The sequence below is a fragment of the Ciconia boyciana genome, chromosome 9 (assembly GCF_034638445.1).
Source record: "Ciconia boyciana chromosome 9, ASM3463844v1, whole genome shotgun sequence".
Taxonomy (NCBI): domain Eukaryota; kingdom Metazoa; phylum Chordata; class Aves; order Ciconiiformes; family Ciconiidae; genus Ciconia; species Ciconia boyciana.
In genome coordinates this window covers 40,746,274-40,868,169 of record NC_132942.1, presented here as the reverse complement: position 1 = coordinate 40,868,169, position 121,896 = coordinate 40,746,274, and the positions used below count along the sequence as shown (strand labels likewise).

Sequence of the window (121,896 nt, the reverse complement as noted above, 5' to 3'; positions counted from 1 at the left end):
TGGAAGTGATAATGGTGGAGGTGTCCTAGAATTGTATTTACAAGACACTTCTCGGCGGTTTTCTTGCATTTGATCATGAAATGGTAGATGAGATGGATCACAAAGAATTATTTCAGAGAGTTCTTATTGCAGTGTCTTTTAGTGCCCTTGTTTTTGCCACTTGGAAAAAACAGGTTTTAAGTTTAATTTATCTTTTAAAAAGGCTACTGTATGCCTGCTTTCTTTTAAAAGGCAGGAGTCCATGAAGAGCTTTATCATATATAATACAAGGGTCTGTGGCTACTACTTATCACATTTATTCTGATTATGTAAAACTGAAAATCACTGGATTGAAATGAAGTTTCAATGTTTTTATTCAAAGCAGCTTCTCACAATGTATAAATACTGCATATTAACACACATGAAAAATACAACTTCTAAGGCACCCAGAAATGTGTCCATACACTAGTTACAGGACCATCAACAAATAAATTGTGTACAATTTGATCTAGACAGTCAATATTTGATATATCAGAAGATACAAGTCCCTCAGTACTGTACCAGTTTCAGAAAATATTTACAACACTGTGATATAGGGGTGCCTGTACCCTTATAATATTATAATATGTACTCATTACAAATATTATAAACTGTTTTAGTCTGTTCCATGGCGTTCTGACAAAATAACTTAAGGGCCTAATTTGCAAAGTTCTACAATTAATTATTTGTGCAAGTTCTGAAAATAAATTTACATTGACATAATTTGTGAATTTTTGGTTCTTTGCTTCATCTCAGAGGTTTGGTAATAAGCCTTACCAATAGACATGCCATCCTAGCTGAACATCACTCCTTTCCCAATAGGTCAGTGGATACATCTTTTCCCCTTACACTTGACATGGATGAGAATGCAGTGTTTGTAGCAGAAAGAGACTATCTGATCTTCAGTACAAATGTCAAACTAGTTCACTGGCGAAGGAACTAATGCTTTGTTAGAATAATGCAATTCTTTGGTCCTTTGTTTTTATGGAAGGCATAATATTTTTATTCACTAAAAATTGAAATCCTGTCTGTGAGTAAGCAAGCTAGTGAATGACTTTCAGTGTAGTATTTAAAGTAGCAGTAAAGAGATTTAATATGGCTTAAAACATACGGTTAATTGGGCAGACACAGATAACACATCTAGGATACCGAGTACCCAAATGTACTATGATTAAGATTGTCTATAAGTCTCTTATGTAAACTTCTTTAGTGTCTCCTAAAGAGCGCTGGCTTTAGCCAGATTTGACTTTTATAGACCCAGCCACACAAAGCCTGAGATTAAACTACTGTGGTTGGGAGCACAAATGCACAGTTTATATATAACAAAGCCCATGCTGACAAGTCTACCTATGTTGTTCGAAAGAAACAACCCGTATTATCCTTTTCACAAGTAAAACTTAAGGCCCTGTACTCTGATTTGCTAACTTTCTTACAGCAATTATTTGGGGAAGTCCTTAGTACTACATAAGCAATTATGTAGCTTTAAAGATTTCTTGTACCTAATGGTAAGGCTTATTCACAAATGCAATACATTTATAAATTACATTTAAAACTGTAAAGGCTGGCAAAATAATAAAAAAAATTTAACAAAATAAAACAAACCCCAACCAAAATTGTCTGTTTATCCCTAACATTAAAAGAGCATTTTATTCTAATGAAAAACTATTGGCACAAACCCATTATATTATAGATTAAAAGAACAGTTAATAGTAGTGAAAAAGATTGCCTAAAACGCATACCCTAACCTACCACAGAAATATAAAAGTTTATATTCTGAAAATATATACTGTATTAAAGTTTGTAAGCTTATTCATTTAAACAGAAATGTACTGAAATAGTAAACTAGAGCAACACTTATCTACAGCAAAAATATACATGCAGGACAACACAAAATAAATTGCTTACCTTTAATATCTACAAATGCAAAACTGTAGATTTTTAAAGATTGTACAAAACAATTTACACAAGAATAAAATAACATACTTAACAACAAATTGCATTTATAATCTTAAATACTGTGAATATTAGTAAAGGTACCCAGACTAATATGTACAGTACATCTAGATATCTGAATACCTAGTAAGGAGAGAAACACAAGAGAAAATTGATTCTGATCTTTAAATACTGGAAAAGAAGCTTTTGACATTGTTATTATTCTTTATTGAAGGGAAAATAGATTCCATGAAAACTAGATTGTAACAGTATAGATATGAATAATTAAAAATGTTAACTATGGTTAGCGCTTGCTTTAATGGAAAAATAATTATAGAAAATGTATTTCAACCATTCCTTTGTCATAAAAAATGCTAAGATACAGATATCTGAAAATTCAGATTAAACAATGCAGTTTAAAGGTCTAACAACTTATGATTCTTCTCTGTTTGAAAATCTCATATGGAAAGCATACCTTCACATTGCTGAGCAGTTTTTCTATATTTATCTACAAAAACCAAGCATAGTATTGAAATAAACTTCCTAATATCTTATTAACACATGACTAGGAGTTATGGCTCTCTGGACGGGAATAAAGGAAATACAGGAAATTGAGGAATCATGGTACTTTCCATCGCTTTTTTTTTTTTTTCCTTTTTTTTTCTGAAGTCATATGCTGGAGGCCTGATTGTGCAAACACGTATGCATGTGAGTGGTTTTCACTTGAGTAATCCCTCATTTTAATGGGACTGCCATACGTGCGCACATCGGCATAGTAGGGGGTCCTGTGGCCTCAATCCAACCAAGTCTTTGCGCATGCACTCTGTGGCATTGCTGGCAGGTTGTGGAAATAAGCAAGTATTAGTATAAAACAAGTGGTGCATCTATCACTTCAAATAGTTATTGAAAGGGTTCTGTTTCAGACATTTAAAAATAGGTTACTTGTTTTGATAAGTTTTTTTGAAAACATTTAAAACAGGTTAATTAGAAGCCATATTTTTGTCTTTTTAATGAAGAGTTTCCATGATAACTTCTGCCTTTAGGGTAATGATTTCCTTAAAATTCAGTGGTACAATTAGGCCATAGAAACAGCACTTTTAATTATTTGTGGAAAAAGAAATGTTATATTAATGTGTGAAGGCTACTGTTTACTATAATCGCCTGTTCATTAACTTTACAAAGGCTTTGTTGAAACTCTTCATGGAAGTATTGGGAGGGAGAAAACTTAGCAGCCTCATTTGCAGAGGTTTAAACCATAACCAAGTCACTGAGCTCAAGGATGGAGAGCAAGTGCACAAATTACAAAGCAAACAAGTGTGCAAAGCTTCTGCTTCAAGAGGTTTTAATTTGGGCATACTAAAATGGCAGGTGAAGTCACAGAGCATGCTTGTGTTATTTCCATATTAATTGCCTTACTAGCGAGAAAGAAATGAGAGCGATCCAGTGTTCAGAAGTCAGTCAGTGTCACTGAAAAGTACTAGGATCACATTCAAAAATAGCAGATTGGATTTTTGTCGTTTATTGTGGACTGCTTTTATGGATAGCCATAAGTTCTTGTAACAGATGGTGGGGTGGCCAGATGTGGAGAGCTGGGAAAAGCAAAACAAAACCTCTCCTTCCACGCAGTTCAATACCTAGCACCTTGTATAAACTGTTGGCCCACACCCAAAGGCCTCCAGAGCAGAAATTATCTCACACCTGAGGAATCAGGCAACTAGACTAAGGCTCATAAGGATTTGCTTTTAGACTTCAGACCAAAAGGGGATGTTTAAACCTGAAAAACAGTACGATGCCACATAACGGCACCACTCACCCTGTTACTGACATCCGGCTAACAGGAATATAGTAAACTTAAATAAAGCATCTTGTTGGCAAGCCCTTCAATGCTCCTCAAGAAGGCAGAAAGTGAAGAGAGACTTAGGGGGGACTCACTGTTTCAGAATCCACTTTTTTCCCCTTAACCCTGGCAAATGAATCTATTTCCTACATTTTTTGTACAATTTTGCACATAGAGGAGCATGCACGTGGCTGTTTCTTTTACTGCCCACAGCATTCTGTGTGTTTTCTGTCTATTCTTTATTTTTCTGCACAATTTGCTGCTAGAAATGTGTTAGCATTCTCATGTGATGCCATTAATTCAGTCAAGGGAAGTATGAAAATAAGATCTGTGATCAATAAACAGCTGAATATGAACACAAAATAAATAAGTTAAATAAATTCAACAAAGAAAAAAATCCTAGCAGTTTTTGTAAAACTAACTTTACATATTATACATATAAATTATCAGATTTTTCCATTACACTGTTAGAACTTAGAAAAAAATAATTAAAATATTTCTAAAGTATGGTGTTTGGGTCTACAAAATATTGTGCTGACCCAGTTTTTAGATTGAGCCCTCTATGTCAGCCCAGATGTGTTGCAACAGCAAGAATAAGTTAAGAAGGACAGAAAATAAATCATTACAGATGGTGTGCCTTATTGGGCCTTAGTGGTGCTTCTCAGCACATGGAATGTATACTTTTATCTGGATGAGCATGTGAAAGATGCAGCCCTCTGTAGAGATTATGTGCACTGAACAAGCCTGCCTACATCTCGGTTACACAAAATCAAACCAGCTACAAGCAGCTGTGTAGCTCACAAGGAAATCGACACAACCATATGTATTAGGATACACTGTCACAAATTCCTCAATGATGCATTGCCTCTGCTTTTCAAACACAGGTAATGTTTGACTCTGTTCACAAGTGGAGCATTTTCTCTTTAAGTTAGGCCAAGACATCAGACTTCATAAATTTTGTCTTGCAAGTAGCTGAATAATGAATCCAGTCCTTTGGAAGAACTCCACAGCTGTTTTAACATCTGACACTCTTTCTCATTCACATCTTCAAGTCCGGATTTCAGGAAGCTACGCACGAGACATTTGGACTCTTCCAATACCTAAAGCCAAAATATTGCTCAGTATTTTATTTTGAATCTGACAAAGTTATTATGGATAATGGCATGAACAGCATTTTTACACTATTGACTGTTTTACAATCTAAATAACACCATTGGGCACAGAAATTAGATCTGATTTACAGCCCTAACTCCACTTGCTGATATTCAGCATCTTTAAGAACTAAGGACTTCTGAGGTTTATGCCTTAGTGCCAACATTTTTAAAAGGAATGAGGGATTCTGAAGTACCTTAGTTTATTGAAGGTCTGCCGTGAAGCACTAGAAGGAGCTGAACTCCCTCCTGTTCAAAATGTGATCCCTTGAAATAAAGATGTGTGAGGCATGATATATTGGCTACCTGTTTTCTTGAAGGTAGTCTTTAAGGTTATAGAGGTTGGAAACCCAAATGTGGATGTCCATCATCTTTAACAATTTTCCCTCATGCCTGACTTCCTTATCAAAACAGAAATAAACAGGAAATTTTTATTATAAATAAAAATAATAGTAAAATAAAAATTTATAATAAAAATACCTGCAAATACCTTTTTAAGTTTATTTACTTACATTTTTATAAAAGTGAAATATTTTATAAAAGAAGGGTGTTAAGCAAAACAAGCACCCTCTGACTGTGTTCTGGAGTTAGATTTGCTTAGTGTATACAAGCAATCATAAAAAATCACCTAAGGTTTTTACAATGGAAAGCCCAATCTCAAGCCCTTAGTAATCCCTCTAAGGCCTTAATGGCACGAACAGTAAGTCCATGGTTGCTCCCATAGTTCATCTCATTTTTCCCAGACCCATTTTTAGACACATTGAGATTGCCTTCTTTAAAATTCTTTTTGAAATATATAACACCAGTATGTATCTCACACGGAACCCAACTACTCAAACAAAACCATTAATAATGCATGCATTATTGATTTTTTGGGGGCAGAAGACTTAATGTAAATTAATACAGTGTTTATGGTAAGGGAGACGTGTACTCTCCACTCAGCTTTGTCAACACCTACATGTTAAGCCCAGTTCCGATCTGTTTTAGATTACAACACTGCTATTCCAAAATAGTATTTCTCTTTAACTCAAGTAAATGGTGTTAATTGCAAATCACGGGGCCTGTGTAGTTTTTTTGGTCTGTTTGTGAACAAGTATCCACAGTGAACTTGGATGAGCTCATCGTATTCATTGTTTTTGTGACTTCAGCCTGATTTGCATTTAGGATCTCAGAGAGTAAATCTAGTCTTTGACAGTTTTAACTCTCATCTTTGTCCACAAGTTAGCACCAGTCTTCCTAACAGGTCTCAAGAGAAAATTTCATTGGCAGCCAGTAACAGCAAAGGAAGGAAGAATTCACAGTAAGGTCCAGAGGTTTTCCAAACTCATATAATACATGTTATATCAGCATGATCAAATAAGCTTAGGCTACATTTCCAGAGAGTTTCATTCCGAATGTCTTTTGTGAGATCTAATCTACACTTCATTTAATTAAAAATCTCCTGTGTCTCTACCTTCTCTTTTACAACAGATCTTTTAAATGAAACTGAGGGATGCTAAGGCAGTTTCAGACACAGGAAGTATAGCAAGAAACTGCAACAATTTGTACGTTAGTTAGTGCAGTTTTATTGCAGCCAGTATCACTTTCTTCACTGCATTTTTTTTAAACAAGGATGTGCCCAGAATAGGAGTATATCTGCCTGAAGGGAAAAACCTTAGGAAGTAAAAATAGGAAAGGATTTTCTTTCAACTTTTATGTACACAAAAGGAAAGTTATAGTCACTGTGACCAAACTGTGTTCAAATCCCGCTGTGTCTGGATCTCACCTCTCCTTCACAGCAGAGGTTAGCTGGCGCTATCCTACCCTTCTGGTGCACTGTGTAGAACATTTTGCAGAATCAGGAACTATGCAGGTGCAGAAAAGAAGGCAGACTCAGCTGAAACATAGTAGGCCAGGACAATGTGAAAGGCAAATATATTTTCTTACTGGCCCTACAGAGATTTCCCAGTACAGTTGTATAGTTTCAGACTCTTACACCTTCATGAAGGAAACCTATGCTAAAATCCCCTTTCAAAATCTGAGGCAAAGAGGTTCCACTCATACTGAATAAATGTGAAGATGGGGAAAGGAAACAACCCTCCCTGCCCCTGAAAAATGGGAAACCACGAGCTCACTGATCTCTATCAAGGTTTTCTGTTGTTAGCCCTCTTGCACAGGTATGGTTGTGGAAACTGAGGACCCACCTTTCTGATGTGATGAGCCTTGGGAGCACACCTTGCCTCTGTGAAACATAATTTAATCACAAAGGAGTTTGATTCCTTACCACTGCACTGCAGGATGCCATTTCCTTCACTCGTAACATCACTTCTTGGCTAAAAGTTGTTGGCCAAAATACTTGTGACACTAGTCCTCTGCTGCAGGCTTCCTGTGCTGTCAGCTTTCTCCCACAGAACAACATTTCATTTGCCTGTGAAACCAAAAGATTACTTGTGATCTTGGGTTATTAATTCCCTTAAAAAATTTTCCATGCTTGCCTGCTATTTTCGAGCTTAAATTTACAAATGGTCTCCTGTATCTTTCCATACTGCAAAATACTTAAAAAGGAGTTTTGGTAGCTATTTAAGGATTGTGCAGGTGGCCAGAGCACAGCATGGGTTTCATTTAAGAGAAATGTGCTGGCACGCATGATAAATCTGTATTGCTGATTTTACAAGAGTAACTGTCAGTGATACAGTGATACTGTGCCAAGAGTCATGGAACCTAGGATGAAATACTTTGTGGGGCAAATTCTGCTTTGTTATACTGGTAAAAACTAGGCAACCTTACTGGAATTATTATGGATTGTCTTTAGAGAGCAGAGAGCAGTACCTTGCTCTGTTACTGCACAATCCTAACACAATACAGACAAGTACTCTGCAACATTATTCTGCTAATGCATTTCTTCCCTTTTCTACTATGATCTTGACAATCTTTGCTTCTTCAACCTGTGTTCAATCTTTCTTGTGTACAGCATGTGTAATATATTGAATTCTGAAGTCATTTTGTGATAAGAAATTGGAAGGGATTAGATGAACTTTCCACAGATTTCATTTCCATTCATGACTATTAAGAGAAACAGTTGTTTTCTGTTTTACTTTTTAAAAAGAGAATCAAGAGCATGAATTTAAGGAAGGTTCTTCAGCAATTTGAGGTGGTAAACCTTACCAGTGCAACACCCAGAATTTGTGGGAATGTGTATGATGAGCAGCCAGCTGGAGTGAGTCGGATTGTTGCATATGGTGTCTGAAACCATGCCTTCTCACTTGCCCAAACGATATCACATAGTGGTAAAATAGAAGCTCCTAAACCAAGAGCAGGGCCGTTGATAGCAACCACAATTGGCTTCTTAAATTGAATAAAAGCTTTTACAAAATCCCTAAAATAAAAAATAAAAGAAAGATCTTGAATACAGAAGTAACACTTAGATAAATACCCAAGCTTAAAGTACTTAATCTGAAAACAAATTAGAACCACAGATGAAAACAATAAATGCCATGGCCCAGTTTTATGAGGTCAGAATTGCAAGATACTTTTCAGTTTGCACATGGAAAATTTTGCTCATATTTAGTTATTTAATCTTTCTGAGTACCTGGGATATGAAATAGTTTTGTATATGTTGTATATGAACTGATTAATTGGAAGGCACTGACTGTTGTCCTTTTTGCAGAATGGTTTGGTTAGGTTTAGTTTTACTTCTGGACCAGTAACTCATGAGTTTGTACACATAGCTCTTCTCAGTTTGCTCTGCAATGGCTAGTATGGATTCTGACGATCTGGTTTGGCTAACTTGATGAACATTTGATAGCGGAAAAGACAGGAAACTCATAGGTGGATTGCTGAATATTTTTTTTTTTTCAAAAAGTTCTCTTAGGATCCTATGTCAAAGGTTACTGAAAGTCCCATCAATGCATTGGGAAATAGTAAACATTTATGGCACACCAGCAGAAAGAACAAAACCCACAAAGGGGAGTCAGAGAGAGAGAGAAATGTTTGAACAGGGAAGGAATTAGGCGAGTGATCTGTTGGGTCTTCATTGCAAATGTCTTCGGCAAAGACATAACAAAGTAGATGCCCTTGCCTGCCTACAACAGTAAATGTGAAGCAATGGGAAATAATGGGGAAGTAAACGTGATCGGATTCATCTGGACGAATGAACTAGAACATGTTAAATTCTGTGCAATGAGGAGGTATTTTAAATAAGTTACCTACCAGCAACTGTGGATAGGCATCTGTTGAATGGAACAGCCTATACACCAATTAGGAAAAAGCATGAGTGTAATTGTGGGCAAATTATGGGCTCCAGCAGCTCACTGCACAGCAGGTATATGGAGGCAAACGAGATGCTCAATTACTTTAGAAAAGAGACATGTATAAATCAAATTTGAAACAAAAGAGGAGATTCTGTTCCTGTACTGGGTGTTTATTAGATCCAGAGTGCATCTTTGCTGACAGATTTTAGGAAATAATGTTTTGTCAAATGTGCCCTTTGATGAGTCGCAGCTCTCCCACTGAGGTCAAAAAGACCTAGACTTCTGTATCTGAGAACAGGAGGTGTGCCTTGCAGGTTAAAGTGCCGATTTGGCAAAAAATGGAAAACATACTGAAGATACATATTTTATTGGACTGAAGTGCAAGGGCATTGGCTATAGTTTAAATGAAAATGAAGAGTTTGAGGTCACCCAGCATTAAATGTTCAATGAATGAGTTCTGTTTTTCAGGCTATCTAGTAAGGAGTTGATTTTTGACCATGGGAAAATAGACACTCGTGGGAATTGATGCAGCTCTGTTCACACAGTGAGTAATGAAATAGAAGATCAGAGGCAAGACAAAGAGTGAAATAAGGAACATCATATTTGTCTGTTCAAGACCATTTCTTTCTAGAGGATAGCAGGGTTAAGGAGAGTTGTGGTTCATTTTTGCTTGCAGAAGCAATGCTGTTTCCTTATCTCATTATTTCTTTGGTTGTTTATGGTTGAGTAATGACTGTGGATCACTACACCTAATTAATTCCAGAGTTCTGAGAACCTTAGTAGTTAAGCAAGTAAGCCTTCCAAGTAGGGCTGCAGATGGGAACAGGGATGTGATGAATGATAGGTAAAAAGAACAAACTATGGATAAAAGGTGGCAGCAGATCTGAGGACCACGTGGCAGCAGAAGAAAACAGTGTTCTGGAGAAAAGCAGGAAGCATGTGATGATAAATGGGACTGGAAGTGAATATGGAAAAGCAATTGGGGATGTGGAGAGGGAACGGTTAGATGATGAGGAGGAAGAACAGAGCAGAACACATTAATGGAGGAGAAGGGTTGAAGGAAATGTAAAATCTTCATATGAATGAGCAAGGAAGGGAGGACCCGGAGATGAAGAGAACATTGAGAAGACACAATGAGCATCTGTCATGAGGAAAGGATGGGGAGCACAGAGGATGGTACAATGTAATGGGTATGGAACATGCCACCTATAGGATGGGGTGGAAGGCTACAATTTTGGGAGCTTACGAGGGGAACAAATGCCTGCATTTGATCTACAAAAGCTGCAGTGTCCAGCACTCTACTTATCTGTGTTCCCTCTTTGGTACGTTATTTGTTTCAGTGAGTTGTCTTTGTACCCAGAACCTGGCATGTTTCTATGTCTCCGAACCATACGTTCACACATGTAGTTTCTGGGCTAGAAGATCCTTGTTTCAATTCAAGGCAGCCTTTGAAAAGGACTTAAAATTAATTGTAACTGTTGTTGCACAGCAGAGCCAGAAGCTCAAAGATAGGAAAAAGTGTCACTTGAAGGCTTTTGGTTTTGCTAGAGGATAGCTGGGAAGTTGACCATCGAATACACTTTGGGATGCTCAGATACCTCTGCATTGTTGCAGCAGTCTTGCTGCAGGTCAGGGCTCATAAGTATGTCAAAGGCTATAAAGAAGTTGAGCAAGTAAAGTTGTCGTCCTTTGTTTTCTTCTGAGCACACCCAGAATTTTATGTATCGGGTCACATAATGATGCCTAACTGATGGTGTGAGACTGATGCTGGGAATGCCTTCCAACGAGTCTTTCGACTGCAGGGCTCTGTAGGCCACATATGCACAGTTGCAGTGCAGTCTGTCTGTCTGCCTTTTCCCTGCTCCAGGAGTGCAATGCCGGACACACGTCTGGATGATGGCAGCTCAGGCTGATGGATCTATGTTCAGTACATGGAGGGAAGCTACAGTGCCACACATCTTGCAAGCCCCAAAGGCAGTGGATGAGGACAGGGGCCAAATGAATACATCATTCATGTGAGATGAGACTTGACGGGTATTTAAACTTCAGTTTTAACTTGTGATCAGTATACGAGATCCATACTTCAGAAAGTGGAAACACACGGTAATCAAGATTTTAATTTCATTTTGATAAAAGTCTAATGATGTAAAGCAGTGGAGGCAGAGAACCAGTAATGTGTTTTAGGACATCCTAACCACTGAAAAAGCGAAGTGTACATTTTTTTCTACTCTTATTACAGTATATTTTCCATGAGTTGAGTCCTTTGTTCACAGAAAGCACAGAGAGTGCTAAATGGAAAACATAGTGTATTGTTTCCAGAAGTACAATAAAAATCTATTTCCAGTGGGCCTGAAGATGACATTCTTGACAAGGAGCAGTACATTGTACCAGTATTTCAAGAGTGTTCTGTGAGTCCAAGGATGGAAAAACTGAGTATCATAGTCTGGCTTATACTCATTTATATGTTGAATTGATAAATATACCTGTATATTAAATGTTTGTAGATAAATGTATACATATATAACAATACCTATCTATACAATATTTACATGAATTATATTACATTTGTATCTTCTAATGGAGTGTGAGTGTGCCTGTGTTTTCAAACAAGACTAGTGATTTTCTTCCCTCACATTTTTTTTGGTTCCACATTATTAAAAATCCCGCACATTAAAAAAAAATAATAAATTAGGATGTGTCCTTCAAAGCGTTTTTCTTTTTTTAAATATCACTACATGATATTCAAGCATAGCTAGGGTCTTAAACCACGTCATAATTTATTATATTTAAAAAGTACATTTTAAATTTTTTCAAAATAATTACTACTTTGAGAATTTCAAAAGTATTAAACTGAGAATCCAAACTGATCTGCAGCAGTTGTTACCAAGATAATTGGTGGTTAATACATGTCATGTAATAACTGAACCTGATCTTATGTTATACTAATATATCCAAAATATAGATCTGTTGTAAAACAAATTATTTAATATTCCTTCATAGAATTGTTGTATAAAGTTTTAAAGCTCTCAGAAGAATAATATTTATTTATAGGAAGTGGAGGAAAAAAAAAGGGACCAAACCCTCTCCTGGTACAGACTGGTGAAATACCATTGGCTTTAGTGGAGTAATGTTGATTTATACTGGAAGATCTGCCAAATATGTATAAAGTATACCTTGTGGATAATAGAAATATTTGGTGATGTATTGTGCAGATTGAGTTGTAGACTGCATGTCATAAACCCTGGATTTCTATTAAGGTAATGTGATATATGTAAGGAAAGTCACATTTTAGTTATGAAAATAAAACTACATTTACATATATATTAAGTAATTTAAGTTTAAGAAAAAGAGTGGAGACCCTTCTAATAAGGTTCTGAAATACAGTGGCAGACTGCTATTTCAACGGAATATGAGTAAGCCATGGATTCCCATTTGTACTGAAATTCATTAAAATGATGAACATTAAAACAAGTAAAATATCTGCCTTTCAGGAACCACTTTAGAACATGAAGCAATAGCTAATTTGGAAAAACAACAAAGTTGTATTTGAATTTGGAGGAATGATTTGAATTATTAAATACAGAGAATTGGAATAAAATAAATCCCTATGGATATTAGCACTGGCATAAATGTGCTTTCTTTTTTAATAAGGAAAGGTCCAAGGTTCTTCTTACTAAACAAATTTGTAGGACTATAATTAGAATGCAATCAACACTTAAATATACAACATTTTTGGACCTGATAAATATCTTTATAATCACACACTGCATTTCATAATTTAGAGATCATAGGTAAGCTTGGGTCACCTTATAGCTTCTGCAATCCTAGTGCTTTCCTTTCTTCTGTCATTGGATAACCTGCCAATTAAATATGAGTAATCTAGGCCACTACAGAATACACTTCCCACTGCGCTGAGAAGTAAGAGTTTACTGTCATCAGCTGATGCATTGCACAATGCTCTCCGAACTTCCTTCATGATCTGTGGATAAAGAAAAGTAAACAATTCGACATGCATGCCGTTGCAATATCATTTCCCTAGTTTTACAAACCTTATTGATTTTGAGAGACTTAAATTTTGGGCACTGTTAATACTTACATCAATTATATATATTTATATAATTTTAATATACTTAGAATGATAACACTGAGAGTTTACAAAATATTTTATATTTGGAAGTGCTTTGTTGATGCTTACTAATTCAGAGTTTTTAGGACTTGGCTGTTCTTTGCTTATTCTATGGGAAATTCTAGCCAGCTTATGCTATTTGATTGCAATTTAATAATTTCAAATATCACTTTTTTATTTTCATTGTGTATATTCAGTGTACATCACTGTATCCTCAGTAACACGATTTCACAACAATAGCCTATTAACCTCAACAGGTTGTAAGCAAAATCTATAAACCCCAGTTTTCAGTTCTTCAACTACTTTGGTTTATATGACTTCAACCAGAGCAAAGCAGGACAAGAGGACATCATATACATCAACATGACAAATATATTATTCATTTTTCTGTGGTCAGTGATATTGTTAAAGTCTACAAATTTAGAGCAAAAAAGCCACTTGAAAGAGAGACATTTTGACTCTGATTTACAACTGGATCAAGCTATTAATTGCACCATAAATCAAACCTAATAAAAATCTGTATAGAACTGAGCTGCTGGTCTTGTAAGAAAATGGCCTTTCATCTGAGCAGAGAATTGTTTTTCTAATGATTTTTAAAAGGACATATTATTTCATAAACTTCTGATGGGTAACTTCTTGTTTGGTCACAATTCAGTGTAGTTTGTAAGCTGTAATTTATTTCAGCCATTTCAGCTTCCCCTCTTCTCTTTAGTGATTTGCTCCTCACTTCAAGGGCCATGATGTCATCTAACGTGAAACCTCCTGTACTTAAACATACTCATGTGGCAAAGTATTTCCTACAGACAGGGTCCTGTTGAGTCAAATTTTTCTCTTTTGCACTGAAGGATTTGCTGTTAGTGTAAATTTAGGTAAAAGATAGCAAAATGTGGTTGGGGGATGAAATATGGTTTCCACGTGAGAGAAAACCAAAATTTTTAGCTTGTGATTGATTATTTTTGTTCACTACTTTCTGTTTCCAATAATTCTTTAGATCTCTGAAGTGCCTTATTTAAGAGATGTCCCTAAACACAGAACAGAAGTTTTGTTTATACCATTCTAGGTAGTCTTTTATTAGAAATCCTGTGGCTTGTGAGACCAAGCTTGAACTTGTGTATTCAAACCATGCAGTGCAATGCTACCTGCCTGCTTTCCATATGTGTTTGCATAAAAATGACTGTTACTGGCTGCTGAGACCAGGACATGAGAAAGCAGGTGGTGAACTTTTAGATGCTTCACTTTTACAAGTGCACTTCAGAACGCCTGTAATACCGAGTATGTGACAGTGGGTGGAAGTGAAGTAATTAAAAGCAGCAGAATTTGGAAGTGTATTTGAAATTCTTGTGCAGGTACAAAAATGTCATCAGCGATTTTACAAGTACTGTTTATTCTCTGAGTCTCAGAGGCTGTCTCAGCCCTCAGTTGGTAAAAACATAGCAAAACTCCACATTTTGTAAAGGGAAAACAAAGGAAAAAAAACCCTAAAACCTCTGTTCAAAGTTAAAAAAGAAACTTTAGAGGGTGGTAGATGTTAGAATAAAAAAGACATGTATTTTGATTTTCCTAGTTCCATGTGAATGCAAGATTGTCCTCTTAGTTTATTTTAAATGTTCTCAAAATCTGCTCTTTCTTAGGGAGGATGTATAAAGAATATCAGAGAATACCAGTCAAACATTTTTATATACAATGAGGAGTGTTGCTTTAAATATGATGCACATGACGATATGATACTCCATTCAGCAAATTTCTTTACTGTTCCACTTCCTCCAGTGATATTTGCATATCTACCATCTCTTTGATGTTACCACTGCTATCCTTCAAACACATCATTACCATTACGAACCTGTCTCTTTTTTATCTTACCCCTCATTAATTTGGATGGCTAAAGCCATACTTTAGATATAGCCATACTTTTAGATAAGAGTATATCAAACTTTTGAGCAGAGGTTATACTACTTGTAGGAAAAACCAATATTGTGCTATCACTGTTTTTTTATTGTTTTGCAGAGGGTGATATTAAAGGTCCGTTATTGGGAACTGATTTCTCAGATATAGTTGAAAATGGGAAGGCTTTGACAGTATTTTGGATAGTATTTTTAAGCAGGAAATTTAGTTCCACTGCTCCACTAGTTTCTAGTGGAAGAAAACAGTATCAGAAACCAGGAAACCATAATGTATCAGTGTTTTCAGTCTCCAAAAAGTATTTTTTTAAAATATCTGTAAGTTTGTCATTAACTTTATCATCAAAAGGTGCTCGGAGGCTCATTGGAATACACCAATGCCAGCAAAGTCAATTCTCACTCCCTTGTTCTATGCCATGATTCCTTTGCTGGTGCAGTCCAAAATTCACCTGGTCACCTTGTCACTCAGCCTAGTTATAGCCAACCTGCTGTCCACTGTTGCTTCCGAATGCCTTGGCATCATGGCTGTCCTCATTGAGCACTTGGGTATGGGTATTTCTCAACAGATGTTTATATGGTTATAGGTAAGCTACTAACAATGAAATCAAGGGTTACAGAACTGTGTACTGAACTGCAGTACTGTAAAGTAAATATAATTTTAGTTCAGAACTGCTGTCTGGTTTTAAGCACAAATTTCCATTTAATGCAGTAGTGGATTCAGTTTGCAAATACAGAGATGCTATGTGTCTTTAGTTACATTTCTTTGTCAGATTCCATATTCTTCTTCTCTCTTCCATGGTCCTTAAACCCTCCCTCATTTTGGTATAACTATGACATTTGTCCAATTAAATTTTACTTTCTCTAGTGGACCAGATCTAATATTACTATTTGCAGGGCTCCATAGCAGTATTCTCCAGTTCCATGCTTTTTTAATTAGCTTTTTAAATGGCCTTTTAGTTAATTTTCAGTTGTGGGGACAATATTTTTATTTGCATGCATATGACTCAAATTTCTGAGGAAGTATTTACAAAACAGTATGAGCCAGTTCTTTCGCTTAGGAAACTCTATCAAATTAGAAATTTAGACCAGGCCTAATGCTTCACTTACTGCTTTACTGAAACCCAAATATGTAATAAAATTAACACATTCTCAAAAGTTGCTTATTTTTTTAATCCTGTCAAGAAAATAAGTTGGTTAGTTCTTTAATAGGACACCTTACATTGCAAAATAAACATAAAATGTTTAAAAACATCATTACACTGCTAAGAGCTTATTTTAATGCCTATCACTGGATGTAGGAAATTTAAAAGGCATTTGGTGCCCTTTGCTTTCGATATTGCTTATGTTCTGTGGAAATCAGGAAGCTGGGAATTTATCACCGTAATTATACAAAGTATCTTGAACAGAAGTCTCTTGTTCATATACATAGAAATACTAGTTTAAAATGTTAACTTCTCTGAATCTCTAAGGATTCACTGTTGATATTCTTAAAGGTAAATATTCTGTAAATATTACAGTAAACCAAAATTTCAAAGCCATTCAGTTGTTCTCTTCCACAATCATACCTTTTTACATAAATACACTTTTTGTTACTTACTGACTCTTTGTGCAAACAGATTCCGAGTCCTTTCTGTTTGATAAATAAAGGACTTAGGAACCTATAAGGCTGACTTCAGGCAGAAGTACTGGGCCAGAAAACCAATTTGTCTTTGTATGAGAGCAAAAATACAGATAACAGTAAACTTGTACCTGCCTTTTTTTTGTAAAGTCAGGAAAAGTTGTAAGTAAGGAAAAGTGAAGGCAAACCAGTGCTCCAAAATGCACCTGGTAGAACTTCAAACCCTGTAATTCTCATGGCTAGAAATTTGAAACCTGATTCTTTTGTATGAGAAGTGTACTTGAGGTAGTTATATCAGTCTTCAGTGAAAACATTGGCTGTTTAGGGTGTGCTTTGCTTTTAATTCAGGGGAATGTTAATTCCTGGCTCTATTAATAGTGTAAAGTAAAAACAGTGGATGGATCCATTTGATCTTCAGTTTGAAACAGAATTTGGAACCTTGAAATGTGCTGAGTTAAAACAGCAGCATCATCATTGGAGAAAGAACTTCAGAAGCAGCAAAAGACCCGTGAGAGAAATGCCCTAATGGAATTTATAATGATGAAATCTTTTACATATCTATTTTAAAAATGAATTTTAAAAGTAGCAAGCCTAAACCACTGAAATAAAAACAAGCTGTGCTGTTTCATGACACTGGCTTGGAAGTTTTATAAGGTCTTGTAAAACATAAGAAAGAATTTCTGTAGTGCCCTGAACATTTTGTAGAAAAAACTCAATTACTAGAGTGGCACTGAGCCAACTTCAATCAGTGTAAATGCTGCTGGAAGGAGCATCGGCACATTTCATGCTAAAATCACCTGCACAAACCCACAGGTGTGATGTGGTTACCAAAAACATAGGAAAAAGATTCAGGTAGACTTCTCTAAGCTTTTCTTTTTCTTTTTTTCTTTTTTTTTTGTAAATAAGTTCTTCATTATTTTAATTAAATTGACATAAATAGCAGAGGCCAAGGGTTAAACAAAACTATTAAATTTCATCTGAAGATTAAGATAAAGCACAACGGGAAGCAGGGTTGTTTAGGGGTAAGAGTGATTTTGTATAAGCTTAATTTTATAATGATTGTGGGCAGTGCACACCTTTTCTTTTTGTCCTAACGTAGATGGCCGAGAATAACCAGACCACTATTTAACCACACCAAGTAGACCTGCTCTGAGTAAATTAATCATTTACTATTTGGCAAACATAATTTACTGAATGTCTAATAATGCTTGAAGTTAGCATTTCTTTTGACAAAATTAAACACACTTTCTTCATTTTGTAGGAATTTTGTGCTTGTACTTTCTATTCATTGGTAATAAAAGGCATCAAAACTGAAAATGTTGTAAACATCCCTAAAATACTCTGTCAGTTTGTCTCAGCTATGGCTATGGGTGACAAACTGAAGGGACAAGGCATTCAACATATTCTTCCTTTCATTTCCTTGGATTTTTGCTGTAATTGCCAACAAGGATATGGAATTGCCCATATTGGAGGTGCTGGATTTTGTGGTGTGAATGATCATGGGCTGCAGCCTGGACCGAGGCCAAAGAGGTCTTTTCATGTTTGCCAGCAAGCAGCCTTCAGAGAGCAAGAGCTTTCAATTGCTCTCAGCCTGGATGAGCTTTAAACAGACAATCTCAATGTGGAGAACTCATTACCTTGATTAATTCCTGACCATCCAGATCCTGATCAGTAATGTAGTTTTCTAAAATGTGTTTCCTGGTTTTCGAGTGAGCTTCAATAAAGGTTCTAGAAATAGTCTATGCTGATGGTGCAAGAAGAGGACTACTATTATATGCTTATCATTTATTCTTCCACAGAGGTGGGTTCCTGGCATATTGAAAATTTTCAAAGAATTAAACGGATTGGTTTGGCAGACCTGAAGAGCCTGAATTAATTCACTGGTTAGAGTATTTGAACACTGCTGATGTAGAACAGCACAGCCGGCAACGTAAAGGTATGTCTGTTCAGCCTGAACATAGTAAGTCCTTGATTTCATACTTTTTCAGGCCCTTGAGCTCTTCTTTTAAATTACCTGCAGTGTCAATTAGTGGTAATTAATACATGGATGGAATGATGGATTTGATGCAATCTAATGCATTTTAAGGAATTGGTATTAAAAGCAGGCATTTGGTGTTCTGTGTTAATTACCAAGATGGTCCTTTTAAATATTATATAGTTTAAAAACTAGGAGTGATTAATGTATGTACCAACAGTTTTCACTATTTAGTATCATCCTGTGTATTAATGGCCATGTGTAGGTGTGCATTTGGGAAGGGGAGTCAAATTTAGAGCCCATCATACCTGCCAGTGGTTTTACCTGAAGCTCATTATAAGTAATTAATTTCAAAGTTATTTGGTTTCTTATTGAATAAAATAATTCCTCAAAGCTACGATCCACTTTGCCCTCAAATGGTACTCAAACTGGTATGTCATACTCTTATCTTGACGTTACTGTATAAATCAGAGCTGCGCTGGCGTGTCTGGAGAGTAGCAAAGGTAGAGATCTGCCACACTGCGGGCAGCTCATGGAGGAACTCTGCCTGCAGAATGCTCAGACAGGCAAAACTGGTGCTGGGAGGCAGCTCCTGTTGTTTCCTCTCTGATCTATGGTAACCCCTTCCGATCAGGCCATTACTGCCCACGTGGAACAAGGCTCAAGCATGTTCTGTGCTCTCCAGGACATGCATCCTGATGCAGGCATTTACTGACACCCCGTTTGTTCTGACATGGGAAAGGTATACCTGGGGATTGCTGCCCACTATGCTGGGATCACAGGGAATGGAAGGAAGAGCTTCTCAGCTCTTCCAGTGACCAATATATGTACCGGAGTAGTACAAGCTACCAGTCCAAGTGTATAATGTTTGGAACAAGGGAATTCATTAATATCATTTATATGTTGTACGACTTCATGCAATTCAGCTGAGAATAGAGCCCTAACTGGTTAAGATTTCATAAATAAGGACTCATAAAGTGATTGAGAGAAAAAGCAATTAGGGATCAAGATAATACTTTTAGAATTACTGTTTCAGGATATAGCCTGAAATTCCTCTGTATGCAACAACTGGAGCACTATTTAAAAAAATAAAATGAAAGAGACCAGATTTCTCCTAAGGATAGTAAATAGTAACTTCAACATGTGAACAACTGCTTACACCCAACTCCATGCTGGAAATACCGATTCTGCCATTCCTTTCTTTACTTCTAATTTCTGGTTTCAGACATGTAAATTAAAAATTAATTTCCATTGCATTATTTTTGATAGGAATCCCAAGCATGAAAAAGTTAGATATATCTGAACTCCACATTTCTTTTTCATGATAATCAATTAGAATAAAAATACCTAAAATCCAGTTCAAGTGCAGTGTTTCCAAGATAACCCACACATTAGGATGGCTTTCTTTGGCTTTTATGGCTACACGCTTACCTCTGGGGTCAGTGCATTGTTATCTGAAGTCTGACTTGACAGCAAAATATGTGTGAAACCGTCTTCTTTCCGGACTACAATGTCCCTGAACCGGCAGTTACTTTCATTTTGACGCACGCTGTATCTTAGTCTCTTATCGAAGACATAATCTTTCTCCCCATCTAGTTTCCTTTTCACAGTGCTGTGTAGATTCAAGCTTCCATTGGCCAGAGAAGAACCTTTCAGATGGAAAGAATCAAAGCACAATTATGTCTATACCTTCAAAGAAATGGAGTGATACCTTCTATTAGCTTAAACATCGCTCGGTATTTACAATAGCCTCTACGTGATAAATTTGATAAATCAAAAATATGCCTGGCTAGTCAAATGTGGCCTCAAGCCATTCTTATTATTCTATATTCCAATGTGCAGTACTTTTTGTTCTCTGATCAGACAACCTCTAGATCCAGTGAATTGTAGCATGTAGGACTGGTACTCTTAATGGGATTCAGTTCTACTTTGAAGATGAAAGCATTTGTATCATAGTCTTTCATATGAATTTGGGGCGATCCCTGAATTCATAGGAAAATTCTAATTCAGCTTTGGAAAAACTTGACATGACAGGTTTAGACCAAATCCCATCTTTCAAAGTTACATTTTCTTCCTTTTATGGTGACCAAAAAGTCATTATCAGTTTCAAATGACAATCTGAATAGTCACTTGTTGCACATCTCTATGTGACAGTGAGTTAGGGGAGTTCTTAACTAAGATGACACAACTGGCATTCTCTTCCATGCATCCTTGTGGTTAGCATTAGAAGTAGCAGTTGGCCATCCTCTTTGCTCTGCTCCCAAGCTTCTGCTCATTACATTTTACAGTAACAATAACTACTGACTTTTGACTAACAGATATGATATTAATATTGGACTTTGTACATAGAAAATATTAATGCTGATGCCATTTTGGAGGGTATCCAGCAGTAGGAAAAAAAGGGAACTATGACAAGAAAGATATAGTTCCTCCTTAAAAATAAATGAGAGTAATAGTACATCAATTTTAAAAGACAGTTTATTCTGACTTACACCGTATGTGAACTGTAAACTACTACTTTGCATATGTTTACAGTTCCTCTGTAATAGACAATATATTATGATTGGTAACAGTGCTGAGCCGGAATGTTGAAAATATCTTTACAAGATTTGCACACAATACTCCTTTTCTAATTACAGATGTTTCACACTATTGCCATTAAAAGTAAATCAGAGACAGGTTGTTGAGGAACAGAGATTAAAGTCACTCTGTTCACTGAAATAGTTTCCAAATCTGTTTTTTGTTTAAATCGACGTGAGCTCACAATACGCCATATTTAAGATAGGCCAAGAAAGAGCTGAATGAAAACACCTTTGTTTGTTCCGTTCTTTACTCCTGCCAAAGCTGACCTGTTCCAGCTCCTGGTATCAAATAGCCAGGAATTTTTAAAGGGCAGATGACATGAATATTAGAACATAGATTTATATTTTATAGTTTAAATGACCACTATCTAATTAAAAATGCTCTGTTGGAATAGAATTGAATGGTGAATTCATAACAGATTACTCTCTAAACCAAAATCACTTACTTACCCTCATTTTGGATTAGCTATGTTTCAACTTGATGTTTATGTAGGTAACTGAACTGTCTGATACCTCTCAGTTGTCAATGGCCTGTGGAATTGTTCACAGTGTGTGAAATGCCTGTACATACACTGCAGTTACGATATGTGATGTTAAAATAGATAGAATGCTTAATAGTATTTAACTGTTGCATCATTTGGCCTCATCATGTAATGTGTGCACGTGTGTACACATATATCTGCACACAGAAATGCATGTTTATTAAAAAGTCTGCTATTTCAGTCAATCATAAAACTCTTCTTCATTGTTAAATTAAGAGATACCACCTAAAGTATCGCCTATATTATACTGAATAGAGCATTTAACTGGTGCAATGCAAACATTGACAAATTACATTAGATCATCAATTGGAAGAAAAAGCATTTGAAGCCAGCAGAATTTGAAATTTGTTTTCCTGACAAGAATTATCTACAAGTGTAGAAATCACCATGTGCTTGAATTTTTAAAATTATGAATAATTTCTGATGGCATGTTTCTTCTTTTTCATAAGGTTTTGCTATTGCATATATTTTGACATATATTCTTAAAAACAAAAACTAAATTGTGAAATTACTAATGGAAAACTAATAGCATTGAGAATAATATACTGAAACAAATTAATTATTTGACTGAGGCAGACTTTTAAATATTGCATTTTTATTTCAATCCTTACTATGTTGCTTGACCCAGCAATAAGCTACTAAGATGTGAAGAGTTAAATCTCCCCCCAAAATGTAAAGAACTTATAAAATCAGAGGCACAAATGAGCATTGAATGGAAGATGTGTCAGACTAACTGTACTGATTATCTACCTAGTGTTGAAGATTATGCCACATTGATTTTAAATACAGATGGTAAGAGAACGGTAGAAGATTAATTCACACAGATAATCCAGCTCAACAAAAAGGCTCATAGTAATAATTTTATTTTAATTTTTTGTTGTATTCTTCTTTGTTTGAGTAATGTATTCAGTTTGTAAATTAAATATATGATGTAAGAAACTATAGATCTTATAAAAATATTTTAACTGTCTGCACGCCAGCTGACAGAAATTTAACCAGAGGAAAGAAAGATCTAAATTAAATATGAGAGAAACATAAATGGGAAAGTGTCATTTTCAGGAATGGATTATTAACAGAAAAACATATAGTGAGTAAATTGTTGTTTCAGTGTATCCTGTGCATCCTTGTAATCCTGCTTAATCTGATAAACTGGAGAAAATGATCAGCAAAATCCAAAGACAACACTCAAGTGAAACCAGGCCAATTTAGCATGCCCGTTCCATGGATGTGATGGAGCTACTGAAGGTTTGCTCTGGAGCTAAAGCATCCAGATTGTCTCTGCATGTGGGTTAATAGTTAGCACCTGCTTAATGCACACAAGGGTAACAGTACCTTAGTATGTCACGATGAAAAATTACTGTGACATAGGAAAAAAGAGGCATTCTCAAAGCAATCGATACTGCATGTGAAACAAATTAAGGATGTCACAAATTAACTAAGGAAGCTTTAGGTACCTCTAAATGTGGTTTACTGGCTTAGTTATGAGTATTTGATGCTCAGTCTAAGTACAAAAAGAAAGCAGAACAGGAGAAATATTCCTTCCTTTAGTGGGAGTTTAATTATCACCTTGTTTTTAATCAGCAGTAGAACTTGTGGAATACCTAAAAACACACTGATGTTTAGAAGAAGTTTCAATATTTTTTGAGGGAACTTCAGATATTCCCAGACCACTGGTGCATCTAGTAATCCTTCCCCAAGAATGGCAGTAAAGGATGCTATTTAAGGAGAAAACGCAAGCTTGGCCACTTTCTGCAGTCCTCTCCCCTAGTATCATCCCTAAGTGTTGTATAGCAATATGAGAGGATTCATCCTTCCTGTTTCCTTCAGTATTTGCTTGTGGACCTTTTCATGGATTTCTCTAATCCCCTTTTCAGCCTGTTGATGCTGTCTCCACAGCCTCCTGTGGTATGAGTTTCAGAAGTTGTGTAGCCACTACACAGAGAAGAACTTTCTTTCATCTGTGCTTTTATCTGATGTTCTACCAGTTTCAGTGAGTGGTCGCTAGTTCTGCTGTTGAGGGATTTAGTCAACAACAGTTCTGCGTTTACTTTATGTGAGGCCTTGATGATTTCGTAAACTTTGATCATATTCACCCTCAGCCTCCCCCTCTCCTAACTGAAGCCTCTTTTCTTCTTGTAATCCTCTTCATTTTAGTTGCCTGTCCTGGTGTCTTCTCTAGTACTCCACTATTGTCAAAGGGGACAACATGTAACAATGTTACTGCTGCTGCTGTTGGTACTAGAAAGAGCCTAGAGACTCCAGATTGAGCCTGAGACTGGGGCTCCATTATACTAGGCATTGCAGAAAACACATTAGAAATTTATGATCTAAAAAGATGAGGCAGACAAAGAGTAGGAGAGGAAAGAGAGAAAAGATCACAATGAACCTCAGATCGCTCAATGCTTTAGAAGACTCGGATTTCCCCATCTCCTTCCACTGCTTCTACTCACTAGACGAGGACACCTTAAGCTACTGTTATTTTCAGATATATCTCTTCTTAGTGTTTCATCACAGTCAGTTTAATGGAGCAGTCTCTGTGCCACCACCCTATGTAGTGATCCTTGTGCTGGTAATAGCATGCAGGTAGGTGGCCATACCGTGAACTGAACTGATGAACTGTTCTGGCTAGAAACTCATCCTGCAAAACTGTGGTTAATTTTCAAACAGATCAGGTTCACCTTGTAGCCTCAAGAGTACTAAAACTAGTGCAGGGAAAGGGATGGGAATAACAATCAGGATATCATGGGATGGAGGGCTGGACTGTTCCTTTTGTTAGCAGCATGCATTTATGCTGAATGAAAAGGATCATGGAGCTAGGGCTTTAATTTTTCTAGGTGAAATAAACCATGCTCGCTTACTGTCCCTGGTAAAACAGCTTGGCATTCCTCAGTCTTCCCAATAGCCTTTCTCCGTCTCCTTTCTGTCTTTCTTGTGGGTAATGGTTAATACTGTACATACTTAAAAGGAGTGTTCTGTTGATAATTTAAGAATAATTTCAGACTTCTCTAAGGGAGCATCTGTAAGATATCTAAAAGCAATGAGTTTTTATCCAAATTGAGAAAGCAAGCATATTTGGTTGTCTTTTACTGCCAGTATTGCTCCAGAATAAATAAAACAGAACAAGCTAAAAAAACAAGAGGAAGCAGTGACTAAGTTCATAGAGAGTATTTAAATTAAGAGCACCATGAGACTACAAAGATTTTTGTAATGGAGAAAAACAGTGGTTAGTGATACATGACAAGCAAAAATTCTTCAGCAGATGGTACAGAAATAGAGTGATGTAGAAAAGAGAAAAAGAAAATTAAAAGGGGATGTTTTTTGATGCTGTCACGAAACTTGACAAAACAATCACTCTCAATTACAGTATCTAGAGAGAAACAGAAATGTGATAACAGAAGACAACAAGTATCATCAGAAAGAATGGTATTGTTAGCTCCTGGGAGCATCAGTGTATGTTCTCCTGCAACGTTTTTCAATATTTTCCAATTTGCAGACCCTTAAATAACTGTCAGTAAAGATGACTCTACTCTCCTTATAATGGGATGTGTAGAAGGCAGAAGAGAGGTTTTGGTAAGAAAGGTCTGTTTCAACTTCAGCAAGGTTCCAGGCCTCCAGTGCATATATGATTTTGTGCATACATCTGTAGGTATACAGTCATCTTTCTGGGGTAAAAGGCTTACTGGTGAGAGTTTTATCTATAGGTTGAGCAGGAAACACTTGTACCCAAGTGCATGTATACACAAAACCAAAGACAGACTGGTGGAAGTCCATTCAAGGAGTCATCAAATACTAGTTTTCAAATAGCTGTTACTTCTTTCAACAGAACTGGCTTACCACAGACAAACAAAATAGATATTTTTTTATTAGTTATAGTTTATAAATTACTAGTTATATTGCTTGGTTCAATACACTGGTAGTTAAATATTATTATAATATAAAAGAATAGTGGTTCAAGTTGATGGGTTTTGGAGGCCTTCAACCATAGGCCAACACTGCTAGCAGAGCTGGGCCTTCAGCTGGGTTTTCAAATTGTGGGGAATTTTTAAGTTTTCCAAATGTAGGCTTCATCTCAAGACCAACTTAAAATTTCTATATACATTTTCTGTGCACTCTTACATTTAGCTGCGAAATGAGTCTGACATTCATTTGGGCTTCATATAGGCAACTCAAAACTGACACAAACGTCTGCTTCATCGCATTCTGCACGGGGTTGCCTGGGAGCCACAGCTTCTGGGAGCCAAACCCAGGTCCTCCAGGCTCCCTCTTTGTTCTACATATAGTGCCTGGGAGCCCTACGAGCACTGATGGGGCATGCCGGGCTTTCGACTTCCAGACTCTGTGGCAGACTGCCTGAAACCTCTGGCATAGCTGGCTGCCTCAAAGCTAAACGTGGGAGTCCTGCCAAGCAGACTGCCACATTGCTCCCGGTCTCAAGGGACAAAGCCTTGGGACCTTGGCTCAGATTTGGAGAAAGTTTTGAAACCCAAGATGTTTGGAACAAAACCTCTGTTATTCAACAAATTGGCATTTTTCTCTGAAACTTTCTTCATTTGTAATTTGTAAAATTTCAGACTAGTTTTAGTGGATGTCTATCCTGTTTAAAATGAGTTTGTGATACTAACAGGACGCATGGCAGAATCACACTGGCATCTTCTGTGCTGCTTCCCTGTGGGTATGAATACTGAGGGAGTTCAGTAAATTGTTGGACTTGAAGAGTAGTGCAAGTTTCTTCAATTTGACATTTCAAATGATGCAAAATCCTGTATCAGGAAATGTGACTACTCTCAAGCTTGTAGGGCAATATTAGAAAAAAAGCTAGTATTTTTATTTTGACCCTTCTTCACCAGTTTCTGTCTGCTCTTACTTTGGTAGTCTCATCTCTCCTCTTTGTAGTTTTCTCCACTATGCATGTGCTAGGTATCGCAAAGAAAGACTGGAGAGATTTCTGACCTTGGGAGTGCTGCTCAGTATGGGTTTTTCAGACGAGAACTAGGTAGAGATTTGAAGATCTCTTGCTTTTGCCTACAAGGAGGTCAGAATGCAAGGGACAAAGGAGAGTAAATTACAGAACAGAAGTGATGGATTTGGAGAATGCATGAACCACCATAAAGAAGTGTTTTAAAGGAGCTGCATATGTTAGGCCAGGAGCCCTCTGTACATGGCAGAACACCTGGCTGCTTAGGTAAAGCAGCCTTCTACTGAAATAGAGCTCTCTTACAGGGATTATTCAAACAGGGGCTGGTGGATGCCATTCATTAGGTCTTGTGGAGACAAATGAAAGGCTCATTTGACCTTACAGTTCTTTGTGGCCCTTTAGTTCTTCATTTAAAAAAAAAGACTCTAAAATATGGGAATTAATACATTTTAAAGATGCATTTTGTATCAGAATTTCCCCAATGACTAACATAAAAGAAATGATTTAAAAAACTTCATTTGAAACAGTAAGAAAGCAAAGAAAAATAACTTTATACGCATCTGTAATTAGATATTCAAGTCTTCTTAAAGAGGCAGGTAACTTTTTAAACAGTCTTATATGAACTCAAACTCATCAAAATACAAAAGCCTGCACTCTCATCTTTAAGTGTCATTGACATCATCTGGGCTACTTATGCATTTAAAGCTGACCACACATTTTGCTGGTTTGGAAGTCTTTAATAAGATATTTGATGCCTGGATTGAAAGATCCCAGCAGTTACAGGATGGAACCAGTAAGACTAGGCAAGGACAGTTCTACTTTCCCAAATCAGGTAGCATTTGCTAGGTTGCCAGTAGGGTGGAAAATGGAAAGCGGGCTGATATAATATATGTTGACTTTTGAAAAGTTTTTGGCAGGGCAATTCACAAGAAGCTGTTAAGGAAATGAGTGCTATCATGGGCTACGGAAAGTGGCTAATAATAAATAATTGGAACAAACGGTTACTTTTCATCATGTCAAATGATTAGTAGTTGGCTGCCCCAAGGACCTGCAGAAGGATTAGTTTATTTAATGTATGTAATAATGAACTGGGAAGAGAAGTATGAGAGGAAAATTTGAAGGGAATACAAAATAAGTAGAGTAAAAACTAGGAAAGAATTTGAAGAGCTTCACTGAGTCATAAGAAAAGGGTGAATTAGCAACAGTAAAGCAGATTAAACGCATAATGAAAAGAATCATACATATAGCTGTGTTCTAAATTAACTGTAACCAGCAAGGAAAAAAAACCTAAGAGCAACTGTGTATCACTCAATGAAAACCTTTATGCAGTGTGTAATAGCAGAAAAAATAATTCTCAAAAGGTTGTATTGCCACTGTATCAGTAAGCAGTAGGAAATCATTTAGAACAGCTCCTGCTGTTTTTCAAAGGTATTAAAAAAACCCCACATACCAAAGGCACAAGAGGATACTGAAAACTACCAGGAACCTGGAAAGACTGCCACGTGGTAGGAAGGCTAAAAAGGCTGGGGCTGCCTACAGATTGACAGGATGTCTTCTTCTTTATCCTTTCATATAAAGACAAGAGCTTATTCAACGAAAGTAAAGGTCAAAAAAACCCAAACAAAACCCCAAACTGAAAAACCTGATCAAATAAAATGTGCATCTCATTATTAGCTCCTGGAAATTACTGCCACAAAGCACCATCGAGGCTTTAAGTTTGGTAGGATTAAAGAAAAAAAAAAAGATTGGACACATAGATAATGAGAAGCTACTTAGTTGCATTAAACTGCACAGTATTTATAGAGAACATAAACCTTTATTCTTTGAGAACTAAGCCAGTCAGTAACTATGAGGATCAGAAAGAAATTTCTCCTGTTTCTTCTCGTTCACTTCAAGGCTGTTTGTACCTTCCTGTAAAGTATGTCTTTTGACTTCTGAGGTATCCAGTCACTGTCAGAGACAAGGACCTGAGTTGTCCTGAGTTCTGAGTTCTCCTGAATATGATGAGCATTAATACTGAGGAACTTAATGTTATTCAGCCATGCTTACCAGGATGCCTTAGCAAGACTGGTATTAATTCTGTTTCTAAAATAATCCTGATCTTTCTAGACCATTGGGTCTGTGCACACATAACTGAGAAGTGATTTGTTACTTGGTGATACACAAAACCAAAGTTACAGTATTATACATACCTCCGATGTCATTACTACTCCGTGCCTTGTCATCATTTCCCCACAAGAACTTTACACTGCAAAGGCATGTAACAAAGCCCACATTGCTTCATGTTACTCCGTGGGAAATGGAAGGAGAGAAGCCAACTGATAAAAAAATGGTATAATATATGGGGAAAGAGTGTGAAACATGTTTATGTGCTTCTCACCATATCACCTGTGTAGCATGACAATGATTTTTCCATGAGTGGACTCTCTGTTTGCAGTTGTTGCAATTACACACCCCCCACCCCTGCCCAGAAGACGTAGTTTAAATCACATACCAATTCCATTCACAACAGGTGAATCATTACTAACTTCCAACACGCTGGGCAAATTTTGTTCTCCTTCATGGTCATTTAAATCCGTATTTTGCTGTTGTGAGCCATTCCCAAAATGTCTAGAATCTTTTTCATGACTGCCATCTCCATTCTGCAGACCATTATGTGGCTTTTTCAGTGGCATGATCTGTAAACCGCTGGGAGTAGTTCGGTAAGTGACAGTTTTAGCAGCCCTGTCATTAGCAGATGCTGGCTTTGCTGCATATCCTCTTTTCTGTTTTTGAAGAGATGGATTAATTCTCTTCCTTTTGTGTGTTGACCCTTTAGACTTCCCAGATTCAGAAGGTCTATGTGATATTTTCTCAACAGATGACCCTCGGCTTTCCCGTAAAAATTTTGGAGCACTGGCCTGTTTCCCATGTCTTGATCGCTTTTCTCTAGTAACATGTAGTCCATTGAACTCATCAATAAATTCCTCACAATGTAGTAGATGATGTTCAGGTTCCCAGGTGTCTTCATTGCTTCCGTAGCCTTTCCACCTGATGAGATATTCCCATTTGCCCTTCTTGTTCTTCCTTTTGTCTACAATCCTCTCCACCTAAAAGAAAAAACAAAAAAGTATCATATTAGAAAGAAAAATAGTTTGGTCATGAAAATGATGTTCTTCATTTACAGCTAGGAAGGCCGCCTTGACATTGTAAAGGCACCTTAGTATTCATGACATTCTGCTAAATTGTAGTGCCTAAAACATGAACTGACTCTGACACGGAAAGCCACCTAGCCTAGCCAAAATGTAGCAATGTATTTTACAGATTTAAATTTACCTTATTTTCATAGGATACAGTCCAAGACTATATTCCCATTGGATCCTATAGACCATGCTGACTGCTGATGAGAACCTAGTTGGAGGGTGTGTAAACCGCTTGACAGAGCATTTAGGAATCAGTGTTACATGTTTCTGTTCTACAAAGAATTCCCATGAACAGACCTGGCAATACAGGAGAGGAATGCAGTAGCCCCAGCAGTATTTTGACAGCAAGGCCATTTCACCTTCTGAAAACATTAAGAAGAGACATAAACACCTGATCAAATCTGATCTGGGAACCTGCAATAGCCACAATGTGAAGGAACAAAAGAGCATCTAAACATCATTACTGAAAGCATGATTTCTTTGAAAATCTGGTTGTAAAATGAGACTATTATTGTTACATTCCTCAGCTACCTCTTGTTTGAAAGAGCTAAATAAAGCATATTTTGCTATATGGTCAGTTACCGATCATTCTCCTGAATCCACACATGCATTATGTCCCTATAAACATCACCATACTTCTTCATGTCTTGAAACTATCTTGAACAGAGAACTGATTGTAACAAATTACAATGTTATACACCAAAGGTATATTTGCAGTAGTGTACATCCACTTTGCTACTTCCAACTTATAAAAATTTGTATTTTTTATGAATGCAATATTTGACTAAATACACAAAATTTGTGAGTGCACCAATTAAAAAAAAAAGCAAATGAAAGGTATAAAAGCAGGATTCTTATGTAGAAGTAATGAATTTCATGAACCTATGCTAGAGAATGTCAGTTTAAGGAACATTTCTGCACCAAGGGATAAGGGACTATATTGGGACTGCAAGCTGAATGTGAATTAACAGTATCATGCTGTTGGGGAAAATGGGCTGTACAACTGAAGAAATCTTTGTGCTATCTCAGCATTGGCAAGATCTCAACTAGAGGGAGAGTGCATATGAAAACCCAAGCACAGTCAGTGGACAGCAAGACAAGGGTTTGAATTGCATCAAGTGAAATTTAGATCAAGTCATTAGGAAAAATGTTGTAACGGTAGTAAGAATTAAGCATTAGAATAGGTAACGTTGGGAAGGTATGGAGGGCTTTTAGAATAAACAGGTTTTGTTAGACAAACATCTGCCATGAAAAGTCACTGCTGGAAAATTGGGTTATGACGAGAAAACCTTTTGAAGTCTCTCCAAGTTTTGTTTTCTGATTCTTTAATTTTTTGATTTTTTAAAAATGTGGCTTATGAGGGATGAAGATGCCACAAATGAAAAATAATCATTATCATTAACCAAAAGCACTATTGTTAATTTAGAAAAATAAATAAGTGGCTAGCTAATGTAATAGTTTTCATTACTCTTCAAAGAAAAAACATCTCATGTGAAGAACAACAGTGGAATCTGTATGGAGAATTTAACCTTGAAGAAGGGTAATCACAGCAGTGTAAGTAAGTGTTCTTTTTAGGTCCCCTGTTAGAGCAAACCAATGGATTAATTCTGTCTGTTCACTGGCTGGAACTGTACATTCATAGAAATCTAGGTGGGTTCCCCAAAGGAGTCTAAATGTAATTAGCAACTAAACATTATACTTTGGTCTCAATTCATTTACATGGGAACTGTGCTACGATATCTGTGTCTGAGTCATAGTGGACAGCTTTCCTCCATCTCCAGGGCACTCAACTGCAGCATCCCAGACAGCTCGTTCCTGTGCTCTGTCTTCTCCAATATCTGCACAGAACCACCGCAGAAGCAAAGCAAGGCATCCTCTTTACTCTGAATTTAGCACAGTCCCCTTCAGGATTGCTCAGTGTGGCAAAACAATTAACTGAAGCTCAGTCTAGGCAAGTTTGAGATCATTTGTCTGAAAAGAGGAAAAGTCCTCACAAAAAAAATGAACTGGCATTTTTTTTTGTACTCATTTGGGATGTGCGGCTTTCAATTGTCAAACTAATAGACTTACTATGATCTTGTTGACTTTATAGAGAGCAGCTGTCCAAGTCATCCCTGGCTTTAAAATACTTCTCAACCTCCTATCTGGGACTAGCCAGAAACACTGTACATTGAACCATGGAACTCTGTAGTGCCTGTGGTTGTCTGTGGATTTGTTACTTTAATTACTGCAGCTCACTATACCAAGGAGCAAAACATATATATATATATACGTACACACACGCACACACCTCCTGCGGAAAAAATTAAATTGCTGCTAAACTCAGTAGACCACAGCTATCATTACTGTAGAGAACTTGGTTTAGAGCTATTCTGTCTGTACTAGCTAAACAATACATGCATTCCCCTCCCTTTTTAATTCAGGAGTTTGGACTTGGAACACAAACTCTGTGTCAGGTTGATGCTACCTCGGAGTAACTTCTTTCTTTTGAGGGATTATACCAGTTGCATTCCCCCACTTGCTCACTGAAGGAAGAACCTCAGAAAGGACGGACAAATACCTTCCCATTTTCAGAATAATACACAAAAAACATCTCTTCAACCTCACCTTTTTTTCACTCATGCACATATCTTTACATTTAACTATACTGATTTCTCATTTTCACATTGTTGCTCTACTACAAGGAGGAAAAGTGAAGGGAAGAGGTTTCGTGGAGAGCATTTTTTAATACAGAAAACACTCAAGTATTTTGGTGATGAGGCATTATGCATTTCAATTAAGAGGATAAAAGGAGAAAACATGAGTGGTCTTTGTTCCTGGGAAACAAAATACTGGCAATGGAGAATGTGATTAACCAGTTCATGGTTATGAAGGAGAATAAAAGTATTTATGAAATTGGGTCAAATTTAATAAATGGTTTCAGAAAAAAACATTCAGAAAGCAAATATATTTGGGAAAGACTGAGCATTTCATTACAGCATTTTCAGAACAAAACTATCAACGTTTCACTTCCAATTTAGCTAACAAAACTAAAATGAAGAGGGACTAAATAAACTGAAGACAAAATGTTTTGTTTCTGGTCAACCCCCTTCTCAGTTTATTGTTTTGCTGGGGAGAAAATGAAAAAAATGTGGGTTGATCCAAAGTTAGTTGTTTTCCTTGAGTTTTTTGGTTCAGCCATCATAACCACTAGCTTGATGCATAAAAAGTCTGAGTAGATATTTGCCTCATCCTCATTACTGCCTCATTGTTCATTACTGAATGTATGTGAGGGTAGCACTGAACATACTTGACCTCTCAACATGGTCCCTTTTCTTTCTCAAGGCTTTAAGTTCTTCACTGATATTTATTCCGTTCAGAGTGCCACTGTTTTCCTTCACTGCATACAGTGAAGTGCTTCAGTGTAGGCATAAATATCAGGTTTTTACCCACAGCTGGTACTGTCTGTCCTATTTTCCTTCTATTCACAGTCCGCAGTAATACAAACATCACTATTTTGGTTTTTTATGATGTATATTTGTTTTAAGAGGGAATCGTAAGAGGTAAGACATAAAGTAATAAGCTTTCTGCATTTACTTAAGGTTACACAAATTCATGAGCGTTTTCTTAATGAGAAATAATTCTGTGACAGCTAGTGATTAATAGAAATAATGCCTTCATTCCTTCCCTAGAATAAGCAATACACAGTTCTGAGAATATGCAGAAAATATCAATGGCTTCAATGTCTGATTCTTCATTTTCCCCCTCAGTTCTGTCTTTAATGAGAACTGAATAACATCTTCCCAAAAGTGACCTTGGTAGTTACAGTTTGCCAAATCCTTGTATTCACTATATTTGGTTTGGAAAACTAAGTAGTTAAATTTAATAAAAGTGAAATGACTGCAAACAAAGTTTGTAGGGGTATCACAGTTAAGAGAGTGATAGAATTGCCATATACCATTACTTGCCTAGATTCTCTCTCTCCCTGTCCCTCCTGGCTAATTCTGGATGAATTGAGGTGCTGATATGTTACCATATAAATATGTTTAAAGAGAACTAATAGAATGAGACCACAGCACCTGTGCAAATGCACTTGCAACACACTTTTTAGCTTCCAACTAGCCCTAAACCTAGGTCTATACACAGCTGCACAAACTAGGATGAAAGTCATAAATAAAAGCCTTTTAAAAAAATTTGTATTAATGTGAAATAAAAAAAATACTAATCAATTATAGCACAAATATGTAGAGCTTCATAAACTTAGTGTTATGATCTGGCAATCAAGTGTTTATATATGCAGAGTACAACACACACATCTTCCTTCACAGAAGATTGAGGGTCAAAATCACTCACTTAACAGTGCAGTGGTATTGTCTACTTACAAAAAAAAAAAAAATCTAGGCTAAGTTAAAAAAGGGTAATTCCTATTGAATTATTTCTACTGATATAACTGTAAAGTCGGAGCACAGTAGATTCATCTCACACGTCACAGGAGCTCTACAGAGCATAAATAAAAATCCTTATGTTCCCAGAAAACACCTGCCAGGAGATCAGTAAACTTCCAGAAAGGTTTGGAAGATTGCGTATCTGCTTAGTGATTTCCAAAATAAGTACAAGTCATCTCCTCTTCTTGCCATGCATATCTAGGTAAACAATTTAAACTGCAATCTGTGATGCTCAGAAGGTCTCTGTTAGTGCACTGTACAGAGCAGCAGACCAATTTGATGACATACACTAGAAAAACTTGTGTTACAGGATTTGTGCTGTTTTATGTGTTTTTTTCATTGGAGGTCTTTGTCCGATGTTGTGCCTCAGGGTGTTGGAAGGTTATTTGAAGAAAGTGCCAAGGAAAGAAAGGCAGTAAGATTTCTGAGAGAGATAAAGGCCATCTGATTCAACATGTTTGTCTTTTAAAAATTCATTATGGCCGTAACTTCCTCCTTTTTGTTACCTTTGCTTTAAGAAATAATGTATTTCATTAGTTGTAAATCTCTTGCTTGCTTTCATTTGTAACTTACTTGTGTTTCTCTTGTATTTGTATTTAATTTCTCAAAATCTGGTAACTGGAGCATTTGCTCCAGATGTATGAAAAATATGGCACCATATCTTCTGAAGCAGTCAGTATTCACGTTAGAAAACTTAATAGTGGAATGGATGCTGGGTCTCTCTTCAGAATCTGACCCACAGTTTAAAAACAGAGTAGATCCAATCAATGTGCCAGCTATGAACCCCCCCTCAGTAGTAAATTTGTGTAGTTACCTGCAAGGTCAAAATGAAAGTGAAAGGGCTAGACAGTCATAAAAATGAAAGGGAAGACATTCCTGATCTGAATTATTCACAGGCAAAACATCAAATGACATCTTCCCAGGAAGTTCAGTGAACGCCCTGTTAATGTCAAGAAGATGCTGCTTTTTATTCAGTTCCTTTTTTCTCTTTTTAAGCATATGGATTTTTAATTTTCTACAATCTTCTCGGAATCAGAAGAGGTGTTAAACTTGCTAGGAAAATCTTGAAAGTTCTGCATTTTCACTGGAAAAAGACTATCAGCCTCATATTACACAGGGTTGCAAACCACTGTGTTAGGTATATGTGTCCTCCCAACACATACATACGAAGACTTACGACAGACCAAATAAATGCTGTAAAAACTCCTGCTGCTCCCTGTATGTAAGCCTGCAACTTCGATCTTCCTCTCCTGATAGACAGTAACACCGTAGAGACTTCCTGCTATGTGATTCGATGGTCCAGGTTTACAGAGAAACCCAGAAGCGCACTGCAAGTTAGTTGCATTTTACAGTAGTGATGTGGCAATTAGAAATTAATGCTAAAAGTGGTGTTTTCACATTCCTAAGACTTTTCTGGACCCAGCATTTTGCCTGCATGAGTATACTTTGTTATTTACCTTCCCTGGCATCCAGGTATTTTAAAGAAACTGAAAGAAAAGCCTCGCTCCGTGCTTACGCAAGCAACGTGATTTCCTCTTTGTGTAAGGGGTCTTCTGGCAGAAGGAGCTTGCCCTTATTACCAGATTAGATCAAATGAAGCCCTGGCTGATAGCCTGCAGAAAAACAGTCAACCACAGCTTCCATGTAGAATCATATCTCTAGTGACCTTACGCCATTTTTCTTGGAAGTCCCACCTTTCTCTGAAATTCAGTCTCACGGAAACTGAAATTCTGGTCTGGTCTCTCTGTTGTTCATTTCTGGCTCTTTTGAAAACTGCCCTGGTGCCACATCTCCAGTTCCACACAAGGGCTGTGTTTCCCCCCCTTGATGCCATCTGTACCTGTTGCTGACTCTACTAACAGAACCCATTTTCATGCCCTTGTCTTCTCTTGTTTTGTTTACTGCAGGTTTCTCCTGGTCAGAATTTACAGTGCTCAAATCTCCCAGTCTGTTAAAGCCATTTCCCTCTCCCACTATAAATTTAAGGATGTAATCTAAATCACTTTCTTTTATTAGGATATCTAAGTGTATGTGTGTAAACAATACCTGTGGTGGAAGTGCCACAATCATTATGGTTTTTGGAGCAAACAGGAATAATAACATACACAAGAACCTTGCACTGGCAGCAGGGCATTTTTGTATAGACTGATACTATCCCTTGGGAAAGGACTGGAAAAGGAAAATTGGCAGATGACACAGGGACCAGGACAGGACTTCTGGGTCAACATGTGTAGTCCCTGTCATTGTAGGCAATTACATCATATAAACTCTTTCATATTGGATATGTTCATGACACAGAACACATTTCTGCCCGGGCTTATTGTTGATAGGTTGCACAGCAAACAGCTGGTCATTCTTAAATGTAATAATTTTGTAAAAAATATTTTAGGTTTTCATTTGGAAAGCAAGACAGTTTTCAAAGGTGCAAAAAAAAAAAAAAAGATACTCTCTAGCAGTAGGTTAAGGTAATCTTGACAATGTTTATTATATGGAGGAAGTGCAGGATTTTTTCCTTTGCAGTCCAAGCGTGCACCCATGTCATCAAAAGAACTGTTATGCAACGTGGGGGAGACCTCTTTAGGTCTGTTCCTCCGTAAATGGTTTAAATCCCTTTCACTTACAAACATTAATCAACACATACAATACATGTGGAAATCCAAAGAACATGGGGGTTTCTATTTATTTTAAAGCATAATGATGCATTTCATTTATCAAATCCCCATTTTTCCTTTATACAGTAAATCAGTTCATTACTGGATTTCAGTGTTCATATTTCTTAAGGAAAGCAAGAAGCAAGGCATAGCAAATTCTTAATGTACTTTATGTCAAAAAGTGAAGTCAGTTCTGAACACACACTCTACAAACTTGCTAGCACAATTTATTTCAGAATGAATCTGTTAGAATTCTATCTAGAACATTTGAATTTGATGATAAATGCTTACTTTTATTTCAGTAGTAAAGTACAGCTGGTCATTTTTACTATACTGCTAAATTTGTTTTGTACATTGTAGCGCACACTTTAAATTTAGAAACAACAGATATTTTCCTGGTTTGTAGATCAACAAAGGAAAAAATAAATGCTGTTCCTATTTACTATCATAAGTGAGATTTAAAAACACAGTTAGTGTACGCTGCTAATCTAAGAGAATTGAGACAGGGATGAAGTTTGCTTTAAGCAGAACTGTTCTTGTACAGTCTTTCTGTGACAAGCACAGATGACTAAAACAGGAATGAGAAATCTGAATTCAAGGAGACAAAATATTTTGCCAAGCTCTACAAAGAGCTGGCTGGTTTGGGCACATGTATGGCGCTCGGCTTTCTAATACTGTAGACTACTTCCTGAAATGTTTCTCTGCTGAATTCAATGGCATTCTCCAGTTTTATACCATCTGAGAGTACGTGTATGGGAAATGTGTGTGCTTATCAGAAAATAAGAGTTCAGCACAACCTAGTAAGGACCTGATTCTGCCTATGCTTCCTTTACAGCACAAGTCAGCAGAGTTATTCCCAATTTACTTAGACGCAAGTAAAATCAAAGTAGGAATCCCTGGGATTCAAACCATGAGGTTTTTTTACTTATACTTTAAAAGCAGTTTATAGGAACAGGAGCAGGACTTGAAGAGACTTCTAAGCAAACCAGTGTTTATGAGACCATATTACAGTTCTTTTAGTAAAACTGCCTGGAATTTGTTAAAAATACTTATGTTTCCAAACAGATGTGGAAATGTGTAAGCAGGAGTTAAAAAACAAAAATATGACTATCACTAAAGGTGCTTTTCACCAACATTAAAGCAAGTCCAGAAATGCAGGAAGCAATTATTAATTTACATAAAAAGCAGCACCTGAAATCATTAGAAAAAAATTAATGCTGTTTTCTTTTATGTTCATGTGCAGTTTGTTCTCCTTTACCTTGTTCAGTCCTAGCTTATTTTAGTGTTCTGTTATACAGTTCACTCAGTCTTTTTCTCCACCATATGGGCTTCATTCAGATTCAACTCAAGGCCAGGACTTCAGTTCAACACTTTTACATCCATCCCAAAGCTTAGCCAGAAGTGAAGATTCCACATTAGAAAAATACAAAGGTTCAGCTATAATACAGTATAAATAAATATTTGAACTACTCTGCTGTACTACCACTCAGTGACTCATTGCTTTACAAATGCTACTGGTACGACTGTCATAAAATAAACCACATGTTCTTGTGTGGTAGGTAGAAAAATATTTTCTCAGCCCTTTTACAGCAAGGTGGTAAACTTGAGCACAAAGAAGTGAAAGCCTAGGTTTTGGGAAGCTGTTCATCACTCAGTGGTTTCCACAGGTGGTGAGGACTCAGGATTTCAATGTGAGCATGAGCTTCAGCTGTTCAGAGGGGCTTTACCAACTTCATGTGACAACTGAGGAGAATTTTCCGAGGGCAGCTTGCTGGCTTTGCAAAGCTTGTGCGCCAGGGAGATGAGAGACAACAGGAAGGTACAGCATATTGGAGGGGGCGTACAAGGTGATACTGGTCAGTGTAAGTGGCCATTGTACAACACACTCTCCTTACCAAAGTTTTTGAAGTGAATTTTACAGTGATCTTTGAAAGAGGACAACGTAATAGCTTTGCAGATATTTTCAAGGAACGTGCTCTGTATTGAAATGACAGCATGGTAAAAATTAAGGCTCTGTGTTGGAAAACAGGACAAATGGACAATTAGAGCATGTATTAGGGAGTTACTCCAAGATATGGGATGTGGAATAGCAATTATTGGGTGTGGTGTGTAAAGAATCCCCAGTGACAGTATGTGTTTTCAAGCTACTGTACACAGGGAGACACAAGTATTTTTGAAATGATCAATACATATTTGACAGAGCAGCAAGTCAAAAAGAATTCCCAGCTTACAGGCCTGAACGTGAATGAGGATGGTAATCTCTCCCCCATCACTGAGATAGGAGGGAGAGGAAAATGAAGAACTCTGTCAGTGTTATATTAATGGCTGGACAGGGATGAGGAGATGTCAGAAGGATAAGTCATATATCCATTTCATGCTCTCTATCCAAACTAGAATAGGAGGCAACTGGTTTGGAGCATCCATATAGAAAAGGTAGCAACAGTCAACTTTGTGAATAATACCATGCAGGGATAGGTTTTAGAAGAAAAGGGCTAAAAATAGTTAACTTTATACAATATAGAAGGTTGAGGGGCGATCCTTTGAGTGAAAAGCTGAAGTAGCAGTTTGTAAAGTAGTGGGATAATAAGAAAAGTAATGAAACACAAAGGTTTCTTTCAGAATTCAGTAGAATTCTTCATTTTCTTGGTTACACAAATGAAGCTAATGTGATGGCAGAATACAGAAATGAGCCAAAAAGAAAGGTAGAGCAGAAAAAAGGAATAAAGAAACATGCTTTAGGCAACTATAATGGCGTGATAGGAGCACAGAATTTTACAAGTAAGTATCCAGGATACCACTGCAACTTCACAGAAAAATGGCACATAAAATTTCAAAAATTATCTGTGAAAGAGTAATTGTCAAAAAGGAAGAATAATACATCATTATCCCCTCAGAAATAGCATTCAGATGAGCAGGGTCAGTAGGCCAAGTTCTGGCCTCAATTATTGCATTGGTTTTCACTGCAGATTTAATTTGTGTTTGAGATCTGAATTCTGTCCAGTGTAAAACCAACTTACTACTGGTGCCTGGAAGGAACAAACTATCTTATGGACAGTACTAAAAGCAGTTATGAAAGCTGTCACTGTTTGTCAGACGGATGCATTTTAAATCATCTGAGAGTGCAGCTAGTTAGATATCTGCATTTAACAAGTGGGGACAGTGCTCTAAACATGGAGATGGAAAGGCATAAAAGCATATTCATTGATATTTAACATAAGAGTGTGTTTTGGAGCAATTAGATGGACTCTGTGTGAGGAGGACGTTTGCTTACAGTGTGGATGAAAGGCACTAACGCATCTGTGCTTGTACAAATGCCTGCAATGAGTCAGACTGACTACACCACGCTGCATGGCAGGCTCCGGCCGCATGCTACTGTGAAACTCCTCTGGCAATGGTAGAGTCCCCCGGGAGCTGCTATCAGAGCAGCGTGCTGCCAAGGAGACAATCACAGGTTACCCTTCTGCTGTCCTCAGGCCCTAGATCCTCTTGAAAACTGACTTTGGCAACAGATGGTCACCATTCCTTGACCTCAGTGAGTCCTGTTTCAGCCTTGGTAATTCACACAAGCTAAGGAAGTGTTAATTGATGAGCCCCGAGTTCTTTTAGACCATCATTATTCCTGATGATAGAGTTTCAGCCAAGTGTTGGCAGTACTTCCAGCCGTAGGGGTTGCTATAGACTGGAATGCATTAGTCCTTTCAGGGAGGTCCCAAGGAACAACACCAGGGTTTCTCTGGCGGAGAGGTACAGATCTTGCCATCCTGCTCAAAATGCCTGCCAGGTCACTCCAAGGGTTACTGTGGAGGCATGTGCCACATCTCCATGCTGACAGCTATCTTCTCTTTCTTTTGATAGATCATGCAGACGTATCAAGCGTCAGGGTGAGACTGGAACTCTGATGAAGCTGAGGAACCATTTAGAAATGTCTGTGCTTGAAGCAGTATTGAATATGTAAGTAGTGAATATATTACTGAGGAAATTTTCCATGCATTTGTTAGTCAGATTCCTAACTTGGCGGTTGTGTTAATACCTCAGCTGCTCCTGGATGCATTTACAGCAATGATGTGGCAAAGGGCTTTGTTCCATGTGCCTCTGTAGAATGGGGCACTATATTTTTATAAACGTAGGGTTTCTGAGACTTATTCCCTACATTTGTCTCACTGGGATTAGGCTAGTGTATGTTCTCTCTGTGGCACTATGCCAGTCACAAACTGAAGCTGTGGAAGGCTGCAGCTGTCTGCTTGTTATTAATTGAGGGTTAGTGCAGAGACCAACATACATTGGTGCTCCAACACCCATACTGTTTTCCACATACTTTAGGAACGGAAGCTTAAATTCACACTTTAGTATAAGAAACCTCTGCGTCACATTTAATACTAATATCCCACTTGCAAATGGTTTATGAAATTACAAAAAGGACTTTCAACAAATGTCTAATAAGTTGCCAGAGACTTTTAATGAATCTCGCACCTAATTAGTCTTCTAATTCTAATGAGTCCATGATAATCTTCTGATGTCCTCACTGTCATCCCTAGCACAAACGATACATGTAGTCAAATGCTGGAACAGATGTTCAGCGAGGCTGTGGAATATCCATCCTGAGATACTCAGAACTTGACTGAACAAGACCTTGAGTAACCTAATTAAGTTGGTGCTGCTTTAAGCAAGGGGTTGGATCAGATGATCTCCAAAAGTCCCTTCCAACCTAAATTATTGTATGATTCTACAATAAATACATTTTGCCTAAAATACTTACTAGTAATTTACTAATTCTTTATTAATTCTTTTCCACTTGGAAAAGCAGCTCCATTTGGAAAATGGAGTTCTATGCAATCTGTGGAAGTGGGTATATGAACTGACTCAATTAAGCTGAGTTTAGATTTACCAGGCAGCTGGAAGGGAGTTTCCTATAACCAGCTCTGAACTTCCTTCTTTCCTTGACCTGATACCATCAGGGTTTGTTGACTTTCAGGTCATACAGCAAGAGCAATCTACTCTCTGAGATGTACAAGGGAGAGATGGGTTGGAGGACCAAGGTCAGCTGATTGCAAGGTTAAAAAGATTTTCTTAGTCATTAAATGGACATTTTTTAATACTGAGATACACTGTGAAGTAATTATTCAGTGTATTTTCAGTGTTTGTATGAAAATTCAGTATTTATGGTATAAGCAGAACAAGGAATTTGCTAAGTTGGGGTGTGAACATACAACATGCTCCATGATAGCAGCTATATATTTGCCCTTCATCCAATATGAAGAAATTAAAGACAGGGATAAGAGGGATAAATTACCATACATTTACCACAAAGATAAAGAGGAAACATGCTAATAAAAACACACTTGTAGATCTTGTACCTATCCCGGAGGTTTGTGCAGAGATAGTAACAGAATGCTCCGCAGGACAGGATGCTCAGATGGGGCTTGAAAGTCTGAGTTTCTGTTTCTAGTCCTCCTCACCACCTCAGCTGTTCTCTTCATTTTTATGTGCCTTATCTGAAAAAAACACCCTCTCTGTAAAGTGATTTCAGACCTGGTGTTGAAAATGGGAAAGGTGCATTGAAATAATTTTTATGTACAGCAGTCTACAAAATGAAAATTTTGATGAAGCAAATCTGTTTTGAAGCCTAGTGAGCAATATAAAAACAGGAAAAAAACCCAAGATGAACTTGTGCTGAATATCTGCATTTGGTATTTGTGCTAGCTGCTGCTTGTATTTAGCAGTTTTGTAGTAGATTATGCAGTATAATGTCCTGACAAGACCAAGAGGTTCCTAGCATACTCAGGAGGGGTAAGAGACTCATAAGATGAATACACATTTCCTTTTGCTGGGAAAAAGAATATACCTGGATTAGATGGCTCTGGACTTACATAAGGAATTTCTGATCACGTCAACCTTTCTTTTTCTCTAAAAAGCAGTTGTGTACAAAGGCATACATAGAAAAAATAATGTAGAAATAAACAGTAACACACGTGATGGAGGAGTGTTGTATTCTTACTACTTCAACAGAAATACTGATAAATATTGGGGAAAGTATTGCTTTTATTATGCTTGCCAGCTGTAGCCTAATGAAAGAATATAAACCTCATCCTTTTAGAATATTTTTAGGGATATTAACTAAACTTGGTAAGGTATCTAGAACGCAACTAAACTTGCCCTCTAGATAAGAAGATGAAAGTATTTTATGTTTTGATGTTTTGAAGATTTCAAGATGATACCCACATGGTTAAAGTTTTTAGTTTAATTCCAAGGAAACAAGTGGTCATGGAAGGTGGTCACGGAAGAAGGATTTAAACAAACTGACAGCTTGTCTTTAAATAATCAGAGTTTCCCTAAAGAGTATGTTTTCCCCAGTTACTACTCTGAAAAGTTGTTTTCATAGTTAGAAAGCACCATGCAAATCTATCCTACTAAATGGATACTAATGATCATTACTATTAATTAACAGCATAACAGGTGGAGCTTGGAGCAGTGAGCACTTTCCTTTAATATGTAGTGTGCCATAATGTTTTACTTGTTCTTAAAATCAAATGGTCAGACTATGTTAATCACAAAATCTAGTATAGGGTGTCTGTCAGATCAGTGCTAACGATTACTTGGTGTGCCCCAAAGACAAGGATGTTAGTTTTGCAAAATAAAAATTCAGTGTTATTCTGGAAAAGACCTTGCCCTTGGCTGTTGAATGTCACATGCAGTATTCAGAATATGCACTGTGCAGTACAGGGCAAATACAACACATGCAGTACCGTATGCTACACTATCTTTACAATTTCTGCCTTGTTGATTCCGTTAATGCACACAATTACAAATAGCCAGTGTGGATTTTAAAAGGCAAGTTCGCACCTGTGCATTACTTATAAAGGGAATCTGAGATATTTTACAACACGGGTAAGGATATATGCTAGTTAGATGACAGCCACTGGGGAAAAATGAATGGGGAACATTCTTCGGTTTCTCTAAACGCTAGAAAGGTGACAGTAAGAGAGAACAAAGTGTATGAATCACTTGTATATCTCCTACATTTTCCTGGAAATTTTTCTTACTCAGAGGAGCACTCTGAGGTGTTTAGTAACTTCCTCTGCTGGCCATATAATATAAAATCATTTTTATTCAAGATAATCAAAATGGCTGAAATCTTTCCATTTTCAATTGTTTGGTGATGTACTTTCTTATTTTTTTAAACCCTTCATAATACTATACATATTAACAATGGAGAGTCCTGTCCAAGTTAATCAATAAGCCGCTTCAGTTTTGTGTAAGGAACATAATGGCATTTTTTCTTCAACGTAAAAATCTATTCGGCTTCAGATTTTTTATGGTAGATATTTAGAGACCAAAGAGATTTTTCGGGCTCTCTTCTACCCCAGAGTTTGTATTTTATGATCTAGGTTTGTTCTCCTGTCTAATGCCTGTCTAGTTACAGGACTCATAAGTCAGCAATATGAAATCTAATTATGTAAGTAATTGTGGGTATTGTTGAATGAATAGCATCCTGTGATAATCTAAATATGCTGCATGTACAGTGAGAAAATTTATAATTCTAAAGAATTAGAGTCTGAAATAGTTTGTTATGTGTAACAGTATAAAGTACTGAAAATTTATACTACATGAGAGTGATACGCACTTTATAGTTGTGCGTATCACTAGAACTCATTCTCAAACAATTGGTCACCATGCCTTTCTTAAAACTATAGATTTTTAACCACTGTTTAAAATAAAAAGCTAGTCATATCCTGTTCATCAGATGTTCTAATAATAATGGTGAGAGAGCCTCTGCATGTTTGAGCTTGAGCTTTCTAGCATTTTAGGTGTTTATCGTGTAGTATAGTCTAAAAATGAAAAATATAGAACCATTACAATAATAGTGACCTTCCAGAGTGAATGACAGGTGATACCACAAAATTTTTTTCAGTGTCACGAAAGTTTTCCTTTTTTGACAAATGATTAGTCTGTGGCTATAAAGCTTTTGGGGATGCAATGTCTTGATAACATTTTGAAAAAAACTAGAATACAGATCTAGAATAAGTTTTATATACCACGGCACCAAAGAAGCACCAATGCTACTTCTGTTTAAGAGGAACCTATGTTTCTTTTCAGTATGATGGCCCAGACTTGATGTATTTGTCTGTCATGACATTACTTACAGGCTCACAGATTCACAGATTTGAAGGCCAGAAGGGACAATTATATCCATCCAGCCTGTCTTGGGTTACACAGGAATGTTTTTCATTCAGCAGTTCCACACCAGGTCCCAAATTCTGATTTAGTTAAACAACATGTATTAGAAAATAATTGCATCTTAATTTGAAGTGATTCACAGAAAGTGCACTGTTGCTGTTAGTGAATCTTCCTAAGTGCTATAAATAAAATGCTATAACCTTAATGTTAAAAAGGGCATCTCATTTCTAATTTATGAAGGGTAAACTTCCAGCCACTGGCACCTTTTATATCTGTTAGATACTTTCATTTTCCAAACCTTAAATCCTGCAAAGTGGTTTGCAGCTAACTGAACAGATGGTCTCCATATTCTTTAAGTTTTGTAAAATTTGGGTGCTAATGTGATGGCTCTGTCTAAAATTTTGTAGCTGCTTCAGAAGCCATATTCTAAAATTTCATCATAAGTGTTAGGGTTCATAATTTGTGTTTAAATTTCAAATTCAAGTTATTATTTCATATAATTTTGAGGGAGAACATTTTTATGAAGTGCAGGACTATAATAACTGCAATCACCAGATCAATGTAAGTAACTTATTTTCTTTCTTTTTATTGCTTAGAAAAATAATGCATCTCTTAAAGAAGGCACAATTTTGACTAAAGAAAAAGGAAAAATTAAATGTAAGGAAGATGTGCAGTGTTCAGTTCTGTGCCCCAGTTTTATTCCTGCTATGCAAAAGTTTACTACTTATTGTCTTAAATCTGTACCCATGTGTTCAGTCATATGGACAAAGAGAACAGTTTTCCCCTGTGCTATACTGGATCATTGCGTACAACCATATAATTACCCACATCTGTCTACAAACTGCTTTACATCCGCATAAATCTGTACCCTTTCTGAAACAGGACAACAATATCCTCATCTGTTTGTGAAAAATTCAACTGCTAAATATTTATTTGAATTTATTTAGAGTCATAATACTACATAAGTGCAAAATCTTAAAAAGAAGTCATATATGAAAGTTACACATGCTGTAAAAATTTAATAATCTACCTTTAAAAAAATTAAATTTTCAGTGTTTGGGTTTTTTAAAACCACATGCTATGAATTCAAAAATACTAATTAAACAAATTAGAACATTTCAGGAATGTTCTGAAAGCACGCATATGAAGCATTAATCAAATGTAAGGGAAGAGTTTAAATACTTTGAGTTTACTGGTTTGTATATTTTTTTACCATGGTAAAGTACATTCAAGTCTTTTTATCCAAAGGATTAGTATCCTTTGGATACATGTGCCTGAAAATAAGAGAGGAGATGGTTTTGCTGACCTGAGGAACCATTCACTAGGCACAAGGGATTCACCATAAAATGTGTTGTGGGAAATGAAGAAGTAACAGCATTTTCTTCTCAACCTCAAACTTATTAAATAGTTTGTTGAGACTGTTGGGGTATCTAAAAGAACTGCTGTCACTTTAGAGCAGAGAGCGAACCAAAAATTACATGATTTTCTCAAACTGAATTCATGACTAGTGAATCACTTTCCACTAAAATAACCCAGTTCTGTATTTCAGAGATCAGGGAACTCCATGGGGTAAATTCAGTTAGTAGTTTGCATTAGTGGTATATGAGCTTACTGGTATATGAGCTGAGTATGAATGAGATTTTCATCCACTGATGAAAGTACATAAGCTACACTTCCCTGTCCTTATAATACTTTTGTAGCCTACATGAAAGCGGTACATATTGAGCTTAATTTTGAAGCCAAATTTCTGTGGACTCAGCTGTGGACAACCTGTCTCACCTTCCAGGCTTCCCTATGCATGGAGGCAGCAGAGAGAGGCAGTGGGGTGCCAGAGAGCCGGAGATGGGCAGCAGGGGTTGCGGGGCTGCCGGATGACTTCCCAAAGACAAGGCCAGCAACATCCAGGGAAATTCTGCTAAGCAGCACAGAGGGAAGGGATGGGGTGGGAAGAGCATGGAGGAGGGCTGAGCACAGAGGAAGAAGTGCCTTAGAGCCTTCAGAGTAGAACAAGCTGTTTGGGATTAGGAATGATCTTGAAATCACTGTACATATTACTAAATTTTATGTCCCTGCTGGTGAAGAAAGTGACTGCCTTATCCATATGTCACATGGGAGATTTACTACTTTCTTGAGCTACACACACAAAAAAACGAGCAGCACAGATCTATCATAAGGAAAGGCACAGCAATCCTGTTGTGTTCTAGGATGCCTTCATTTTCCTGAAAGAGCACCACAGCCTTTTGCACCATGAGCATTCTGGAAAGCTGTGAATATTTTCACTTAAGGGCCAGACTCTCAGGTATGTTTTGGTTTTAGATAATGAAAAACTTTTCAAAAGGTTTCATAAAAAAGGAAGGGAAAGATAGCTTTACCAAATAGTAGGACAGCATTGATATTTTAATAGACATAAATTATGTTCCTGTAAGTGACAGTAGAACCTAGCATATCAGTGTCGTGGTTTAGCCCCAGTTGGCAACTAAGCACCACACAGCTGCTCGCTCAACCTCCCCAACCCCCGGTGGGATGGGGGAGAGAATCAGGACCAAAAAACCCCCAAAAACCCATGGGTACAGCAGCCTTCCATCTCCAATGCTTTCCCACAACACTACAGGACCCATCAGTGAACAGGGAGTATTGCTTCTAATTTTCTGGCAGTTTATTTCACAGTGGGGCCTCTTCAGCATGCCTCACCTCCTCCTCTGGCGATATTCCGAAATCTTTGCCTTCTGGCCAGTCCATGATCACTTCCAAGATTCCTGGGCAATTGGGGCGTCCTATTCGAGCCCGTTGTGTGATCAGTGTGACCCACTTACTCCACATAGCATCAGTTGCATGACGTGTACAGGGGACTCTCCCTTTGAACATCCAGCCCAGCACCGGCAGCCGGGGTGCCAGGAGGAGCTGTGCTTCAGTACCAACCACTTCTGAAGCAGCTTGAACCCCTTCGTATGCTGCCAATATCTCTTTTTCAGTTGGAGTATAGCAGGCCTGGGATCCTCTGTATCCCCGACTCCAAAACCCTAAGGGTTGACCTCAAGTCTCCCCTGGTGCTTTCTGCCAGAGGCTCCAGGTAGGGCCATTCTCCCCGGCTGCGGTGTAGACTGCATTCTTTACATCCTGTCCTGCCCAGACTGGCCCAAGGGCTACTGCATGAACTATCTCCCATTTAATTTGTTCAAAGGCTTGTTGTTGCTCAGGACCCCATTTGAAATCGTTCTTCTTCCGGGTCACTTGATAGAGAGGGGTTATGATCAGACTGTAATTTGGAATATGCATTCTCCAAAAACCCACAACACCTAAGAAAGCTTGTGTTGCCTTTTTGCTAGTTGGTGGAGACATGGCTGTTATTTTGTTGATCACATCCACTGGGATCTGACAACGTTCATCTTGCCATTTTATTCCTAAAAACTGGATCTCCTGTGCAGGTCCCTTGACCTGACTTTGTTTTATGGCAAAACCAGCTTTCAGGAGGATTTGGACTATTTTCTTCCCTGTCTCAAAAACCTCTTCTGCTGTATTGCCCCACATGATGATGTCATCAATGTATTGCAGATGTTCTGGAGCCTTACCTTGTTCCAGTGCCATCTGGATCGGTCCATGGCAAATGGTAGGGCTGTGTTTCCACCCCTGGGGCAGTTGATTCCAGGTGTAGTGGACGCCCCTCCAAGTGAAAGCAAACTGTGGCCTGCACTCCACTGCCAAAGGGATTGAGAAAAAAGCATTAGCGATATCAATTGTGGCATACCTCTTGGCTGCCTTTGACTCCAGTTTGTTTTGAAGTTCTAGCATGTCTGGCATGGCAGCACTCAGCGGCAGCATGACTTCATTCAGGCCACGATAGTCTACTGTTAGTCTTCACTCTCCATTAGACTTTCGCACTGGCCATATGGGACTGTTAAAGGGTGAGCGAGTCTTGGTGATCACTCCTTGGCTCTCCAGTTGACAAATCATCTTATGAATGGGAATCGGGGAGTCTCGGTTGGTGCAAATTGCTGCTGGCGCACTGTTGTGGTAGCAATCGGCACCTGTTGTTCTTCGACCCTCAGCAACGCCACAACAGAAGGGTCCTTCAAGAGACCGGGCAAGGCAGACAGCTGCTTAATTTCCTCTGTCTCCAAGGCAGCTACACCAAAAGTCCAGCGGTACCCTTTTGGATCCTTGAAATACCCTCTCCTGAGGTAGTCTATGCCAAGGATGCACGGAGCCTCTGGGCCAGTCACAGTGGGGTGCTTCTGCCACTCATTCCCGGTTAGGCTCATTTCAGCCTCCAATACAGTTAGCTGTTGGGATCCTCCTGTCACGCCAGACATACAGATGGGTTCTGCCCCTATATAGCTTGATGGCATTAGGGTACACTGTGCACCAGTGTCCACTAGAGCCTTATACTTCTGTGGGTCTGATGTGCCAGGCCATGGAATCCATGCAGTCCAGCAAACCTGGTTGTCGCCTTCCTCCACCTGGCTAGAGGCAGGGTCCCTCTAGTCCTGGTCACAGTATTCGTTACCCACTTATTGTAGATATGAGTCAGGAGTCTCTTCATTAAGATCAGAAGTAAGATCAGCTCTTCTACTCTGCCTGGGGAACTGCCCACTGGAAACTTGAGCAGCAATTTTCCTGGAAGAAGCCCCTTGTGTGATTGTTTTTCCTTGCAACTCACGTACCCATGCCTCTAGGGTCGAGGTAGATTTTCCATACAACTTCCTCATGTCCTCTCCATGGTCACATAGGTAAAACCACAGGGTGGCCCGTGGTGTGTACCCACTGTATCCTCTCTCTTGAGCAGAGGAACGCTTACTCCTAGTAGCTGAGACACTGGTTCGTACAGGTGGGGAGCAGGACATAGCCTGTTTGAATTGCTGGAACTCCTGGCACAGTTTCTCGGCTAGCATGTCTGGCAGTTTCTCCACAGCTGAGATGCAGGCCCGTAGGGAGGAAGAGAGACTGTCTTCGTATTGCCAGAGTTGGCCAGCCCATTCATCCACCGTTTGTCCCTCTCTGTCTTTCCAGGTCATTAGTGCCAATGAGTTGGCATACGACAATGGTGCACTTCGTACAAACTTCTGCCACATGGGTCGTGTGCACTTGACTTCATCTGGATCTTTGGATAACTGCTCTTTGTTCAGGTCATCATAAATCATCTCCAGCATGGCTAATTCCCTCAGGTACTGGGTACCTCTCTCCATGGTGGTCCACTTGCCTGGGTGACATATAACATCTTCCTTGAACGGATACCTTTCCTTCACACCTGACAGGAGTCACCTCCAGAGGCTGAGGACTTGTGCCCCTTTTCCAGTCGTTTTGTCAATGTCCCCTTCCCTAGAAAGGGATCCCAGCTGCTTGGCTTCCTTACCCTCTAATTCCAGGCTACTGGCCCCATTATCCCAGCATCAGAACAGCCAGGTGACAGCGTGCTTGCCTGGACGGCTGAAATCCTTTCACATATCTCACAGCTCACTCAGGGATAGGGATCGGGTGGTTACTGTCTCATTTATGGGTTCTTCCTGTCCCTCTGAGGAAGAGAAGGAACCCTCCCGCTGAGTTCTTCCTCGGGGGGAAGCAGGGAATTCTTCCTCTTCCTTCTCCTGTTTCCATGATGGCCCTGCTTTAGAGTAGTCTGCCTCCTCGCTGGTGGGGCAGTATGCTGCTTCTTCCTTCTTAGGAGAAGCTTCTTCATCCCTTACTAAACAAGCTGACTTTTGCTTCCAAGATTTCTTCTTGTGTATGGGGGCAACTGATACCGGCACGGGTTGGTTCTCTGGTTCAGCTGCAGTGCCTGTTGCCAGGGTTTGAGTAGCCACAGTGCCTGTCACCAGAGTTTGAGTAGCCACAGTGCCTGTCGCTGGGGTTTGAGTAGCCATAGTGCCTGTCACCGGGATTTGAGTCGCAACAGTGCCTGTCACCAGGGTTTGAGTAGCTGCAGTATTCTTAAATAGTTGTTTAACCCTAAGCAAGACCTGACACACGTTCAGGAGACATAGCAATAGGAACATGCTAGTTTGAACATCCCAAGGATACTCAAAATTCTCAAGAGCTATTGTAATTAGCCTGGAGGAGAAGGGGAAGATGGAGGTCTCCCCCATAGATCGGTTCTCTGAGGACAAAAAGTAAAAAGTATAATTATTAATAATTTCCAATAGATGGCTCCTGAAGTAGAGGTGACGGCAATGCTGAATACAAATACCAGATCGATCTCACGACCGATAATTTAATCATACCATAAGCCAGTGTTACACAGTACAGCAAAGCGATAGCCTTAACCCACCTCCCAGAGGTGACAAACAGCACATAAATACTAATAAAGAGTATATATGGCAAGTAAGGTGTTACATAACACAACTCTGAGAACAAGCACAACAACTTTGAGAGCAAATAAATCAACACCCTGACCAGCAACTACTAAACCAATATAATGAATGCTTATAACAAATTTGTTTAAACATGCTATGGTCGGATTGGTCATTATCTCAACCCTTTGTGCCTCATGTTGGGTGCCAAAAATGACTGTCGTGGTTTAATCTCAGTCAGCAACCAAGCACCACACAGCCGCTCGCTCATCCTGCCCCGCCGGTGGGATGGGGGAGAGCAGGGGGAAAAAAAACCCCAAACCAAAAACCCCAAAAACACCCCACCAACAAACAAACAAAACAAAACCCGTGGGTTGAGACCAAGACAGTTTAATAGGACAGCAAAGGAAAATAAAATAAGAACAACAACAACAATAATGTTGATAAAAGAATGTACAAAACAAGTGATGCACAATGCAATTGCTCACCACTCGCTGACTGATGCCCAGCCCGTCCCTGAGCAGCGATCGCTGCCCCCCAGCCAACTCCCCCCAGTTTCTATACTGAGCATGATGCCATATGGTATGGAATAGCCCTTTGGCCAGTTTGGGTCAGCTGTCCTGGCTGTGCCCTCTCCCAGCTTCTTGTGCACCTGGCAGAGCATGGGAAGCTGAAAAGTCCTTGACTAGTGTAAGCACTACTTAGCAACAACTAAAACATCAGTGTGTTATCACATTATTCTCATGCTAAATCCAAAACACAGCACTATACCAGCTACTGGGAAGAAAATTAACTCTATCCCAGCCGAAACCAGGACAATCAGACATTTCCCTAATCATCTGAGTCAAAAGCTATATATTATGTCTTAGTAGAAATCACAAAGCATTACACCACTGGTAGATTCTGATATGTTATTTAAACAGTGCTATAATCCTAGCTATGCACAACCAAATCACTCCAGCACTGTAACAAGCAAGGTCAATTTGGTTAGCTGAAGTTCTGTTTTTTAAACGACTTTTATGAAAATATTTAGCCCTAGGGCTTTTAATTTTGTTGGTGCATCTACCATATTTCTCAGCTTTTGGTATTAAAGCACAATGGAATAATTTTATAAAAGTAATTTTTTAGTTTTTGAGTGTTCCAAAGCAGACTGTCCAAGAATGTATAATTTACAAGACATGTCCATTACTAAAACTGTACTGTAGCAAGAAAATAGGTATGACTACTTTTCTTTTAAAATTATACCAGTTCATCACCCTGAGTCATTTTTAGGTTTCTATGGTGAATGTTTTTTCTGCAGAGGAGTCCTGAGAGTTTGCTGGCTGACTGAGTCTTTCCTCCAGTGCATTTTCAGTCCTAACCACTATGGGAGATGAGATAGGTGTTAGAAATCCTTTCCAGAAGCAACCTTTAACTTTAGGAGGAGAGGGTGAGAACTCTGCTCAGTGTAAGATAAGAGTCTGAGCCAGATATCCATTTCTTTTGATGAGAGCGATTATATGACATGGCTGACTGTGATGACGAGTTGATAGCCATGACTGTAGAATTAATAACTTAGGAGATGTCCTTCCACCCTGCTTTGCTAAAAGTGAGATAAATGGTGCTGCAATGAATTTTGCCCTTTGAAGGTCAATGTCCATACTGCACATGAAACGAATCCTTGCCATTCATGTTTTACAAGAACAATATTAACATTTATGAAGGTTTCAGCCTTAACCATGTGATGAGTTTGGTTAACAAAAATGACAACTCCTTATCTTCTGTGGGTACTTATTTCACAAAGCAAATCAGTTTGTTTCTGCATGAGTATGGTCCTCCTGGACTTCTGTGAACGTCTGTGAACATGATAACCTGGGGCAGTGGAAGTCATTTGCAGTACAATGTCATTTATACAATCATAGAATCATAGAATCATTTAGGTTGGAAAAAACCTTTAAGATCATCAAGTCCAACCATTAACCTAGCACTGCCAAGTCCACCACCAAACCATGTCCCTAAGCACCACATCTACACATCTTTTAAATACCTCCAGGGATGGTGACTCAACCGCTTCCCTGGGCAGCCTGTTCCAATGCTTGGTAACCCTTTTGGTGAAGAAATTTTTCCTAATACCCAATCTAAATGTCCCTGGCGCAACTTGAGGCCATTTCCTCTTGTCCTATCGCTTGTTATTTGGGAGAAGAGACCGATACCCACCTCGCTACAGCCTCCTTTCAAGTAGTTGTAGAGAGCAATAAGGTCTCCCTTCAGCCTCTGCTTCTCCAGGCTCAACAGCTCCAGTTCCCTCAGCCCCTCCTCATAAGACTTGTGCTCCAGACCCTTCACCAGCTTCGTTGCCCTTCTCTGGACACGCTCCAGCCCCTCAATGTCTCTCTTGTAGTGAGGGGCCCAAAACTGAACACAGTATTCGAGGTGTGGCCTCACCAGTGCCGAGTACAGAGGCACGATTGCTTCCCTAGTCCTGCTGGCCACACTATTTCTGATAGAAGCCAGGATGCTATTGGCCGCCTTGGCCACCTGGGCACACTGCTGGCTCATATTCAGCCGGCTGTCGACCACCACCCCCAGGTCCTTTTCCAGCAGGCAGCTTTCCAGCCTCTCTTTCCCATAGCGTTGCATGGGGTTGTTGTGACCCATGTGCAGGACCTGGCACTTGGCCTTGTTGAACCCCATACAACTGGCCTCAACCCATCAATCCAGCCTGTCCAGATCCCTCTGCAGAGCCTTCCTACCCTCCAGCAGATCAACGTTCCCACCCAACTTGGTGTCATCTGCAAACTGACTGAGGGTGCACTCGATCCCCTCGTCCAGATCATTGAGAAAGATATTAAACAGGACTGGCCCCAACACAGAGCCCTGGGGAACAGCACTTGTGACCAGCCACCAACTGGAGTAAACTCCATTCACCACCACTCTTTGGGCCTGGCCATCCAGCCAGTTTTTTACCCAGTGAAGTGTACACCCATCCAGGCCATGAGCAGCCAGTTTCTCCAGGAGAATGCTGTGGGAAACGGTGTCAAAGGCTTTACTAAAGTCTAGGTAGACAACATCCACAGCCTTCCCCTCATCCACTAAGCGGGTCACCTTGTCATAGAAGGAGATCAGGTTAGTCAAGCAGGACCTGCCTTTCATAAGCCCATGCTGACTGGGCCTGATCACCTGGTTGTCCTGTACGTGCCATGTGATGGCACTCAGGATGACCTGCTCCATAACCTTCCCTGGCATCGAGGTCAGACTGACAGGCCTGTAGTTCCCCGGGTCCTCCTTCCAGCCCTTCTTGTAGATGGGTGGCACATTTGCTAACCTCCAGTCAACTGGGACCTCCCTGGTTAGCCAGAACTGCTGATAAATGATGGAAAGTGGCTTGGTGAGCACTTCTGCCAGCTCCCTCAGTACTCTTGGGTGGATCCCATAGACCTGTGTGTGTCTAAGTGGTGTAGCAGGTCACTGACCATTTCCCCTTGGATTGTGGGGGCTTCGTTCTGCTCCCCATCCCTGTCTTCCAGCTCAGGGGGCTGGGTACCCAGAGAACAACTGGTCTTATATTAAAGACTGCGGCAAAGAAGGCACTAAGTACCTCAGCCTTTTCCTCATCATTTGTCACTATGTTTCCCCCTGCGTCCAATAAAGGATGTAGATTCTCCTTAGCCCTCCTTTTGTTGCTAATGTATTTATAGAAACGTTTTTTATTGTCTTTTATGGCAATAGCCAAATTAAGTTTTAGTTGGGCTTTGGCCCTTCTAATTTTCTCCCTGCATAACCTCACAACATCTTTGTAGTCCTCCTGAGTTGCCTCAGCTCCGTTTAGAGCTCCGTTTAAGCTCTGGTTTTTTAAGCTCTGTTCAGAGAAGTCTGATCAACTTGGTGCTGAAAACAGCTGCTAAAGTGGGTGAGCTACTTACACTAGGGTTGCTGATGTTGCTGAAATCGGTGCAGCATAGAACTGGTGCAGTTTTTTAGAGCTCTACAGTGTACAAGGCTCAAAGGTCAGACTGAGAGTGCTGCTTCGCAGGACTGAGAACTCCAAAGAAACTCTCAGTCCTATATAGGATTTATTAAGCTCATTAAAATAACACCCAGTCCTAAATGAGCCACAGCTTTACTTACTCTCTGTTGTGGCTCTTGAAACTCAGAGAGTGTGATTCCCTCACACAATAGCAGCGAGAAGCCACAGATCGAAAGCAGCTGCCACCATGTTTGCAAAGGGGAACGTGCTCCTAACAGTCTGCAGTTTCTGTCCCAGAAGTGCTGCAGCTACCAGTTTACCCCACTCAGAAATGTCTCTGTTTGAGTCAGAGGTTCAAGTAACCTTCTCAGAAATGGAGCTAAAGACTAGTCACTTCAAAAGAAAAAAAAAAAAAACAAAACAAAATAGACTGTAAAACAGCCTTGGTTCATCCTCTGTCTCCCTCAGTTACACTGTATTACACTACTGTATAATCAGAGGGGGAATGAAAAGGTAGGTCCTGCTATCAGTTTTTCTGTGAGATCTAAGGCTTATCACGCAGTTCCTCTGCTAACCCTGAGGCTTACTACTCAAGTACTTTCCAAATCTTGAATAAGCGTAGGCAATCCCCAGATATCCCCTCGATGCTTGTAAAAGTGTATGCATTTAAATACATATCCAAAACATACCTTTGTGATTCTCAGTACTAAACAATATCCTCAGTGTGTAACCCTGCACTTGGAAAGATCAACTGCCATTAGGCTGCAACTTTTGATTACTGGAGATGCTTGTGATCTTGGAATGGCTGCCTTTTGGTGGTAATAGGAGCAACAGCAGCTGGACATGAAGAAAGGTGTTTAGGGAAAGTTCCATTAGAGCTGTTCTGAGCTGCACAAAAACCTAGAATTAATAAGGGAATCTAGACATTTTACAGAAGTGTTATGTTAAGGCAGAAATTATTTCAGTTACCTAAGGAATTCTGCCTTGTGGCTTGGGGATAAAACAGCATTAAAGAATGTTGTCCTTCATTTGTGAACTGTACTTTGGACGTATATCTTGAAATGGACTCTAGAAATTCAAGGGGTGTATACTCTAAGATATAACAGCAATGCAGATTGCATATCCAAAATAAAAGAGTAGTTTCCGCATCTTAGTTGATCAGTAAACAAGACCTTCTCCCTGTATACTACATAGGCTACAAGAGCAGCAGTTAATAGCAGGGGAGGAAAACTGCATAATTCATGGTAAAATAGAAGGTCCAGTTCATGTTAAAAAGGGACCTGCCTTTGTCTTCTAAACACAGCAGGTTGTCAGTAGTATTTGATATGAGTGGATGAAGCACAAAAAATAACAGCAGCACAGTTGCAGAACAATTCAAATCACAGCCCACAGTAGCTTGTCAATAAGTGGTAACCATGCACACACTGCAATACTTGATACCACTTCTAAGAGTGAGAAATGTGGTATCACTGGCACTCACTAGAAATACCATAAGTAATGTCATGTTAGAAAGCCAAAGTGTGGGATGGTCAAACAATGCAGGAAAAGGATCCTGCATCCTTTGTGGTGCTCATGACAAAGCTAGGGGACATGTTATTGAATTGGGAGAAACAGCAGTCTTCCATCAATTATTCTAGCAATTCCTTGAAGCTTTCTGAGGCAGCAAGAACAACAGTTCATACAAGATTATGAACTACAACAGGCAGCCCACATGTTGAGCCATGATGTTCTTTCATCAAAGTGCATTCTATCAGTGTAACGAAAGATTGATGAGAATAATAATCCAAAGCTTGTGATGTGTACAGTGAAAAAAAAAGGGTGTCTTCCTTGGAGCTTGGAATTTTTGTTATCTTGATCCACTTGACAAACGCCTACAGCATACTGTTTGCATAGGCCTTAGTCAGCAGGGAGAGATGACAAGGCCACCTTGGCACTCCTGCTTTAATCTGTCATCTGATGCAAGTGCATGCCAGTGCATGGGAAAGGCACTGGAGGTCATTTGCTGCTGGTGAGAAGGCAGTGGGGAGGATGGCAGGAGGGCGGTGGATGAGTCTCCGTCAAATGGCCTCCGAATGGTCTTTGCTGACAGAGAACACGGGAGTGGCAGAGTACTCTGATACTCCTTCGCTGCCATCAGGTCACACAGGCAGCCTGTCCGCCACATAGTCTGATGGTGTATTTATACTTCAGCTTCCCTAAAAGTACTAACACATCAGTATTATGTACAAAACAGCAGGTTCTAAGCCAAAGGAAAGTCAGAGGAAGGAGATGATCCAAATCACCTGGACTCTGAAGGCATTGCTCAGCTCTGTGATGCCGAACAATTTTGCTCCGAGAGACCCACGATTCCCACAGTTAATTGATGATTGCCATTCTTGACACCAAGAGGCAAATAAAATGCGGCAGTGAGAAGGCCATAAAAGCTGGCCAAGGGCCTCACCCTTTTTATTTTATTAAGAAACATGAGTGTTTCCGTGGGTGTAAAGTAAAAGAGATGCTATTTCCCCGGTATATGTAAAAATACATTATCAAACACAGCTTTCTCCGGGGTTTCTGTTGCATCTTTTGTGTATCATCAGTGCACAGATGATTAGAGCTTCTATTGTACATAAGACATTATCAGGCCATAAGGGTAAGTAACAGGAACATTCAGTGTTACTAAGTTTTGCAGCCTGAATTGCCTATTTTTTATTTAATTGCCTGCCTCATACTTTGTTTTTATATGTACAGAAAAGCAGTCATTTTGCATTTCCATTGTAAAAACTAACAACAACAAAAAAAATTCACCTCTGCTGCTGCCAAAGAGCTGAAGCTGTGTGCTGGTTTTGGCTGGGGTAGAGTTAATTTTCTTCACAGTAGCTAGTATGGGGCTATGTTTTGGATTTGTGCTGGAAACAGCGTTGATGGCACAGGGATGTTTTAGTTACTGCTGAGCAGTGCTTACACAGAGTCAAGGCCTGTTCTGCTCCTCACCCCACTCCACCAGCGAGTGGGCTGGGGGTGCACAAGAAGCTGGGAGGTGACACAGCCGGGACAGCTGACCCCAGCTGACCAAAGGGCTATTCCACACCATATGGCGTCATGCTCAGCATAGAAAGCTGGGAAGAAGAACGAAGGGGGGGACGTTCGGAGTGATGGCATTTGTCTTCCCAAGTCACCATTACACGTGATGGAGCCCTGCTTTCCTGGAGCTGGCTGAACACCTGCCTGCCCATGGGAAGGAGTGAATGAATTCCTTGCTTTGCTTTGCTTGTGTGCGCGGCTTTTGCTTTACCTATTAAACTGTCTTTATCTCAACCCACGAGTTTTCTCACTTTTACCCTTCTGATCCTCTCCCCCATCCCAGCGGGAGGTCGTGAGCGAGCGGCTGTGTGGGGCTTAGTTGCTGGCTGGGGTTAAACCACGAGAAGCTGATACCTATTGCTTCTTCCGGTTTCCTTTTACTTTTATCACTGTTTCCATACTATGGTGTATTTTGCTGACTATACAAATACTGTATACTATTATGTACTAATCTGCGTATTAGGTATATAATAGTGACTACTTGGATAAAACATTGTCAAGTTTCTCATCATCTCTACCATCTCCTTTTCTGACTGTTACAGTACATCAGTTCTGACATTTCAGCCCAGAAGAAAATTATGAACCAGCGGTAAAAATTTCCACAAGAGTGGAAACTGCTTTTCAACTTTTCACATTTTTGGGATTGTGAAAAGCTTGAGTTTGTGCACCCAGACTCTACTAGAGTCTCAATTCCAGTTACTGCAGTCAAATCGCAAAGTTTTAATTGTCCCTCCTCAGCCAGTATTTATTCCTTCAAGAACTTCCAGGTTATTTCCCCTGGACTCATGTGAGGACATTTTAGTTCACAAATGTAATTTTCCCTATAATTCCTAGTAGTTAATTTGGGATCCAGAAAGTCTCCATCTTCCTCCCTGTATGGATTTTGATACTTGAGTCATATTCCTATTTAATTTGAAGCTATACTGTTATGTTGTACCATTGCTGAACCTAAAAGGTTGCTACTGCCTCTCAGATAAGTTCAACCACTTCTCATCAAAGAAGGTCTTCTCATGCTGTGTCATCCTAAATTCATGCATTCACGTTTGCACTGGAGTCCGCTATTCCTCCCTTACATTAATCACCAAAAACCTTTGTGATCAACATCTTTGCAGTCTAAGAGTCTCAGATCCATTTATGAGCCCAGTAAGCATTACTGTGCCTTTTCTTTCCATATGAACTGTATTTAGCAGGAATTCCCCAGCACCTTTCCTGTCAGATTTCCTGTGCTAAAACACCTGAAACCTATCGCAAAAAGACTTCTGAAAGACAAATTCATCAGGTGTATTAATGTGACAATGTGATTTTATATTTTGCAAAACAGTCCCTTCTCCAAAAAAGGAAGTGATTTAACTGTTTCAAAAATATTAGTAGAGCAAATTTCAACTGCATAACATTTAAAGGACAGTCCATTAGCATAGTCAAACAAATTTTACAAAGTAGCTTTTAAAAAAACTGTGTAATGTCACACTTTATTTTGTAATATCTCTCATTACTAAGACTAATAAGGTACATACATAAGCAAAGCTCTCTCCTTCAAAGTTAGCCTGACACCTGAGAACAGTTTACGATACCACTGCTCGTTGCAGTGACTGTGAAGTGATGTCAAAAAAAAGTTGATTTTGTATCTGTGAAAGGATTTGACAAGTTGAGCTGGTCAGTGAGAAATTAGACTGTTTATATTTCAGTGTATTAGTAATCACCATTTCTGGAAAAAAACCAACACAACAGCAACTTGATGGGTTTGTTAAAAATTAGTGGCTTTTTAATGTATATTCAGGTAAGGCCTTTAAAGATTGATAAATGTGTGTTAACAATGCTGTACAGCATTAAGGAAGCCTACCAGGACCATTCAAAAATGTACATATGGAAAAGTTGTGGATAAACCCTTTTAGATGTGGAAATGCTTTTCTTATAGAAGGAGAAAGCTGTTGTTGTTCATTAGAAACATGTTATTACATTAATATAACTTTCTAATAATACTGACTTGATAATTTGTCTCGTTCCATGCATTTACTCAAATGTTTACCAGTTCATCCTTACCCCTTTTATGCCAGTTATTAGCCAGAGCTATGGCAACGAGCCAAAACTTCATTTTTATCACATGTTTGATTCAATGTTACTTCATCACCTCCTCCCGTCTTCTACTCTTTGGTTTGCTTCTACTACCTGTTGCATCTTGTTGGGAGTCCAGACTGTGAGGTTTCTAAAACAGAAACTGACTTTTTCTGTGTCAGAAACTGAACCCACTATTCTGATTTGTCCTTTAGTTTGCAAGGATACTAACTGACCACGATTAGCAATTAGAATACCAGAATACAACTTGTAAGGCAAGTATGTTTGTGACCTCTGCAGACCGTATCAACATCTTAGTCAATACCCATGTTTGTTTAATGACTGCAGTAAGTACAAAACTAAGAACTGCCATATGGGGTCAGACTAAAGGTCCATTTAGCTCAACATGCTGTATATTCTAATAGAAATTAGTACTGGATGCTTAGGAAGCAGCATCTGTAGAGTAAGTGCTACCCTTGCTCTACCCTCCTAGCTTCTGGTGATTAGCAGTTTAAAGATTTCTTTGTGCTGAAAGGTATACAGGGATCTATCCTCCAAGAAGCTGATTTACCATTCTTTGAAACCATTTACAGTTCTGACTTCCACAACATCCCATGGCAATGAGTTCCAAGATTTAAAAACTGTGAAGAAGTACTTCGTTTGTCTCAGTCATTTGCCTAATCATTTCATTTGCTGCATGCCTTTCCTTGTGCAATGAGAAATAGCATGCATCACTGAATTAACGAATCATCCCCCATTTGTCTTTTCCATACCACTGCTGTCTTCCTCGATCAATTCTGTGAGCCAGAAAGTTGTCACAAGGTGTCTTTTCACTGACAGCCATTCCATACCGTCAACACCCTGTTGGCCCTTCTCTACATTACTTCTAGTTCTGTGTTCTGCTTGAAGTGGGTGCAGTACTGCAGATGCGGAAGCACAATAGTATTCCCCAGTGACATGATGATAATCATCTTCTGTGTCATTCTCAATTGCTTTTTAAATAACACGCAAAATTCTGTTTACCTGAGGTTTACCTCTGATAAGCAGTAGTCTGGTCCCATGGACCAGACACCCATTAGGAGCCGCAACACATTTTTTGGTTTAGTTTCATCTGAAGGGAATGCGGTCGCTGCTCTCCAAGACAGTTCTGTGATGCAAACAGAGGTGTGGTAAATGGGGATCACAGGGAGATTCACTTCAAAAGCACGCACCTGATCCAAATTAAAATACTAATGGGGACACACCCAAAAACTTTCCACAATGATTCCAAGATCTCTCCTGAATAGTAACGGCTTCTTCAGGCTCATTGTTATGCATGTATAGTCAGGATTATTTTTCCTTTGATCATTAGCTTGCATTTATAAACACTGAATTTCAGCTGCTGTCATCCCGCTCTTCACTGTCAACCTTGCTCTTGACAATGCTAATAATAATCTATAAGTTATCAGCAGTAAATGTGATTATTTTCAAATAATTGATGATTCTGTTGTACAACACAGGTCCCAGTACTGATGTTTGGAAACTCTATCCTAGCCACCCTTCACTGCTTCCTCTCCATGAACCAGGTAGTCCAAGAGATGACCAGTCCTTCTGGACCACAGCTTTGTTTCATTAGCAACTGCTCCTGTGGGATCTTACAAGAAGGTATTTTGAAAATCCATTTACACCAGCCAGAGCCATTCTTATCCGGATTCTGACTGAGTTCTGTGAGATGTGCCTTTCCTCTAAAAATTCATGTTAACTCTTCTCCAAACCAAGATGTTCACATATATCTGCTGATTCTATTTCTTTTTATAGATGCTACTAATTTGCGTGCGATGGAGCTCAGACTTAGTGGTGTGTAGTCCCTTGCATCCCTTCTTAATCCATTGGGTGCTGAGCACATGTAAGTGATTACGTTATTATAAGATGATTTCAAATAAACCCCACAAAATCTAAATAAATGCAGTGAAATGCCTTATGGAAGAAAATATCCTCATTGTTCCTGTTTTGCCCCTCTGAAGGCATGGGCTGCAAGTTTTGTGGGTGGTCTGTGAGAAATCTAGCAAAGACCAAGTGGGGCAACTGCTATTTTCAAAGAAAGTGTCTTTCTGACAGATGTTTTCAGTGCTGTTTTTGTTTCAGTGTTTTGTTGTAGTCTACTGATCATGCTGCTACCGTTTACAATTTTGCAAGAGTCAACCTATTTCCCCTTCTTTGGTAAGCCACAAGAATCATTTTTTCCTACGCAGGTCAATCATATCAACTTATTGTGAAAGTTTTGAGAGACCTAATAGATTTGCAACAATATTTTATATTATGACTTATAATGAGATAGTATTGCAATAGTATTGGAATCCACATTTTCTCTACGTAATAGCAGCAAACAGATTGAAGTGTATTTCCCCTCAATTTTGCAATATTACCGGTCCAAACTTTTGATAATAAACAGAGTGTGACGTTGTTATTCAACAGGCCAAAAGGATGATTTTCCTTTTGTCAAAACCAGAATATTGTTATTTGCATGAATGTAAAGCAAGCCAGCATTCACCTACCCCACTACCAGTTGACCTACATTGCAAATATTTCACTTTAAATTGTTTGATATATTATTCTAATAGTTTAAACACCAGGAACAGTTAACTATTTAATTAATCTTTTTTTGCCAGTGTCAGTATGCCAGTGCCATAAAACATGCTGCAGAAATTGTCTGAAAAATATATGGGTAGGGAGGAACAACAAAAAGGGATTGCACTGATGAAAATGTACAGAGCCAAGAAACTGCTGCAATACTGCTAAAAGTCAAATGAATGGACAAAGAAATGCTATTTACAGCATAGCTGGCCATCACAATTACACCATTGATTAAAAAAAAATAATTAGCCAATTTCTTTCAATATTAGACTACATTTAAATTTTGCCATTATTTGAACCATCTCTCTCTAAATATTTTAACTTCCAGAAACGTTTACTAAACAATGAGTTTATTGCTGGATTTTAGTTTTGAATCAAAGACCAACCTGAAATAAAACACTGTATCTGACATTCAGTAAGTGTTACAAAAGTTCATGTCATTTTAATCTTCAGATAGGTATAAACACTGAACCTGGACAATGAAGGGAAGCATGTTCAGTTCAGTGTCTTTGGTGGTGGGAAAATCATCACCCCATGTGTTCAGGCTTTCGAGAGTGATACAGAGTGTATTTTCAGTAGCCCTTCCAAGCCGGAGTATGCTTATGACATGTATCTTGAGATAAACTACACTTGATCCAGATAAAACACTTCATCAAGATTGTAACAAAACTGTAACACGCATAAGAAATCAATTGGTTTTCAGTATCCCAAAATATGCCAAGCAGTTTACAATGTAATGAGGAAGTTGGAATCGTGGTAACAGAGTGACGTTGTAGGTAAACAAGACAGTCATTATGTGCATTGTAATGTTCCATATGCGGCTCAACACTGGAATTTCTTAGTAAGATAATGAATATTGCCAGAGTTATCCAGTTACGCTTTTGAAACTCATTCGGTATCTTTAATTTAGAGAACTACAAGGCCCGGGCAGAAGGGACCTCACGTTAACTCTTTGTTATTGCCTTTATACCTCAGTTTAATCTATTGTCCAGATGATTGCCCAGTTTAGGATTCAAGAATACTGTCTGCACTGCAAATCACACCTAATTTGGAATAGAGTCCTGAAAACTTTAATCAGGCAGCAAGATTACTAGGCTTCTACCAACTGAGGGTAATATTGCTCACAGGTTACCTTATTTTGAGGACAGTTGTCTTCTAAAAACTGATTTTGATAATAGATCAATGACAATGTGTAGAGAAATAGCTGATTCTTTCAAATAGTTGTTAGTAAAACTTCTCCACTAAAAAAAAAAATTATGGTGTTACTTACAGATGACCAGATGCTTAGTTGGTGGAACAAGCCTGGTATCACTGAAGTCAGCATTGCACCCATAGCTTGCCATTCTATAGAAGGAGCAGGCACTTAACTCTGTTCTATATTCCTCAGGTCCTACTTCAAGTCATTTTTTTCTGCTTGTGAAATCAGTCTTGTTCCTTCTATAACATGGAACTGTTATATCAATAAATAGTTTGATTTAAGTTGAGAAATAATAACATTTACTTAAATATACCATCTTCTTGCAAGTCACCTCTGTCTTAGAAGACATGTGTGAAATACTTTAAAAATAGATTTCTGCTTTCCAGTCCAGTAAGCAGGTTTAAGTATGTGTCTCTCCAAAAAGTGACTCCATTGAAAGAGGTGCAAGATGGAAAGCCACAATTCTCAAAAGCTTGCATTTCCTCACTTTGTAAAACAAAGACTGTTTTCTAAACTCTGCATCTGCAAACCAAACCTGGCATCCAAAAGTTCAGCCGTGTTCTCTCCCATTTGCATGTCTCCACATGTAATAAGGATTCAGCAGGCCAAACTGTGCCATTATTATCTTCAAGTTTTGACTTTGCTGGTACCTGAGTGCAGGTATAAATGGGAGATGTTGTAACTTACCTGGAAATACATTATCTTTCTGGTGGATCACGTCAGCTAAAATAAACTGCAGCTCATTCTTACACAGCTGCATAAACAGACTTAAGATTTAATTGAAATCTGTCACTATGGTGGACAAGCCTCCTATCCATGGGCATTGTATCATTTCAGTGAGAAGATGCCATTTTTTAAAACGTCACTTTTCCACACAGAGCAACACTTTAATGCAAAAACTGCTGAGTTTTAAAGACTGATTTTATTATTGTGATCCAGAAATATATGCATGTGACAGTCCCCTTCAGAGACTTAGCTATAATCTTTAGATCACTTACCTGAGGTGGTGTAATATAATCTGACACAATGTTAAAATAAGACTTTAGATTTCAACATCATCATCCCTGAATGTCTAATTGTGTTTATTGTATATAAATCCCCAAAATATTAAATAAAAAAAAGAAAAGCATCAAAGTCAGCTTCATGAGCATCTCTAGGATACGGATAACCGATTCATATATTCATCAATAAAGTGGAATTTTATTGCAGTAAACGGGATGCTCTGTGCTAGGAAAAATAAAGTTAGGTGCACTGTTCATATTGAATTTTCTTCCCCTCTAAAGCCATCTCATATACTTTTAATACCAGAGCCTTTGTGAGAGAACTATTGGGGTTCAGATAATGTGAGAACTAGATTGTACATGGAAAATACAAAATATTACTTCAAATTACTGACAACTTTAATGTGAATCAACAGACTTGATATTTAAGAGTAAATACATTACCATTTCTGTTTGTTACCAAAATTAACAAGGATTTCCTATCAACGCATCCAACAGTGTATCTGAATCATAAAGCAAGATAGGGCTGCCTTACTGAAGGCCACTGTGAATACCCTTTTGTCAGTCCTTTATTTTCAGTTTGTTATTTCTAAGGAATATGCACCATAGTTCTTTAATGAGTGTTCTTCTGCTTCTAGAATAAATTGGTACCTGCTTCACAGTCCTAAAAGAAATATAATAGGAGGTATTTCAGGTGATTAGAAGCCATTTCTAACTAGAAAAAGGCACCTAGTTAACCAAACACTGAGGTTCTTTTGTCTGTGATCTTATTTTGCTTCAATATAAAGATATTAACTGAATTTATCTTTAAGTTTAAAAGGTTGAAAAGCCTTTTAAAATAACACGACGGTAGAAAATGAATGAACTGACAGGATAAATATGCACATCTATTTCCAAAACTTAAAATTTTATACTTAAATTTCTTGAGTGCCACCAAAATATGAAAAGTTAGTATAGGTAATACACACTGTACTTGTTAATGTGCTTTAGCATGGCTCCTCGATCATGATTGGCTTTAACAAAAATAATTCTGCAGCCAGTATTAAATACTCCAAATTGCAGAGGTAATTATTGTCTTATTTGCTGAAGTTCAGTAAGAACCCTTGAAGGACTCAGATATTACTAATGGAGTCAAAGAGGAATCAGGAGTGTAGTATACCTTTGGAATGCCACCATAAGTCTCAAGTTATTTATTTACACCAATAGCCCCAACTTATTTCAAGCTAAAATCCTGAAACTGTTGAATGATCATCCTGCCATCCACATAATGTTTCACTTGTTCAGGAGGACAGAAAAGAATGATGCATCCAAGCAAGAACGGAGGTGTCAGCTCTGAAGGCACAAAGCATTTCATCTCATGTGCTAACTGGTGTGGGACATCACAGCTCTAAGAGCTTCTTTCTAATGAGTCCCTTTGATGCGGTTGGTTTTCTGGGACGGGAAGGAGCAGGGAGGCAAAGCTGAGTCGTTTTTTAAATGAAGCTGCTACCATCTACACACTTGCCACCTATTAGACATACAAACTCTTCTGCTTTCTAGACACTTCTTCTGGCCTCCGTCATGAAGAACTTCACAGCGGAGATGCAAAATGTATGATGATTGTTGATGCAGATGGACTGATAATCTAAGCCCTGCACATACTTTTTCCCACGTCTGACATGTAGATGAAGATTTTACACCAAGACGAGCGGAGAAGGTCATATTCCAAACACCTCACACGACAAGAAATGAATAACCATACTTCCACTTACCTGTTCTGGTGGATACAATTCTTCCATATTATACAATGATAAGCAAGAGTAGTTCAAACAGAGTAACAAAGAAAGGAAGTGATTCAGAGGCTTTGAACCACAGTACTAACAATTCACATTCATCCATGCAAATGCCTGCAAAGTGACTGGGCCTAAAATTGACTGCATAGTGGGTTATAAATCTGCTCTCTCACAGAACACCTCTATGCCAGGTTACTGCGTGAGCAACATCACTCGTATGCCACACAGTAGTACTCAATGCACAGCCCACATCCAACTGCCAAACGGTGTCATCTTATAATAACACAAAGATCATTTAAAAAGCAGAATTTTTAAATGATGAGTAGGAGCTAAACCAGCATGGCTACCATTAGCCTAAGAGGTACTAGTTTTATTTCTTTCTAGAACCAATCCAAACATCTAAAGAAAACTTAGACAAGACCAGGCAAAGATCCTCTACACATCCCAGAAATTACTAATACAAAATTGTATCACTAACTTTTTTGGGTCAAAGTTGTTTTTCACAGAACTCCCACTGGCTTCGCCAGAGTCACAACAGCAATACAGTTGACATGCAATATCCTTAAAGCTGCAAAGTAACATGACAGATATTGCAAAATGGTGGGAAAAAGGTCAATGATAGTATTCAAATCATCATGTACTTCCACTAATTTAACACCACGTAGGAAGCGTAATTGCTGTTCACTGGAAAGGAGGTCTGTGTCCCACTCAGCAAAATAAAGTCCTAATCGAGCAATGTCATCCCTTAACTATGACCTTTGTTAAAGACTTTGAAAGACCATGACAAAGTAAAAACTGTCTACGTGAAACCTGCCAGATCCTCCACTTCTTGCACTCAAGACCCTACAGCTGATCATCAAGATCATCAAACGGAGAATAAGTCCAACCAACAAACTGCAGCAGCAATTCCACACCCAAGCACGCCCCGATGGTTGAGCAGTGCCTAATCATCGGCACACAGTTCCAACTGGAAGGTGATCGTTTCTGCCCTAGCCCTTGAACTGTGCGCTCCAGACAACCACAACACAACGGCCATTTGGCCAGGAAACGCAGAGCCTGAGGAGGTGCTCCCGACCAGGAGCTGGTGCAGGACGTCCAGTCTCGTTTGGTTTTTTTAGATGGTAGACTTCCACCCTGGTTCCGCTTACTGGAGCTGGATGTTCAAAAGACCTGGGTCCAGCCTTTCTTATTTTTAATTTCTGCTTTCTCCCTTCTCCTTCTCTGGCACGGGAAGAGTGGCTAGACTTGTTCTCAGTTTGGGCATTAGAACTGGGTGCCTGAGGTCAAAATTTGGCTGGGTCTCGCCGACTGCCTGCCAGCTCCTTTTTCTCTCCCTCCCCCCGACCTGGAAACCGGGCGGCCGTCGCCCGATGCATCGCCGCTCTCCACGCCGCTGCGGCCGGGGGGGACCGCACGCCGGGCTGCGGGGGGCCGGCGGCCGGCGCGGCGACGCCGCCCGCCCCACCGCGCACCCCGGGCCGCCCGGCCCCGCCGGAGCGGGGCCCCCGCCAAACTTTGCAGCCCGCCATGGTGCCGGGGCGCAGCGCGGCGCGGCCCCCCCGCGCCGGCCCGGCCGCCGCCCCCGCAGCACCCCGGGCGCGAGGTGAAGCAACCTGGCGCCGGCTCCTGCACTTTGCACAGCGGGCGCAGAGCCGCCTCCATCCCTGCGCCTCCCGGCAGCGCTAAGGCGCATTTTTTCGCACTAATCTGCACATTCAGCACGTCCAGAGCGCCTATGACTTTACCTGGACTTTCTCCACTCTCCGGGCTCATCACACTGCGATCGCCTCCCCATCCTACCGCTAACTCTCGCTCTCCTTCACTCCTTCCTCCTTCTCTCTTGCAAGGCCTGCTAAGATCAAGCCCGATGGAAAGTAGAGAGAGAAAGAGAAAGAGAGAGGCAGAGGGAAGGGAGGGGAGCCGCTCCATCCCTCCCTCCCTCCCCCCGCGGCACACACGCCAGCCCTTTTCCCCCCACCCCAGCCCTTCCCTCGGCGATTTCCTCCGCTCTTCGGCAACTAAGAGGGCTCCGCGGAGCGGCTCCCAAACGCGCCACCGCTGCCCTCCGCGGCGCCCCGGCCGGCGCCCCCCCCGCCGCCCTCCCGCCCCGCGGCGCCCCGCGGCCCCCCGCTACCTCGTAAAGGTCCCCTGAAGCCATGCTGGGTTGCGGGACTGGGCTCCTCCGCGCCGTCTCCCTCTCTCCACCTCTCCCGCTCCCCCACTCGCTCTCTCTGTTGAGTAAACTGTGTTTTGCAGAATGACAGGCTTTGGGGCTGGCTGTGCGCAGAATCAGAGGCGAGGAGAGGCAGAGAGGCAGGCGGCGGGGCTGGCGTAACCAGCAGCAGCTCGGGCGCACAGCGCCGGGAGCCGCGTCTCCCCCGCGGCGGCGGGGCCGGCGCCCCCCCCACCCCCCCACCCCACCCCGCCCGCCCGCCGCCACCCTCCCCGCCCCGCGGGGGGACGGGGACCGGGACGGGTCCCCCGCGCCCTCCGGCAGGGAAAGTCCCGGGGCCGCTCGGAGGGCGGCCTCCTCTTCTTCTCCCCCCACCCCCCACCCTGCTCCGAGCCGGGAGCGCTTCAAACTCTTTCCGCGGCCAAAGTAAATAAATAAATAAAAATAATAATAATAAAAAAAATAAAGGGGGGAAGGAGCGGCCGCGCGGCGGGGAGGGCCGCGCCGCCCGCCCAAGGTCACCGCGGGGAGAGGCGGGCGCGGGGCCGGCTCCCCGCCGCCGGCCTCGGGCGGCCCTGCCGGCCACCTTCCCTCCCCCTGGGCGCCGCATGGCCGCCCCACCCACCCCATGGCCATCGCCGAGGAAATGGAGGTGGCGGGTCCCCTCCGCGAGCCCCCCGAGGAGCGGCAGCCTGGGGAGGGCGGCGGGTTTCGGGGCCACCTCTCGCCCACCCTCCGCCAGGCAAGGAGAGGCCTTTCCCGCTCCCTTGCAGCCATTTTGCAAATTAGCCAGCCCTCTCCAGGAAATGGAAGCCACCGACCTCCCACCACCTGGTCTTCACGTGGAGGCACCAGGCGGCCGGCATTTTGAAGCGACTGTGGGACGTGGCGTGGCGCGAAGCCATCGGCCGTTGCCACGTGAGGGCCTTCTGGGCCTTTTCTCTGAAGAAAAGGGCCGCCCCATGGCCACTGGTGTCCTCGTGGCCCAGCGCAGCGGCTTACCTGAGTGAGGGGGACCATGTGAAGATGGCTCCAAGACCTCTCCGCTGCCTTTATCCGCCATTACTGCCGAACGTCTCCTGCTCAGGGATTCCTGAGCAGGTTGAGGAGGTTTTCTCACACCAACTTGGCCATGAGTGAAGACCAACTAGCTCATCACAAGAGGAAGCCCTGCTTTCCAGCAGGCATGATGGAGTCTTGAGGAGGCAGGAACTGGTGTGTGGCAAAGGGCCCTTAGTGCGACGCTGCGGCCACTGTGAAGCAAAGGGCTGGTCTCTGTGGAGGCCACTTGAGTATCAAGTCGTGTCCCTGCAGCTTCACACTGTGAAGCATCTGTTTCTCCAGGTAAAGCGTTGAATGTTCTCTTGATACTATCTTTCTTGATATGGAAGAGTGCCGTTAGGGTTTGCTCAGACCAGCTCTTCACACCTTGGCTTCGTAGCCAGCCTGCTGTAGTTGTTACTGGCTTTTAGACCCCACGTTCCCATAGCTGACCTCTGGTAAGTCATTCCCCTGGAGTCTGGGAGTGACGCAGAGTGCTGCGCGGTCTGGCTTTGCCATGGTCATGGCTTTCGTTTGTCTTCATTGTGTTGGCATTTTTCATCTCTTGATTTCAGTCCTTTGTGTAACGCTGCACTCCACGTTAATGTGGGACTTGGCACTGCCCAGACTATTATCTGAGCAGCAGATTGGAGCCGGTTATTGAGTATAATACAGCAAGTCTGGGCATGGTTAATAAATGTCGCTGGTATCGAGCGCTGAATTATTTCTGGAATGGCATTTATGACCAAAAATCCTGGTGCGGTCCAAGTGGGGTGAAGCTGAAGACTCTTCTGACTGAGAGGATTCCTGTTTGAAATACCGATATTTGGTATTTTGAACGTTGTCACTTTTTATCATGAAAGTAGGAAATAACACATGCACATCCAGCTCTTGATTGACTCCATCTTCTGAACTGTGAATATTACCTCTAGTGATTATGAACTTGCCAGCTAACCAGTTTAGTATTGACTTACAGTTCAATAAAAACTATCTTATGGTAGTTTGGAGCTCCAAGATGTTTATGGTTTGTGTGATCTGCTGGGTGGTGTGATAATGTTGAATTCCTAAGGACAAGCCACTCTGCTTACATAAAATGTAACTGTTTTTTAATCTAAACTGAAGTAACTGGGGGGTTGTTCTCTGCTTTCCAACTTGCCAGTGATATTTGGATTGTTGGGATTTGATATTTGAAAACTAAACTGTTGAAAGGATTAAGAAATACTGTAAACTACCCATGCCTTAAGAAATTTTGCTGCACTGATTGCTAAATTGCTAAATTCCCAAGAAATGCATGACTTAATAATCACACCTCATGGTTTCTTCTTGATAAATCAATTATTTTGTGTTACCGTAAAGTGACTTTATTGTTTACAGTAGTGAATCAGCTCTTCGGAGTGCTCATTGAGCAGAATATTCCATCGATAAGTAGACATTTTTATACATTTCTCTTCAAAGTCTGCTTTATTACACCTACTATTTTGCTGCTTTCCACAGCAGTAAACAAAATGGCAGTCAAATCCAGTGAGTCATTTTTCCGGTGCATTCTAAAATATTCCTTCTCTGAAACTGTTGCCTTTCTTCATAGTATTGACTCTCTCCAGAGGTGTCTTGAATGAATTAAAAAATGTCCCTTCCCAAGCTATAGAAGAATGTATGTCTTTTCTTTCAAGTCAGGTCTAATAATCAGAGTGTTCTTTCTGGGCTTTGCTGTTACTCTGCTCTCAGACAGCTTAAATGAGAACAACCCACCCTGCACCATATTGGAAGAAATCTCTATGACCGGGTCTATATTTTAGAAAATTTCATTTACATTGTACAGTGTTTAGATCACTGACACTGTCAATATTGTTGCCGTAAGACTTACAACCCAAACAAATATTAGTTTGGAAGTTTTGAAAGGACGAATGCTTTAGTGAATACTTTGAAGAGGGGAAACATCTTTTTCCTGATTACGCATTCCTCGTTTTAGAGTACACAGTCCCTTGGGATGCAGTGGTGTGTGAGTCAATAGTGAGGAGCAGATAGAGGACTTTTACGATTGTCAAACCCAGGAAAAGTTGATTGTGGTTTCAGTGTATTTCCCTGTCGTTTACCAGAAAATAAGGTTTTACGTTTTAAAAAATCCAAGTGACCTTCATTTGCCCAGCAGGTCTCTATTGTAACTAGTCAACTAGTCAAGTATACTTCTGAGTCTTTTGGAAAAAAACATAAATATTTACACTTATTACCATTTTTTTAAAAGTTTCTGGTAACAGATATTCTGGAAATACATATTTTTCCAATTTTAATTGCCTTTAAATGGAAATATCTTTACTCTGCAATGAAATTGCTGCAAAATCCAGATTTTTGTACAAATTACAAACTCTGAACTGAATGTTTTTGCTAAATATGTGATTATTCATTACTCTTATTGTTCCGCCGCCTTCTCCTATTTCCCATCCCAAGAGAGCAATGCAAGCAAGGGAGGCATTCCAAGTGCGATACGTCACATTTGAACACTTCTTTTGATTTGGTGGATGCTCTGGTTTCCACTACTTTAATTACAGGAATTATCTCTCAGACTGAATAAACTTAAAAACGAAACTATTGTATTTCAGAAAGCTAAAATACTGTTGTCATAGCTGTGCCATTGATTTGTTATTGATTGTTTAGTCAGTCTGTCCAGGGCTATGCAAATATTGTAGATACTGTACAGTCAATAATACAGTTCCCCCAAGGAGTGTACAGTCGAATAGTACATTTTGGCAGCATGCTCTATGAAAAGTCACTGTAAAGGACTGCATTGTCTCTTGAAGAGGAAGCTGAATGATGAGCGAGAGTAATTTGGTAAACGGAGAAATTGAGAGAATTCCTGTACTAAGGTATGAAAAGTGAATGAGAAAAGGGTGAAAACAAGACATGAGTGAGAGGAAGGAGAGAAGGACATGGAACTAAAGGTGAATGCAAGGAGAAAGCTGTGCGAAGCCTTGGCTGTGTGAAAAAATGGGAGGCAAAAGAGAGTATTTTAGTGGCAGCAACTGGAAGTGAAAGCAGGGGACAAGGTAACAAGATGGCTATCTCTAACCAAAGAAGGGAGGATGACCAGAACATGGAAAAAGTTAGTGATGGTGAAAACGAAAGAAAGTGAGTTCATAAAGGAAGAGTTGACAGGAAATGGTGAGTAGCTACAGCAGGAAGAGCAGAGTCATTTATGACGCCACTGTTCTGGCTGGGTGATAGGCAGGATAATGGGTTTCCTAGGGCTTGGTACCTTTATGGCTGTATACTCACCTATTAGGTCTGAGAGAGAGCTAAAAGACCCCAGGAAGCTTGTCAGAAAAATTACCCAAGATGTGAAGTCAAATAGGAGTTGCAAAACAAGATGAGGATGTCCTTAGCATACATATAGCATCTAAAAATTAGAGAGTAGATGACTGTGAAAGGAAAATAGGAAGGTGCCATTTTTTTTGAATATCTGATTTACATTACTTTGTGACAAGAAAAAGTAGACTTGGGAAAAGCCCAATATACTTTGCCCTGTGCCATGCTGTCTTTGAAAGCAAACAAGTAGTTGTGATCCTGATGCTAAATTAATGTCTTCCTCCAAACGCTTCTTTGGATCTTATAACATGCAATTACTTACCATCAAGAGGAAGCATTTGAAATAGAATCTGCAATACCACAGTATAATAAAAAACTCAATAATATATAGAAAACAAAGTAATGTCTGTTTGTTGGTGTACAGTGTATGCCACAGAATAGAACTTTTCTAGGGTTGAAAGTATATTTTAATGGCAGCTGTTCTGAAAAGCGTCTTTACTTCTTACAACTTTATGATTCTGTTCTGTTCTATTAAGTATGGCCAATATGATTTTGCCTTATTTTGGGAAGGGGAAAAATGAAACTTTGACCAAAGATACATGAAAATGTGGATGCCAACTAAGGTATATGAAAGATGATGTTAATACGCTAATACTTCATATGGGAATCCACATGATGCAGTTGTATATACTTGTCACTACCCATCTAGACTTAGAAAATAAGGAAGTCCCATTGCTTAGCACATATTTGCTTCTCAGTTACTTTCAGTGGGAAATATTTCATATTAAGTATAATGTGTGCCCTGCTTCTGTGAGTTTATTCATGTGATCTATTGATTTTAACAGATCTCCATGCAAGTATGAGCATCAACTCACTGCAGTCATTTTAACAGACTGACATCACGTGAGAGAGATAGAGAAAAAAATGCCTCAAAAATTAAAGCACTGAATGCTGTGTCACAGGAGAAGGATGCAGAGAGAGTGTACACCATTGCAAGAAAAAAAGGCAAGTACAGAAATTACCCTGCTAGAGGAGACTTCACTGTCAAAACAATGTTTCCCTAAACCAGTACAAGCAGTGTTCCATAACAGCAGTCAATGAAGAAAACCTGGTAGTGAGTAAGACTTTGCATCAGATAGAAGTGGCTCAGAATTGGTTTCTAGTGTGAGTCAGCAAACGTATGTTTTCCATGGATTATTATCACAGCCCCGTAACAGCCATTGTAGAAGATGGTTTACCAGGACACATGCTTGTTCTGGAACATAAATGATGATGTAGGGCCTCATGCAAAAAACATGGAAATGAGTGCAAGTATTCTTTTGACCTCTGTGAATTTAGGTGCCTTCCACACCTGCTCATCTCTCCTTTTCCTGGTTCCTCTTGCTATACTGTTGTATCATTCACCATCTTATTTTATGAAACTAGAACCATGTCTGGCAAGAAGGATTGAAGCTAATCATTGTTGTGTCTTTTCGTATGTTGAAAATTAAGTTACCTTTGTCTTTGTCTGAACACATTGATTCTTTTTCCAGTATCTCCCAATGACATCAAAAAGAACATCTTCCCATATTCTTCTCTCTCTTATTTGCAAAAGCCATTTTTCCACCTGACATGTTGTCATAGATAATAGAAAGGTGCCAAAACACTCCTGTTGAAAGATTTGCTAACTTTCCGACTAAGGCAAAAAAGATGGGAAAGTGTAGATCATGTAGAAGTCAATTTCATATTGGAACTCTTGTGTATACAGAGCTTTCAAAATTGACAGCTCAACAGTTGAATTTTCAACAGATTTAGGAAATCATGATATGCATCAAGCAGGAGCAAATGGCACACATTATTTTCTTTTATTCATGTATATCCTGAATATCAGGTAAGAGTCCAGTATTAGAGACTTTGGTTTATGGTCTTATTTTTATGTGGGTAGAAATAGAAGTGTGAAGTGGATAGCTCAAGTGGTTTCTTCTGTTAAGCAACAAATGACTGTGTGTAAACACCTAAGAATGTTATAAGTTGTAATGCAACACGGGATTTGGAACTTGCACAGTGCCAATTAAAGGAAGTCAGGATAAGTTTTATTAGTACTATCTGGACAAGATATATTAGAATAATTATAAAGAATCCATAAATAGCAAGACAATAGAAAACAGTTAGATTTAGCTGACTGAAAGATTCTCTTAAGGGAAGACATCTGACAAATTCAGTACGGTTTACACATAGAGTATATGTAATATTCAGAGTGATCACAGTGTATTACAGCACATTAGTAAGCTAATGGATTTTTTCCCTGAAACTTTGCTCTATAAAAATTGCACTGAACTAGCGATATCTACTAATACACAAATATGCAGGGTTTTAACATCTAGGTGTATAAATTTATATGTTAAGCAATACTGTGTTTTGTGAGTTTTAATCATGGACTCAACTTGTATTTCTGTATTTGCCACTCAAAACACCCTCTGTATAGCTAGGCTACACAGGAGGGTCGCACAATGAAAAGGAATGTCACTGCATGATTATAACAATAACTCTGAAACTATGCAAGGACACAGAACATTTCAGAAAACTAGAAGAATCATTCCTTGCTAATGAGAGACAATATGGAGCCTGATCCATTTATGAAGAGGATTACAATACTTGTGAGGATGGAGAACCTGAAGCCAGAAGGTGCCTTCAAGTCTATTTTTCTGGGCTTATGAGCAAAAACCCCATAATACACTGGAAGTGTTTTAAAAATACATACAATTATTAGAAAAGCACAGAATAGTGGTGGTTGGAGAAGACGTCTGTAGATCATCTAGTCCAACCCTGCAGCTCAAAGCAGAGTCATCTAGAGCACACTTGCTCATGACCATCTCTAGTTGGGTTTTGAGTATCTCCAAAGATGGAGATTCCACAACCTCTCTGAGCAACCTCTTCCAGTGTCCAACCACCTTCACAGTAAAAAAGTTATTCTTATGTTTAAATGGATTTTTAAATTAGATTTCATAAAGCTAAATTTAATCAGTTTATTTTTAATGAGATTTTCAAACTATTTACTAGAAACATATTAGTATCTTGAACATGATGATCTGAAAACTGAAATGTGTCAGGACTTGATGATTCTCAAGATCATGGCAAGTTGCATAGTCAGGGATGAAATCCATATCCCAACTCTCAGGCTGTTGCTCCAGCAATTGATTGGATTATCTGTGGTGTTGTTTCTGATTACATTCTTTAAGGAGAGACTTCTTTTTGCGGTTATAAGATTCTTGGGCCATAGGGAATTATGTTAGATTTCACTCAAGAAAATGCAGATATATTGTATTTGAGTATCATAACACTGCTCAAAATATTATTATGAGCTAGTAAATGATTAGCTACTCTTTGCCTGGAAATTTAAAACAAAGATCTTATAGATCTTGACAAAATGGGAAAAGCCCATTGTAGTCCAGGGAGAAGTAGCATTAATTTTGTCTGGTGGGCATTCAGAAATTCCTTCTATGCCTAGTTAGTAGAGTTACTAATGGCACACTTTTTTAAAGATGTACATATTTATAGGAGGTTTGTTCAGGAGCATGGAAGCTAAATTTTAAAGGAATATTTTTATTTTTTTATTTTGCTAAGATGTTTTATGTTTTGAAATAATATATGTTATATGGTGCCTTATCGTACAGTCTGCACTTTAGAAATATGTAACTATATCATGCCTGTTAATTATTTGTTATTATAGATGCCTTTAAATACAAGCTAGTGGAACTCTCCATTTACATACAACGGCTGTTGCTGGGTTTGGTAATGTCTCTAAGAAGAGAATTATACGCACTGTAAATGAATATACAACAAGCTCTACATTACAGTACATACTTAACTATGCTAATCCTTAGGACTACTTTTTAGGGTAAGGGCTATAAACTGGGCCGTATGGGACCTAGTATTTGCATTGCATTTATTTGTGGGAAAAGTATGCTTCAAAAGCATACTTAATGCAGTTTTTGACAAAGAACTTGCAAAACAGTAATATCTTGTTCTTACGCATTATTCTAGGTTTTTTATATTCTCATTTTTTAGACATTAAACAATCTCAACTTTGGAATTGTCAAGAATTTAACTCTATTTAGTTTTTGCACCAGAGTGACTTTTAAACATTTTAAATCCATTTGCAATACTGATTTACAAATAGTGAACAATTTAACTTTTCTTCAGTGTCTCTAGTAGAGTGTATCAGTATAGATGAAATGGCAGCCAGCCCACTTGTGGTAGGCATGGACTGGTCCACAGTCCCCATAATAGGGCTTTCTTAAATGAAAATGGACTGACTCAGAGTGAGAGTTAAAAGAAGTAAATGAAAAAGCCTAGTTTTAATTTGAAAGACCGATTCATTTATCAGTGTGAATCGAGAGTAATTCTTGGAAAATCAGGGAACTTGAAACCTGAGTAGAGAGGAGAATCAGGTCTGTACCTTTACAGTCAAACCCAAATTTCCTACAAAGTCTGGTTGGAACAAAGCAAGTTGGAGCATATGAAAAGCCACAACCTGAAAGCTGGAGTTTTGGTGCATTTAAAGTAATGACTTCAGTATAGCAACAGCAATTCACCTTCCCTGAAGTTGTGGCCTGGAGTCTTTAACTGGAGGTAAATCACATATTGGTAGGAACCAAAGGACTTGCTCCCAGCTCACCTCTCACCACTTAGTCTTACTCTGTGTTACTTTAGTTCTATAATAATGCTTTAATTTTACTTCTTCATCTGCTTTCTTGGCAACATGTTACTTCTGGTTTAGAGTTTCCTGAAAGCAGAAGTTGTGTTTTTGTTTCAGCTTGGCATTCTGGTCAGTTGTAGTTGTCTCATTGACTTGTATTACTGTGTGTTCCCTCTGTTGTTAAACAGTTAGACCAAACCAAATAAGCCTGTTTAAACTTACTGTATGGAGGTAAGAGCTGAGTTTTGTTTATTTGTGAGCTCAGGCAATGTATTATTTGTAAGTGTATGGTACAGATAATTTTTCATACAAGACATAGTGCAGAATATTGGTACTGATATAATCAGATAACAATCTTGGTTTGTTTTTTGTTATCTTGGACAGCCTCTCAGTTACACTTTTTTTGTGCACAAACCAGTCCATTCTCATTCTAATTCTGGGTAACGAAACATATAATTTTCTGTTCTAGTTTTCATAACGCAGTTTCAGAGCATGTGTCAACTAAGCATCCCTGTGAAAATGGCTACCCAATTCCTTATCACTGTTTTTGTTCATTTTTCCTCTCTAATGCAGAAATCTTTGACATGTGTTCTCCACCCTGTTCGTGCCCTGAACTGAATTTTAGTTCTGTTCCAGCAGTAAGGGTGCATGCCTTATATGAGCACCTGGCCTCACTGAGGCTAGTGCAAATTTTAAATTGACTTTACTTAGAGACTGGGACCTTGCACCTGATGTCATGGTGCTATGTAGGGATTTTTTTCAACCCTTTCAACCTTGTTGATGCAAAGCAGTACAGTGTGTCTACATGCTGAGGGATACGGTGTGATAGCAGTTGGGCCATTAAGATGGCTGAGGGACTGAGAACCTCATGGAAGAAGGGGCTGAGGGACAAAGGTTTGTTTAGTCCAGAGAAGAGAAGCCTAAAGTGGCTCTAATAGTGGTCCTAAGAGATGGTAACAGGGAGGACGTCCCAGATTTTTCTGAGATGCACAGCAAAAGGATGAGAGGCAATAGTTACAAGTTGCCAGAAGGGAAACTCTTACTGGACAGAAGGCAAAAAAAATCACAATGAGAGAGGTTAAGCACTGGAACAGATGCCCAGAGAGGCTGTGGGATCTCCATCTTCGAGATTTTATGAGATTTTCAAGACTCAACTGGACAAGGCCCTGGGCTGCCTTATGTAACTTTGATATTAGCCCTTCTTTGAGAAAGAGGTTGGACTGGATGACCTCCAGAGGTCCATTTCATGCTCAGCTATTCTGTGATTCTATGAAACCAGAGGGAAAGATCTGAGATTTTTCTGCTTGATCTGTAACTGCTGTTCTAACGATTTTACTCCTTGAAATTGCAGCTGTTAACATCATGTCAGTACGTAGTTATACGAAATAAAAGTGTTCAAATTACCTTGTGTGGGTGGAGGTAATCTGTGCAGCCTTGAACTGCAAATAGTAATTAAAAAGGGTGGTAGCAGGATGTATCCTGTGCTAGAGCTCCTGCTATCTGCATTGCTGTATGCTCTTTCTTCACTGTGTTGTGTACAAGTACCAATGCAGCTTCAGCTGAAGGAAAGCAGGAAGCAAGTAAACTTATGAGACAATCATGAACTGTCTGTGGTTGTTGTGATACTGATGTACTACTCAAATGTGATTTTCAGCTAGTAGAACACACCTGCAGTTGAGCATTTGTCATTTCTAAGAGGACAGAGTCTTTTTTCTACATCTTTGTGTTCATTCATATGCCTTTATATTTAGTTTTCAGGCTATTTCAAAGTCTGAGTCTTGAACTTTTCCAGAATGTTAGCAATGCAAGTCTGTTAAGGGGCAATGTAACCCAAGGACATGATCGTTTGATGGCTACTTGATGATTCTTGTACGTACCTGCCAACATTTGACATTCAGAAAGTGGTAGAGTTGGCTAATGTGCCTGGACAGTCTTTCTGCCTTAGCAGTCTTGGCGCTGTTTGGTTAGCAGCGGCTGCAATCTGAACAAGAGTTTCTTGGAGGATTCAGTACTCAGTAGGCCTGTTACAAGGAGTAGTTTCCTTGGGTCCTTGAAGCAGCACAGCCAGTGTTTGAACTGAGAGGTGTCCTTATTGTCCCACACGAACTGTACCATACTGTGTGCCACCTCCCCATGCATCTGCACAAGGGTTGAGTTCTAGTCAGATGCCAAGAGCCAGGACTGATTCAGCCATACCTACGGCAAAGGTGCTGCTTTGCTTCTGGCTCAGGGCCATAGCTGTGCACAGTGCCCAGCAGCAGTGGCCAAAACATGGTTGTCTCTTCATGCACATACCATCTGCCCAAAACCACCTCCTTTCCTGTCCACAAGTATCATCCCTTTGCTGCCCTGTCTGTAAATCTGCGCTGACCCACCCATTATGTCTCACCGTGGCCAGCAGTGCATGTGGGTGTGGTGCTGGCTGCTGTGACGTACTTCTCGGAGGTCATGGACAAGCTGGGCCATGGACTCTGCTTAACTCATGTGATTGCTTCAGTGGTTCTGGTGTCACATGGTGGTGACAGCAGCAGAGGCAGAACTGCCCTTGCCTCCAGATGCAGCCAGTTGTGCTCAGTAGCTGCCTCCTTGCTGACTCTGTCCATGCAATCAATCGAAAGACTGAAAAAGCAGTTAACGTGGAGGAAAGTTCATAAAAAAAGTAATCTGCTCCCAACTAGAAAAGGAAAATATGCCTGTGAAATACATTTGGAGTCTTGAGTTTCAGTTCTAAATGAACTGTTACCCATGTCACAAAACCAGCCACTTTTTCTGGCAGTCTCAGAAGACTAATACTAGTGGATATAAAAACAGAACTTCTCTGTCATCTTAAGTGGTGGTCTGCTTAGCCTGAAGGTTACGTGTTTCAGCTGTCTACTCTTGAGAAATCCATCAATGTGCCTCAGTCCTTATGGTTGTTAGCTGTCACCTTTCTGGGGTAGTAAAATTCCTAACAGGGCAAATCTTGGCCCTTCTTTCACAGGGTTATTAGGATAGAAGTAACTCAGTTCATGAGCTGGCTTTAACAGAACACTGAGAACATGCTACTGATTTTTACTGTGTTGGAAAGTGGCACCCTTATTTCCACTTGACAGTTAGAAAACTTGCTTCTACAAAAATGTAGTGAGGAAGATTAATTTCAAATGTAGTTCCCTTTGGGAAGTCCAGATCAAAAAATATTCTTTTCTCTCAATAGCATCTCATGAGTGAAGGCAGACATGGAGGAAATTTCATATATGGACAGAGAACACGTAAAGTTAGAAAAAGAAACTGTATTTCTTGTCAGATGACAGAGACTACAGATATCAGGAGCCACTGAGTAGTCACTGTTGAGGCCTACAGGAAAATTAAGTCATAACAGATAAAACTTCTAACTCAGGAGGACCTCTAAATCAAATGACTAATCAGCTATGTTAGCAACTGCTCCTTTGACCTGTGATTGGTCTTGAAAGCTACGCAAGACCTGGTGGCCTTAAAGGCTCTTTTTATATACTCTCAGCTCTCTTTTCAGTAGAAATTACTCTTTTTCTGTTTTTCTATTAAGAGGTAGTTCATTGCTGCAGATTTCAGAACTACCCAAGGAGGGAAGAAAAATGGGTCTATGTTGAAGAGATGTACCTACCTTATCCTTCACCTAGGTTAGTCTCTGGAATGTGATATTTAAGCAACAAGTCTCGTGCTAGGTAAAATATATTGCTGTTGTCCTACTGTGGTTTCTTGAGAATGTATTTTGTAAAGTTAGGCTGAACCACAGCAGTGACACATTGTACTTGATAAAGCTAGATATAAAGGATTAATTTCCTAGTTTATGTGTCTTTCTTTGTGTCCGTCCATGATAGATGACATGACAAGAGGGTCCCAAGTGCACTCTGAATACTAAATCATTCATAAATGCCCTTGATGAGTATTCACCTTTCAGGCTGGCAAATGCACTGATTCCCTTGATCTTACTGTCTTTCTCCAATACTTCTCAGCAATGGACTTAGATGAGAAATGGTGGAACAGTGCTGAGGCTCCTCTCCCTGCTCCAGGGCATCAGATGTGTTCACTATATGAGAAGGAGATGTGGTGCCTTTCTGATCTATCATCCTGAAATTCCTTTACAGGGAGAAATTCAGGGTAGAATTTATAAGGAAATTTATTGGGTAGAATACAAAAAAAACCAACCCAAACCCTGAGAAATAAAAGATAGAAAAGATACAGAATTAAAATTCCTTCTCTCAGATCAACACTAGTTTGTTCATCCAGTGCTTTGTGTTACTAACTTTCAGACGTTCACTGTTTTGCAGTTTACAGGCTCTAACAAATACCATAATTAAGGAGCTTTTTCTAATACTCAAGCTAATGTTCCTTGTGTGTTTTTTTGCATCAAAATCAACGTTGACTCACCAAATGTGATTATATACTCTCTGTTTTTTTCTTTCCCATCATTGATGTATTTTTCCCACTTCTTTTCGCAGAAGTATGTTTATTGTATCCACCATGAAGTCCATGGGTGATATAATTACACCAATCTTTGTCTAATATGTTGTTGTATAGACATATGTCCCATTACTTCTGTTGTATAGGCTGTCACTAAACTTTTAAAACCTATCCCCCCATTGGACTTGGTTAAAAGCCTTTTGAGAGCTTCTGAAAAATTCAGACTGATTTCAGTGGCTTTTTGTTGGAGATTTAAGAACCCTTCTTGATGTTTTCTGGTTTTGTGCTTAGATCAAATACTTCAAGACTTACCAACTCCAAAAGTACCTGAGAAATAAAAAACCTAAGCTTGCACTAGTGTTGTTCCGGGGTTGTGGTGAGCTCCAAAACCAGGTGCATCTGCAGGACTTTTGCTTTGTCCTTTTCTTAACTGAAATTATTGATGAATGCTCAATGATTTGGGTTAGGGAAGAGTGGTGTGGCAGCTCTAGGTTAGTCATGGGTCCCCAGCAGGTTTCAGGAGTTCCCAGTGTGTCATGTGCCTTTAATTTTGCAGTGATGCAGACCTGGCCCTTTAGGTTGCCCATGGACAGTTAATTTTTGCTGTGCTCCTGAAGCTCATTAGGGGAGTGGAGGACCTATTTTAGGATAAGGAACTAAAAAAGACTTGGCTTGTTCAGCATAGGAGAAAAACTGAGAGACAATGTGAATACATGAGGGAATAAATACAAGACATGGAAAAGAGCTATTTAAGCTAAAGGGCAGTATTTGCTTATGAAAAAAATGGGTCTAAACTGGCCGTGAATATATTCTGGCTGGAAATCAGAAGAAGGTTTTTTAATTATATGAGGTTCTGGAACAGCCTACAAATGAGGTAGTGGGTTCAGAAAAAGAACAGCTGCTTTTAAGGTGGAGCTCAATACTTTTATGAAAAGGATTATATAACACGGTGCCTACAGACTGCATCTGATGACTCAGGAGATCCCTTGCAGTCCTACATTTGTAAATTTTCCTGAGCAATTCAAGTAAAAGAAGAAAATGTCAATTTTAAACAATTTCTAACTTGTCTCAGCCTGAGTACAATTCAATGGGATGAAGAAAAGACACTTTTTTAGCTTACGGGCATTCTGCCTTCTGCATTTCAAAGGCCTGTGGCAAGCATGGTGGCTTGTCAAAATAGGCCTAAGAATTTTAAAATACAAAGTTTTAGACATTATAAATCTGGGACCTGCCAATAGCAATAATGTTTAATGTCTTTTTAAAATTTTCTGAATCCTCCCCCCTAACCTAGGGGAGGAGGAAGAACAAGCTCCATTTTCATCATGTGTAGAGGGAAGGATTGGTATAATCCACTTATTATTGGAAAAATTATTGTGCTAATGTGAATTATGTGTGGCCCAAGACTGGTCTGTAGCAATTACATGTGTAGTACACAAGCATTGTGGAGACACATAACTGGACAAGAAGTTGTAAGAAATGTTATTCTTCATTAATTTGTTGGTAAAATGCTTCATATATTTTACAGAGAAATTTTGTTATGTTTACTAGGTCTGGACCATTGGTTCAGTAACTAAATTCTCCATGCTCATTACGCAAACTTCCTTTATTGACACACAGCTTGTTACTGATTGGAAATGCTGTAGGACTCTATAATAAGGCTGCAAAAACTGGGAGACGATAAGATATGTATTAAACCATGTTCTTGTTTGCAAGCTTTTCTTTCAGTATTTAGGATTTTCTTGTGCACTAGGCTCACTAGAAACTCTTGCTTTGGTCTAGATTAATCCCTACAAGCAGAATACAAATTACTTTATATTTGTGGATTAAGAGTCAGTTAATGAGGACAGTTGGTATTGCCTCTTCAGTTTGGCTGAGTTTCATATGAGCCAAAAGCCTCTCAAGATTGCAGTTCTCACCTGTAATCTTAGCAGCAAAACCTATCTGAGAAATAACTAATCAGTGCATTTTCTTCCTGGTCTAATTGCATTTCTCATGAATCAGCTAAACCCACTCTGGGACTTCAGCAGCTATTTCTGTGTCTCTGAAGGGAGGTGGGGTTTGCAGGAAGCTTGCAGCATTGCTCTGCTACTGCTAGCAAATTTATCAGTGTCAATGGTTTCCAGACTCTTAGTCTGAACATTAAAACTAGTAGTTGCAAGTAGGACATTTTTCATCAAAACTTCTTCTTTTTTGCTGGAAAGAAAAAGGGTTTTCAATTAAATAGCACTTTTGGGATGGAATAAGAAGAACTTTTGTTGGTACATTTATTTCTTAAAATCTGAAAACATACAAATGTTCTCTATTCTGATAATCAAAACCATGTTTTATACAGACCCCCTTCCCAAATTTAATAAAATATTTTTGTCTCTGATTAAAACTTCCCATGAAAGAAAAAATATGGCTGCCTCTGCTCTATACTGTTTGGGTTTTCACAGGTGGAGTTTGTCTGGGAGAATTTTGAATCCCTTACAGCTGCAATAAATAGGGTAAAAAGTACTTGTAATATTTGCTGAGGGTCTATCCTTGCTCAGTGGTAGCCAACACTTACATAGTCACGTTTCAAAAAAAGCAATAGAAATTTAATGTTTCTGTTGTTCTGTAGTGTAGTACTGGCATTTTCTATAGTGAAAAGGTTACCTTTTTTGTATGTTACATTTCTATGTGAAAAATATTCCAATTTTAAGGTAAAATGTGCTGAAAGAACTCTGGTGTGTCTTTTAACATCCATTACTAAATATTTGAATTCTCCAAAGTGCAGGAGGATACTTTATGTTGCTAATAACTGACTGACCTTTATATTAACACCACTTTGAAGACAGTTTAGTGGCTTACCTCTTTAACAAAATTAATAAATTCAGGGGTTCCATTAATAAGTATTTTTATTCATAGTTCTACTTTAAAACATAATTATATGTTACTCATAATGTTGCTTTGACTCCACTGTATTTTGTCTCTTCATTCAAAAGCTGGTCTGTGATGTAGTTGCATTTCCATTCTTTCTTTTATCCCCAAAGCCACATCTTGAAATCAGTGGGGCCACATCATCGCAACAGAAAAGTATTTGGCACTGCATTGTCTGAGAGTCTTGTCTCTCCCCACATTGTTCTTATTGTCACTGGAAAACATATGTCCCATTACTTCTGTTGTGGAAATATCAAATAAGATGTAGAACGTCAACTACAGTTGTCGAGGGAGAGCATAATGGCCAGGGAGGCCTCTGGAATAAATGCTGGAACCTGAAGAACAGCTCTCCACATCGCTTGCTCCAGCTTTCCAAATGGTGGTAAAATTCTGAGACCGAATACATGGTAGACATTGGTTGTTCCCTGATACAAAACTTAACACTTTCCTTTCTAAAATTGTGAGATTTATCTCACCTTTTCTGTTTTAGAAGACTGTTGTTTGAGAATATGCTGAATAACTTTCCTTTTTTTTTCTTGTTAGCAAGTAAATCTCTCATGGAGCTTTCGGGCAGGCAGGAAGGTAGTTATGCACTTAAATATTATCATTATTTTTATGTGAGTAGTACCAGGTTAGAAAATTTTAATTCTGCTGCAGCTACTTAACCAAAACAATTTCTGTCAGGCGTTTTTTTAATACAACTAAACTGAAACAGTCATGAGTCAGCAGTGCATCCTGAATGACTCAGCAGTTTATCTGATTAGGGGTATTCTAGCATAACTGGTGCAGTTAAAAAGAAAAGGCAGCGGAAATGAAAGTATATAACTTCATTATTAGCGCTCATTTCCTCAGTGCAGGCAAAATGTCATCCATAAGTTGTTACATCCTCTGCATTCACAGAATACCGAGAGGAATCAGTCATTTAGATGTTTCCAGCTCCGATCTCACCACACTGAATCTTTGATTGCAATCTGCCGTGTTGTATCTCTAGTGACGCTTCCTGCAGCACTGATTTCTGCCAAACAGCTCAACCCGGTCCGCACGCACAATTTCTCACACACAAATATCAGTCATGTATTTGTGAGCATCGTCATTCATTTGTCTGCACAAGACAGGAAGACTCATGCACCCAAATGGATTTCATGCCTGTCAGTTTAATCACTGGTGTGTGGAGGTTCCAGCACTCCTAGCTTGAAGTGATTTGGCTATGAGATGTGTGTATACTGGAGTATATTTGTATGTGGTGTATACAGTCTGGGTATGGCCTAGTTGGAAGTTGAAAACTAATTTCATTACTAGTACCTGTATTTTAATCATTGGTTCCAACAAAGACGTAATTTCTTTTAGATGTATCCTAGTATTTTCTATTTAGGGTTACTTCTCATTACGCAGGCTAAACCAATGATTCTGATCCATGGTGTCTCTCTTTCCTTTTGCGTTTGCTGCGATTATAACACTTGGCATCCAGCATCACAAACGCTTGCTCTGGAAGCTATAACAATGTCACACAATCTGTTATGGAACAGCGTTTTTGTTTAAGTCCACGCCTTTTCATTTTAAAGGTCACATGATGACATCAAAGATCAATAAATGTTAATGTGTTATATTTCTGTGGTGAGGAAAGAGCAGATTAAGAACTGCTATAAAAAGCAATTGTACTTTTTCAATGGTTACAGCTTTGCATTTTGACTTGGTGTGTTATTTATGCAATTGCCATATTCCCATGACTCCATCTAAATGAGTTGTGAAATTCAATAGTGTACTCTGGCCAGGTAAATAAATGGGGACAAAATATTATAACGGCTTTCACATTTCGTATCCTCTGTGTTTTATCTCAGATAAATAGGCTCAATAAATGTTACAGTATATGCACTTGTGCCACAAATACTACGTTTGATTCCTAATGGGTGATAAAGTGCCTTTTGCAAACCTTCAAAGAAATGCCAGTCTGTTCTATGGAAAATGTATTTCAGTACTAAATTTACTTTATACTATTTTGCCCTACTGAACTTATTCCTGTCTTATGTTTCTAAACTATGTAGATAATAAAATTTATGTTTTGGATTTGATCTGCCTCTTGGTTACAAAGATCTTAATTCCACTGAAGTGAAGTGGTACAAGCTGGATTCCTTGCATCCTGTTGTGTTTTAATGTGTTCAATATTATATTAACATAAAAATAATAATATCAAACCCTATTATAAGCTACATGAATTTTATTATTTGAACATATAAACCAAAAGTAATTTACAATATTGCATCAGAGTAAGTCTAAATTACGTTACAGAGGTCTGTATTATATAGAATGGGTCCTCCATCGTGTTTAACACAGTTTGACCTTAAGTGATGTGACTGATGGTGTAAACTGAAATGGTGATGCTGAAGTAGAGGATAGATGCAGCATCAGCTAGTCTTGTGACTTTTGATCACTTGAATGAGAAGTCAATTAAAATTTTGTGTTAATATGAGAGTAATCTTTAGCTAAAGTAGGTTTAGATCAATTATCTGACCATAGTCACAATTTAATGCATTAATGCTTAAGTCAACTTGGGAAGTTACAGAAAAGCTGAAAATCTAACTTTGTAAAGTAATGTTCCATAACTGATAACTTTGAAATAAGCTTGTTTCATCTAAGACCAGAATTTTATAGATGTGGCTCATCGAAAGAGAAGAGCTATTTATTCTAAATACAATATGGCACATATTGATAGAGCCAAATGTAGAGTTACGTCTAGAAGATAGTGTTAGTTCCACATTTATTTTAGTATTTAGGATGATGCAGTCCCAGATGATTCCATTTATGTATAATGGGAAGTTCTTGTACGTTGCAGGGACAAGGCTAATATATCATTTCTCTTAGTTGTTCCATACAGGCTAGTACAAGAATAACTAGTTAATGGTTGCAAGATGTCAGTAAATCTTGGCCGCAGAATATTAAAATTGTAGAATCTAAGTTAATTACGATTAATCACATTTATATTATTAGACATATGTTACTGAGGATTACGTGTGCGTTATAGCTATGGTCTTTGAATCGTTTCTGATCATCATAAATCTTTGCGCTAAAGAAAATGGATGGCTAAAATGGCAGCGTAGTGAAGCTGGAGCTGAAGTCTTCGGCTGCACTCCGTCCAGAATGCCAGGAAGTTTTCTTTAACTTGTATTAGTTTGTAGAAAGTTCTTTAATGTTCAGAGTTTGTTGACACTGAGGAAGAATATAAAACATGTAGTGGTACTTGGGTAAATATTTGTGAAAAAAAGTGAAATGACAGCCAGTCAGCATTACCATGGCTGCCCCTTAGACCTGGTGTTAGTTCAGGGAGCCATTAGGAACCCATCCACTTCCAGCAAAGTCTTTGAAAGACTTCCCATCAAATGAGATGGGATTGAGCCAGATCCTTTGGCTGAAATATTTAAGTGTATTCTTCAAGCAGTAAATTTCAGTAAGTGACAGGAGAATTACATAGAAAAAAGGCATGGGAATGTACTTGGGCAGATAAATGTATTCACCTTCAAATTAAAAGTTTTGATCAGAAAACTAAAGTCTAAATGAGTTAATTGTCCTGTTAAATTAGCTCAGGTATCCAAAAGACTCTCAAACAAAATCTGTTGAGCAATAAAATTAAAACAGTAAAAAAGAGCCAAAAGGAAACACTGACAGCTGAGCCTACCTTGAACCTGTTCACCCATTTTCTATCCCCCAGGAGCTCTCAGAAGAAGGTTTACAATGTCACTGCCATCACCATTGCTCCTTAGGCAGAATGGTGATTTACTGGACTGGCTGTTGCTAGATGTGATCTGTTCTACCACACAACAGTAATTTAAAGCCTGTCAGAAGTTCACCATTTTAATAAGAGGGAGATTCCTGTAATCTGCAGTAATAGCAATTAAAGATTTAAGTGTTACACACTTTTATATGTCTTATGCACATATTCTAGAAATAATTTATGTACAAAAAAGTGTTTCAAACTGACTTCCCTGAGGCTAGTGACGTATGTCCCATTCTCTTAGTGAGGTTAAGACTTGGTAAGACAGAGTGATTAAAATCAGAATTAAAGTGTGAATTGTAGGGAGACTTGTGTCCTCTCCAGAATTAACGTAGTAACCATCGCTCTGTGAATGGAAGAGTAAAATGGGCCTCAGAGACACTGATGCTTTTCAAAAAAGTGGAAGTAACCTTTTTTTTTTTACATTGAAGAACTTTTTTCAGTTGTGAAGTGTTGGAAAGACTCTATTGCTTTTTCTTCAGAAAACAAAGAAGTATCTCACCTTAGTCTATATGCCTCTGCATGTGGTGCTCCACAAAACATCATGTACATACGTGTCCAAATGAACACTATGCCTGGGAAAAAGAGGAGGTCTTACAGAAAACTGTTTAGGAGTAGGCCTAAGCCATGTGAATGGAGTGGCAGACCTTTCATCGCAGTAGCAATCCATTGGGCATGCTATTATGTTCTTAACAAGCCCTGAAAAAAACCCACAAGTCTTTTCTGTAGAATACTCTGACTAAAAGAGTTTATGAGGTGTATAATGTCCCATGCTCTGTACTTCCTAACTACCAGATTGACTTTTGCAGCTCAAATAAAATCTGACATGCTGGGTCTTCTGACACATCAGCAGCTAAACATCTCTCAAGGGCTGAGACCAATGGATTTCCAGACTCTGCCCCACCTTTGTATAGCTTAAATGCATAATGAACAGGGAGGTCAGGGAACACCAAGTTTTAAAAAGCAAGTTTAGAAGCCTGTTCAGTTTGGTTAATTTGATCGTACTTTCTTCTTCTGTTTTAATAGGCAAAATACAAGCTGTTGCCTTGAATTTTCTGACCCGATAGACAAGCAATTTGTTGGTATTTCCAGTCATTAATAGGGGACTTTATGTGAGGTAAGAGAACAATTGCTGCTTTAGCGCTGTAAACTTTTGTCACATCTCCTTAGAAAGATTCAGCAACTGTAATTTCTAAGTCATTAATTGCTTTTTCCAAGAGCTGTATTTCTCTGGCCTTGCCTGTCTTTGTCACTATAGACAGTTCTGAGAGTTTTGAAGATTTTCCTCATTAAATTGTTAAGAGTTTTATCCAAAGTTGGTGGAAAGCCTATCTCTTACTTGTTGCTATAGCTAATAGTTTCAAACTGCATATATTGCATTTGAGAGAGACGTGGATGGAGAAATTTCAAAAGTGTCATATTCCATTACAGTGTGAAATTTCATGAAAGCTAAAGCACATTGAAAAATTGCGTTGTCTTCCTCATCATTTAGTTTCAAGAAAGAAAGAGCTCACAAAAATGTCAAAACTCTGTAAACTCCATAGTAAATATAATGAGCTTTTGGCTTTGGTACTGCCAGAATCACTGGCAGATGGAAATGTTGCTTAAAACTTTCATAGAATCTTTCTCCTATTTTCTAGCTTTAATTTTTTCAAGAATGGTTAATACACCTGGACAGTTTGTTGTTAATTCAGTGCTGTCATATAGCTTAAATAGACATTCACAGTATTTAGCTCTCTAAGGTACTTCAGACATCAATCATAAACCTTTTCAGGCTTCAGTCTGCTAGGCTGCACCTAAGTTCATTTAGTTTTCCTGTGGAAGATAAGCTCTGCCTTTCCCATTCATCTTAGTAATGATTTTCTGTGCTTGATCCAGTTTGCGTTCATTTTTCTTGAATGGGGGTTGCTGAGGCTGTGCATAACACTGGGACAGGAGTGATTCCAGTATCTTGTACAGTGGCAAAATAGAAATATTTCACCTGCTGTCCCCTAAGCTTGAATCACAGACTCACTGAATTGTTGAAATGGGAAGAGACATCTCGAGAAATTATACTCCAGCCCCCCCTGCTCAAAGCAGGGTCAGAATATCAGTCAGTTGAATATCAGTCAGCTCAGTATGTCAGCTTAATACTCAGTAGTGGCCCAAAAAAAAAAAAGGAAAACTGGATATTGAGAAAAATCAGGAAAAAATATAAACAAAACAGAAAGCATTAAAATGTCACTGCATGTTGTGCACTTCAATCCATAACACTATTTAAAGTTTTGGTTCTATGCCTCAAAGGAAATGCAGTAGAACTCCAGAAGGTGGAAAATCATGGAAACAGCATGCCAAATCAAAGGAATGAAACTGCTTCCTCTTGGAGAATGAATGAAGAGTAGGACTTTTTAGCCTGTAAATGAAGGATACGATAGATACCCATAACATCAGAGTGGCATGGAAAAAGTGAGGAGAAGATTGCTCACTGTCTCTTCCAACAAGATCTGGGGCATGAAATGAAAGTAGCAGCAGGCAGGTTCAGAAAAGCAAAAGAAGATGCTCCTTTAAACCTGTGGGATTCAGCTGTGGAACTCTCTGCCACAGGATGCTGTGCATAACAAAAGTTTTCATAAGTTCAAAAAGCAACTGGACAAATTTATGAAAGAAAAGTCAATTAACAGCTGTTTAATAAGAGACACAATCTCTGGCTTAAGAGTCTGAAAGAGTATTCTGGGGAAATACCGTTCCCTACTAGCCTTGTTCTTTGCACTCTTTGTGTGATAGTGTGCACAGCTTTTAAAAGCTTTTGTTTTTAATTTAGAATGAAGTAAAATTTCAAAATCTTGAAATCCTGTGTAAATATTATTTCTCCTTAGAGCTCTGATTTCTAGAGACTAGTCACAGTGAAAAGTTCTATTGAAGAATACCATTTTTATGTAATGCAAGAGTATAATGGGCCTGCTACTTGTTCTCTTTCACTATTATTATTTTATTGAGTCAATAAGGGTACTTCTAATTTACATCAGGGGAAAAGAAAGAGACTACTATTATTAATTTTATTAATTGCACAAGCGGTCAGACATACCTCTGGTCACCTAGTCTTTTCAAAGAAAGAGTGCACTTGGACCATGCTCTGAGACTGGACAGGAGCGCTGGCTGGCTCATTCACATTGCAATAGCTCCTAATCATAGCCGTTTTCCACTAGTAACTTGATATCTAACCTCACAGAAATGATATTTTCAGCAAATGCTTATGCCTTATACTTTTGTAAATATAGTGAGTAATGTCTTCAGCTTTAACCTCTTGATAATCTTGTGGGAGAGAACAGCATTTTTTTGACTAAAACCAGTATAATACAATCTGATCCTCCTGCTCTTTCTCAAAGAAATGTCCTACTCAACTGTACTTATAATTATCAAGCTAAGTAAATATCTACTTCTGTTTAAAGACAGCTATTCTAAAAGTTTGCCTTTAAAGCTAATGGGAATACTTTTTGATTTTATTTTGTAAAAAAATAAAAAGTGAACAGTGAAACCCCAAAAATGTTCAGTCAGAAGTTTTTGCTTTAAAACCTCAAGTTCTGAATTTGGAAATGCTTCCAGGGTACCTTATTTCTCCTATTGCCTTCTTAGAGTTACGCTTCAGTTTTCCTCTCATGGAAGTACAAGACTTTCAAACTACAGCTCTGGTCCAGAACCATAATAAAACTTAAAGCCCTCTGTGTATTTTTCAGTGATAAGTTGTTGGTTTTTTTTTAAAATGAATCAGCGTTTTTCCAAGGAAAGCAAACGCTTTATGGAAAACTTTTTTTTTTTTAGTAGGAAACCTTTTAAAACCAGATGCAGCCATTCACTTTATGGAAGGATGGAGGAAAGAAATCTTTTGCTTCCGTTCTAGATATTTTAATGTCACCCTTGGACTGAGGCAGATTCATTTTTACCAAGTTAATTTGTGATTCTTTGGGTGCAGCGTTTCCTGTAGCTTATCGGATCAGACTACTGTAGTACTACATCTCGCAATGAGCAGGGGTCTGTTCCTTAATTCCTGTTTTCACTGTTTTCTGTTAACCTGCATCCTCAATGGAAATTGGCCGGAGCCAGTCCAGCAGCTTCTCCCAAGTCATCTTGCTTGTTTCCTGCCGAGGGTCTTATAATAATGGCTTTTCACTGTTTGCCTGTTCCAGCAATTATTTCCTGGTTTCTAGCCAAACAGTGATTCACACAGCATATAAAGGTTTCATTCCACTTCTGTTGTTGGTTTCCAACTTTCTGGTGTTTTCCTGCAATTTCACTTCCAGAAGACATACTACCTTTTTTCTTCCTTTATAACCTCCTACTTAATTCAATTTACCGTCGTTTGTCTACTTCTCCACCTCTTTCTTTCATGCTGTTAGAACAGAGCTTTGCTGGAGAGTTTAGATGCTGCAGCAGCTTGCATTTAATTCTTCTTTGCTCTTGAAGATTTTTCACATTTATCATGGAGTTTTAAGTTTCCCATATTCTCTTCTGTATGGAAAAGTGTTTTCCTTCCAGCAGAAGACATTCTGACATGGGACTGTCTTTTGATGCGTGGTCTCAACTGTGCAGAAGAACACAAAGAATATCTCAGCTTTGCAAGATCTCTTTTATGAGGCCTTGTACCCAGCAATGAAGGTTGGAACTGGCGTTCGCAAGTACCAATACTAGATACTTTTTTACTTCTTTCCTTTGTTTAAGCAGCAGGACTCGCTCATATGCAAACAGCAGCAAGGTGTTTTCAAGGAAAAAGTAATGAATAATGATGCTGTTCTGTTCAGGAAACAAAATTGTTTTCTAGAATTGATGATGAATCACAGAAGATATCTTAATAAACACATCTGCTTTAGTGTAAGGCCAGAACTTTTAAATGCTATGACCTTGCATTCGGAAGTAACATTTGATTGTTAAATATAATTTTTACCATAAGCTAATTTTGTCACACTTCCTTGATGACTCAGAAGTGCAATATCAATCTCTCTTCCACAACCTGTGAGAAATACAATATAAGTAAACTGATTAGAAGTGCTTATTTATACCAAACCATCTGACATTAAATTGCACAGTCTATGGTGGAATAGCTGAACTTGTCTCATTCCGAGTCTGTAAAATATTGAAACAGATAGGGAAAGAAACAGCATGAAAACTTTAATCTACAGTTTATATCCAGTGCTGGGGAGAAAAGACTTTTAAATAAATTAGTAAATGAAGGGGAAACAGTAGTTTATATTGCTGTATTAATAGGAAAAAAGGTGTTATTATTCATGACACTTGTTGCAATTTTGTGTTTCACCAAAACAATATTTTTGTATTCTGTTTTTTTTTTACTATTGAAGGTTTAAATTCCACATGCAAATTAAAATGGAAGAGAAAGGAGAGCGGGAAAACTGGAATTTATTTATGAAAAGATTTTTATATTTGTGTATCTGCTGTCCAAATGTGCACTGAGCTGTAGACCAAGCACAAGGACTCAGTTGTAATTGATGTTCTAGACTTCTAGTTGTTTTTCCACACTTCTGTAAGCATAAGATTTTTTTAAGAAGCCAGATATCTTTCTGGAGACATCTATAAAGGAGAAGTTATTTACTCTCTGAAAGTTTTTGGGTTACAGTTTCTAAAATCCTCTTCAAAGGATTTTTTATGTAGACTCCCATATCAGTCTGCAAGAATGATTATGCATAGCTGTTGCATGCATATTAAACTGGAGTCTCTTTGAGTAGTGGTATCCTTAAAGGCTGCATTTGTTTAGCTTTTTTCACCTCCAGTGTAGTTGTAATCGGTGATAATTTTTCACCCCCTTGTCTAATAAATATACAATATGCATGTACAAATATATACCCAGTTGTATATATTATAGTTCATGACTCTTCTTTCCAGTCTTAGAGAGACAGAATTCATAGCAAAATCCAGATCCCCAGGACCCAGCAGTTACCCATCGTGTGACTGGGCTTTCCTGCTGTTTTATGTCATTGGGAGAAAGTAAATAACAGAATGTTGCTCTGCCCATCACCATTTCTTGAAACTAGGAATTCTTAAAACCAGAATTGTGTTCTGGAGAAGTACCACATCTCTGTGATTTCACACACATCTGGAGTGATTTCTTTCCCCCACTTCAGAAATTTTGTAGTGGCACTGGCTTTCAGTGGACCCCACTTCATTGCTGCCCAAGTAACATTTGAGGGGAGGAAGAAACATCAGTAAAAAGTGGATCCAGATGAGCACTGCCTCTTCTGAGTGAGAGGGTCACAACTTTGAGTTTTATTTACCAAAGCTTGGTATTGAGGCCTGTTCTGGTACTCTAGCATTAATTAACACCCCTCCCCCCGTTGGATCAGTGCCCCTGCATGTCCCATCTCCCTCTAATGACTCACCTCATTTCTCATCGTTCTAGTCAGATTGCATCACTGGATGTGCTAGAATCAGATGTTGTAACACGTGGGCTGATTGATAGCAGAAATTAGACCTATTTTACCTACAGTAGGTGGATAGTCAATAACAAAACTTGTTAGTACCTTTGGCGCTTTTGCAATTACTTATTTATTTGCAGTAACTATTTTTGTTTTCAGCTGAGTTAGAAGCTAATGAAACAACTGATGTCACTGGAAGACAGTTTTTAGGGCCTTGGTAAGCAGTAGCAGTTCATCAGCCAGAGTAAGTGATAGTGTGAATTCAGTCCCTCACAGAATGACAGCAAACCAACCACAGGCAAGGATGCCTTTGATACAGGAGCTCTCCTTCCCTCACTGTGAGTTCCCTTCCTTTTGTGTATAGGAGTCTGGACTGAAAATATAGTATGTAATGAATTTTTAAACAATGCTTTTCTTTTTGGATTGAAAAGAGTTGTAGCAAAACTGACTTGTGTGTGATGAAAACCATTGGAATTATTTCCTTCCAAGGGGGATAAAAGCAATGCGTGAGTACAGCCTGTGAGTTTACTAGCATTAATTATGTGGTAGTGATATTTTGTTTGTGATGGAAGAATGAAGTCATGGTTTTATCAGTGGCATTTATATTAGTGTTCTTGTTCATGGGAGATACATGGATGACAAAATGTTGATGTTCCTTAAGCTATTATTGTTTTATTATGCCATTGATGTTATCAATATACTGTTGTTACGCTAATGAGTTACTAGGGTTTCTGTCTCAGAGGTTTGTCCACAAAATATACACTGAATGGAGAAAATGTATGAAGTACAAAATTGTTATATTCACTTCTGTGTCATATATATGAGAAGTTGCTTTTATCATATTTTGATATATGTACATATGTAAAAAAATTCATAAAAGTATGGTGAAGTGCTTACTCAACCAGTGAACTTTTCTTGTGAAATGGAAAGAAGAATCCATGTGGGGTTTTTCAGTAAGAGAACTTCCTTGAGGTCACCATTGCTTATTATTTTGGAGTAAATATGTTTATTTTCAGCTGAGTTAGAAGTTAATGAAAGAAACTGGGGATCACTGAAGACTTTCTGTTGATTTCAATGAGCAGTTTCTTGAAGTCTTTCCTAATTTTGTGTTGTAAATGGCCCGACTTTGCAGGAAAGTTTTCACTGCAACATCTCCTACAAAACACTGCTGTTCCATATTCTGGTAGACTTATGCAGATGGTCTTATTTGTAGATAGAGATATGGGATATGGCCTGCGTTGAGTGTAGTAACTTCAGTAAAATATTTACATTGCAGACCACTTCTTGTTTTGATTTCTTACCACCTTTGGAAACTGTGATCCTGATATCTGAAGAAGAGTACTGTAAATCAGCAGTTACTTTCATCATATTTTTGCTTAAATGCTTACTGGAAATGTTGAATGTATATGTTCATCATCAAAAACCCATCAGTTACACTACACGTGGTGACATTCCTGGGTTATTTCGCTGAAGGCGGCTGCCATTCTGTGATCGCTGCAAAGCAGATGACACATAATACTTTATCTAGTTACTTTACTGTTAATATCAGTAATAATGAATGTATATGAATTTTTCCTTCACTTCTTGAAGTAGTGAGTTAGTTCAAAATGTGAATCCTGAGTTGACTTTCATAACCTCTTGCTGCTTGTCACAGTATTTTCATAATATCGTCCCACCTGCCATTTGATACTCTTTATGATGCTCATGTGCCAGGGAAGAGGATCCTATAAATGGTCAAGGCGGGGATGGAGCTGATTAAACAATGATTAACAACCTGATCAAAGAGGTTGGAGAAGATTTTAAATACTCTCCTCAAATATATAGCCATCTGCATGAAAGGGAGCTAGCACAGAGGAAATACATCTCATCTGCTACATATTTTTCAAAAGTCTCACGGTCCAACATAAGCCCGGTGAATTCCAATCAGTAGGTGCACTTTTCTCACTCTTTGAGAAGATGTTTGTTGTGAAGTTGCCTGAAATGCAAAGCAATGGTGATAGAATAATGCTGTAACGGAAGATCAAACTCATTCTTTCTGCTACATTAGTCTAATTTTTGTAATGCCCTCCCATGAGCATATAAGATCCTTGATGCATGGAGCAATGCTGGCATAAGCTATTAGCTCTCTGCCCCAGTTTGTTTGTTCATCCAGGATAGTCATAAAATGTGTTTGTTTCAGACTCAAGTCTCTGCTTTCCAATTAGATAACAGTAAACTATTTTATGTTTGCTTGTTTTTTCTATAAGAATATTTGAGGGAAGAAGCTAAATTATTTGGACTTTTAAAATTATCTTTTCAAGAATAAGGGTTTAGGATCCATTGCAAATACCTAGCTGTCTACATCAGCACAAAATTGTTGAGATTGCTTGTTTGTGATAGCAAACCAGTTAGTAAAAGGCTTGGAGCATAAGCTTTGTGATAGATATTTCCAAAACTATGGTGATCAGTATTTACTGTTAAGTCTGGCAATGTGTTATAAATTAATGATGACTCAATTTTTCCCTTTAAATTCATTCATCAGAATGTCCAAATTAGATTATACTGACTCCAGGCTTTTGCTTTAACAGACTGTGCAAACCCCTGTGGAAAATGCTATGAAATTTAATAGGAACAAGAATAGTAGGATTCTACAAGAATTTAATAAAGTCCCATGGAAACTTTTAAAATTACTCCTAGAACTGAACAGTAAGTGATACCTTAGATAGGCTTTTGAAATAGCTTATAAAATTGTATAGCAGTGATATAACTTTCTAGAAAATTATGTAGGATTTGGGGGGGGGGGGGGAACTCTCAAAGCATCAAAAGACTATAATTTTTTAATTTCCAAAAGAATGTTTCCATACAGGAATATTCGAGTCTAACCTATCATTAAGATGTCAGATCTATAATGGAAAAAACCCAGGTAGAATACAGCGTCTTTTAGTCTGCGTGAGTTATTTTTACATTCCAGGCATTGCCATCTAGTTTAAAATGGGTGCCACACCTTGTGGCCAGCTTGAAACGTTGAACTAACTTCTGGCTTCAGCTGAGCCCTCAGAAAAAAATTTTGATGCTTATCACTTCTGTTTGAGATATTTCCCCGTATGCGGGAAGATTCCATTACCCAGCCCATTTTTTACATATGGTTGGGACAATTAATTTAGAAGTTGTTCATGGAGTAGGATTTGAACAGGAAAAGAAAGAAGGAGCTGCACTGTGAGAAAGTTACTTACCTAGAAAGGGTCAGCTCCAAACAAAGATGGAAAAATGTTTGTACCTTCCTTTGCTGGAGTAGTTTATAGTGCAGACTGCACCAGTAAAATGATGTTTAGTTATCAGTGTTCCACCCCTCAGCTGAAATCTACTACAATAAAGAATCACTTGTCTGTAGCTAAGCGTATATTGCACATTGTGATATGAGAAGCACTGAAGACTTGAATAAGAAAGCAAACCAAAAAACTTTCTACTGCCTGGTGGAGCTGGGATGAATCACACACCTGGGTGTGGAAAACTGCCTCTGACCTTACACCCAAGCACAATTTCTGATGAACTGAGAAGGTCTGTGAAGTTTTTTCTATAAGGGAATTGCAGAGTTTGATCATCCAAAACACTTTCAAAGCATAAAGAGTCATTTTGAACTTGACTTCTAAAATCTTGCTTTCAGTGTTTGATGGGAATGATTGTTAGTATGTTTTGGGTTTTGATTTAAGGTGTCTTTTTGGCATTACAGGAATCATAAATGTGCTGATTGTTTTTAGCTGCATGTCCTGAGTTTTGCATACAAACATTGCTCATACGAGATGAATTGTGCCGTCATGTTTTTAGCTTGCAAGATGATTACACTGCATTCTAGAACATGAATTTTATTTCCCATTTTGTTCCATATCCCTACTTTGAAAGGTGTTTGAACAATTGTACTTGAACTCCTTCTTTTATAACCCTAATCACCTTTTCCTTTCCCTTGGTATGATTTTTGGATTTTTCCATGCTTTCCATCAATGGTTTGAATTCTGAGGAGGTGTTAGTGCATTTTAATTTGCCCATGTTATTTTTATATTGGAGTACTTCAATAGGGCTGTGGTTTTCTGGTTTTTAAATAACAGCTACTTCTATTGTTAATATTCAGAGAAGATGGTTTTACCTATAAGTTTGACTTTTGTGATCATTTCTGGAAACTTGTGGGCCATCTGCTAGGTATTTTAAAGAAAAGTAGATGTCCATAAAACTTAGGGAGGCATCACTGATGTGTGCAAATCTGTTCCTTACCTTTTCTACCTTAAAGAACAAATGATTCAATAGTCTGTATTTCCCAAAAGAAAAGCTATACCTGCACTTAAAATTTAACTTAAAGCAAATTCAGCAAAAATTCATGAGGTTCATTAGGAAAACAGAAGGTGTTTTGATAAAATCACTGTTGCCAACTGGAATGTGATGGAGTTACTTTAAGAAAGGGCAGCCTTTGGTACAGTTGGTTTTAAAGGGTAGCTCTTACTTTGCAGACTCTGGTAGCAATAAAAGCTATTCTCATCTGTTTTGCTTAATGCTTTTATACTTTGGAGAACGATACACCGTAACCACGGTTTATGCAGTAATTGCCTTCCTTGGGATACTCCCAGTATATGAAGCACATTGCTTGCAAATAAGGGTTTTCACATGCTGAGAGGAAATTGGCAAATAGTTTGAATACATAATAGGAACTATACTAAGGTTTCCATTAACTACTCCAGTAGAAAAATGTTGCAGTGGTCAAATATTTTGCTATTAAAGAGCTGGCTAACAACAAGGAATGTGATTCTGCTAGATATGAAATCTATTTATAACCGATAAAAAAATGAGATGCCTGCTCAAAACTGAGCATAGGGGATGGCATTTGCCAAAAATATTGGTTTTGGTTTAATTTTCCCCATCTAAGTCAATGGTAGAATACACAGTGACTTCAGCGTTAGCAGAATGCATCCAAACATGGAATTCCTTTAAAAAAGTTGCCAAGAGAAAATGTTAACTCCCCCAAAATATGCAGCCAGTCTAAAATTACTTTTAATATTAGACTAACTTTGTGAGGAAAATTACTCAGTTTAAGAAAAATCATATCTTATGTAGATAATCTATTATAAAAGGTGAAAATAAATTTAAATTATTGAAAATATCACTAACAGGTTAGTGTAAGTAAAGCACTTGAGAAAAGTGGTGAAATAGGTTCTCACACATACTGAGAATAATATTATTGTCATTTCTAAAAACTTGGTAGAAATTAATATTTAATTATGCATGACCTACTCTTTTATCTTGACTCTGCTGCAGTCCTGCTGCTTGGAACTAGAAAAGCAACCTCAGTGGAGGAAGTAAAGTAGGCTCTTTCATACTTATTCTCCAGCAAAGCCCAAAGCCTTCATATAAATGCCATCAGCATTTATAAAACATGTAAAAATGAGTCTCCTTGTTAACTGATATCTGGCACAATTCTTGGCATGGATTCTGACGTTCTGGTTTGTATGTTCCATTATACAAAGGGCATGGGGTTTGGCCACAGCCAGCTAGCAGAGAAATCCTTTACTGTAGGAGGACTCCCTGCTGGGGCTTCAAAGCTGGACCTCAGCCCAGGAGCTCTATCCTTACTAATATCTGCTCTGTCTTCTGCACCAAGTAGAGCTCTAATGAAGGAGACGATCTGTTTCTGTCTAATAGTTTCCTTACTGGGTTTCGAGGTCTCCAATACAATTGCAAATTGGGGAAAGCAGGGTTCAGAACAGTATGTCTCCTATGACCTTATTTCTGTGTCCAGTTGTGAGTATTAAATATCTTATCCAGAATTCTAATGCCAAGGTTAAAATAATTTCTTCTTGAACTAGTTTGCTGTGATGAAGTAGAATTGTTCAGGAGACAGATTGCTCTGAGAGAGGAAGATTATTAAGTGCAATTCACTTTGTTAAACTGAGCAATATGCATTGCTAAATTGAGCTTTTCTCAGTGCTGGGTGGTCATTCTTCTAGTTGCATGGTGAAGTGAGGGGATTGGAACCAAATTCCCTGCTTGGATCTGATTATCATACCCATTCCCGACATCTGAGCTCCTAATTATGATTTATTAAGAACTTGGCATGAAGCCCAGATCTGTTAAGGAAACAGAATTCAATGTCCCCACTGGAATCACGACAATTCACATGTCAGACCATGTAGCAGTTGTGGATCCCAGGGTGTCAGCCTGCCGAGTTATGTGACAGCAACGCTTAATCACATCATGACCAACTCTGGCTATGCCAGGTGGCATGGCAGGGAAGGCCTACACCAACAGCCTATTGCTAGGATGTGTGGTACCCTGCTTGGGTGCACTGCCATGGCCACCCTCCTGCTCCAGAATCCTATATACCATATGCGGCTGATAACTAAAAAAGGATCCAGCCATTTGTGGCTGAATTATGGGATCCTGGAGCAGGAAAGGGGCAGTGACATTGACCTGAAAGTGTACATAGTAGTGAGATTGCAACATGGAAGCATGAGACAAAGCCCCAAAGATGAACTTTATATTCAGTGCATGAAAATTGATGTCTAAAAATACTGTAACAAGACTAGTTTCTGCTGTTTGTACTAGTGATGGAAATGTTTGTCTAAATATTTCATTTTAGCAGCTTTCTGGAAAAATGAGAGAGATTGCTAAACTGTATTGCATTATCTGGTAACAATATTGATGTCCAGTCAACTTGTCATTCTTCTTCCTGGTAAGCTGAAGCAACATGGTATTTTTTGGAGAATTTTGGATTGTAGTTAATTGTAAACAGCAAGGTAGGATGGTTTTCAAAATATGCCTCAGTTATGTACCTAGCAGCTCATAGAACTAAACAGTCATTGTCTCCATTACTATATTTTAAAAAGCAGATAAAAATTCCTTCCTTCACTGGTATAATGCTGTTCACCTAAGTTCTCTGGAACTTATTTTGTGGACAGCACCATTAATGTGAATCTTCCAACCTATATTAAGCTATCATTTTCTCCAGTTAAACATGCTTTAAAATTTCTGACTGCACTATTAACATGTATTTGGAGAGGGAAAGACGCAAAGCTTACCTTAATAACCTTTATTAGAAAGAAATACCAGAGTTCATGTAGGCCTAGTGTTGACAGAATGAGATGACTCCATTTGAAGGAGTGACTCCTTTGGAGTCAGTCTCATCATTTATACCAGTAGAAGATGTATCCTTTTGCATGGCTATTTGCTGTTGTAAATATTAACCTACAAGAATTTGGCAGCACAATGAGACTGTTCAGCTGACTGATGCAGGACTGATATCCTGCATTGAACATACGGAGAATCATTGTGTATTTTGAGGTATCTCATGGCTTTTGCCATCATTTAACTTCATCAGCCTTTAAAATAATGAAATAATTTTACTTGCCAGAAAATGTCTGTATGGACAAAGCTTGCTAACACTTCTAAGTGCCTGCCTTCTTTTACAGTTATATATTAGCTCTTTTGGAAGACTGTCAATTCAAAGACCAGGACCTTCAGATTTATAAACTTATGGAATAACTTCAGTATAATCATGTACTAAGTATCTAGAAGCTGAGGAAAAATCAGATTAAATGTTAGAGGTATTTTCTTTTCCTACCACAGGGCCAGTTCTGCCCTTTATGTGAAATGCAGGTGACCTCTATGCAGCTGCAGAGGAATTTGACCTTCAAACAGTATTTTCTCAGCAATGACTGGGCACCTTCTTTTGTTTTTAATACAGTCATATAAAATTCTGACCTTAATTAAAAGGAAAACTGTAAGCATTTGGTATTCTGATTAAATTTCAGGACCCTCTTGTTCCTTGGTTTGTTGAATGAAGATACTGTGTTTTCTTTCATACTGCAATATACTCTGTTTAGTAACGCTCCCCGTTCCTTCAGACTGGAATTATTCATCACAGTCAGAATTAGGACTCACTCATCAGTAGACATGGATTTTATAAATTCATTACACTTCCTTCCTCTAGATATGATTGCATACTTCTTTCTTAAGGAAGAATTGGCGTCAAATTCCTTCTATAGAAACTGTTTCAATTGTAATCTGTAACTGACAGCTATACAAAAAGCAACATTTAACATGATTGTAAAAGTCCCAGGATTGAAATGCCATAAGTCAGGAACAAATAGTCTTGGGAAAGGTTAGTGGTGATGCCTACAAAAAAGATACCAAAACTGCACGGTACTTTTGCTGTCAATAATTACCAGCCTTTTTGTAGAAAATTCATTTAACCAGACCTTTCTCTCTGTTGGCCTTGTGAGATTAAAATGTGGTAAATGGACTGACGTTAAAAGATTAGCTAACAGGAGTAGACTAAATTTTTGAAGCTTGACAAATAAAAAATAGAAGGTGAATTGTATTGACACTACTAACAATGACATTTTGGACATTGGCTGCTAAAGAAGCTATAATTTAATATTTGAATTTCTGCACAAGAAACTTAAGGGAGTTTCCTGCATTCTTAAATGTAGGTTTCTATACTAATTCTCAGAGCCATCCTCCTCTTTTACAAAATGCTGTCCTCCTTCTACACAATTTAGTTGTTTCACAATTGTATTGCACAGCGGACAAATTTCCTGTAAATTGACAAATAATGCAGGTCTTTGGTGTAATTTAGAAAGCAGTCTTGAAGTCTGAACTTTTACCCCCTGTGAAGATTTGACTTTTTGTGGATGAAAATTGTTTGTGGACTTTTCCCTTATTTGGCAATGAGATGATCAAGTAGATGGTGTTAAAAAACCAGCAACCCTAGGAATAGTTTATTTCACACATTTAATTGCATTTCTTTAAACGTATTTTTTGGGAAAGTCTGCATTTGGGTCTTTGAATAGGTAAAGATTAAAATAATGCAGAATGATTGTACACTTCCCATACTTTTTTTTTTGGAGCAGTGGTGTATCAGAAATGTCAGCACTTGAAATCAGACATGAATGTACCTCCTTTTCTGACCAGGAGTGGAGTCATGGCTTCTGCCAGGTGGAGAGCCTGTATCAGTGGTAGACTTTCCCCCCTCTTCACCACACTGACTCAGCTGCGCAGGCTGGTGTGCTGGAGGAAGCAGGCAGAGCCAGCGGCATGACCCAGCCTTCTATAATTAGATCCTGATGTAAACGATGGAGTTAAGCCGTAACTACTCGACTTTCATAAAACTGCTTTTGTCATTGCTTGATGCATGCTGGTCTACTGAGCAAGCAGGTATCAGAGCTAATCCTAAAAATGCATCGTTATTTTTACAGTGACCTTTCTAAATAACCTGAAGTGGTGTCATTTGGATCAAATCAGAGCTGTTGGTAGTTCATTAGGCTCATGTCACTGTGCATTTGCCTCCAAAACATTTAATCAAATATCCCCAGTACTCATTTAATGCACTTAATCTAACATGAGACTTTCTTCTGTCCCATTTAAAATAAAGTCATAATATGTTTTGGCTTTGGCATGAAAAAAAGAAAGGAAATGTTTAGCTGTTTTGATTTTTTAAGGGTTGAAATGACAATGTCTGTCTTCATCAGAACGGAAAAATCACTGTTTAGTTGTCACTTAAGCTTTATCCTTTAAACTTTAAATATCCCAGTGTTACTTTTTCTGATGCTGTAGTTATTTTCAAATTACTTTTGTGGGAGTTGAAAAGCATGTAGTAAAAACATGTACTAGTTACCGAAATAACTTAAAACTAATAGTATTCTGAAAAAAACCCAAGCTATCCTGCACTTGAAAGCAGTTTGATAATTAAACTGAACAATTTAAAAAGTAAAAAAAGCAAAGCAATTTGGAAAGGAAGTAATTTGTATAACTAGCAAATATTTAAGTAGAACAGGACTATTTCCTGCAGTGTAGGATCCTTTGCAGAGTGTTTCAAACAGTTGAACTCACAACAGGAAGTAATTTGCTGTTGAAAATAAGATCACATGAAACTCACTGCCTATAGTGATAAAAGGGAAGTACTTCACTTGGTAAAACTGCTAGTTAATGTGAAGGCATCAGAGCAGTTTAATGACACTGTGTGTTTTAAATTAGTTTGGAATGTTAGAAACAGGAGTAGAGAAGACATGACAATCACATGTAACAAGCATTAAATGAACACAAGTCCCACCGGACATCAGATTACGTGAAATGGCTGTTTGAAAACATCAAAATCTTTATCATAGGTGCCTGGAAGTGTGAAACCAATTAAAAAAGGATGTTTTAGATCTCTGCACTGTCACACACAGAGAAATAATTGATGACAGTGAATAAAATTCTTTCTAAATTCCTGTGCAGGCCAAGGTGTAAGTATGGACCTGTAAGTTGAAAATTAAGCACCTTGAAAAACAATTTGCATATTTCCTCTAAAGTGGCCATCGGAAGGATGATGTTTGATATCTGATTATGTGCTTGGAGACAGTAAGCCGTGATACTTTTCATTCTGAAGTATCGCTCTTTCAGGTGGCAATGGAGCAATCTTTTTCAGAGGTTGAGGAAAAAAGTCAATTCTTAGTATTAAACAATGCAGAAGGATTAAAAATTTTCTGGAGTTGATGCACAAAGTCACTCCTGTCAGCTGTATCAGCTACTACCTGTGTCCAATTTACTAATGACTTTGATAGGACAAAGTATTTTTATATACTTCTTTGTATTTGATTTTGTGCCTGTTTTATGGTTTTTTTACCATGTCACCTGTGAAGGACCTCCGAGACTTTGAAGACTGAAGCTGCTGCTTCACCCACCATCCTTATACTCTTAAAATACTTTAGGCAGGACCACCGCTTTTCCAAAGCAACCTCTGTTCTTAGGGCCTAATGTCAAAATGAATAGGAATTGTTCAGTTGACTTTGGTAGCCCTTGCATCTAGTTTTAGAAACATTAGATCTGCTGAGTACATCTTTGTAAGGAATCATTCTTAGAAAATACTTACCCTTACTCATTCCTTTTCTGGTACTGCCAGACAGCATTCACTGTATTTGGATGATAGCTTGGCCATTCAATAGCAATATGGTCATCTGTTCTAATCTGCACTTAATTCACAAATGTGATAGTATGGCGTATTCCTGACACATGCATCTGTGCTATCATACCCTTTTTAATTTATAACAAAAGAAATTTAGTTCTATGCTTCAGTGTTAAATTATTATTATTATCTGAATTTTAATTAAATCTTTGCTATATAAACATGGCATTTTAATGCTCTTAGTAATAAAATAGTATTTTATTTTAAGTAAGTCACTAGAAAGATGTTATAATAGTTGAGATCCAATATATGTGCACTCATTCTAGGGGGAGAAATGATCTTGTTTCCAGGTATAACACAGTGGCATGATTTATCAGTTTTTCTGTACTATGTCCAACTATGTCCATACATATGTAAAAATAATTTGCATTTCTAAATTAGTCACAGGTGCTTTCTCAGTGGAAGTGTTGTTGCTTAGTGTCATGTGTTTCATTTTGCCAGGAGTCACACAGTGTCTTCCTTCCTCTCACTGAGATCAATTGGACTTTGGTAATGAAGTCAGTTGGAATTACTTGACCTTTGATTAGTTGCTCCCTCTATTTGTACTGGAGGGAAGATTCATCTGCTTTCTTGGGATATTGCAGTGTAAATGTCCCATATACCCGGTGCAGTGCAGGAATGCACTGCTAGGAACCATGGCTGCTCTAAGAGATGAGTGGTCTGCAATGTAAGTGGACTGGAGGCCAGACGTGAATAGTTTGTGCGGTTTAAGAAGTTTGGCTCTTTTTGTTGCTTTGCCCCAGAATCAGAAAGCAACAGGCTTGGATTCTGCTACTGAAATCAACTCAAAATATGCATGATGTAATTATTTCATTCCCCAAGTTCCTGTACCATTGGGACTCTCATTAAAGTGAAGATTACCAGCAGAGTGAAACTAGTTGAAGTTTTATTTCCCACAACACTTGTTAATTTTGTAGTTTCTACTCAAAATCATAGTTTTCCAAATACTCTCCTTTAATCACAACATGCCATGTTGACACAAGTTATTTACTTAGTAAGCATGTCATACCTCAACATTTATGCATCTTCATGGAAACACAGAAGAGATTATGGTGTGAAAGTTGCTTCAGACCCAATGCATACCCACTGGTAATTTACATGTGTATTACACAACTATTTTTTCAGCCTTTAAAAGGGGAAAAATCAGTTACCAAAGCAACTGCTATACTGTGTGTTACTAATGCTATTTTTAAGATAAAGAACATTGGTAAGGCACACATCTCAGTATCTCTTAGGAACAAGTACACACTTTGCAAAGGGGAAAAACACCAGAACTATTATAATCACAGAATTTGTAAAAAAAGTTCAGACACTAAGTATTTCCTTATAATTGAGTTTTATCACCATTTTTACAGCATTATAAAATATTCTGAGAAGACTTCTAGGTAATATTCGGGAAAAGACCAAAGGGACATAATAATATGCGACAGCAAGGGCTAAGTGAAATGCGTTTGCGTTTAGGATAAGTCTGGTAGATCAAGCGGCATTTGCAATCCAAAGTGTGCAGCTGAACACGCAACATTTATATCATTACAGAAGAAGACTCTATATAAATACAAACTACTGGTGATAGTTTTCTTCCTTTGTTTTCTGCTCAGCCAGTAGAACACTCCCCTATCGTTGCTCTGAGAGTTGGGAACATAATGTGCTCTGTATTCCTTGCCACAGAGCAAATGCTTGGGACAGAAGATGTTTGCATATCTCTGTTATGGGCCGAACAACTATGATTCTGTGTAATAGTGGAAAATAATAGCACATGACGTAAACTTCAGTAAATCATTTTTGTTCTAAGTGCACTCATAACCAAGTTACAGACTTTTAAAATGCCTGTTTCTACTCTTTTTTTCTGGCAGTCCAAAGGACACAGGAGAACATGATCAGTTTAGGAAGAGTTGGGTTTTATTAATCATATGTTAACTTTTTCTGTGAACAGCCTGTTCATGAATAGACTGACATTTCCTTGATTCTAGTTGCACTTCAGAATTGTTTACAAGACAATAGTTTCCAAAAAAATCCTGGTCCCTGGCTCACTATAGCCAATGCATTGTGAGTGCCTCATGTTGATCAAAGTCCTTCACATGGGATAAGTCAAGTGATTCTATCCTGAATATTATGGTATGTTTCAAATGCTTTTTGTAAACCTGTAGGGTTATGAATGTGAATATAGCTTTCTGTCAGTATTAGACAAAGATCTGTTTTTAGAAACCCTGGAAAACTTGATTTGAAGAATGCCTGCGACATCACTTGTTCCCTGCAAAACCTTACGTCTTTGACCAGCCAAGATAAAGCAATAGTCAAACTGGAATTAGTGGAGCTACTCTGATGGTCTAAATGAAAATTAAGACGTTCTGGAACAAGTATTTTGCTTACGGGGAAAAAAGGAGTTATGTACAATTTGCCCAAAGTCAGTCGTGCTTCCTACTTGCAGAAAGTGCTGATACACCTCTTTGAAGGACCAGATCATTCAGACTCTGGATTACTCACTTAAATAAAGATACCTGTGTGATTTTGTAGCTGAAGAGAGGGACCCAAAATGAGCACCCAAGAAATGTTGAAGTGATGTAATGAAAGGAACCTCCCCGTCCCACCCCCCGAAGTTTTCTGGATTTTATTGTAAAGGAGCATTTGCTCAGCTCTGGGTCAGATTTTCAGAGTTGTGTAAATAAGATAACTTGCAATTAAAGAAGTGCGGCTGGGTTTTCCTACAACTCATGGTGATCTAGTCTGTTTACTTAGAAAAAGAGTTGATTTATGTGATATTATTAATCTATCCAGTAACTTCTTCAGTCATTTATGTTGCTGGCTGAATAAGGCTTCAAATTGTCTGCTGTCCTATTTGATGAATAACAGCAATGTCTGAGTCCATTGCTAACCCGGTATTAGTCACTTCTCCACTCAGGTGCAGTATCAGTGTCTTGGTTACTTGTTTCAGGGGTAACCATCTATGGATAGGTATTTTGGGAGAAGCGAGAGCCATGGATCAGTGCACGCATCCTCTTTGTGGCTCAGCTCTGCAGAATACTGCAGGAGAACTTTTGTCTCTGGTATCAGGATTGAAGTACACAGCAGGCAAGTCATCCAAGTCCATGCAGAGCTCTCTATTTTCTCTATAAATTGTATAAATCCTGTTGGTCTCTGATGGAAAGTAAGTCTGAAACATTTAAAGATGCTTCATTGCATTTAGTATGCCTTTGCAGTAGTGGAAATGGATAATCTGTATCAGGAATCCAAGAGTGTGTCACTTTCAACAAAGAGATGAAGATGGGAGAAAAGATGTGAAAAAAGATGCATCTGTTTGTTTGAATTTCTCTTTATTCTCTAACTCTGGATACTAAGGGCTTTTCCTGGCTCCCTCTACTGGCTATGAAGCTGGCTTAGCATTTTTTTTCCACTACGGTATTATTTTTGCTGATTAAAATAGCTATGGCAGCTTTGTGTCTATCTCAGCCTCTCACCCCCCACTATCCTGCTCTACGCATTCTTCTGTGCTTAAATACACAATTGTTTTTATGACTAATTCCTCTTCTCCCTTGTAAGATTACTGTGTGATTCATATTTAAAAATGAATCTATCCCTTAAAAAAGCAATTGGTTACTCCAAGTACATAAACAAAGGAGCAAAAACAGAGAAAAAAATGTGAAGTTCCTAAAATATTAAGCAGTAATTTCCAGTATGAACTGGCTTTTTATCAACACTGAATTTAAATAATGAAAGAAAATAATAACAACAGTGTAGCAGCAGAAGCCCCAACCATGAAATGTTTGTATTATGCTTTATACAGTGCCTCTTTTCTAGTCACCTGAGATTTGAAATGCTGCACCTGCTTTATAGTACTTAAGCCAAGTATTACTTTGGCCTGACATAGAATTTCCATCTCTAGAACATTTAAGTATAAACTGATTAAATCTGACAGTTCTCCTGTAGAGCAGGTAATAACTACCGTTGCAGATATATCCCAGAACATCCCCAATTCACAGAAGGAGACACTAATCTGTTAAGATTAAGCAAAATATCAAGTCAAAGCAAAAAACAACCCTTGTTCAGATATTCACTTTTAACTGTGAATTCCACCATCTAGATCTAGTTTTCTACTGCATCTGTGATTGATCACAGTTACTAGTACTTAGCTGATTATTAGCACACCTAGAGTCACGATATGCATGCATGATTTTGGTATTTGCACGTACAAAATAACAGACCCATTTTAAAGGCCCCTTGAAAGAGCGGCTACATCAGGTCAGCTGATCTTGCCTCCAGGCACTGAGAAACAACGAGCACTGTGGCCACCGCAGCAAGAGCTGCATTAGCCGAGCAGGACAACGCGACTGCCTCTCTGCTCCCTCCTTGAGTTGGGCAACAGTATCTTTCAGTTAATCTAAGCCCTTCTCTTCTGAGAGTCACCGCTTCCCTCCCAAAAGACGTACTCCTATCTGTCTCTGTCTTTTCCAGGCTGGAACCCAGCTGAAGTCCTTTGTGTGGGAAACAAGCTCCTGGGCGAAATTTTTTTGTATGCAATTTTTAACACTCCTTAGTGACTCAGCCCAGATCCTGTGGGAGTTCCTAAACCACTTTGAGGGTTTTGAAAATGTTGCCCTGTACCTGTGGGGCTCACTGCATTCCCAGAGTTAATGGGTAAATATGTTGGTGGTAGGCAGAAAATTCTATTAAGATTCTTGTATTACTCTTGCTGCTGTAATATATGGATGCTGCAGGATCTTGAATGTTTCTATCCTCCCAGCTTCCTGCTGAGATGATATTATTGCTTGGGTTAAAAGCTAAGTGGCTTTGTGTATGTACACACTCCAGTCAAATATATGATTGCTAATAATCTGCATAGCATGAATGGAAAAGCGTTTCAGATGTGGTAACGCAGAACTTCACTTAAGCTAGTAACTCACATTTGGTTTGAGGTGAGATTGCACTTTCTTCTTAAATTTAGGCTGTCGTTCTCCTAGGACTTTTTTGGTTGTTTTTATCCTCATTAACGAGTAAATATAAACATCACCTTGAAAGTGCTTCTTGAAAATTTTATAGCAAAAACTTTTCTAGATATAAAATTGAATTTTTTACTAAGTGGAAATTTTAAGTTTTTAATACAGTAAAATAATTGCAATCAAAATTATCAAAATACTTAAAATTAAGGAAATAACGTGAGAGTTCTCATTTTTTTTGACAAAAAGTCTACATTTTAGAAAGAGAGAAGATAGCAATTCTGACACATTCTACCTAACTTCTCTTGGAAGAATACTTGATATTCCAAGCCATAAGTTCTCATGGTATTATCAGCCATGTAAACTGACACATGCAGTTTTGGACCAGTCATAAAATCTGAGATCCTGACCTGATCCTGCAGCCTTTGTTTGGAGAGCTGGGCTGGAGTCAGCTATGGACTGCAGGCCAAATTCACCCAGAATAGTTTTGAAAAAATGCATGGCGATATTGAGACCTTTACAGGCTTTGCTTTCTGAAAAAGAACTTGATTTCCAGATTTTCAACCAAGAGGACAGTGCCATCAGACCTTAATAATCACTATCCTTACTAATTGACTGTAAACTTCCCTTATCTGACCCTTCACAAGAACAGATCACGTAGTAGAGGAGGTGAGTGTGTACTGTAAGGTCTGCTAGGTGTAGAATAAATATCCCAAATTCACTGCTGCTTGCACACAAGGAATAATTGTAACACCTCATTTGGAATTTGATAATAATCCATATATATCATGCCACAAATCAGTTTTAAAATATCAAAACAAAACCAAAGTTAAATCAGTGAAGTTACATAGATAAGTTGTTACTGCTGTACAAAGACTCACTGTTTCATAAGATGTCCACTACCCTACCTGGTTGCCTTTGCCTGTTTATTTCAGGCATTTGCTGCAATGACTTTTGCTGGAAGAGCTCCTGTGTTTCCAGAGTCTAGGGTAATAGGATCCTGTCTACTTAGGTAATGAAAAGCTGCAACTTGATGACAATTTACATATAGGCCATTCACATCGGTCTGTTTGGATAGAACATCATAAATGATGTGACCTCCATACAATTTCTTATCTGCAAAGGTGAATAAAGAGAGACTTAACATGAAGGCTGTTCATATTTCGGAGAGTGTTTCAATGCATCTTTCCTCTGAATATGCTTTCAGACTTTCAAACCCTTATCATTCCATTTTCTGTTAAAACCGATATAAGGAGCACAGCCTGTCATTTGGTTGAAGATTTGTGTCTAATTCCTTGCATTTTTTAAACTTCTTATCATATTAAGAGTATTTCTGATGCAAACAAGATGGCTGATAGAGATCAAGGGTAAGAATAGGCCATCACTTAGTACAGTGACTTCGTGTACACGCATGTGTGTGATTTTGCCTTGTAATTAATTTTCATTCAGAAGAGGAATCTTAAATATTAAAATACAGTTCCTCCAGCCGCTGGGCTTTTTCTGCTCTTCCTGGTTTTTGTGTGTGATAGAGCTGTCTTTTCACCAAGGCTTCTCATGTGACAGATGATATCTATGTATTGCCCTGCTGTTTAGTGTGAAGCAAATGGGATAGCTTATCTAATGTGACAGGTACAGTCGTCTGTTGTCAAAGCTGTGACAGTACTGACCAGGATTATCTGGATGAGCGGTCATCTTGATGTTGCAGCATGGAAGGTGTGGGCCTCATGGATAAACTGCAACAGTGCAATGAGATATACGGCCACTGAAGTGGAAAAGATGAGGCAGACTAGATGCTAATGTGATATATAAAGACATCAGAAGCTGACGAGTGAAATTAGGATAAAGGTTTTGGGGGTGTAGGTAAGTGTAGTGGAGGATGTATGAAATATATACCTCTTGGAAAATCTGGTAGACATTATTTGCAATAAAATAGGATGTAAGTTCATTTTCATGCAGTTAGGCAGATGTCTGTACAGACTGCTATTCAGGATTATTTGTGAATCAGTGGAGGATTCTCCCAGTGCTAAGACTAATAAGATGTAGAGGCAAGTGACTGAGCAGCCAACAGTATGAGATATTTTCCTAAATATAATTGCGAGCAAATGAACCAAGCATGTCAATAGTTTAAAAGTTGGTTTATTATGTGGCTATAGTGAGCGCAGCACTGTCCAACTTGAAATGAGAGTGGCATTACAGTAGCTTTGATAGAACATAAAATTTTGCCGTTACAGCTGTGATTTTCAAAGGGGCCTACAAGTGCCACATTTATGGACATTCATTGGGAAATTAGCTATCTTAGGAAAGGCAGGGCCTACTGCAAAGAACGAGTAAATAGTATCAGAACTTTTTAAATGTCCATATAATGAACCTCAATGTGTAATTCTTAAAAAATGTCTATGTGGGTGCAAGCTGATGGAATTTTTAGTACACATGGTGAATGAGCTTTTTAATCACAGAAAAGGCAACTGGTGGTTGCTTAAAAAGGCAAGAATGACTTGCTTCCAGGAAGAGGGTCAGAGAGAAACAGAAAATCGTCTGTGATCTATGGTTCAACAATAGAAATCAGCAGAAGGAAGGAGGTGAACATGCTGATAGATCACTGCTGCACAGCAGAATACGCTCAAGACTGTGTGAGTATGATAACCCAGCAGGCTGCAAAGTTTTATCAGGTGTTTCATGTGTTTTCTTAAATCCTCATCATCCAAAGTCATACAGATATACAAAAAACAAAGCTTTCATCTACAGGAAAGTTAGCTAACTTCTTCTGTAGAAAAACTTCCAGTGTTCAACCCATCAGATATCTGTCATGATTAAGCCAGTCCAATGATCCTGGCAGCACGTCTCATACTTTTTCCAGTGGGTGGGATTGGCAGCACTGCTGTAATGGTGTGGTTGGAAGAGTAGTTTTTAGTTTCTTTCCCAAGAGCATCACTATATAACAATGTAGAGACTTTCATGGTTTGTAAAAATGAAAAGTGCGTGCGTGGTATTCAGAGAAATGGTATTTCTGCCTGCCCTTACTGGCCTGATAAGAATTTACCTATGTCACATGCCACTCAGCTTTTCTTGGGAAATGAAGCGCTAAAAAGTAGCCCCAGTGGTTCCATCCTAGTGCTTCTCTCCCAGTCTGAATCATCAAGCCTTGTCTTTAGTAGCTGCTATTTTAGTGTAGGCAAGGTCCTGGGCAGTAGGAAACTGTGGGTTGCAGTCAATGCCAGCTTGCTGTTCTGCTAGTTAGCTAACTTTCCAATAAAAACAATGTGATCGTTAAATACAACTTCCTTATACCTTAGTGACTAGAGCAACGTCAACGTGCTGTGATTATATACAGGAGCATCTGTGGGGGCTGAGAAAGAGAGATGAGATGTCTCTTTACTATTTTTGGCACTGATTCTTGGTATTCCTTCCATTTGCAGACCCTCTGTGCCATTTTCTGATGACAAAACTGATCCCTGAGGGCACAATTGATATTAATGAGATGTAAATGACAGATGAGGTGGCAGATGACAGTGTCATCAACCAAAGAAATAAACAGCAGTATCATGAATAAGCACAAAACATTCACAGGACAGAAATGAACGGTATATAGTATTGTTGAACAGGTTATTATTTTTTTTTTAAAGGTAATGCATTGGAAAAAAGGTAATCAGAGCATGAAATATTAGCATGAAATGGCTCTGAATGTTGTAGCTCTTAGCAAACACTTTTTCAGGGTATGTATTGTAGGGGATTGAGGAAGAGAAGGATGATTCATTTATTTATTTAAGAGTGACAGTGAAAGAAGACATGCGTGGCAATGGAAAGCAGGTATTATGCACTTGCTGTTTACGAAAGAAAGGTTTGATGTTTTCATGGGTCACCACATGAATGAAGGAAGAGAATGAAAGATGATATTTAGCAAAGGTCATGAAAGCTTTAATCTGCAAGCCTATGACATATGTCTTGGTATGTTAAATAATCTTGAAGCCTGGTAGAATATGAGATTTTCACCAGGATTTTTTTCTTGATGCTTATGGGCTGATTCATAACTGTCCAGCCACTGACAATCCAGCTAATTTTTTAATCACTAAAACATGTAAAAGCTGCTGTCCAATTTACTAGCGCCTGTAGGAGCCCAGACTTGAAGAACGGGCTGCGCTGATGAGGATTGGCACATGGATAATTCATTTCCCCCCTCATTCTGGCCTAGATTTTCCACACATTTTGTCACAGTGGTTTTTGGTCTTTTTTGCGGCTGATACCCCTTTGGGTTTCTACAGATTACTGGCTTCAACTCTGTCTATCTGGAGTTGCTGTTAACCCTCCCTCCTCCCCTTGCCCTGCTACTGTTGTCTGCAGAGAGTGTTATTTTGGAAGCACAGATGGAAAAAGCTAACAGAAATTTAACTTGGCCCCACACTTTATTTAAAATGTGCTGTTCTGCATCACTAGGGCACGAGAATCACTTCTCTAGAGTGATGTGGAGTAAAGCTTACCAGCTCAGCGTAACCTCTGCAGGAACAGCTCCATGGCTTCGTTGTGAAAGCGGGCTTGTGTCTGATCTGTTTAGAGCATAGGTGGTGGTTGCTCATAGGTGTCTGTTTGCATCCTCGTAAGCTGCCCTTAACTACAGCTGCCACCAATGATACCAATGTATGATGGGACTGTGATTCATCTGAGATCATCGATAAGTTCCCAGTGGCTGTAATGGGATTCCTGCTCCCCTCCCATCACATGGGAAACTACTCAGCAGTTAAAACTAGAGAGCAAAAATAAATTAATAAAAATAAAGATGCACAAAAGAGAATTCCTTTTTCTCTTCTCTGTCTTCTTCTCCTCTTGTTCAAATAAATCACTTACTGATTGCTGTTCTTTTTCCTCTCATCTTGACTTTGGAGGAGAGCACTTTCCATGAGCTATACAGTAACTTACTGGTCTTGTTTGTACATTACAAAATACTGAACCACTATTATTAACAGAGGTGGTATCAAGCTTATGATATGTTCTTGTATCAACCGTACAATGTATGGAAATATCATTATGTTCTGCACACATGTTCTCTTAATTATTTTCTTAATTAGTAATGGCTGTCTTCAGTGTCTCATTGATGCTTTTGAAATAGCTCCTTGGTTTTAGATGCTTAGCATTCTTTATTAAATTCCTCTTCAGCTGAAACTTCTACATGGTATAAGCTAAAATGTGAATTGTTTGGGAAGTACTAAGCAACATCTGGTTAATTTTTTTTTTTGTAGTGTATGATACACAATAATTTTCTGTTGCAAAAATAACTTACAAAGTTAAGAATGGGGGAAAATTGATAGACTTGTTATCATATAAGTTTATGACATGGTAGAATTTATTAAGGCCTAGTGAAGTTTGAACACCATTTGTGGCTCAGTAGAATCCCTGTTACTGAATTTAGCCGAGAAGCTGCAGTTCTGTTATTTCTCCAAGAATGCTATCAGCAGGATCCCCCTCCTCTTCAGTCAGCTGGCTTGAATCATCTGGATCAACTTCTTTTGGTGTAAGTAGGAGTTAGAGTGGGTTGGAGTTGCATAAATTGCTACATGTGGATGACAGGGGAGGATAGAATTTTAATTCTCTTTGTATTTTTTCTTCTGAAAACTAAATAAAAATATTAAAAAATACTATGCCATTAAAATTATAATTCCAATCTTTTAGTTTCAGGAAAAATGCAAGCCATGGCTCGTTAATTCTTGGTCTGATGCTTGTCAGGATTAATTGTTCTTATTTGGCATTTGAAATTAAAACTGTATTACTTGCACTCAACTCTACTTGCACACCAAATGTCTATCTGATTGGAAGACTGAAAACTTTTAGAGACTTGTTTCTGATGTGAATACTTAAATTAAAAATTCATAGTTCACTTTCCTCAGATACTGTGCAACATTCCTTTAAAATTCAGCGTTCCAGTGAGCAATCTTCATTTGATACAATATTCATGGAAAGTAATCACAGAAGGTTGCAATGCAGTCAGAGCAGATTTGTTTGAAAGTTCAGTGGCATTTGTTTGGGAGTCTTTGCTGAGTGCTTGTTCCTCACTCAGTGATGCACTATGGTAAATTCCCCCGTTCTGCTATTCTTTGGCATGTTGAGTTACTCGTAGGCTGCTTATTCTGGTGTTAACATGTGTTACTCAGCATCCTGAAAATCAGTCCTTTAAAACTTGTTAGCTGAAGTAGTTTGGCTTTTCTTATAGTGTATGTAATAAAACCTGTTTGCTTTGATTTGCTAGCACGATGTTTCACTGGATAATCTGGTTCCTGATTCAGTCCATGCATCTGCCACTCTGTGTAGATAGCAAAATTACTTGATTTAGTTGTCACTGGTTGGACTAATTCAACAGGCTTTGGGGTTAGCAATCAATTCAGGTGCAACTATTTATCTAACTTGTATTCTCTGGAAATCTCTTTTGGCACCAGTGGAAAGAGAAGAATACAGCAAAATCCTCTGCTTTTTCAAAATGTCCCTTGATCTTATGATTTGACAAAATAAGTTTTGAGAGAGTTTTGTTGCAAGCCTACAGAATGAAATTGGCAACTCATCCTCAGTTCCCTTAGGGTGATATCTTCAGTGATTTATGTAAAAGTCTGTGTAGCTGAATATGTGGGGAGATTATTTTTGACATTCCTGGCTTGGAGAAATGACGCATTTTGAATGGCTGGATACACTAGTTCTCAGGTGGCACTGATTTTTCCCATGTAAAAAATAACGATAGTTAATACATGTTTCCACATTTAATTATTTTAATTGTATTTCAAGTTAGCTTTCTAATCAGAAGTATCATTTTCTTGCTACTTGAATTTAAGTGATTGTGAGGAGTTTCAATCACAGGTGTTTAAAGAACTGAGTAAGGTTGAAATAAATGAATAAAATTGAAAGATTTATTCTGTTTTCCCTTCTGTTCTGTAGGAACTCACCTGCCTCAAGTGCTGGAGTGGCAGAGAGATTTGGTTGGGAGAGCCTGGCAGGGCATTCAGGTACAGACCTGATAAGTATCTAGAAATCACAGTGTGGTTGCCTAAAACTTCCTAAACCAAGCCTGAACTCAAGAGCGTTTTTATCTCTAGATATGCTTCCCTCTCTAAACCTATGAATAGATTTATTTATTTGAAGCCAATATTTAGCCATATTCTAGTTCTAATTTTTTTTATTTTATTAGTTGTTCCTCTTCTATGTCCTTTTGAAATAAGTAGCATGGGACTCTCACCTTGACCATCACACGTGATTCAGCATTTCAAAGCACTCAGTGTTTTCATTGATACCACTATATATGGTACACACAGGCATCTAGAAACTCTTATCACTCTGCCTGTTCTCTTTTGAATTTGTCTTGGAGCTTTTTTTTACTGGCTTGCTAGCTAAATCAGCCCTGTCCCTGATTCCTCAGAGACTACTGTGCCCTAATTGGGTTGATTTCTTGATCCCATTCACTTAGTGGAATTTCCAATAATGTAATTTAATTTTGCATCCAGTGCCATGTTCCTTTCCCTCTGACACTCTGATTTAATTTCCTTTTCACCACTGTGTCATGAACGGGGTCTTATAGCTGAGGAACAGCCAACTCCATTTCCTGTCCTCCGTATGCATTCAAGATAGCTCTTTGGTTTTCTTTGACACCCACCTACTACTCCTACTCCTTCACTGTGGTTCCCTCATCATGGAAGTATCTTCTTGGATTGAATATGCAAATGTGCTCCAGGAGCTCTGCTCTCACACAGGAAAATAGCTTGTAGCAGGGCCGTGAATAAACGAGGCTCTGAGTTGAATGGAGTGGCTGCTTTTAGGAAAAAGAAGCATTGCAGTGCATTGCAGAGCAGCACAATTTGGATGAGGTATAAATGAGTCATTTAAAACCATTCCTTGTTTTTTTCTCTGAACCAAATGTGTTTCTGAGCTGAGAGAATAAATGTGACATAAACCTGGAAAGGAGACTCCAGATCATTGTGGCATTGCATGGTTTCGTTACTGTGGCAGACTGCTTATGGTATGGTTGCTTGACAGTTAGGAATAGGTTTTTGGTTTGCCTACACACTTGAAACTGAACCAAGTGACTTTCCTGTTTTCTTAACACATGATCAGCAAACATAACTCTTGTTACACTACATACGTAATTCCCATAATATTGTCAGTTGTGCCCTGACATAATGTGTAAAGACACAGAGGATCATTTCTTCAGTAGATGTAAGCTGGTGAGGATGAGAGGTATTCTGACAGCCAGGCACTGGCATACCAGTTCTCTCTTCCCCACCCTTGAAACAGAAGAAGCTGTGCTTGTATGAGTGTTCTGGATGAGTAGTTTCTAGGTAGGGTAGAATACCAGAGGAGATGCTGTTCTCCGTCTCGGAACAGAGAAAGCATGTATGGAAGCAACAGAGAGACTTCCAAGGAAATGCTTCAGGTGGAGTTGCATAATACCTATTATCAGGGAAAAAAAAGTCATAACGTTTCTTGCTCTTTCTCTTCAGTTGGGAGAGTTTTAGCTTTCCAGTATCAACTGCACTGAGCAGATAGTAATGGATCAGCATTAATGTACCTGTCAGAGGAATGCAGGATACAAGCAGCATTTGCTAGATGGACTATTACAGTTTATACAGGTAATAAGATAAGAACAGTTACCAGAGTCTCCAGCCATAATTGTGCTAGGCACGGCACAAATGACCAAGTTGAAGTAAAACGTGCCGTTTCACAAAACATGCCAGGGACAGAAGTGAAAAGAGAAAGCAGGCTTTTCGCCTCATGTCTCCCTTGGACCATGCTATCTTTGCATGTAAACAGTGGCTGCAGAAATGAACGTCTGAAAAATACGTGGTTCCGGCGCTTACATCTTTAGAACTGTTTGCAAAATAAGTATTTTTGAGACACTAGTAGACATACACACACTTAATCTTAAAAATGAAACAGTTAAGGCTCATTTGTTGGTCGATTATCTGAGGGGTTTATTTCACTGTGAGTATCCTGGCTAGCAGTGAGGGCTGCAGCAGTGCCTTTGAGCTGCGTCGGGACGTGTGTACGTGCTGGCTGGACAGCTTGGTTGGGGTTTGTTGGGTTTTTTTGTGAGTGTGTATAAAGTCCTAAACCACTTACTATGATTGGTTTGTTTATGTAGTGTCTAAACCAAATAAATCTATTACACCACAGTGATTATTTACTGTTTTTTTTTAATATTGGGGTCCTGGTATTCCCTTGCTTAGAAAGCTCAAGAAGGCATGATATGCACTTCTAACATTATTTTCTCATTTTTAGAAAAGAGACTAATGAAAAAGAGTGGTATCTGGTGATAACGGAAATACTAGTGTGTTGTTCAAGACAAGTTAAAACAGGGAAAGGCAAATGATAACAGTGAGTCAGCCTTTCAGAGCAAATAACTAGTACAGACCTTTACTCAGGGTGACACTATTACAACGCACTTGACTAGAAAAGTACGCTACCACAGGCCTTTTCTGAAGATGTCAGAGAGATAAAAATACTAAATGTAGTAGCCATATATACTGAGAAGCATCAAAGGAAGATTTAGGAAAAACTGAAGAGCTGAAAATCTAATTTCAGATGTGAGGAAAATGTTGGACCCATAAATAAATTATAGCTATGGAACATTTAGAACTGCAGAATTAATTATAGCCTTAATAGAAGGCTGAGAGCGAGAGCCTGCTGTGAAGGCATTACAGGGCTGATTAAGGCCAGTCTTGGAAACAGAACACTTAACAAAAAAAATTTTTTTTTTTTTAATGACATGTGAAAATGCTGGTGCAGAAACATAGCATGGAGTTATGCAACTACATATACAAAGGAAAGGTGTGTGCCAGAGGCCACGTAGATTTCTGACTTGCAATTAATACTCGAATTTTACTTTCTGTGTTAAGATCAGTTAATCACACCAGTTTTATACACAACTATCTTAAAAATTAGGCCTATTCCATGGAAATAGTAGAATCATAGAATTGTTTAGGTTGGAAAAGACCTTTAAGATCATCAAGTCCAACCGTTAACCTAGCACTACCAAGTCCACCACCAAACCATGTCCCTAAGCACCACATCTACACGTCTTTCAAATACCTCCAGGGATGGTGACTCAGCCGCTTCCCTGGGCAGACTGTGCCAGTGCTTGACAACCTTTTCAGTGAAGGAATTTTTCC

General features: G+C 38.8%; 1 protein-coding gene across 3 annotated transcripts; it reads right to left on the bottom strand.

Annotated features, from left to right (window-relative positions):
* Positions 1-348: 348 nt before the first annotated feature.
* On the bottom strand, positions 349-69,440 carry CDYL2 (chromodomain Y like 2). Of its 3 annotated transcripts, none has more exons than XM_072872910.1 (9): positions 69,319-69,440; positions 68,930-69,036; positions 30,303-30,367; positions 29,318-29,912; positions 20,216-20,433; positions 12,974-13,146; positions 8,083-8,293; positions 7,202-7,345; positions 349-4,887 (listed from the first exon to the last, which is right to left on the bottom strand). In XM_072872910.1, exons 2-9 carry the CDS (start codon positions 68,955-68,957, stop codon positions 4,729-4,731), a joined length of 1,593 nt encoding a protein of 530 aa, XP_072729011.1. In that variant the 5' UTR covers positions 68,958-69,036; positions 69,319-69,440; the 3' UTR covers positions 349-4,728. The 3 variants fall into 3 exon arrangements, with proteins under 3 accessions (XP_072729011.1, XP_072729010.1, XP_072729012.1); XM_072872909.1 differs by having other exon boundaries at positions 68,930-69,033; positions 69,319-69,432; XM_072872911.1 differs by lacking the exon at positions 68,930-69,036 and having other exon boundaries at positions 350-4,887; positions 69,319-69,374.
* Between the last annotated feature and the right edge of the window lie 52,456 nt (positions 69,441-121,896).

Bases quoted from the DNA above. Each gene is read 5' to 3' on its own strand.
- CDYL2 (XM_072872910.1), bottom strand. From the start codon at position 68,957: ATGAGCCCGGAGAGTGGAGAAAGTCCAG. The intron at 20,434-29,317 runs GTATGTGATTTA...TCCATCTGAAAG, and splicing joins ACCTGTTGTGAATGGAATTG to GTTCTTCTCTGGCCAATGGA. The intron at 8,294-12,973 runs GTGACCCAAGCT...TTTTTATTTTAG, and splicing joins AGGATTGCAGAAGCTATAAG to GGATTTTGTAAAAGCTTTTA.